Source organism: Daphnia magna, linkage group LG2 (genome assembly GCF_020631705.1).
Source record: "Daphnia magna isolate NIES linkage group LG2, ASM2063170v1.1, whole genome shotgun sequence".
Lineage (NCBI taxonomy): Eukaryota > Metazoa > Arthropoda > Branchiopoda > Diplostraca > Daphniidae > Daphnia > Daphnia magna.
In genome coordinates this window covers 6571622-6705229 of record NC_059183.1, presented here as the reverse complement: position 1 = coordinate 6705229, position 133608 = coordinate 6571622, and the positions used below count along the sequence as shown (strand labels likewise).

The 133608-nt window shown below is 40.5% G+C and overlaps 14 protein-coding genes, 5 long non-coding RNA genes and 2 pseudogenes across 31 annotated transcripts in view; 8 read left to right on the top strand and 13 right to left on the bottom strand.

Annotated features, from left to right (window-relative positions):
- The first annotated feature begins 4923 nt into the window (after nt 1–4923).
- Nucleotides 4924–6869, top strand: LOC116919363. The gene is made up of 7 exons (XM_045169205.1): nt 4924–5042; nt 5140–5505; nt 5570–5765; nt 5836–6051; nt 6113–6244; nt 6298–6526; nt 6607–6869. Exons 1-7 carry the CDS (start codon nt 4924–4926, stop codon nt 6834–6836), a joined length of 1488 nt encoding a protein of 495 aa, XP_045025140.1. The 3' UTR covers nt 6837–6869.
- A 7222-nt stretch (nt 6870–14091) lies between these two features.
- LOC116927732 lies at nt 14092–15424 on the bottom strand (annotated as a pseudogene).
- A 3481-nt stretch (nt 15425–18905) lies between these two features.
- Nucleotides 18906–19606, top strand: LOC123469860. Its single transcript, XM_045169204.1, has 2 exons — nt 18906–19212; nt 19275–19606. The coding sequence occupies exons 1-2, from the start codon at nt 18999–19001 to the stop codon at nt 19604–19606; spliced, it is 546 nt and encodes a 181-aa protein (XP_045025139.1). The 5' UTR covers nt 18906–18998.
- A 461-nt stretch (nt 19607–20067) lies between these two features.
- LOC123469987 lies at nt 20068–21551 on the top strand. Of its 2 annotated transcripts, none has more exons than XR_006643330.1 (5): nt 20068–20098; nt 20250–20300; nt 20364–20399; nt 20491–21298; nt 21387–21551. XR_006643330.1 is itself a non-coding variant. In XM_045169404.1 (5 exons), the coding sequence occupies exons 2-5, from the start codon at nt 20273–20275 to the stop codon at nt 21048–21050; spliced, it is 567 nt and encodes a 188-aa protein (XP_045025339.1). In that variant the 5' UTR covers nt 20068–20098; nt 20250–20272; the 3' UTR covers nt 21051–21065. The 2 variants fall into 2 exon arrangements, 1 of the variants encoding a protein (XP_045025339.1); XM_045169404.1 differs by lacking the exon at nt 21387–21551 and having other exon boundaries at nt 20491–20685; nt 20743–21065.
- Nucleotides 21552–31424: 9873 nt separating this feature from the next.
- LOC116915459 (ensconsin) lies at nt 31425–33061 on the bottom strand. Its single transcript, XM_032920611.2, has 2 exons — nt 32864–33061; nt 31425–32233 (listed from the first exon to the last, which is right to left on the bottom strand). Exons 1-2 carry the CDS (start codon nt 32872–32874, stop codon nt 31639–31641), a joined length of 606 nt encoding a protein of 201 aa, XP_032776502.1. The 5' UTR covers nt 32875–33061; the 3' UTR covers nt 31425–31638.
- A 1872-nt stretch (nt 33062–34933) lies between these two features.
- Nucleotides 34934–35596, top strand: LOC123470280. The gene is made up of 2 exons (XR_006643910.1): nt 34934–35232; nt 35310–35596. It is a non-coding gene; the product is annotated as an uncharacterized LOC123470280 (long non-coding RNA).
- Nucleotides 35597–36670: 1074 nt separating this feature from the next.
- LOC116915374 (exocyst complex component 3) lies at nt 36671–40606 on the bottom strand. Its single transcript, XM_032920481.2, is given in 12 exon segments — nt 36671–37251; nt 37337–37483; nt 37557–37715; nt 37778–37933; nt 38011–38108; nt 38111–38156; nt 38248–38648; nt 38709–38922; nt 39307–39454; nt 39889–40029; nt 40095–40243; nt 40338–40606. Coding segments are annotated over 12 exon segments (2247 nt in total). The 5' UTR covers nt 40428–40606; the 3' UTR covers nt 36671–36753.
- A 343-nt stretch (nt 40607–40949) lies between these two features.
- Nucleotides 40950–46655, top strand: LOC116915388 (locomotion-related protein Hikaru genki). 2 transcript variants are annotated; one of them, XM_032920503.2, is made up of 14 exons: nt 41120–41669; nt 43312–43415; nt 43613–43739; nt 43794–43835; nt 43997–44066; nt 44127–44239; nt 44380–44412; nt 44478–44579; nt 45202–45345; nt 45409–45527; nt 45580–45679; nt 45757–45796; nt 45857–45990; nt 46076–46655. In XM_032920503.2, the coding sequence occupies exons 1-14, from the start codon at nt 41447–41449 to the stop codon at nt 46267–46269; spliced, it is 1545 nt and encodes a 514-aa protein (XP_032776394.2). In that variant the 5' UTR covers nt 41120–41446; the 3' UTR covers nt 46270–46655. The 2 variants fall into 2 exon arrangements, with proteins under 2 accessions (XP_032776395.2, XP_032776394.2); XM_032920504.2 differs by lacking the exons at nt 45857–45990; nt 46076–46655 and adding an exon at nt 40950–41029 and having other exon boundaries at nt 41096–41669; nt 45757–45839.
- On the bottom strand, nt 43467–44247 carry LOC116915575. The gene is made up of 2 exons (XR_004390142.2): nt 44106–44247; nt 43467–44038 (listed from the first exon to the last, which is right to left on the bottom strand). It is a non-coding gene; the product is annotated as an uncharacterized LOC116915575 (long non-coding RNA).
- A 607-nt stretch (nt 46656–47262) lies between the features above and the next one.
- Nucleotides 47263–50367, bottom strand: LOC123470279. 2 transcript variants are annotated; one of them, XM_045170404.1, is made up of 7 exons: nt 50136–50367; nt 49053–49430; nt 48643–48985; nt 48360–48581; nt 48109–48291; nt 47909–48028; nt 47488–47629 (listed from the first exon to the last, which is right to left on the bottom strand). In XM_045170404.1, exons 2-6 carry the CDS (start codon nt 49403–49405, stop codon nt 47936–47938), a joined length of 1194 nt encoding a protein of 397 aa, XP_045026339.1. In that variant the 5' UTR covers nt 49406–49430; nt 50136–50367; the 3' UTR covers nt 47488–47629; nt 47909–47935. The 2 variants fall into 2 exon arrangements, with proteins under 2 accessions (XP_045026338.1, XP_045026339.1); XM_045170403.1 differs by lacking the exon at nt 47909–48028 and having other exon boundaries at nt 47263–47629; nt 50136–50366.
- Nucleotides 50368–51338: 971 nt separating this feature from the next.
- LOC123469750 (type 2 phosphatidylinositol 4,5-bisphosphate 4-phosphatase-like) lies at nt 51339–53611 on the bottom strand. Its single transcript, XM_045169030.1, has 7 exons — nt 53451–53611; nt 53080–53262; nt 52794–53002; nt 52677–52726; nt 52330–52420; nt 52217–52271; nt 51339–52154 (listed from the first exon to the last, which is right to left on the bottom strand). Exons 1-7 carry the CDS (start codon nt 53521–53523, stop codon nt 52069–52071), a joined length of 747 nt encoding a protein of 248 aa, XP_045024965.1. The 5' UTR covers nt 53524–53611; the 3' UTR covers nt 51339–52068.
- Nucleotides 53612–74701: 21090 nt separating this feature from the next.
- Nucleotides 74702–76734, top strand: LOC123469972. Of its 2 annotated transcripts, none has more exons than XR_006643263.1 (3): nt 74702–74738; nt 74830–74886; nt 75239–76734. It is a non-coding gene; the product is annotated as an uncharacterized LOC123469972 (long non-coding RNA). The 2 variants fall into 2 exon arrangements; XR_006643264.1 differs by having other exon boundaries at nt 74716–74752.
- On the bottom strand, nt 75923–77424 carry LOC123469971. 2 transcript variants are annotated; one of them, XM_045169355.1, is made up of 4 exons: nt 76730–77424; nt 76559–76675; nt 76196–76496; nt 75923–76134 (listed from the first exon to the last, which is right to left on the bottom strand). In XM_045169355.1, exons 1-4 carry the CDS (start codon nt 76746–76748, stop codon nt 76113–76115), a joined length of 459 nt encoding a protein of 152 aa, XP_045025290.1. In that variant the 5' UTR covers nt 76749–77424; the 3' UTR covers nt 75923–76112. The 2 variants fall into 2 exon arrangements, with proteins under 2 accessions (XP_045025290.1, XP_045025289.1); XM_045169354.1 differs by having other exon boundaries at nt 75923–75981.
- Nucleotides 77425–77556: 132 nt separating this feature from the next.
- LOC116915465 lies at nt 77557–79728 on the bottom strand (annotated as a pseudogene).
- Nucleotides 79729–82873: 3145 nt separating this feature from the next.
- On the bottom strand, nt 82874–86824 carry LOC116918685. Its single transcript, XM_032924418.2, is given in 4 exon segments — nt 82874–83215; nt 83218–83293; nt 83295–83386; nt 83389–86824. Coding segments are annotated over 4 exon segments (3810 nt in total). The 3' UTR covers nt 82874–83009.
- A 13613-nt stretch (nt 86825–100437) lies between these two features.
- LOC116918084 lies at nt 100438–102223 on the bottom strand. Its single transcript, XR_004391396.2, has 2 exons — nt 101723–102223; nt 100438–101011 (listed from the first exon to the last, which is right to left on the bottom strand). It is a non-coding gene; the product is annotated as an uncharacterized LOC116918084 (long non-coding RNA).
- A 646-nt stretch (nt 102224–102869) lies between these two features.
- LOC116917705 (receptor-type guanylate cyclase Gyc76C) lies at nt 102870–105942 on the top strand. Its single transcript, XM_032923293.2, is given in 13 exon segments — nt 102870–103249; nt 103339–103419; nt 103479–103671; nt 103674–103720; nt 103789–104017; nt 104082–104311; nt 104402–104535; nt 104612–104707; nt 104767–104890; nt 104971–105069; nt 105147–105288; nt 105346–105537; nt 105595–105942. Coding segments are annotated over 13 exon segments (1755 nt in total). The 5' UTR covers nt 102870–103135; the 3' UTR covers nt 105669–105942.
- A 1170-nt stretch (nt 105943–107112) lies between these two features.
- On the top strand, nt 107113–118868 carry LOC116917706 (protein shifted). Of its 6 annotated transcripts, none has more exons than XM_032923294.2 (10): nt 107113–107431; nt 109395–109817; nt 112124–112221; nt 113345–113492; nt 113661–113804; nt 114617–114844; nt 115171–115374; nt 116379–116474; nt 118265–118489; nt 118580–118868. In XM_032923294.2, exons 2-10 carry the CDS (start codon nt 109475–109477, stop codon nt 118639–118641), a joined length of 1548 nt encoding a protein of 515 aa, XP_032779185.2. In that variant the 5' UTR covers nt 107113–107431; nt 109395–109474; the 3' UTR covers nt 118642–118868. The 6 variants fall into 6 exon arrangements, with proteins under 6 accessions (XP_032779185.2, XP_032779186.2, XP_032779188.1 ...); XM_032923295.2 differs by having other exon boundaries at nt 107114–107431; nt 115174–115374; XM_045170386.1 differs by having other exon boundaries at nt 107115–107431; nt 118274–118489.
- LOC123470271 lies at nt 108796–109398 on the bottom strand. The gene is made up of 2 exons (XR_006643900.1): nt 109154–109398; nt 108796–109065 (listed from the first exon to the last, which is right to left on the bottom strand). It is a non-coding gene; the product is annotated as an uncharacterized LOC123470271 (long non-coding RNA).
- LOC123470270 (5-demethoxyubiquinone hydroxylase, mitochondrial-like) lies at nt 115376–117221 on the bottom strand. Of its 3 annotated transcripts, none has more exons than XM_045170389.1 (4): nt 116757–117221; nt 116068–116277; nt 115845–115994; nt 115376–115766 (listed from the first exon to the last, which is right to left on the bottom strand). In XM_045170389.1, exons 2-4 carry the CDS (start codon nt 116243–116245, stop codon nt 115504–115506), a joined length of 591 nt encoding a protein of 196 aa, XP_045026324.1. In that variant the 5' UTR covers nt 116246–116277; nt 116757–117221; the 3' UTR covers nt 115376–115503. The 3 variants fall into 3 exon arrangements, with proteins under 3 accessions (XP_045026324.1, XP_045026322.1, XP_045026323.1); XM_045170387.1 differs by having other exon boundaries at nt 115376–115781; nt 116757–117072; XM_045170388.1 differs by having other exon boundaries at nt 115376–115781; nt 116734–116858.
- Nucleotides 118869–132665: 13797 nt separating the features above from the next.
- Nucleotides 132666–133608, bottom strand: part of LOC116928628 — a 1599-nt gene continuing 656 nt past the window's right edge. The window contains exon 1 of the mRNA XM_032935732.2: nt 132666–133608. This exon is cut by the window's right edge and continues 656 nt beyond it. Within this exon, the coding sequence (XP_032791623.2) occupies nt 132666–133608 (943 nt within the window).

Here is a 133608-nt window from a genome sequence, read left to right as displayed (position 1 = left end):
CTATATTGAGACAAACGTCCCGAGGCGCCTGTGGGTTGGTGACTTGGTAGGAGGACCCAAGTTCCCAAATATGCAGAGAGATACCCCGATTCCTGGCCGTTACTGTAGATTACTATGTTTTTAAGCTATTCTGCTTTGTTGACTCGTAACTTAGCATCAGAGTTAAAAGCTTCTTTGTCTTACTACTAGATGGCGCCACATCTCGGGTTAACCCGAGAACCCATTGAACCGCCCCGAAACCCATCCCGAAAGAAAAATTCCTTAAAGGGTTGCCTTTTATCGGTTTTTTCCTTGACCCGAGATCTGACCCGGGCCACAGCCCTATCAACGGCCATTGTCAGTGTTTCTATTCGAGCTTCAATTTTTCTGGTATCGTCTGTTCGTTTACCTTATCACTGTTGTGATTGGCTGTTGAAGTTTTCAAAGACGTTTCCTGTTTGGTGCATTCATCACACACCCGCTGGAGGCTCTGACTGCTATTTCCCAAATCAGACACAACGACAGACGATTTCCCCCATGTCGTGAACAACCAGGTTTCCATGACTCTGTCATGGTGTAAAAGGGGTCATTGTTAATGTGGTTCATTGTTGTTGTTAACTATTGTTTGTGAATGGTTTGTTGCTCATCCCCTTGTAGCAGACGAATTTCTGGCAGCAAACGAAATTCTTCGGCTAAAAGAGACGAGCCTCTTACAAATAATAATAAAATAAAAATAAACTAGATAGAACTGGGGCTAGACAAATAAATGGGAAATGAAATAATGAATAGGGTACCCACTGCTAGGAAGAAAAGAGGGAAATCTAAATTATAGTTATGAAAACTTAATTTTTAACATGAAGAAGATGGTTTCTTCATAAGACGCTGCAGTCGCAGCAGACCAACTTGGACCTACTAGATATCGGTCATCGCGACGGCTCTCAGAGACGTTTCGTGGTGATTCCGAGCGATGGCAGCTTACAGCGCGATGCACTTTTTTGCACAGTGCAATGCATTTTCCGGTGCACACTCTCCACAGTGGAGTTTTCTGCAGCGCTGCCGTTTCATTTGTTTTTTCTTTCCTCTATTTTTATTATGTATTTATTGTTTATAATTTATTTATTCATATCAATACAATGTTTTTACCTATTTTAAATATTTTTTTAATTTTATGAATAGAATTTATTACACATCGGTGTGTTTTTTATTTTATTTACTGTATTGTTACACAAGGGCCCATGGGTCATCCCCTTTCAAAGGAAGATAAATTTTTAATGGAAAAACTTTAAGTCAAAAATTTTAAACTATTACAGAAATGGTTATATTTTGATAATATCTGCCTATTTCTGTTAAATAATGGCTTACAAAAGTACTTATTGGAGTACTAAACCGATTCGCCATTTATCGGATAGTTCGGTGCGGTTTGGCGGGTCTCCCCAACTCCCAATACCTCATGTAATGCAAATAATTTTTTTGTGGGAAATCTGTAACTCCAAAATATATAAATTTTACATAAATGGATAGCTCTTAGTGAGGGCTATCCATTTCTGTAAAGTAATTAAATGAATTCACATAAACAAAAAAGTTTTTGATAGAAAGGTTGTTGTAGTTTTTGCGCTCTATGAATTTACTCGAGTCAATAGACATAGGTAAAAATTTTATTTATTTTTTTAAATTTTTTTCCTATTTATATCTGCTCACAAATTATGCAGAAATGGATAGCCCTTACCAAGAACTATCCATTTATGTAAATTTTTTAAATTTTGGACTTATAGTTTTTCCGTAAGTAATTATTTAAATTTGATACACTGTATCTTTTGTTACTTTCTCGGCTAAAAATTTTTTAAATTCACACCTCTTCAGTTGTTTGCATATGTGCTAATCGGCAAGGGGTGGGTAAGACATTCCCGAAATGTCTGTGCAAACTTCTAGACCATTCACTTCTTCGCAAGGTTATGGCATTTCTTGTGGTTGTGATTTGATACATAGAGCATCTAGTCGTCTCATTGATTTTATCAAATCTCTGGCTTCTTTGGTAGTTTCTTTGCAGTTTTTGGCGTAGGCAGTCTTTATAGGTTGCTAATAGGCATAAGTGTTCACCTCTGTCTATGTTTCCTTCTTTTACCGCATCTTTGAATGGAAAAACAATGCTCAGCAGTCTGAATAGCTGCAGGAAGGTCGAAACTAATGGATGGTTGTTTTCACCGCAGAGATTTCTTAATATGCCGAAAAACAAACGCAATTACATTTTGTAATTAATTTTTTACCAAGGAAATACGCACCGGCGCAGACAGTTTTGATAAAATTTTCCCGTTAAAACGAAAGGGAAATCTTTGTTTAGTAGATAATTAGTTAGATGTGAGACGCTATGTATAGTAAATCTTTAGCTTCCAATGTTGTTTGTGATAGAAATGGTGCCCTATTTTCATCTTTCATGTATTTTTTGGTTGAGTCAAGCTTATCCAACAAATTGAAAAGATGCTAAAAAAATCATGAAGTCATTATTATTTTTTGTTTTATCACAATAAAATTTATTACTTTAGTTTTTTCGTCAAAGTTTTTGCTGTTGATACTCTCCTGGATACATTTTCGATTTAGAACATCAAATGCATCGTTTAGTAGAAGCACCTTATCCCCGATATTCAGGTAGGTTACATTGTTCCCTATAATACTTGAATCCCGCAAACACGCTATGTGAAAATAGCTAACATTGAAATTATGTGAATGGAAGTTTATTTTTAGTTAGTCAAATTATTCAATATAGGGGAGAACGGGGTCAACTTGGACACGGGTCATATTGGACAAAGACCCTAAGTGCTACATGTTATGGAAAAAAAAATTTTTTTTTAAATTTTTGTATAGACTGTAATGTTTAACGTTCTAGAGAAAATATTGATTAAAATCGAATCATTATTGTTCTTGTTATCGCAGAATTAAAAAAATGGCCCTGTTTGATGTAATATTCTTCCCTATTACTGTAAGCATTTTTAAAGTGATAAACACTACAAATGAATAAAATAATGATATGTGAAATAGCCAATTCCTTTCTTTAATGATTGATAAAAAACTTAAATTTTAATGCCTTTCCAGTGTTAAGTTATTAACGAAATACTAAATAGCACCGGGTTGGGTCATTTTGGACACACAGTTTTGGGGTCATATCGGACAACTTCGATATTGGAGTGGGAGGTGCTTGTGGAGAAGCCATATACGCCCGTTTGTTTACATAAAACGGTTGTTTAGTACTACCCTCTTTGTTTTCAAAACAACTGGCTGAGATTTACACACTACATGTAGTGTTTGACATTTATCGTTTCTTTTCATTGGCATAGTTATTATTTTTAATAAATATTCGTTACACGTTGTTTAAATAAAAACATTTTGATTTTTCACAATCTTGAATATATATTATCAGTTTCACATTAAATGTTTAGAAAAAGAAATGATCTTCAGCTATACGTTTGTTCTTATGGGGTGGTGGACAGAGCGTCCGCTTCTAGTAACACACGGATATTTCTGTGATTCATTAAATGTATAGCATCCATCCGATCCATCATCATCTTCATCATTTTCTTTGTCCTTAGTTTTCTGTCGCAAATTTTTCCTCTTCTTTGGTTTCGTATTTGCAAGACGAAAACATCAACCAGATCCAACATCCGCTTCACCCTCATTTTCTTCATTTTTCTTTTTTTTACTTAATTTTTTTCCCTTTTCCGGAATTAAACAGCGCTTGGATGTGGTCGACTTCTTTTTGTTTTCCTTTTCTTTCTTTTTGTTGTATTCTTCAATTGCGTTTTTCTCAGGTGTGTTTGTCAAAATTCTGGTGCGACCGATCCTACTTTTATAACGTTGCGTTTGACGAATGGTTTCTTGGTTTTGTTCAACTCTTGGAAACGGAAGGATCGTTGAGAAGGAAAAACTTGATGATTCATTTGTAGATGTTCCTTTAGAAAAAACATGAAACATATAAACTTAACGTTTCCTTTAATACTACAAATTGGATACCATTTGAACACGCTGTAGAATGTGAAATTGCAGGGAAATCGACACCTGCTACCTTCGACACTAGCTACCTGGGGGGTCGACACTGGCTACCCCGACACTGGCTACCCGACACTGGCTACCTATAGAGGGTGACACCTGCTACCTATAGTTGGCGACACTGGCTACCTTTCTTTTCTTTTTTTACCCCTTCAAAATTACCTAAGTACCTAAGTATAAAAAAATGATTGCTTTTCGAATGTTTGGCAAATATACGCGAATGTAATCAAACGAATTCTTTTAAAATAGATAGTATAATTTCATTTTTGTAACATCTTGCACATGTAAATTACAAAACATTTGCTTGGACATTCATGCCACCAAAAATAAAAAGTTAATTTATTTAACTATTTAACCTTTGATTTATTTGTGAGTAACTGCAGAGTAATAACGTAAAAGCAAGCGAAATTAAATTGAATTTCAAAAAAGGTATGCAAAGTAAAAAACCTTTGAGCAAAGAAATTGAAAGCAGTTAAATAAAATTATACTACATCAGGATAACAATATGAATTCGCACCCGAACACAGTGGCGGGTAGATCAACTGAGGGGTTCCGCGAACCCAGCGTTCGAAGGATCATACAAAATCCCACAGGGGCCGTTTGTGGGTTGATCATACACGGCGGTTGGATCATAAGAGTGGTTACTGGATTGTTATGGCGGGTGGAGCAACTGAGAAGTTTCCGGACCCAATGGCGCATGGATCATAAGGGTTACCGGAACTCGTGGCGGATGGATCATACGATAGCTGCGTATTGGCTGGACTGGTCGCACTGATGAAGAAATATGAAGTTCCTAGATGTATAAAAGGACAGACAAGAAAAAAGAAATTTAGTTTTCTCACAGTCTCAGTCACAACTACAACAGAAAAAGCAGTCATCACAGCAATCATCACAGCAATTATCACCATGTGGAACGGAGAAGGCGAGGAAGATTTTCCTGTCGTTGCTGAAGTTCCAGCTACTCGTCGCACCGGTGTTAACTACAACTCCGAACGTGGATACATCTACCACAAGCAAAAGACGCTGTAAGTATCGTAAAAATACATAGATTTAGTTGTAAATGTGAGTGTAAAAGCGTAAAACATAATACTAATGTAAAAAACGGCTTGTAACTATTTACAGATTGGACGAGATCGTCTACATCTGCAAAAATCAAAAGAAGGTTAAGGGGAATTGCAACGCTAGACTCAGGAAAAATAGACAAACCGGTGTGTTCCGTAAAGATGGCTCTGCGCACAACCATCCACCGGAGTCACATCTGCAACAACAATTAGCCTTTATAAACGCCTGCGCCCAAGAGGCATTGGTCTCTCGCGATCCACCCCGTGAAATTTTCGATCGGATTCGTCGGGAGTTTCCAGGCCTTATCGTGAGCTACAACGACGCTATGCAGCGTCGCATCCAGCGGGCCAAGCGTAGTGTGCAGCCACGGATCCCTACAACTATTGATGAGGCCGAAGAACTCATAATGGAGCATCCTGAATACAAGTAAAAACACTTTTTTAAAAATAGGAAATTATTAGCGAATTCAAACATTATTATTTACCACCAGAGATGCATTCGAAGGTGGCGTTTTCTACCAAGGGCGAGTCCAAACGGCCGACGGAGGGGATGCGTTTGTCTTTATTTCACCAAAGCTGCTCCCTGAAATTGCGCAGACCATTGAACTGCAAGCAGACGGAACTTTTAAAAGTCTTCCTCTATTCTTCAAGCAGCTTTTTACTCTTCATGTAAGCCGCTTTGGGCAGGTACAACTAAAACAAAGTAAAATTATGTTATTATTTACCAAAGGAATTGTAAACGTTAAAATTTACACAGGTATATCCTTTTGCGTTCGTTTTGATGAACAAGAAGACCCGTCAGCTCTACGACGCTGTCCTTGACAAGATTTTGACTGTGTATGACGATCTTTATCCGGACGTGTACCTCAACGTTGAGAGACTTATGTCAGATTTCGAAAATGCCATTCAGTCATCCTGCGAGCAAGCCTTTGTAGGCTGTACCTGCATTGGCTGCTGGTTCCATTATGGACAGGTAAATAAAAATTATCTTTAAATCTTTTTAAATTTGAAAATTAACATTTATACTTTTTCAGGCAATTTGGAGGAGAGTCCAGAAATATGGCCTTACGGGCGCATACCGGAGTATACCTACTGTCTGTCGTATCGTCAAGGAAATGATTGCTCTGGCCCTCCTACCAGCAGATGCAATATTAGCAGGCTTCCAGGTAAACTTTAAAAAGAAATTTGGTGATTTTTTTTAAATTTCTGTCATTTACAGGATATCAAAAATACCCACAGAGAAGATCTTAGGAGAGAATCGGTCGAGATCCAGGCGGCGATCAAACGTCTTATGGACTATTACTACGGCTACTGGATCGACACCATTACTCCAGAAGGATTTAGCGTATTCCAAATGCCCAACCGCACCAACAATCTCGTGGAGGCATGGCACAGATGGTTCAACAAACGCTGTGGAGGAAGTCATTTGAACTTCTGGGATTTTATACGTAAGACATTTCGACTTAAGAATACTACATAATTATGAAACTAACGTTAGTTACTAACCCATTGAACTTTTCAATTACAGATGCACTCAAAGAATCCGAAAATGCAAAGATGCGGGATTATCAAGCAGACGAGATAAAAGGGGCGGATTACATCAAACCAAAGACACCGTTCCAGCGTCGAAGGGATTCCCAAATTGCTGAAAATGAGAGATTGTACTTGGCGTCGGATCGGAAAGCGGAAGACATACGCAATTTTCTCGTTAGGGCAAGATATTTCACAGAACCTGATTTGAGTAAAAAAAACATTTAGATCTCTACGTATTACATCCAATTTTTGCTGCTTTTTAGCTAAGCGCTCCTGTACAGGATGGAGTAGCCTTACATCAAGAAGGCCATCAAGATCAACCCGAAGGCGCAGTGGAGCCTGTGGTCCAACCTAGGCGACGGTATCTAGCTGGTACAGCAAGACCTGCAACTTCTTTGGATAATGGTGTTGCAGACGAGCCTGTTTACCCTGCCGATCCTGTAGAGAACGCTGATCCCAATGTGTCTGCTGATGTTGCGGTGCCTGCTACTCCAACAGAGCAGGATGGTCCCTTAGACGTCACTGGCGCTGATGTTTTAGAAGAAACCGCTAATCAGCCTGCACCTACAGGCCGTGGCCACCGCAGACGTCGGCCGCCTGCAAGCCTAAGTCCAGGTGGTGATTTAATTCTTCCTCCTTCTCGCAGACCTCGCTTGGACCCAAACACAGCCGCTATCCGTCAAGCTGCACCCTCTGGTACAGTCCGTGGACGACGGGGTCGTGGCCGCGAAACACGATCCCAGCCCAATGTACGTGGTCGAACTGCTCCGGTAGCAGCATTATTGTGTAGTGTCTGCAAAGTTAACCCAAAGAACACTGTGTTTTATCCATGTGGCTTCTTCTTATGTAACAATTGTTCCTCAAACATCAGGGACGGTGATTGAATTTGTCCCCACTGTAATGAACACGCAGAAGAATCTGTAACTGTAATCATGTAATTATCTTCTATTCTATGGTGCAATTTACCTGCTATTCTAAAATGTTTTGATATTGTCTTAAGCCTATGTGCGTAAAACATGCCACACAGAATATTGTCTCTGACTGACTAGTATGTTTACCTTCTCAAGTGCAATCTGTATAATAATATGCATTAAAATCATAACCTTTTTTCTGGATAACTAGTGTTAACTTACTTGATTATTCCTTATATTCTAACAAGGGTCCTGAATTCAAATATGACCGCAACTTCCGTCAGCAGACGATCCATCAAGTGGGTGTAAGCATCGCTGTTTTCGTTCTTGACGTCGACTGTTCCTCTCTCGATCGCAAGGCATTCACCTAGATTGATTTCATTGTGAGTTAAAAATAAGAATTAGATTTATTTAATAAAATGGTGGCACAAGACTCTACCTTGAAGAGTGAATGACAATCCCGCAGAGAATCCGTCGTTGATTCCGATATTCGTCATCGTAATGGAGAAAGCATTGGGTTTTTAGTCTTAGACGTACTAGTGAAACGCCGGAATGCTGTCAATACGGCCGCAAATCCTTAGATAATAATTCAATTCTAAACGAAATAAACATAAAAAAGTAAAGGGGCATATTACACGGTTTCGTTCATGAAAAGGGGGTATATTGAGGTATCCGGTGCACTCATCTTCGTCAGGCAATCAACTGCGTTCATCCAGCGTTCATGCGTTCATAAATAATTTCATCGTCATTCAAGCACGACGACAGGCTTTATTCACCTAAAATAAATTCAGTCAATTTAAAGTTAGATAAATTTAGCGGAGATGGAAATCCCCTTGACGATTTAAGTGCAAACTATGGCTAGTCACGTTCTTCAGGGAATCCTTTTGATTTGTAGCTGGACATGATGGCTTGTTCCATCAAAATTGTAAGATCAGCCGTTAACGGAAGTACAATGTTGAGTCCGCACGTAGCCGTAAGGACATTTTTCGACAGCTTAAAATATTTTTTTTTTCAGTCTTGACTGATTGCTCACAGTCAATATGTTTACTTCCCATGTTTAACCTATATTTAAAATTTTCATTGAAATCAAATATTTTAAATAATTAGGAATAATAACTTACTCAGTTATTCCTGAAAATCAATCAAGGTCCTACATTCAAATAATTTTCAGTGGGCATGTCTTAACTGATTACTCGCAGTCAATATGTTTACCTTCCCATGTTCAGCCTATATAAAAATAAATGTGCATTAAAATCAAAACATCTTTTCATGATTGGGAATGCCAACTTACAAAATTATTCCTTATATTCAAACAAAGTTCCAGCATTCAAATATTTGACAGTGGGCATGTCTTGACTGATTGCTCGTAGTCAATATTAGTTTTTTACTTCCTATGTGCAATCTATATATAAAAATTTACTTTAAAATCAAAACATGTAACATAATTAGGAATAATAACTTACTTGATCATTCCTGATGATCAATCAAGGGTACTGCATTCGTAAAAATAAGGGGAAACTGATTTTTAAAAAAGGAAATTGACACGCCATTTGCATTTGGTCATCATGTTGGATATAGGAATGTAATTGCAGGCAAGAAACAAAAGGCCATGGGATTCTTGCTTACGTTAAATGTAACAGGGTAGCAAAAAAGAGGTAGCTAGTGTCGCCAACTATAGGTAGCCGGTGTCACCCTCTATAGGTAGCCGGTGTCGGGTAGCCAGTGTCGGGGTACCCAGTGTCGGCCTTATGGGTAGCCAGTGTCGGGTAGCCAGTGTCGGGGTAGCCAATGTCGACCCCCCAGGTAGCCAGTGTCGAAGGTAGCAGGAGTCTCCATGCCAAATTGCAGTATCCGCTTCAGTAACCCCTCTGGTTTCAATACGATTAGGAGGTGCAGTTACATTCAAATTTGATATCAGTTGGTCCTCGTCCATGAACATGACAGATAGACCAATATTATGATCTTCTAAAACATCTATGTTATTGAAAATTATAAACAAGGTAATGCAAAATTAATTAATAGAATATACCATTGGAATCTAATTCGAAATGAAAAGCTTCTTCACGAGTCACATTTCTTTGGATATTAGTTCCATTCATTTCATTCCTGGTGGTGGTAACCACATTATATAGATTTTCATTATTCGACATCAAGCTGCTCAATACTCGATCGACGTTGGGATCTTTACAATATATAACGTAATGAAACATTTAAATGAATAATATCAAAATAAATATAGATAACAAGTACCTGGTCTATCGGTGACTATAGATGGGTCAAATTTTGACGTCGGAATAACCGTCCTATTAAAAGGCCATATACCAGTCGACTGAAATCCAGGAATTATGTTTTCTGCAGTCACTTTACCTAATTACCTGCGTAGCAAGTTTAACATTTATTTGTTGCCAGGTATTGTCAGGGTAAATATGAGACAAAGTTAGCTTAGGGCAAACTATTGTGGGGAATTGTTCCTCTGTCCTTATCAAAAGTTTAAACATATCGCAGGGAATATTTTCTCGAGCAACTAGTATAAAACAATTATTATTAGAATTTAAGTTCATAAAAAGTTGCTGTTATACCTGGAAATGTTGGTGAGACATCATGTAGTTCCTGACACAATTAAAGATATGTGGAATATCGAACATAAAATGAATTTTTTCATTTGGATCAGTAGGATATTCGATCCACAAGTTAACATTATTTATCTTGTCACTTTTACCAAAAAGAGCATGAACACCCTTATTTGTTTGATGGCCATCACATGTTACATTTGAGACGATACCATCTACTGCCTGAAGTGCCGAAATTGCTCTTATCACCAACTTTTGGAGTGCAGAAGAACTAGCAGCTCCACTAGTCGCATAAACACCAATGGGTTGTACCCATTTTGTCCAGTAAAGTCTGAACTTAAGCACAAGGGCGTGGTCAGCAAGCTTTCTGGCCTTATCTGAAGCTACTTGCACATCCTCCCCGAAATCTGGAAATCCGTCAAACTTGATCTTCTGTCTGCTGAACTTTATTGTCCTCTTGGCCGTCATTTCATCCCATACAAGGGATCCTCTTCTAAAACACCATAACTTTCCATGCAAGTTTTTCCTGATCGACTCTATCGAAAATTTGTTTAGGCAAAATGTTCCCGAAATACCCCTGATCAACCTTCTCAGGGTATCGGGATGCGGAAGTGGAAGCAACCCTTGACGTAAATGGTCATAAGCTTTTAGGTTTTTAATTCGCATAATTACGCATTCAAATAACCAATTAGCCTGGTAGCGTATCCCTTTCTTTGAAATGCATGCAGAATTATTTATAATTGCTTGAATAACTAGCTGCTCCAAAAAATAAAAATAAAAATATGTGCTTAATGTGAAGACATAAATAGTGTTTCAGTAGGAGGAATTGTTTTTTATTTGTTTAATTATATGACATACAAAATTGACTCGTATAAAAGAATTAGGAAAAAAATGGAAATGGAACCCGAGTTAAAGTTCAGTAGATCCAAAACGTATAAGGAATGCTAACGTAAAAGATGAAATTAATCTTTAATCAGTCAAGCTCAATATGGGAAAAAATGAATGTGTCAAATGATAATGACAATGATTGTGATCAGAGTTGGGGGGAGCGGCGCTCCATCCATGAAAATTAATTCAAGTTAAAGGCTAGGGATGCTGTTTAGTATTTTTTGCGTTTCTAGTGTCATGAAAATATGTAAACATGGGTGATTCAAATGTGGATATGGGGATAATGGATAAACTAGGGATGATTAATTATTTATAAAGACTGGAGAAGACGCAGAATGTCTTAAAGTGTAGTATTCTAGAACATTTCCTGAATTGGAAAAGTATTACTAGGGTAAATAAATCAAAAACCCCCTTTTTTCCTATCTCCCCCTGCAATCGAAACCCCCCTGGATTTTTTTTAATTTTGCAACGCAGCATCCGAAACTGGTCTATACTGGGCTCAGCAATTCAGCATCAGCAATTATTTTTTTTGAAAAAAACCGGGAATTCCAGTAAGAACCCGTAGGATTCATCTTCTAAGTAAGTTGTAATGCAGTTGTAATGCCAAAATGAAGACGGAAATATATAGATTTCATATGGCATTTTTTGTACGTGAGCGAAGAGCGCGAGCGCGAGCGAGAGCGCGCTCATTTTTTTTTTTTGCGAGCGAGAGCTGAGCTACGCTCACTTTTCAGCACTGAGCGGAAAGCTCTGAGCGCGCTCTCAAATCAGTGAGCTACTCCCAACTCTGATTGTGATTAGATGATTACAGCAAAGGAAAAAGGACAAGAAATTCAATAGGAAATTCTTCTGATAGCAAAATAATAAAGTAGCAAGCAAAAATTGACGTTGTAAAAGAAAATTCACTGGTATTTCGGAAATTAAGTTTAGTGGTGTAACGTTAATACCTTTTATCTGAATTTAGACAAGTATTCCTCGAAGACCTTATTTGATGTTACTTTTGTTGATTTCTGTAAAGTCATAATCTCAGTCTCTAAATAAGAATAGAATTCAGGTTTCCATTAAAAATGAATTGAAGTATTTCAATTTACACTTACATTCAATTTCGATAATTTGTGTGAGAGTGTTCTTTTTGAGTTTTTGATGGTCATCCTACAACGCGCAATTTTCCCACGACTTTGGTTTTTCTCTTTCCACATCCATTTGGCAACATAAGCCTTCAACTTCTTACAATAACCACAGCTCTTCACTATTGATGATTTGGATTTTTTTAGCACTGTAGAATGAAATAGTAGCATAAAAGCTAGATAATAATAGAGCGAAATAGTGTTTTAAGTTATCTAGATATCCACAATAGATACCCCTACCCTTGTAGGGGAGACTGGAGTATGCCGGGACACCGGGTCAAGAGGGACAATAGTGGGAAAAATAGTAGATTTTAATAAAATTAAAAATTTTTTTAGTATGTTATTTAGATACATACAATCTACTTTGGCATGAAATTTGGTTGAGTTTTGTCAATAACTGTATCAGTTATTAACAAAACTAAAAAAACGGTTTTTTTTAGTTAATTTTGTCTCCGCCATTTAATGTTTCTAGAAAAAAATAATCGCAAATGGCATGTAAATTTAATATGGAAATGAAGCTTAATCATTTCTTTATTGTTAAAAACAAAAATAATAATTTTCGATCAATAACTGTAGATAATATTTACGTTTTAAAAAAATACTCTTTATCGGGAAATCGGGACAGCTGTTTTTGACTAAAATGGGACATTAGTGGGCGGGTTTGGCCTTCAAGCCCATCAATCATCACCGAGCTCATGACGCCATTACTGTTCCTTACAATGATTACAAGCAATCGATTATTCAGCATATTAATCGATTACAATAAGCCCAACCCCCACCTATCTTATAATAAGGGTTTTTTATCATATAAGAAAAAATTTTTATTGATACAATAATCAAATTGAAACATTTATTAACTTATACAGTCTATGCAGTGGGACGCTATTTCAATTTTTACAAATTTTTTTAATGAATTTTAAGGCGAAAACGGAGGACGTCCCTCACCACCCACCCTAGTGTCCTCACTTACCCCTCAAAATAGGCTCCTCCCACAAATCTAAGAAAACTTTAAAGGTCTTATATGGGAAAATGGTTTATTATTAAATTATATAAAAAATGTGGGGGGTACATTACCGTATGGAATACATAAAAACAAAATAATAAATTAATTTAATGATTAGTTTGGGAGATATAGGGGGAAAACGAAAATCGTCCCGGCTTAATCCAGTCTCCCCTAAGTACAAAAATTGGCAACGGGTTGTAATACCTAACACTATAAACAGCCAAAGTAAAATACGAATGATGAGTAAGGCTAATTATAAACCAGACAACACCTAAGGAGATGAAAACGTTATAGATAAATGAAATGTTATTGCACATACAATCTATAGCATAGGGGCTGTAATACCTTGATTGTTAAACAGCGTACCAGTTGAAATGGACTGCTGGACTAGTCAAACCAATTTGGTAGCTTCCGTTGAATGCAAGGTCTTTCAGCAACCAACTGAATATGAAGAAGAAATTTATTAGGTAAAATCTATTGCACCGTGGAGTCCACGGCGCTCTAGTGTCAAAAAGGGCTATTGCGCCGTGGATCCACGGCGCTCTACTGTCAAATAGTGCTATTGCGCCGTGGATACCAGTTAGCGCTAGTGTAGTCCCGAGTCGTTATGGTGAGTTGAAATTTTCATTTCTGATAAACGTTTTATTCTCTGAAAAATGATTCTATGTAAAGATTTAATTACAATTTTAAATAGAAAAATGATTGTTTGATTGAGGTCTCGTGGTGGAGGCCATGGCTTCATGAAGGTTCCACATACTACACAGGATGACAGGATAACGAAAATGTTCCATAAATAAAAAGCATTCCATCCACAGTGAACCATGCTTCAGTGTAAGTGCACGACTAGGTTTCTAATTGGGTATAGAAATGTATTAATCGATTTTTTCTTTTTTACAGTTATCACAAAACCAATGATCATCAAAATTTTTGGGGCAATCCTTGATGCATGTTGTGTGGTACCATCCTTCACAATCCTCTGTGTCACATCCGATGAGAACCAACCCCTTTCCCTCCCACCCTGTTCGGCGACAAGTGCAAAATACTTGTTCTTCTTCTACAATCTCCTTCGACCTCTTGGGCCGGATTGGATCTGATGGGAACGGCGTTAGTGTTCCCGAAGCCATACAGTCTATCAGGTGTGCACGTAACTTCTTTGGGTCGTAAAGTCTGGTTGCGGGGTCTTCTCCATTTACCAAACTGGTGGCAAAAGCAATGGAGAAGACTCCGCAATCAAATCCGTTACTTTGGCGCTGACAAGATTTAATAATGTATGTCATTTTCTCATCAGGCGTGCAAAGGAGACTCGACATGCAGCTCAGGATGTGGTCATTTTTCCATGGCTTGCTCGGCATACTGTCGTACACCAGGACATGGTTAGGTTGTGTAAAACCTTTTGCGACACACACCCAATGGTTTGACCCGTTGTGGATTATCTGCAGCCATCGGTCGCCCTGCGCGGGAGGAAACTCTAGTGTCGCTCCCATTGTGGAGCAATACAACCCTCCGATCGTTGGATGAAGTTTTTTCAGGATTACTTGGGCCATGTTGATGTTGCCCGTATTTAGGTAGTTGTTCTTTGTTATTACCTGGGCTTTATCCAAGAAGAGATGTGGCTCTTTGATACGGTTTCTACGTGTTTTGCCAGTACTATCAGCTGGTAGAAGCTATCAATAGGTAACGAGAAAATTAGTAACATGAATTTTAAAAACTTTCCTATTTAAATTTGTTACCTCGACAGACAGATCATCAATTGTAGCTGCATCCACTATGCACATTTCGTCGTCAGACAAATCATTGTTGGGTGAACCAGAAGCGGAAGATACTACTTCGCAACTTTCGTCGGCAGGCGGATTATCAGCGGGTGAAGAAGGGATGAGAACACCCATATTGCATGTGTCTTGCTCTCTTGCAATGGCCTCGGCTTCCTCGTTAAGGATTGAAGCTTCTTCTTCCAATCGATTGTCCAAGTCGTTGCTTTCCAGCCTCTTTTTTTTGGCCTGCTTGTGGTAGGAGTTGAAGTAGCCCTTGTTTTCCTTTGGCCTGCCCCGTTTTCTTGGCGCAACCGGCAGGTGAAGGGCTGCCCAAGACGAGATCTACAAGTATTTTAATACAAAATCATGTAAATAAATCACATTTAACAATAAAGTGTTACCTTTGCATTTGTTTCAGATAAATCAGTACTCGCATCAGTAGTGGGAGGTTCATCATGAAGATCAGCACTACCTTCTTCCTTTGTATCCTCTTGACTGGACTGGACCAACTGGATTGGTTTATCGGCCTTGATCAGGGCATGTATGTCGTGAAACAGTCTCATCTTCTCCTGAAAATCGGGTATGGTCATGGAACTAATTGTTTCGGCCAATTTGCGGAAGAGATTGGTAGCGAGGTTGTACTGGTCCCTCTCAGTTCGTGGTAATCTGGCTTTTTTCTTCTTGTGGATTCCGGTAGGTGACGACACATTGGCGGAAACTACTGCCTCATTCTAATACCATCAGAACGTTATTATTAATATAAACAATATTTGGTTCATTGACTTCTATAGTTACCTCCAAGCACTCATTCCTCCAGTGTTCTGCATAAGATCCGGACGGAATTTCGAGATTGTCCTTGAAATGGAAATATATGATGTGGCGACACGGGAGTCCAAATGCTGAATAAAAGTGACAGCTGCAACTGGACAAGTCTTTTTCAACTTGTAATTAGTATTCCTTGACGTTATGGTGTACGTCAAATAATCCTAGAGAAGTAAAACGTGTTTCATTTTATAGTACCTTCATGATTAATTAAATGTAATCTGACTTACATTGTCTAGGATGAAATGATAGTTTTTCCTCATTATCTTGATTTCGTTTTCCAACAGATTCCACTCGAAAGGAGAAATGGATTCAGCGAATTTTCGGATGAGTTCAGGCTTCGACTGTGTTGAAAATCGAACCTCACGTATCTTTTGTTTCAGCTCCCTGTCACTTAAACGAAGTAAAGTCACGTTAACCAGGGTCTGGATAACTTCAGATAATCTCTTTGTCTTCTGCAGCACGTCCTTGATGGTATGATGAAATCTAGGAATTTTTAAATAATATTATTTTAACCTTATTGATGCAAGTAACTGATATTTTTACCGTTCAATACGATTCGTCGTGTTATTTCCAAAGGTTGGTAAATTTCTTCGTCCCAAATTGGTCCACTTATCCTCGATATTAAACCAATTATCGGCAAAATATTCACCAAGGCTTCCCAATCCTTCATCAAGTAAGTAAGAAAAATATTTTTAACGTGTAAACAAATATGTGAAAGTAAACTATCTCTTTACCCGGTCCAATTAGGTACGCTTTAGCTTTATCGTATGCATCCGGAGTTTCTGCGTACATTGCAGCACGGAAATTTTGGCGTATCTCATGGTGCTTTTCTCTTTCAATTTCTCCGTTCTTCGTTCTTGTAAGATGGAAGTCCACGGCCTTTAACGCATGGAACTGGCAAAGAAGATGGACAGCTTTCGTGAATGTTTTTCCCAGGGCGGCGATCTCTGCGCAATCTTTGTCAGTAAATGTTACTTTAGTGATGGCCACTTCGTTGTTCTGTGGTAATGAAAGATTTAGTATTATTTTTTATTTTATTGTAACAAAACTTACATCTGAAAATATTTTCAGGCATTCCGTAATCGCCTCAGTAGTCTCATCCCGGCTAAAGAACATGGCCACCGGCTGACTAACGCCGTTGTTGTCTTCGATCATTAGATGGTACAGCGCAAACCCACTTTTGTTAGTGTTGTAAGTTCCATCTAACTCCAGCACTGCTCCATATTTGTTGTATAGTCTGCGCTGCTTGCCTAGCTGGACAAATATAGCTGCCACTTCTTCGTCGGAATCATGAAGAACTTTAATGACGTTATTCTCGTCATTTTTCAGATTTGAAAGAATCTCTACGACATCTTTCCAGTCGTCATCCGACTTCCCTGTAAGATTCGACAACTAAGTTAATTGATCCATCAAATAAAATTTTTTAAACAATAGTTTTACCAGTCAATGTCTGCTTAAGGTTGATGATGTCTTTGCTAATAAGATGTGATCCAAATTTATCGAGCAGCAGTTTTCGAACTTTGGTCGGTTGACCACCAGCGACCAGCGCACTTTTTGCGAAATCGAAAGCCTCTGTAGTCATGTGCCTGCATGAACGTGTTGGGTTAGTTTAAGAAGTGAATATGCGATCACATTTAACTTACTTCTTTCTGGCGTATGTGTGCAGGTGTGCCTCAGAAACAGGGTGAGTATGGTGAAAGAGCTCCAGCTTTGTGATCTTAAACTTCTTCACTGACTCATCCGGATTGTACGAAAATCGAATTTGCACAGGACAATAATTGGGCATCACATGTTGATTGAGTCTTCGGCCCTTTTTGGCACGAGAGTTGTGTGTTCCAAAATGAGGACATATGTACTGCACGCTTTTAAACTCTACTTCTTCGTCTATTATCACTTTATTCCTAGGATCGTTGTTGTAAGATTTAACCGACTTCGTATCCCCGCGCCGCAAATACACAATTCCTTCCTGAAAAAGCCGCTCGATAAATATAACGATATCAGCATGGCTATCAAAAGTCGTGGCTTCGGTAAGAGAATCAAGGATCGACATTCTTGGGCAAGAAAGAAAACTCTACTGAAGATCTTGCCAGTTTTTTTGTTTTTTTTTCCATTTTTTGCTCCTCATTTCATTGGTTCTCCTCACTTCAATAGGGCATGCGACAGATCTTCCTTTCCAATCCTCTGGAGACACGGTAACAGCGTAACCGCAAACAAGCATAAGAGAGTCATCCGACTTCCTCACTTCTTGGATGGAAGCCGCCGTCAAAGGGGCAAAATGAGTAACCGTCGCGCAATGGACCTTTTTTCCGTTCATTGTTTTTTATTATATTTGTTTTCCAAATCATGAACATAGACCGCTCCCATTCCTTGCTCCACTCCCTGGACATTTGTATTTCAATAAAACTATCTCGACTGTTAAATTACTCGTGCTTTTTTATTACTACAAAATGTAACCATCATTGGGACATTTAGATGTTCAGTTGTCATACAGCCCTATGGATGAAGGGCCTCCCCGGATTCAACGGGGTAATAGCATGTTTTGACACAGAGAGTAGAGACGCGTGGATCCACGGCGCAATAGCACTATTTGACACTAGAGCGCCGTGGACTCCACGGTGCAATAGCACTATTTGACACTAGAGCGCCGTGGACTCAACGGTGCAATAGGCGCGACCAATTTATTAGGTTTATGGGAAACAACAAAATTACAAGAAAAGGTGCCAATTTAAGGACATAATAGTTTACAAATCTACTACTTTGTAAAGAATGAAGCATGACATCTCTGAACAATTAACATTCTAACACAAATGTTACAAAACATCAATAAAACTAACTTGTGATGAGAAGAGAATAATTTTAGTTGTTTGTTAGCTATACCTTTTAAACACATTGAGCGGTAAAAAGTTATATGAAAGATATTTCATTAATTTAATTAACACAAACGAAATCCTTTGGAACTTGCTTTCTGGCTAACTTTGCTTGAACACAGAATGACAGAGTAGCGTGGTTCGAATAGCAGACGCGCTTAGATATTTTTAATCGATTTATGGATCGAGCAAAGATTTACAAATGTTTCTTTTAAATAGTCATTTCATGTTATAATTGTAAAATTAGGAAAAAAATATTATAATTTCCTTATTATTCCATTAAATAATTATAAATAATAAAATTCTTTATAAAAATAATTAAACTATAAATAACAACACCCAGCAAGGGGAACTCAGCAAACAGCAAGACAAGATGGCCATTTTTTAAAACGTGTTTGACTTGTACGCGTGCTTAAAACTTTTCTTCTCGACATAACTGTACGATATGTCTCATCTAATTGTTGAAGTTCCCAAAATATTATCTTTAATAGGTAACTGGCTTTACGTAGTGGCAGAAAATTGGATACAGGAAGACATTCTCTATTTACCGAATGATAGTTATTCAGCTGCACATAAAATCCAAATTTTGAAGTATGGCGTTCCACCTGATGAGGAAACATGGCAGAGATACGAGGATTTCCAAATAATTGGAATTTTTGGTAATTTGCGTTACTACTTCATTTTGTATGTTTAATGTAACAATTTTGCTTCCTTTTTAAAGACACGTATCAAGAAGCAAGAACAAGTCTTACCCGTGTTGAAACTAGCCTGCCCATTCTTAATCAAGACAATTCAGGCAGAGGAAAACGAGTCCCTAAAAGGAAGAAACTAAATATACCTGGACAATCAACAACAGAAATAGACAGCGAGGAAGAGTCTCTCAGCCCACCTAAAAAATCAGCACCCAGCAAAGGAAAGACGATTAAGAAAGCCTCCCATACAAACTCTGCCAAAGGAATGACCACTTCTACTTTGCTTCCAATACCTCCTAGAGCCTTGTTGGTTTCTAAACAATCCAGCAATGCTTCAACGTCAACTAAAAAGGGAAATTGATTTTGAACTTTTAACAAACCTATAAACCAAGTCTTATTGTCATTTCGTTTAGTCATTGCTGCTGCTTCTACTAGTAAGAGAGGTTCCTCCAGTTCTGATAAACGTTTGTCTTCTAATGCTGTGGTCCTTTCGTAAAATTCGTCTCATAATTATAATATTTAATACATTGTTGCATAACATTCATGCAATGCAATTTTTCATTAAGTTGCAAAATTTTCGTTACCTCATAGCGATATGTCAAGTCTGGAAGCGTTAATAGTGCGTTCCAATGCCGAAGTTCTTTCATTGAAGGCGCCTGGTAATTATGCTGCTTATTTCGTTATTTTGGTACAGTTACTGTGGTCTCGTCTAGTATATCGTTTATTTTTTGTTCACGTTTCTTTTCGGACAAATGTGCCGGTCACTCTTGCGGTAATTACCTAACTTATTCTATAATTATAGAAGATACATCGTCTCTTGTTCATATGCCAAGTCAACAATAGTTTCAACCTGGTAATAATGATATTATTTACTTCTTAATTTTTGGTTCAGTTACTGTTGTCTTGTCTATTATACCGTGTTTTTGTTCGCCGTTACTTTTCGGATTAAATGTGCAGTGCACTCCTTCTATGATTACCTTACTCTCCTTATTCTATAATTACAGAAGATTCGTCGTCTCCTGTGGATATGCAAATTCAACAGTCGATTCAGTCTGGTAATGTTAATTCTAGTTTAATCCTAAACCTTTTTTTTCAAAATATTCTTGCGCATTAAATAGGTAATTCCGACGACTCATATGGAACCCACCAGTTCGGTAATCATAAAAAATACCTTTCTTTCATCAACCTCTTTTTCAACACTGGTTTACATATTTTTCTTTATTTGGTTTATTGTGAACATATCAGAAAATATGCATCCGCAATTTAATTACAATGGTGGTCATTACAACTGGGGAATGCAGCAGCCGTACTGGAACTATAATTCACATTTAATGAATTCTTCTTATCAAACACCATCAACTGTCCCTGAATTTCCGAGCCAGCAAAATATTGGAGCAATAACAAGCTATAGGCCAAAAGAATCACATCATCTGCAGCTTCGTAACTAATCAGAATATTTTCATTTTAAACGTATAATCCTTAACCATATTTTTTTAGATGCTGAAAGTAGTTCCGGCCCTTCTACATCCCGAGATTCTTCGTCTTATTATGCTACGGATTCTCCATTGTCTCTTCCCATTCCAAAGAAAGTCAATCACGACAAAAAGAAATACTTCTCTGACCTTGCCAAGATTAATGAAAAGTTGTCTATGATCGATAAAAAAATTAATCCAGATGACGAATGCATTGAGGAAATAGATGAAGGCATTGCTTCTCTTCCATTAAAAAACTTAGAAGAATTGGAAGCATTCGAAAAAATGCTGAAGAAAGATGAAAATCTGAAGAAGCTAGTAAGTTTTCAATAATTTATATATTTCATTTAGTATGTTAAACTCCTCTTTCATTCATGAATAGATAGTCCGAAAAATCCGTCTTTTAGGAAAAAAGAATTCCAAAAATTTAGAAGGTGACTATGTACAAAGAGCGTGGAGAACAGTATTTGAAGATTCACTCTCTAAGGATGTAAATTGGCTTGGGAGATGTGATAAGAGAGTAAACGGTGGAATGGGAAAAAAAGGAATCCACTCTTGTCGTATAACGGAATTAGTAAGAGGTAACCATTTTATATAGAGAAGAGATATAAGTAAAGAGTAAAAAGAGTAGTTATACATAAATAATAGTTATAAATATTTTATATTTAGTTGGAATCATCTCCAATTCAAAGTTTAAAGATCTGGAAAAAGAAGTGTTCGTCGCTGAAACCAAATCGTATCTTCATAATGCAAAAGGGCGTTTTGTGGCAGAACAAGCGAAACTTGCGGTGGAAGACAACAGCAGCGATTCTAATTAATAATAAGACTTGAATGTCTTCCTCTCACAGTTTGTAACTGGTGTTTCTTCGTTGATTGTAATTTGGATTTAAAAAATAAACTGTCTTTAAAAAATGTATTCTTTTTTGTGTATTTACTATTTATTTTAGAGCGATAAGTTCCCTATACAGTTATCTAGAAAGTGACTTTTAGGATATTCGTAAGATATATATAAACAAGATATTGTCACACTGGACTTTAAAACACTTGTATTTACTTGATACAGAAAAGAGAATACACGGAATAAGAAATGAAAAGGTTACACTTTACCGAACGTCTACACGTCTAGTGGAAGAAGAGAGCGAGAGCATTGTGAGAGAGAAAATAGTGGGTTTTATACTAGCCTTGAAAATACGCCCTTTTCCTAAGGTCACCCGACTCTAATGTACTTTCTTATTCTATTCTGGAATTTCTACTTATTAAAGAGTAATGCCCGATGACATCACAACAAGATTTAATATTCGTAACTACAGCGTTGGCTGTAGCGTCTCTAAGAAGAGATAAGCATTTCTGCTATTGTCCCTCTGCGACAATATCTCCACCCCATGACATTTAGCTAGTACAAAGCTAGTACAAAGATAGTAGAAAGATATCTAAGATGTATTTGCCATAGATGTATCGCTATCTTTAAGATTGTGTGAAGGATATCTTCACACAATTCTAATTCGATAGCCGTTGCTACGCTGCTTGGAAAATATTGTGGTGTATAACTTTTGCCGTTAACGCTGTAAGAAAGACAATTTTGGTTGATAGTTATTCCTTTTACAATCTTGATGGTTCCATTGAGGATCTCCGATTGGAAGAAAGAAAATAAATTTTCACCAATCTTCTGGTATGTCCACAACAGGGGAAACCCCGTTTTTTTCAGTTCAGTTTCGCAGCCATTTGTTGAAGTGTTATCTTGAATAGCAGTTCTACGAATGGTGGTAGTTGTAGATGAGATGGTAATAGCAACGCTTGTTCAATCTCAATTGCCTCATTCTCGACTGAACGAGCTGGATCAATTGAGATTAAATCTGTTGCTGTTTCAATTGACTGATTTTCAGTATTCGTAGAGAGGGATGTGGAACAATGGCCCAAATTTGGCTTTTTATTAGGCCGTGGTGTAGTGTCTAATCTTTCTTTTGGGCAATTCATTTTTTTAAATTACTGGACAAGTAGGCAGGGCAATCTATAGAAAAAATATATTAGAAAAGGAAAAGCTAACAGCAAACAGACATCCTTACCTCTGAAAATGCAGGGTACTGCATCAGGCTTAAGTTGCAACCTTTTTTTCGGCTTGAAGGGTAAACATAAATATAAATCAACAAAAACTAGTTTTCGTTTTCCCTCCACAAATATTGAGTAGCCTTTAATTATATCACTTTCATCAAAGTGATTACTGCACACCCTAGAAAACTTAGCAAAAACGTAGTCTTTGCGAGGAATTGCATTAGACCACTTAGCAAGTAATTCTTTGTTGCTAGTCGGAAAAAATGGAATACTTTCCTTTTTGGATTTTTCTTCGGATTTATATCCTGTTCTGCAATTGGGGACACAGCACTTCGAAGGCATAGTGATTTGATTATCACCTAAGACCTAAGAATTATTAGATTAGTAACTATAACTCAGATGTTTTTAATTATAACAAAAACGAAACACAGAACTCACAAAACAAACAAGCTTTTCAAATTATTTGACAGCCAACAGACGAATTCCACGAATCAAATTCCACAATTCTCCTATAGTACGAGAGACAGCGGGGTCGTCGTGCAAAATCGAGTATCCTACGATTGGAACACTGATTTTGATTAATTATGACACGGTGAGTCCGAATATCCAAGTCTGTCGCCTGGCAAATGGTGCAATCACGCCGAAAGACGCTCCCGAAGTCGGCGTGATTGCATTGAAAGTGCAAAACCGGGTATCCCGAAAAATTTTTTTTTATTTAGATAGGGGTTAATATGGGGATTATAAAAATCGAGAAGCAGACCATTTATTTTGGGGCAAAAGGCCGGGCAGACGCAGGTGTGTAACACCAAAATTGCATGAAAATGCAAAATTAGGTATGATAAGAACTAAAAACACAATAAAATAAAGCAAAGAATTCTCTATCTAGTGGTACGGGAGCAGACCAAATTAATTGGTGCCAAGTACCGAGCAGACGCGGGTGTGTAAGCTGATTTTCACACCCAAACACTATTTTACGTAGGCGGCAACGCTGCTTTGCGACGCGCTCATTCAAAACTGACATCGAAAAATTTGAAAAATTCAATAAATCATTATAAAAAACAACAATCTAAACTAAAACAACACAATTTTAATTATGTTCATAATTCCATATATAGTGATGAGCGAGTTACTGTTATATTTGGCAACTCAGTTGAGTCATCTGCTAGTTGTTATGACAATTGTCTCATCAATTTTTTTACCAAAAAATGTTTCTTGGTGCTATTTTTGAAGTGTTAAAGAAATGGCTAGTTCGTGTGTTTTAAATGAAGAGATTAACACAACTGTTTGTGTTTTGCACGTAGTGGACAAAGTAGATGAACGAGAGAAAATAATTTTGTTTAAAGAATCGACTTTGGCAAAATGCAAAGAGGCTGAATTTGTTCATCGTTTCCGTTCCAATTCCAAATTTTCCCAAGTAAAACTCCCAACATGCTGCAACGACACTGCTGGGTATCATGTGAAGTGTTATTCAAACTATACGTCAGTTAAACAGGAACAAATCAAAGTGGCCAAACAAAAAGCTATCGACTTACAAAAAGAATTGGATGAACTTCATAATGATTCAGCAGAGCCTGCCCAAACATTAGTCGACTGTGGTAACATCAGGTCCTAATCAAAAACGACCTTCGGATTTCTTGAAAGCACTAAGCAACGATAGTTTTAAAAAACAGATAGTCAAATTTTTCATTGATTTTTTCTATGACGACAGTTTGAGCAACGTGATTGGGGAGAAAACTGTGCGCGTAACAATGGATTCCTTGTGCTATGTTTTTTCTGCTGCAGGAGGAAGAGTCCTAAGAGAAATAGACGAGAGATTATCAAGTACACAGGAGGAGGCCGATACTAAAATGATCTTACATCTTTCAACTATTACGGGGCCAGGAAACGTTGCAATTCGCACGTCTGATACTGATGTCTTGGCCATTTCTCTTGGGAACATTGAGAAAGTTAAGAATGGAGTTAATGTTTTTATAGAAGTTGGTCTGGCTAGTAAAAACACATTACGATTTGTTGATGTTACTGGTCTCAGCAAAGTATTAGGGAGTTCTTTGTGCAAAGCTCTGCCAGGATTTCATGCCTTCACTGGGTGTGACTATTCCCCTTCTTTTGCTTTTAAAGGAAAAGTTCGGCCTTTTACGCTCCTTGAAAAAAACCCTAGCGCTCAAAATGCGTTTGCGAAACTTGGATCTGTGGAAATGTTACCTGACAGTATTATAGATGAAATAGAAAAATTTGTTTGCCAAATGTACGGGGCTAAGGGGGTTACAAGTGTAGACGAATGCCGTTTTGTTTCATTTATGAAAGTTTATAAGCCAAAAGACAAAATGCCGATGTCTAAGGTAAAAGGAATAGACGGTAGTTTGATGCCTCCATGCAAATCTGTCCTTTTGCAACAAATAAAAAGAGCAAATTCAATTTGCTCTATTTGGAAGAATGCCACTGTGAAAAATACAACCGCGTTTGCGCCCAATAATAATGGATGGTCCCTGGTAGATGAGAAATATTAAATTTGCTGGTTTCAGGGAGATGAAACCCCCCTACTCTTGGTGATATGTTGATTGATGAAAATGATGAAACCAGTGACGATGAGCCCGAATATGAAAGCGAAAGCGAATCTGATTCCGATGACAGTGATAAAGAGTGAATTGTTTTTTTTTATGTGCAAGTGTTAACTGTCTTTAGATTTGTTGGACTGCCATGTTAATTTCATTCGCAATTTGTTAAACACAGAATAAATTTACAAAGAATAAAACCAATTTAAAAGTTAAAACGCATTCAATTGTTTAGTATTTGATGTCAATGAGTTTTGAATGAGCGCGTCGCAAAGCAGCGTTGCCGCCTACGTAAAATAGTGTTTGGGTGTGAAAATCAGCTTACACACCCGCGTCTGCTCGGTACTTGGCACCAATTAATTTGGTCTGCTCCCGTACCACTAGATAGAGAATTCTTTGCTTTATTTTATTGTGTTTTTAGTTCTTATCATACCTAATTTTGCATTTTCATGCAATTTTGGTGTTACACACCTGCGTCTGCCCGGCCTTTTGCCCCAAAATAAATGGTCTGCTTCTCGATTTTTATAATCCCCATATTAACCCCTATCTAAATAAAAAAAAAATTTTCGGGATACCCGGTTTTGCACTTTCCGGGACCGTAGAGGCAGGAACCGCGGTCGAAGGGAGACTATCAGTCGCTCTCGTAGTCGCTCACGCAGCTACAACCGCAACCGCAGGGACTCTCGCAGCCTCAGCCGCTATCGTAACCGTAGCCGATCATCGAGCCGCAAGAGCACCCGTTCAACCAAGCAAGCCAGACCGACGGACCAAATCAGTATTCAAGGTACCCCCCCCCCCTCCGGCAGCTATTCAAGATGATGATGAGTTAATTATCACCGATGCCAACCCACCACCCCTCGATCGAGAACCACTTCTACCGAAAAGTTTCCGTCTCGGCAAGGCCCGTTCGAAAGAACTCAGGTCTTGGATGACCTCTGCTCAGAAACCGATGGAGGCCAAACAGCTTAGGGAAAACTTTCATCCCTCGTTCGAGAAGAGCTCTTTTGATTTAAAAGTCCCGGTGCTGGACCCCTCCATGGCACGGAGGCTCAAGGAAGTAAGAGGAGGATAGGCGAGCAAAGCGGAGGATAAGGAAAAGGCCCTAGTGGCCTCTCAATTCAAGATTTTGGACATCGCCAAGCCTATTCTGTATCTTTGGGGCAGTTCGTCGGCCTCTAATCATCCAGTCCTTATCAACGCGGCAGAGTCGGCGCTTCAGCTGTGGGGCCACGCATTTCACAGCATAACGACGCAGAGAAGGGAGAACGTGCTACACCAGACGGATCCCCGTTTCGAGGCCTTATTGTAAGAACCAGGCCGGTTCAAGGCAAGAGATTGCGGCCTGCTCTTCGGTCGCACCTTTCTCCGCAGCATGGTCAGAGACGCATCCGATGACCAGAAATTGAAGTCGCTGGGCCTGCCGGGGGGACGGCTATCTACGTCCTCTTCTAGCCGTCACAGCAGACCCAGCGGCAGCTCGCGTGGGACGAAAAATGGCAGAACTGGATCCGGCTTCACCCTCCATGGCAACTTCAACAGACGCGGCTCCAGACCCGGATCTTCATTCAATCGCGGATCGAGGTTAGTTTCAACCCTTTTATCTCCGGTTGCTATGTCCCCTCCGACGGTTGGAGGCAGAGTCCGCCGGTTTTCCTCTTTTTGGCCGTCGCTAACGTCCGACGGATCGGTGTTGGAAGCCGTGTCCTTGGGGGCAAAAATCCCATTCTTAGAGATGCCGTACCAGAATCGACCGGGTAGCAACATGCACTTTAATGCCGAGGGGAAAGAAATCGGCGACACTGAAGTCGCATCACTTCTAACTAAAGGGGCTATTGAACGAGTTCCACTAGGGGATTTATGTTTCCCCCCTGTCGAACACACCAACTGTGCCAACCGTTCCAAGCGGATTGGTAAGCAGCTGATGTGGAGTTGCGTACTCCGCCCAGGAGAAGTTTGACCACTTGGTCCGAAAGGCCGCTGCTTTCCATTTGATTCCTGACAACCGCCAGGAGATTAGTAGGATCGATTGCGCCAGTGGATGTTGTTGGCCCGTCGGGCCCAACAAAAGCTCCCTCCTCGGAAGAATCAACGCTGGCTCGCACGTCAGCTCCAGCAGCGACGGGAACCATGGCTGGGCCGGCCAATACGGGGTCATGAGCGTCAGCTCCGCCTGCTCCCTCAATATCTTGGTCAAACATTTCTGAATCAGACAAAATGGTGGGAATGCGTATGCGCCTATATCCTTCCATCCGATGCTGAAGGCGTCTACTGCTAACGCGCCCGGATGACAGCCCCAGCTCACGAATCGATCCATCTGCCTGTTCCTAGGGGCGCGTTGTTTTTCTACTTGAAAATCATGCAAATTTAGGTAGCCTTTAAATGCGCGAAATCTCACAAAGAATGGCGCATACCCGCGCCCCTAGTTGTCGCATGTATAACTATTTTTCTGACAGGAAAAAATCAGAAAATGACACATAGCCTGCCACGGAAAAATTAATTACCAAAAATGGTTTAAAGTTTAAGCATAACAAGTGGCCGGAAGGAGTAGATTACGTATTTGTACGCATAAAAAGCTTAGTTAGCCTTTGATAGTCTTATATTTGGTATATTTCAAAAAATAATTATGAAGACACGTAGTGCCATAAGGAAGCATGGCGGAAAAACTCACGTTCGGATACTTGTGCACTGATATGCCAGCCAGCGGCTACAAGTCATAAAAATTAAAAAAAAAATTTTTTAGATACCTTTATCTATTATTAGGTCACAAAATTATTTTCATTGACTTATGTGGATTTTTTAACCCTCTTTTTCTCAATCGCGCTAAACGCGTTCCGTCATTTGAACCCATGCTAAAATGGTCCGAAAACGCGAAGTGTTCGGATACTTTTGGCACCTAATGTAATTGCACCCCGTTTGCTTAGCATGCCCGGTAGAGGCATTCAAACAGTATATATCCGTCTCGGGGCAGTTCCGTGTAGGGGCAAAAGCTAGATTGCTACTGCTGGGTCTCCAACCGCCCTGGAGTTCAGTGAGCGGTTCAACGGTAGCATGTTGAATCAAGTCAATCTTGTCAGAGGCAGGAGTAGACACGACCATTTACTCGGCCCACTATACGCGTGGGGTTTCTGCTTCCAACGCGGCAAATTGGGGTGTGCCAACGGACGCTATCTTGTCAGCAGGTTGTTGGAAGTCGGAATTCACATTTACCCGTTTTTACCGTAGCTCGACTGCGGGTGCATCGGTAAGCTCATTGCACATGGGTCGTTAGAACATCATTTCAGTATGCTTTAAAGTCACCTATATGGATCCAGGTCGAGCCAATTGTAGGCAATTATCTAATTGCTCGAGGTTGCTATCTAGCGACAGAAGGGCAATTATCTAATTGCTCGAGGTCGCTAACTAGCGACAGAAGGGCAATAGAGCAAGTGATTGACGCGTACCCCCTCCCTATTTGTGAACGCACTCTTGCGAATTTCGCCATGTTTGTTACGAGTCCGTTTTTCCTCTGAGGAATCCTCATAGGAAAAAAGAGGATCGCAAAAAAAAATTGTGAAACCTTCCCAATTTACCAAAGGATACAAGCAATAATGTTGTGTTAAAGGTAAATGAACTAGCTACATTTTAATATTAAATTAAGGGTATTTAATTCTAGAAAACAGCTAAATTTTAATGTTTAACGGTATTGTTTTGAGACATCCAATGGATGGCTCAATGATCCCTTTGGACAGCATGCTTTTTACTTGCTCGGCTATTATTTGACGCTCGTACGTAGAGACACGCCGAGGTCGTGCGCTTATAGGCCGTGCGTCTCCTGTGTTTATGCGATGAGCATGAATGACGTCTATTCCAATTTTCCCTTTATTAGAAAAGCAACCGGCGTATTTGTCAAGTACGCCAGAGATAGATAGAGTTCGGTTCTCTGTTCTTCCGTAATATTAGCCCGGCTTGTCATTTTCTCTTTTATTTCGTCTGGTAGGTACATATCTTCTTCTCTAAGGGTCCCACACACCTCGTCGATGTTGTTCGTTGCCTCCTCAAGTCCCCATGGACTAATCCGGGTTAGTTTCTGACCTTTTTTAAGTAGCAAGGGTTTTTTGGAAAGGTTTGTAACTGGAACACGGACGTATTTTCCTTCTATGTTCACCAAGCAATGTGGTACTATCCATTCTCCGTCAGGGCAGGCTGAATGTGCCCTCTCCACCATTGCTGTTTTGCTTATAGTTTCTTCGATGCATATATTGACGAACTTCATTGTCTTAGCGAGGATGACGCATGATTCCATCATGTATCGTTCGACTCGTACGGGTGGCAAGGTCGGCGAGAGGGTGATTGCTGCTCGGCACTCCGTTGCCTGCGTCTACCTCTTCTTTCGTGAGATTTTCGTCTATGTTGTTTGAAGAGTTATTGGTAGATATCTCCGGGAAGATGACTGCTTCCATTTGGCAATGATCTTGGATGCTCAGCCTCACGCCGACGTTGCTTTTCCCCATCCAATCAACACCTAAGATCAGGGGAAATAACGCTTGATCCACAACTTTCACTTTTTGCAAATCCACTACTCGGTCTTTGAATCTAACCGTTAACGATATTTCTCCTACTATAGAAACGCGTTCTTTATTAAAACTCAGCAGAGTTCCTCCCACTAAATTTTCATTTTTAAATAAATACTGTATCAATTTCTTTTCTATTACACTGAACATAGCTCCTGTGTCGACCATTGCTCTTACAGGCCCAACTCGTGAAAGGTGTACTTCGATCAGCGCCAGGTTGGTAGGTTTGAGGACTTTGTGCTCGTCTATTGCCGCTCCTGCCTCGGTGGGGTGGCTTGGCCGTTTTCCGAGTCCGTTGCTGATCTTGGGAAGCGGGGGTTTTGATGAGAGCAATCACATGCAAAGTGTCCAAATGTGTTACAGTTGTAACACTGTATTTCATTTCTGGTTCCTGGAGGACGACGTTCGAATGTTACTTGCTTTTTAACTGGACCAGGTGAAGGGGGTTGGTTAGTGCTACGGGTCAGAAGGGCTACCTGAGTGGTAAGTCCTTCCACTATTTGTGACAGCGAGCGGTTATTGTTGGTGCTCGAAGGTGGAGGACCGGCATCAAACATTGCCTCGCTTGAGTCGAATGGAGATACGCTGATGGCTTCTAGCCGTCGTAATTCAGCGAGGAAGGCGTTGACTGTGGCTGGCGGATCCCTCATCATTACGGAGCGAATTTCTGATCGATATAATCCTCGGATGAGATAGGGGGTTAATTCCACATCGGTAATGGGTATGGCCCTCCGACGGCACCATTTGACTTTGTCGAGAACATAAGCGGATCCGGTTTTGTTTGGTAATTGTTTCCTTTCTTCAACCAGTTTCTGCCACTGACTTTCTTTTAGCTGAACCTCGAAGGTTCCGCGTAGACTGTCTAGCCAGTCGTCCCATAGAGGTATATTTATCCCAATTTCTTCATTCCAGGTGATGGCTTTTCCAAATAAGGAACTTATGGCTGTCCTTCTTCTATAAGCGTTTTGCCAACCTTCTGCCAGGGCTTTACGGTTGACTAGTTGTAGCCAGTCTTGAAGTGATTCGCCGTTCGATCCGTGTATTTTATGTCAGGGTCCAGCGTGGTCCGGATTATCGCGGCCGGAGCTGGGGCTGGGATTATAGGTACGGCAGCCGCTGGTACAGCAAGTAGTCTATTCGCCAGGGTCGTCATCACGTCTTGTTGTTGTAGCATTTGTTGTTGTTGCATTTGGAACATATGTTGTTGCTGTTGTTGATTAGCCATCAAGTTTGCCAGTGCCGTGGTTAGGGCGTCTTGATCTATTGCAGTATTTTGGTCAGTGTGTCTTATTACTGATCTATTTTCACACCGATTAAGATGGCACTTACAGCGTTCGTTACACTGTCTATTGTTTTTGGTGCATGCACACTTTTTACAGGAGGTCGATTTACAACCGCAGCTTGAACGCATAGACATCAGTTTTCTTTAGACTATGTTTCATCAAATGAGATCTGGAACTAGTATCTTGAGACACCAGTGTGTCGATTAAGGACCAACACTGGGCTATTAAAACACTAAATGCGTCAATTAAATGCTGTAACTGGTTTATTTGGGTGCAAGATATGATTCAATGGGTTAAATATGTGTCAATTACGAGATTTTCCTGTACCAACATTAGAACAACTAGTCGACAAAATTAATCTCCATCCGCATCCTTTATATTTCTTCTTCTTCTTCCTGCTTTTTCTTTGCCGCCTCCGAAATATTAAGTCTTTCTTCCCTTTCTGCAATTGTTTCATCCTTCTCTTTCCGAATTGGCAGCATGTACTTTACCCTTTCATGGGGTTCTCGTTTCCTTTTGTAATTCTTTCTCTTCTCTCTCTTTCTCTTCTCTCTCTTGGATCCTTATCTCTCCTTTCTCTATCCTCTCTCTCTTTTACTTCTCTTTCTTTCGCCCCTCGAGATCTTCTTTCATTGATGGCTTTTTGCCGAGCAGCTTGTTCGAATTCCCTCTCTCTTCGCCTTTGGATGAATTTGCGAACTCTCTCTTCTTCGCTTGGGAAGTGGTTGGCTGAATAGCAGTTGTTGCAAGGTACCTTCTGGTTGTCTGGAATTTCTTGCTCCCTGACTGGTTCTGGTGGATTAGGGGCGATGGATGGAACAATAGATGTAGTTGGAAAGATAGGACTGACAGGCGGGCCAACGGTAGCGACGGGACGAAGAGGCAGATCAGCAGAAGTAAAAACCACAGACCTCTCAGAAACGACTGGGATTGAAGAGGTCAATTGGATGGCTGCGGCGGCTGCTGCTTCACGTTTTTTTCTTTCTTTTTCAAAAGTATACCGATTGCGCCTCCTCTTCTGTCCTTCCGTAAGCTTCTTCTTCTTCTTCTCTTTCCCTTCTGTCCCAGGATTAGGTATCGAACTTGAAGAGATCAGAGAAATGGATTAGGTATAAGTTAATAACTACAAACGAGTCAATTAACTAACACAAATAAGTCAATGACTCCAAACGAGTCAATTAACGAACACAAGTAAGTCAATAACTCCAAACGAGTCAATTAACGAACACAAATTAATTAATGACTCCAAACGAGTCAATTAACAAACACAAATGAATTAATAACTCCAAACGAGTCAATTAACAAACAGAAATGAGTTAATGACTCCTAACGAGTCAATTAACAAACACCAATGAATTAATGACTCAAAACGAGTCAATTAACAAACACAAATAAGTTAATGACTCCAACGAATCAATTAACAAACACAAATAAGTTAATAACTCCAAACGAGTCAATTAACGAACACAAATAAATTAATGACTCCAACGAGTCAATTAACAAACACAAATAAGTTAATAACTCCAAACGAGTCAATTAACAAACACAAATGAGTTAATGACTCCAACGAGTCAATTAACAAACACAAATAAGTTAATGACTCCAACGAGTCAATTAACAAACACAAATAAATTAATGCAAAACAACTTATGCTAACAATAACGTTCTAATTGCCACCACACATATGCACTAATAGTCGTCACCAAAGTTACCTCTTTTCCATATTGAATTTGTCTCGACGGCACGTGGTGGACACCTTTCCTTCGTCAGATCCCACTTCTGACACCAAATGTTAAGAAGCACAACGGAAAACCACGTTCAAAAGTCTAAATTTTTATTGCCGTAACACAAACGCAACACTAATTGGCAAAAACAAAGGTCACTCTGGCCGTAGCTACAACTCTAACGACTCTCCAACGGCAACTGGCGCCAAAACTGTAAGAGCACGCCTTTTATACGAGTTCAAGAGGGCAGGGTAGGTCAGGGGCGGAGCCAAACAGGTCAAGGTGGGGAATAATTTTCACATTTAGGGCAAGCCCGCGCATTTCTGGCGGTCATTTTAACAACTTAATATAATACTTTTGACATTTCATAACAATATTGTGGATTGTGGAAAAAATCGTTTCGAAAATTGGCCACCAGTCGCAGAAAACGTCCAAATGTACCAAAATCCTGTCAATCAGGCGATGCAGCTGGCAAAAAAAGTTTTCCAAATCTAAACGTTGTAATGGTTGATTCTAATGACGAGACTGTAAAGACGAGAAGAAAAGTGCGTTTGACCCGATAATTACGTGGGACATGACCCAACCCGGGTTGTTTTTCTGACCCACGGGTCAAGCGAGATGGGTCATTTTTTTAAATCGTCGACCCGGTTCATAACCCGTTAATTTTAACCCTTTAAGAAAAAAACCCGTCCCATTTGGTCTGGGCCACAGCCCTAGCCGTTGAATAACTCAGTTTCTCTCGATAGATGACTCTGATTCTAGTTTCCACCACTGTGCCCCGCCCCAAAACCGTCGAAATTTTAGACATTCAGACCAACGAAACGCGGTATAGGGATTCCTCTCAGCGTGAACCAACCAGGGTTTTATGACTCTGACCATGATAAGGCCCCGCAGCCGCAGCAGACCAACTTCGACACAAATGAGATTTTCGCATTTGTGGAGAACGTGCAACGTAGGATGTTTTACTGCTCTATTGGCTAAAAATAAACTCCATCTCGTTCAGGGACCTGAACTCTGTCAGGAAAAACATGACGACAACTCCTGGTAGGGTTCAGGTGCCTGGCCTCAATTTGCAGCAAGAGATAGGCAGCTCAATTCGCTATACTAGCGCAACCTCTACACAAAACCCCGAGCCGTTATTTTTTTGTTTTGAGTTTTTTTATTATTTATGTTTATTGTTTATTTTTTTTCTGTTTCCTTTCCGTAATACAATGCCTTTTAACTTTATAATTTTGTTTTTATTTATTAGAATATTACTTAATTAAGCAATGGTATAATTCCATTAAAATTACTGTAATAATTATGAATTTCAACTCATGGGTATTCGGGTAGTGAAACCGGTTTCCAAACCCGATATCATTACTGTGTACCCTATTTGACTTGTTTTGTGCAATACGTTATAGTTTTATTTATTTTCTTTCACTGGCCCACCCTTTTTTAAGTTAAGGCTGAGCCATATCTTTTAAAGTGGGTATTTTGAACGAAAGAAAACCGCTTGAAAAGCACCTACCCGAGTAATGACCGATCAGCTATTTTTCAGGTAGGTAGGTCGGTGCGGTTTAACGTGTCTCGGGTAATCCCTCTATCCCAGTACACAAAATTAAAATAGCTTCATAGGTAAAAATATTAGGTCTAAATAAATTTTTTTTACAGTAATGGATAGCCGATGATTGGGGCTATCCACTTCCGTTAAATTTTTGCTTTAAAAAAATACCTAACCGAGTAGTAAACCGATTGGATATTTTTGTCGGTGTGGTTTGACAGATCGTAAAACTAAATGAATTAAAATCGGTAAACTATAAGCTCTATATTTGAGAAAAATTAAAGGAATGGATAGCTCTTGATAAGATCTATCCATTTGTGCAAAATTATTACATTAAAAATTTGCGAAGAAAATGACTTCGATGGTGACTCAACTTTCGAAGATTGATAATAATGAATAAGTTATTAATGTTGTGTGCAATTAATTGTAAAATATTTATTCCAGTCAGCAAATACAAACCCAGACTATGAAAAACAACAATATTTTAGTATGTATTACTCAGAGTTGAAACGAGCTTTACGAGAGCTTGAGCTTTAGCTCAAAAGCTCACTCATTTTGTGAGCTTTGAGCTTGAGCTTCGCTCTTTTTGAAAAAGTGTGAGCTTGAGCTTGAGCTTTTGCCTCATGAGCGGAAGCTCACGCTTGTGGCGCCATCTAGCGGCCAAAATTGAAAGTGGTTGCCGAAATGAGACAAATCTCCACGTTTGGAGGTGGAAAGCTGTCTGTGCTACTTGCTAATACCCTAGCCTATACTAGTTGCTTATGCTTACAGTTACAGCTTAGTGATTGAACTGAACAAATAAAAACATAAACTTGTGAGTTGTGTCTTAAATATTGGTTTTCTGTAGTTAATTGCTTAATTCACACTAATTTTTGTTCAAATTAAAACCAGGAAATCTGAAACTGAAAGTCTTAAACTCTTTAGAGAGTAGCGACTAATGAGAAATTGCGTAAAAAAAGCGAACAGCTTCTACAAGTTTACAAATTCAAAGTCATGTGGGTGCTGTAGGTGGTGATGATCAAGTTGATTGTGAAACTGTAAATGTAGAGATTAATGATTCTGGCAGCGATGGGCATGATTCTGGCAGATTTGTCATTCTCATTCAATGTTAGACCATTGAGCATTGACCGCTTTCTCATGAAAGCAAATCTGAAAAAAATACACTGTTTTGATTGTCAGTTGTCAAAGGTGATCTATTAATAAAATGAACTTGGAAATGAGCTTGAGCGAACGTGAGCTTGAGCGAAGCTCAACTTTTTTTGTGTGAGCTTGAGCTTGAGCTCCGCTCACTTTTAGGCCGTGAGCGGAGAGCTTGAGCTAAGCTCACGTTTCGGTGAGCTAGTTTCAACTCTGGTATTACTATTTTTCATTAATAACTATTTAAGTACTCAAAACATAACATAAACAATTTGAATTTTGCGCCGTCAATGCGATGTTGCCACCACTTGTAAAGGAATTTGACAGGGGGAAAACAGTTACACCAGAGTAATAGAATACTGGTGTAGCCACGGCTATGTTAACTCCCCCTCTCGGATTTTTTCCCAAAAGTTGTTGCCAATTTCGCGTATCGATTGTGAGAAAATGAGGCAAGATATCGATTTAAGTGTCCCATAACCGTAACGCCACCTATGAATTGAGTTTTAAGGGTTGTTATTGTTATAACAACCCATATGTTTATACATACTTTTTTTCACACTAATTAATTAAGCCACTTTTTGTTTACTTTCTGAAGTACAGACGACGAAAATGAGCGAAAACATAGCGAAAACGTAATACATCACAAGTTCACAACACAGCCGCTGTGGCGCTTTCGTTATGGGACAGAAAGACTTTCAGGCCAAAAAGGCAATGGGAGGGCCCACCATAAGCGTGGCTACACCAGTATTCTATTACTCTGGTTACACACCTGCGTCTGGTGGATATAGGGAACCCGATTTTTTCGTCTGGTCTGTGGGGTTCACACGTAACTTTTCACGCCCTTCTTTTTAGTGAACATCTTATTCTTCTTGAAAATTTTTCCTTTTGGGAACTTTCCCGCCGACTTCGGTAGTCGGTACCGCACAGGGGAACCCTATCCGGCACGGCAGACTTCCATTTCCGCCGATAAAGTATGTTAATTTAAATATTTATGGCGTTCTGCCTTTTCTTTAAAAAATATCCCAAACCTGTCGCAGGCTCTCGGTCTACAGGTCCCTGAACGAGATGGAGTTGCTAAAAATAGTTAATAGATAAATAATAGAAACCAAATAAACTTTGAATAAACCAGATTTTTATTATTTGGTATAATGGTATGATGGATGATCCCATTGGGATTCGAAGACAAATAAAGTAACGTTTATGAGAATATTGAACTTGGAACAATAATTAGAGAAAAAATCGTACTCCTAGCGACCTCGTCCTTTGAACTACTTGACAACAAGTCTGTCACTCTCTGTCGTGCTTCTAGTCTTCCAAAGTCCCCTCTTAGACTCAGTAGGTATGTCAGTTGATCTTGGGAAACGTCAGGATATTTTTTAATAAAATTTATAAGCTCTAGCGTTATAATCTCAGAATCACATTTGATCACTTCAGCTAGAGCAGATATTGCCTTTGACGCATCTTCAGTGGCTTTAGAATTAGAGGCATCAGAGGGAGAATTGCGACTAAGTAAAGCAGGAGCTAAAAGAGCTTCAATTTGCCCGGCTTCCTGAATGATCTTTTCTGCCACTTCTCGCCGTTCTTCTTTCAACGATAGCTTCTTCTGAAAAATAGAACTTATGTATTTACGTGTGATGCAGATTTCAGCTTGCCGGATGACGTATTCGAAATTTCGTGGCTTCAGATGCATATAATCCTGAAATATTCAGAAAATTGTTAGACTGTTAATTGCACAACATCAGAGAAATCGCACTGTCGAGGCAAAGAAAAAACGCTCGTACTTGAAAGTAGTCTTCCAAAGTTGCACAGATTGTATCAACCGGAACGGTGGACACGACCCATTTGCGAGTCAGCAAGTCCTGGAAGTGCGGTTCAAGATCAAGGAAAGCTTCATCTAGTAGAATACCAGCAGCCTCGTTCCTAAGACCCTGGTTTAAAATCGTATTCTTAATTCTTTGTCGACTTGTAGTAAAACAATTTTTCACAAGTAAAATGAAATACATCGTAAGTTACTGCTAGATTTTCAAATTTGTTCAAAACTGCCGACGACCCACTCTGATCACACCTGCTTCCATTTCGAGTTTTCATTTCCTGAGCTAGTTCCATCGCATGCAAGCAATTGTTGATTATCGCAATCATGTAGTGTGTAAAATAAGGCACCTGAAACGAAACAAACATAAAGGTATTTGACAGAGAGGCCACAGGGGCTTACGGAAACATACTTGGCTTCTATCTTCGAAATGTTTGTTCTTGAAAAGATTAATTGCTTCCCTGTACATCTCTCCGTATTGTGTGATTTGCTCCAATCCCAAAATTAATGCTCGCGTCATAAGTCCGTCGCTAATAGTGCGCGACACGCTAAGGTTTTGCTCTACCATCTTAGGCGGAAATACCATCAAGTGTTAAATGCCAATTCTTTACATCCAATGATTTCCAGAAGTAAGTAAATTTTTACTTGGAAGATTATGACGATAGACTCCGTGTGATAATGACCATCACCGTCCGATTCAGGAACTACGGGCCGCCTCCAATCCCTGGCCTCTGCATCAACAGTTTTTGCATCCAATCATTGTAATTGGAAGCCATGTTACTTATATAGGCCTAAATAAATGTACAAATGTTAAATCTTCATCGTTAGAAATAAAAAAATAAGCAAACAAACAAACAAAAACAAAAAACATTTAGGTTTTACCTGAAAAAGTTTTTCAATTGTATCGTCGCTTAAAATTGGGCCCAGTGAACTGGGTTCAATGTTAATATCTACGTGTCGCAGTAGCTCTGGACCTGGATACGTTTGAAGCACCCAAGACAAAAGTGTAACAAATTCGTTGCCAATAAGGCCGGCCGCTATAACTTCCTCTAGATGTTTACTAATACTCATGTGATACTTTTGAAAAAATTGGTTGACGATATCCCAGTGAGGAGGAAAGCAAGGGGCACACAGCGTTTTTACTACACGAAGATCCTCAATAATCAACATACGTGTCACCTCAAGGTGCCGCACTAGCCACATCTTATTGTCACCTCTCTCTTCAAATTGATTGCCTTCTATTCTTTCGACCACGGCGTCGCTAAGGACTTCCAAAGCACGTGCTGTGAATTTAGACAGAAGGTAGCGAAGAGCACTTTGAATATATTGACAAAACGAATCACCTTTCCATTTTTTCGGTCTACCGGGCGGTAAGAATCCGCTTTGTTTCTGACGTTGAACCGCATAGGCGTCCGCACGTTCCTCACGTTCAATAATCCGAACGGCTGTCACAATCACCTGTGGCTCCTTCCGAACGGTATTTAAAGATCTACCTAAGAGTAACCACAGCTGCTTTCCCAACTGTTCCGACAACTGTTGCACACCAGAAAAATATGCCTGGTGAGATAAAAAAAATAAATAAATAAAATGAAAATGTTGAGTCAAAATTGGGAAATTATGTCTTAGAAACACAGTGTGGGTATATTTATGTAGCATAGGCATTTGTTCAGAATTTTAATATCCAGTGAGGACTGCAAGTTTCATTGACAGTAGTTAAGTTTTTTAAAATCCGTTTTTAATCTAGTTATAAGATAATAATAACTCAAATTCAACGGCACAGTTTAGCAGAGGGCTTGGTGAAAATTATTGCCTTGATTAATATCGTTTATGAAAATGCATTAAGAATTGAATTAATTATTAAAAGCTAATTGTTCAACGAGCAAGCAGTCACCGCTGGATCTGTGTAAATACGCTTTTTGTTAGAAGCAAAAATTTTGAGACCTTGAGCATTTGTTTGTCTTGCAACGAGTGATTTGGTAATCTGTGGAGTTCGTAGAGCAAATCGTCCCGCGAGTTTTCAAGATCCGTAAGGCTCTGGTGTGCATGAAGAAGTTTACCCTCCGAAATCCATTGTCGAGTTTTGTCAACACTATAAGTAGAACCACATAACTTTTTAAAAATAATTTATAATAATTTTACAAATAAAATTTTTTCAAGCCTATCTATCTTTGGTACGCAATAAATTGTAGGTGACTACCGAAAAGCCACATGAAAAGTTTATAGCTATAAAATCAAGTTGATAGCTCTCTCGAATTTCCTGATCTTAAAACCATCAGGACGATGGTCAGCAGATAGGTGGAGACGCAGTAAATTCTAAATTATGGTGTCTGTTAACCCCTTTTTATGTACTAAGTCTAGAATAAAGATTCTACATTGGGTCAATACTACCTTTTCCTAGAATAGAAACATTTTACATAGAATAAGAAGAAAGGTTGTACAAGATTCAGACTAGAATGTTACTGGAAAAGAAAACTTTCAATAATAGGGACACTGCTGTAAGAGTAAAAACTTTCCAAGATTTACCTTTCTGGAACAGTAAAAATATGTTTTAGATTTTCCATGGCAACAGCATATTGTGAATAAACTACATGTTCTTCTCTAACATTCTTGACACTATCACAAAGTGATGGGATGGCTACAACACACTCCTCAATTTCATGTAACCTGAAACAAAATGTCACAATAACTACATGGTCATACTATTTAAAATTATATCATGATGGCATTACCTTTGACGAATATCAACAATGTCAACCAAAGCTGATTGTAATTGCTGAAGTCCACTAATTACACCATCAAGCTGACTTTGCACAGCAGTCTTTAACATCGCTTCAACAGATGTTTTCTTTCGTGTTACTCGTTGTCTGTATTGTTCCACCTACATTAGGAGAAAAATATTAAATCAGAATTCATAGATCAAATTTTGTGCTATATAAAACTGCCATAAATGCATAACAGAGATTATTTTTTACCTTTTCAAGTTGATCCGGGCGCTGTAACATAGCAGATAGGGATACAGCGGCAGAGGCCATCGCCTCCTCTTGAAGGAGCTCTATATTCATTATTTTCACTGAGTCAATCTAGTTATTTCAGACTAGTTCTTTCACTAATACAATTAAAGAAATAGAGCGACAATATTTTTATAACACAACACTCCACAAATCCCCAAGTTACTTGTTTGTTGACTCAGGTTGCAAGTTCTATCTGTCAACTGTCACGAGTTAGGGACGTCTGCTGCGAGCATCTGCTTAACCAAGGTGGCCGGGGCCGCCGGGCACTCATATAAAGTCACAATGTTTATTTGTTTTTATGTGCTTGGATCGATAGAAAATTTTCTAAATACATCCGTACTGCTTAACAATATTTAACGGAACCAAGTTATAGCTGTGGGTATGCGTCTTTATAGTGTGATGTCTTTCCGTTTCATATCGGAGTCAATTTCCCCCGAAGCCTCGGTAACTGTCGGTATAACTGCTGTGCTAAACTGCTTATGTAAGCTTCACAATAGGAATCGGGCAGCTCTTTCAAAAACCCTCTAATAATCTGCGAAAAAAATATTATTGTCTTCGTCTGCGAAAAAAAAAAACGATAAATTGTTCCGATTTGGATAAAATGGTTGCTTTGAAAAAAGTCAGTTTTAACACAAAACTGATGGGCGAAAATGGTTGGTGGTTACGCATTATTATAATGCTAATAATCATACTATAACTTTGTTGCATTGTTCTTCAAGGCACACACGACGTTACGCAACGCTCATTTCTTTCTATGGTGTTGGCTTGAATGGTATATTATATTACCACGAGAAATAGGAAAGTAACGAACAAAATCAACGACATGACAAAGGCATCACTGCACGAAGCATCGATCGAAGTCATAATCTCTTCCTTTCTGCCTTGTCTGTGCCTTGCTTGCTGCTCGGCAGTGAAGATTATTGACCGATGAACCAGTCTAAAGGACGTTGCGTTACTGGCAGGAGGGCGAAAAACGTTTTGTACTATTCTGTTACCTACAGCTGCGATTTAATCAAAGAACATATTCAGATATCAGAATACTTCGTTTCGTAGGGCAAAGCCTTCCCGTTATGCAGTGCACGACTTCATTTTCAAATTTTATGTGGTGGTGGCTAAGGATTGTGTTGCAGTTGCTACCGATATTTTTAACCGGACGGAATGAAGCCTATGGCGAACTGTTCACTACAACAAGTAATGGTGAAAGCTTAAATAACTTGGAGTTAAAAACTTCTCCAATCGAAAAGTTTTTTACAGCGTCAGCTTTAGCCCATCCTGACAACTTCGAATTACAGGGTGAGTCTTTAGTCTTGTTAAGACCCCTTCACGGGTGTGGGAGTGAATTCTATACATGTTCTTGCATGCATTTTATGTTCTTACCAGCTACAAAAACAAGTAAAATTTGTAGTAAAAAAAGAATAAAAATTTAAAAAATAAAGTAATAAATAGAAGAGCTGGCAGTTCAAGAAGTTTGTTGGATAAAGTTCTATGTAAACTGAAGAACAAACAATTTTCTGAATCATAGTTCAATCATTGGAAAAGGCAATCTGGTCCTCAGAGAGAGCCACTTATTTGACTATCCACTCGTAGCTTTTTTTTATTAAAAAGGGGGTTCGCAACTACGAGAATCTTTCTTCAACCTCGTTTGAAAATCTTCAAACCCATTCGATCATTTATCACAATCTTAATAAACATTAAAGAATCATGCCTCACTGATCTTGCTAAATCTTATCTGAAAGCCCATAAATTCTTCAACTATAAAACGAAAAGAATGAAACTGGAAATAAGTTAAATCTTTGTCACCTTTTATTTTTCAAATAGGCAACGACTGTGAAATTCTAAAAGACATTAAACACAAGTAAGGTACTTAAAGCGTCGGCTAAAAAAGGCCTTAAGTTCACCATCGTGATTTTTTTAGTAGACTAGACTGTGGAATTGGGGTTGGGTGGATTGCAATATAGTTTAACATTATTTAAAGCTTCGAGGGAAATTAAAATGTTCATATTTCATTAGGTGCTCTGTCTTTAGCCCCTGCTAAACAATGAGTCATGCATTACAGCAGTAGTTCGGGTAAAAATTAATGGCTTCCCGCCGCTTCCCGGGTGGGTGATGGGCTTCGCTCACAAAATGTCGTCTTAACTGAAATAAGTCATGTATACCTTCCGTTATCTAAAAAAACTAAGGAAAATGGAATTTCTGATGTTTCCGTCTTTGTAACTTAAATTGAAGTAAATATTCAAACCAAAGAACTACAGTATATTAAAGAAGATACTGGCATTCAACTGAATACTACTATTTCCCGTATTTGTTGCTTTATTTATATTGGCTACATACATGTTTTTCAGGAAAATGGGTGTTCATTGTTTGTTTAGCATTTTAAAAGGGGAATTTTAACTTTTGTAGCAGCTCTAGCAGTGAATGGGAGGGAATAGAGACAATTGGATTAGCCTACATTATTTAGGAACACCGTCGAGATATCGGTGATATAGGGTGATACATCGTTCAAACTTTTCTGTATAATGTAGCGTAAAATCAAAAATTTTCTAGAATTTCTGCTAATTTTAATTACGCCATATTATTGCTTTATGGTCTTTGTCTAAATCTAAATCTCCAGTATTTACACCTGCAACAGCTCTTACTGATCGATTGATCCAATCATCTCGAAAATTTTGGTTCGTTTCTGTCACAACGTTTATTCCTCCCCCTTCCACCCTCTCTGTAATATACGTATATAGTATTATATATCTCGGTTAACGCTTGCTTACATCCTGCTAAGATACATGATGGCAAAAAGTACACAGAAAAAAAAACGTCATTTATAAAAAGCACTCACAAGGGATTATATTGGCAGTAGCCTATGTGATTTAAAAGTAAACTAATAGGTTAGCTTTTTTGGTTTTTTTTGCATTAAATTTTTCTTACGTTCTTTATGTATTAGAAAAATATGACTGGTACCAACCACTTTTGAAAAATTGCCGCCTTCATATTCCCGACGAGAAAAATCTTATTCTTTCATATTATGGACATCACAGTCCTTTACCGGTAAGTCCAAAACGCATAAAATACAATATGACCAATAGAGCAATAGGCCGATAAATGTAAATATTTCAACATATATTGATTTGAATTTCATTAACCATATCCAGCGAGGAGCAAGATAAAAAATCAATTGCCTACGTATAGTAGGCCTATTCCAGTCCTTGCATGTTAAATTTCCATGATTGTAATCTTTTTAACAGGCAAATGCCGTTATTCCCCACGGTACAACTCTCGTAGCCCGATGTCCCGTGCTTGGCAAAATGAAATTATTGGGCGCAGTCTCAATCCAATGCTACCATGGAAAATGGAGCGACAAGCTCCCCACATGTAAAAAAAATAAAATATTCTGCTTTAATGACTTATTTACATTTGTCTGCATAGGTCTTCCAACGACACCTTCCGATGGCCTTTCCGCATTTATTGGTAAACCGTTTCTCTTCGATTATAATTAAGAAGTGCACGTATATAGGATCGTCTTCTTTGATTCTGATTAATTGTCTAGCAAATTAAAAACTAAGTTAGACATTTACAACATCTTTAATCGTCTTCAGTTTGATTAGCAAATTTCAATTGGAATATTATAGATGATCATCCGCCAACGATAAAAACGAATGTTCCAACGGGATCTGCTGGGGAAAATGCCGCAGGAGAACTGTAAGAAAATTACATTTATTTGTTGTACAAATTGATTACCATCCTTGTTGTTATTGAAAGGGTTGTTCGTCCAGGAAGTGTCGTACATCTTGACTGTATATTCTACAGAAAATTGGGAAATCCTCAGTGGACTTGGAAAAAATCCAATAATTTTAACAGGAGCCATCCGTTCGGTTTGATTTCTCTAAATTGTCTTGACAATTCATATACCATTAGTTTCTAACCGAACGTCCTACTTACCTTAATTTCTTCTGACCTATCGTTCTATTCTGTCATAGTAAAATAAGTCGTTCATCATCAAAACGTTGTTTAGGTTGGGCAATATCTCGTGAAGAAAGGCTGTGGCGTAAGTATGATTTTCAGCAAAATTTACACACAACATTTTTTTATTAATAAATCAATTGTGAACAGGGTTCCGGATTTCAATATTCTCCATTCAAGCGCGCGATGAAGGCGAATACACGTGTACTACTCCTCGTGGGCATAACAATAGTATACGTATAGTTGTTCAAAGTAAGCAATTTATTGTAATTTTATGCTGGTTAATTTTTTTTGCTTCCTTGTAAATTGCAAACAGCAATTTTTGCAGAAAATATTTCCGCGATTGAGGGAACCGCCAGGGAAGAATGTCGTTTGAAAACTGTCCCCAAAACTGAGTTGCAATCAAATTTTATTATTGTCATAGCTACTTTCTTTTACGCAGTGGACGTAACCCGTTATTGTTTCAGTACGAAAAGCAGCCCCGTAATATCATTCAACTAAAAGGCCAGTTGTTACGAGTCGAACGAAACTGCATGTCATTCCTATTTTTCAAAAATTCTTGAGTAGTAAAACGATTCATTATGCCGTAATTATAAGTATAGACTGCTTATCGCGGCAGTGTAGCCTATGTATGATATTTGCGGATATTTGGTTCCATATAAATCTTGCAGTTAGGCCAAGAACAATTTTGCTTTAAACAAATCTAACGGAAATGGCAGTAGGCTACCTCTTCTTTCACATTTTGACTTATTTAGCATCCCATTTTGATAAATTATAGCATCACATTTTGACAAAAAATTTCTTTCTTTAGATTTACGCAATATACTAACCTATAATCTAAATGTTCTTGGTTTATCTTTGTATTTTATTTTAGCAATCCAATGCCCCACACCTCCTGTGGTTGAATCGCCGCTACATGCCGTAATCGAAGGAAATTATGCTGGACAAAGAATGGTTTTTTTTTGTTTAGAAGGATACCAATTGATAGGGTCAAATTTCAGCGAATGCTTAACTTCTGGTACAAAAATTTATGAACAGTGATTTAAAAACCATTATCACTATTATTATTTTTATTAAATAGGGTTATGGTCGGAGAACAGACTGCCTGTTTGCGAATTAATTCAGTGTCCCTACGATATGGATGGTGCTGATCCCCGATTGGAGTTTGACTTCCTTAACGGAGTGGGGTATAAGGCGATGGTAAACATTTTGTGCTTTTCTACTATAAGTATTACTTAACCTTGTATGATAGGTTAAGTTTTCTTGCCCACCCGGTTACCAACTTATTGGACTGAACAATGCGACTTGCCAGCAAAATATGGATTGGTATCCAGCTCCTCCTTCATGCCAAGGTATTTTCGCACGTCAATTAAACTGAAGCCGTATTAAAAAAAAAAAAAAAAAAATGAAAAATTAATAATTTTTGAAGTTGTTGAATGCCCTGAGCTACTGCCCCCGTTAAATGGCCGGTATTTTGATTTCATAGCAAACACGTCTCAATACCCAAACTAACACATATTTTTGTTTAGAATTAAAGACAGTGGCAGTAGCCATTTCGTCGGAGATGTTGTGAAATTTGCTTGCAATCGTAATTTCCAACTATTGGGACAATATGAAATCACCTGTATGGAAAATGGAATTTGGTCTCACTCAGCTCCTCTGTGTAAGTTTTCGTACAATTAACTGACTATACCAGTAAGGATAAAGGAAGAAAATACCATTATTCAAAGAAAGACTGCTCGATTTAGGTCAAATGCTTTGCAGCCATCCTGGGATACCTTCCTATGGTTATATAACCCCCGAGAATTCGACGTACGAAATCGGCGCCACGGTCCAATTTTCTTGTCAACCTGGTAGGAAGTTACAGGGAAGAAAATGGCTGACCTGTCAAAAGGATGGTTCATGGTCTTCTGCTGTAGGGGTGTGTGTCAATGGTATCTAAGCACGTGGTCTATACTGAAAGAAAGAACTTGTTTCACTCGTACTTTTCTAATTGAAAACATTACAGGACTATACCGTTATTCATTTTCTAAAAATTTGTGTTGTTTTCAAAGAGTAATAGATATTTTCTGCTTCTAGCGATGCGTAACCAAATGAGTCCATGATTCCAGCATATCGGTTTGTCGGATTATATTGGTTTGGGACGGATACAGATGCCAGAGTGAAAAAGTATAATAATATGTGTGTCACTTTGTTTTCAAACCTCTGTTTGCGCGTGTTGCTATCGGTTTCCACTAGATTTGCACACGCTTGACACGGATCAGTGTTGTTCAGCGTTCTTTCTATTGCATGACGTATTTTTCTCGCACTAATAAAATGAAAAACGGACCTCACGCAGAATTTTTGTACTACACAAAACTGCCTTCACCACTGGGTGTTGCGCTGACAGCACTATTTTGTCACTGTTCACAATGAGCTGTAAACCTACGGGCGTAGGCTGTACTGCAACACCTGATTCAGCACTTTGTCTAAACGTTGACAAACTACTGCAACGTCCGAATGCAATTATAATGTAGCATAACAAAACTCACTATAACTTAACGAAACATTGCTACGGCAGTTTGCGTAGTGGGCGTAGTTTGTTATTATTATTATTATTGTTTCTTGTTAGTTGCACAACAGATGGCACCTGCTGCATCAACTATGACGTAAATGCCTCAATCACTCAATGACTAAAAAGGGTGGCAGGGGTTGCTTATTTGCTCTACATTTGCAGTGAGGACAAACTATGGAACTGCCTTCAGTTTTTTATTTTTCCCCATGTAGGCTATGGTCAGCTCCAACGCTATACAAATAAGCAACCTTACCATAGTTCCCGGGATAATTCTTTTGTTTTTGTTGATATTTTTGAAGTAAAATAAATTTGATTTTCCATACGAACCTTTGTTAAACTACTAAAAGTTTAAAGAGAAAGCATAAGATAAATAAAAGCAAAAAATTTAAAGAAATTTTATTGTTGTCTAATAGCTGTGTTTTATACTTCCATAGTTTATGTTAGCGAATCAGGTATACCGCAGTCTTTTAATGATACCCGTGATTAATAGTCATTTAGAATTTTACAAATAACCAAGCCTCCCTATACGTTCTACTGCACACCTTTCTTCGGGACTGAATTCGAGAATACTTTGAATGGCTCGCAGATGCTCAGATCCATTTTCGTTGTCTGTTAATAAATAAAATATTGCAGAACGCAAAAACTTAAGAATTATAGAAGGATCTGGAGACGGATGGTTGGCATTGTTTATCCTGGATTTGTCGTCCACATTCGCGCAACTTCGGGAACTAGAGCTTTCTAGATCCACCTGCAAGCAAAGATTGATATAAGAAATTCGGTAAAAAATTATAATAAGCAAACGGCTCGCTTAATTGCTAATTGGCAAAACTTAAATCAGTTTATCTAAGTTAAGGGGGAGTATAGTATGTACCGGTGGGGTGCGGTACTGATTAGAAAAAAAAACAAACAGATAAGGACTTTCGGCAGGTTTCTTAGTCGACTAAATCTTGTAAACTAACCTAGCTGTCTTTAAAGGGATAGAAAGTAGGGAAAAAAGCAAGCACAAAATCAGTTTACAGGGAATAACCTGGTGGTAGCAGACACTGGCAGTTCGTTAAACCACCCTCCGGGTTTGCTTGTGAAGGCAGAGCCAGAGAGTAATAGCTTCGTTTCCCGATATCCAAGCCCTTGAAGAATTAAAAATAACCTGCCGAAAGTCACTTGTCAGTCCTCACTTGAGATTACTCCAGGATCAATGAAAACCTATTTTTAGTTATTGGCAATTACCTGTTGCTGCTCTAACGTCGATGCTACGGCTTGTAAATTCTGGGTCCCGGTTCGAGCTTCGTCAGCTGCAACGCATAAACGTTCCAGTTTCGATTGAAGATCCAAGATGATTTGATTTTTACATGCCAACTCTCCAGAAAGGTTTTCAATTTGAGATAATTCCTTTTCTCGCGTTTCATATTCCTAAACAATGTTCAATAAGTTAGTGAATTGTTGGTATCTGCAGCTGATTTTTCCAGCTCTTAAAATACCATCGTTTCGCGTTCTTCCATATCCATCTGAAGCTGCGCAAGTTTATGCTCAAGTGATTCGATTTTCTGACGCAATCGAAGCTGTTCCTTCGAGCTTCGCTCTAGCTCTTGTCGACTTAAATCATGGCTGGTTAACAGATTTGCGTAACGCGTATTCGAATCACTGAGTTGGGTTAAAGCTAACTCAAGCCGATCTGTAAATCGATTTCTCACTTGCTGTATCTAAAATGACTGAAGTTTTAAAGATTTTTTGGTGGCAATGAAAACGCTACATCATAATTACCTCGTTGGCATGCCGTCTTAGCAAATCCTCAATTTTTTCTCCATGAAAGTTAGCAATCCGGCTTTTCTCCATGCTCCAACTACCAGAGGCTAGCGAATCAACATCTTTTTCTACTAAAGAATCCTTTAACTGGTTTGCTTGGTACGACAGATCATCGAAATGACCTGAATCGGCTAGAGAGGGCGTCGCCAAGGGTAAAGTATTTTCAGGTTCCTTTTCCCCTCTGACTGTGTTTTTTCCACACTGAGCATGTTCCAGGCGTAAAAGTACAAGCTCGCGTGTCAGGCGTTGTATCTCAAAATCTTTGTAATTGCTGTCTGTCTTTGATTCCTTCAATAATGACCTAAAAAAACGGTATATGTTGAAGAATAGGCTGCCAGGAAAAACGACCAATTCGTTGCCTGGGTTACTTGAGTTGTCGAATGGTTCTGTTAGCCCTTTGGGTAGGTGTTAAATATTCACCCGGGAAGCCATTACTTGGTGGAGTAGAGCAGTGCAACGTAAATCTTGGAGAATTTGTTTTCTGAATTTCGAAGGCAGATTCGACAGCTTTCCGGTATGCCCTACTAGACACTGCACACGACGCAACACTGGAAACGCTGCTCAAAGAGCGGAGATCGTCTAGAGCTTCTGTCAACTCCTCTTCCGTTGCCTCATTACTTGTGGCGGATTTATATTCCTTACCATGGAAGGATACAGATCGTTGCAACCGAGGAATGCGGCTACAAAATTTCCCCGTCAGTGACGTATTACCTTCTGCCATCTTCGTTACGTCTGACGTCTTTTGGCTTCAATTATCAATAGAAAAAAACAGAAAATATCATTCGCCCATCATAGTTTAATTTTACGGGCCTAGTCTATCACATCCCACAGGAAGAAAAACAAATGCCGTTAAACATTTAAGCAACTACAGAGCATAAACAAAAAGAACGGATAATTCACTTTGCAGTGGTGGGTGCTCGTTTGGCATAGGAGTACGTCGGGAATTGTGCGGAATACCACAACTACAAGTTACAACCAAAACCCACACTGCCCTCTCGTCTGCATTTTTCTTAACTATTTTTGCCAACTGCGAGATGCTGCTAATAAATGCTAGAAATTGATACGTATATGCGATTATTTGAATAGACTATCCAGCAAAATGAGGTTTTGACTAATTAAACTGGGCTTCATAATACATATTTTTGTTGTTAAAAAATACTGTCAAGAAGAAAAGCTAATGCGAAGCAATCTTGTTACCCATTCCCATAACTCAGAATACGTGTATGAAGCCACGCAAGCATTAAACCGTATGCAATACTACGTCAACAATAAAAACTGGATCAAATTAAGAACTGATCTGGTGGAAACTATATATAAAACCCTATGCTGTTTGCATTTAATTAAGCTAACATTGAGTTAGAAATCCCGAATAATGCACATTTACGATTAGATAGAACTAACTAATGCCTTATTTTGGAATCAATGATTTAAAAAACCAAGCAACAACTCACCGTTACTATTACGCGCTGCAATATAGCTAAGACTTCTGTCGATTTCTTCACTTGTTTTTCCCCGTTTGTATGGTCAACTGCGGAACCAAAGCTGCAGGCAATTCCTTCGGCTGCAATGCCAGCGGACAGACTGCCGCAAGCTAATCGACCGTCTGTCTCCAAATCGAACTCCCAAATACCAAAAGAGTATCAAAAACAGAAATAGGCATGACACGAAGGAGGAATGACACGTAACTCGGGTATGGTCAATAATCAGTGTTTAGCTGCTGTCCTACTTCAGTTTATTACACGCTACTGGTTTTACGTATTTCGTCTTGCCATTTCGGTTTGGAGTAAGATAGAGCAATTGAGTTATGATTAAAATTTGCTGAACACTTATCATGAAACATGATTGTCAGTATACATCCATGTCCTGCTCTGAATTCTCAATCTGCTGTCGCAATCTGCTTGTCCTCTGTGTTTTACGCCATATAGTGTTTCAATTGCTAAGAAAATATGTGCAACAAAAGATAACCTTGCACCGCCAATTTTTAGCTCATATTTTTATTTGTATTTGGAGCGCTAGTTTTGTCCCAGAGATGTTCTACGGCTAGACTGGTGAAAAGATGAAGGAAAAGAATGAAACTATGTCAAAGCCTTTTATTTCCTTGTTGTGTAGGTCCGTAGGTGTGCTAGAGCAATTCATTCAAATAGAAGTAGTCTACGCACACAGATTACCTATTCCACTAAAAGACGATGAATTGTGATAAATAAAAAGAGCTGCGCGAAGTGACATGCAATGCCCCAGTTAAAAACGGGTATGGTGGTATCATTTATCTGCTTTATGACTGCGCATGTTTTCCATTTTTCAAAATATTTATATTTCCCATTCTCTTTATTTCCACCAACGTTTGAGTGATTATCGGTGGGGTGGTGATATCAGCTTGTGATACCATATAAGCTGCAGCATACCGCCATTTTGTCTAAATTAGGGCTTCTAATTAACTTAAGGTCTTCCGCAGAAAGCCTACCAATTGCTGGGTTTGTCTGAAGTTGGATAGTCGACGGATGTTTAGGGTGACCCGGGTATACATTACTGTATATCCATGTGCTTGTGTGTATGAGGTTACATTTTTCAGAATCGACAGAAAAAACTGAATACTTCCCGTTTACATTTTTCCACCATGGGCTTATGCAAATATATAAGTTGTAAAGAACAGATAGTAAGAATCTATGCGTATTTATTCAAAACAACATATAGTTTAACCAATCATGGAACAGTGGTAGATGGAAACGTTGAAGCCTCCCATCACTCCGACTGTTCGGAACTACCGCAAGGGAGTTTACGCACATCAATAAATTCTTTAGATAACTAGAATAAACCAAAAATCACTGAATGGGGCACATTCGAATGAGCGAATGACGACATTTTAGGTTTCAATGAGAACGGCTACATGGTTTAGGAGATAAATGAACCGACTGGTTACACGGATCCCAATAAGTTTCTCAATTTTAACTCTGGCCCGCTTAATTATATAAGGCCTGTTTCATAGATTAATATCGTTTCTATCATAATGTGACTGTTATAATAGATACCTCAGGAGTTCCGAGTAGAAAAGCAAATTTTTTTCGACCGATCGCTTCGTAAAAAAGACGTTGAGATGGAGGGCGATGAATAATCAAGTTCCGGTTAAGGATAAATTTTGGAAGAGTATAGTAGTGGAGACGCTTAATTGAAGGTAAAACACCAATGCAAACGCGGAATGTCCTTTAAATCTTAAGGTGAAACGTTCACATTTTGTTTGCCTTTACCGTTCTTCGATTAAGGGATGTGCATATGCCACTTAACTATCATCATGAATAAACATATTTCTACATAATTATGAAAAGCAAGATACAAGAAAAAAGGTAGACAACCGCCATAGCAAGACTAAATTGAAGGAAACCCAGCTAACTACATTGGACCTTCTATCACACTGACTTTCATCGTCCAATAGTAGATGCTTCGAATAAATAAGATCAAGGCAATGAGAAATGCACCTGGAATAATTTCAAAAAAGGATGTCAATCAGATCTATATATATAATTTTTTTTAAACTTACCCACGTATACCACGTACATTCCTCCTTTGGAAACCGCTATATGATAAGTACCCCACTTTTCAAGAAAAATAAGTATGATTACATAATCTGATACATAATTTTAAGTTACTAACCGTTACTCCAACACCAACGGCGATAAAAACCATGCTTAAAACCAAGAAAATAGTTGCCCTCTTCCTGGCAAAATCCGGCCCAACAGATGATCTGTAATTTTTAGGAAAGCTTGAAATAAATATACATATAAAAGCCACAAATGCATAAGAACATCCTATGTATAAAATGTTATTGTTGAACGTACTAATAAAGATAGCGTGAATGCTACTATTTTCATTCACATAAACCTGATTGTTTAACTTGGTTAACCAAATAAATAAAAGGAATATGTAGAGCAACCAGCAGTTTGAAAACCATATTTTACCAAAAAGCAACCTTAAGCCCATTAGTTGGCAATATTACTTACACTCTTCTGCAATGAGGGCATCTGGCTAAAGCATTTGTCAGGGTGTTGAACTGAAACAGAATAATAGGTGTAGAAGTAAATAAAATGTTAAATGGCAAATTTTTTAAATTGTACAACCAGAAAAGTGTCATGACAATGAGCACATGTGACACGACACATTCCAGGAACAGATGGAACTGAAGGGTTAGTAGGGTTTGTTGTCAGATTGATGATCCTCTTGCAACTAGGTCTAGGGCAAGCAATTCGTTGAGATGTAGCTTTGCATATCAAGAGGCAGTTGCAAGGACACCTCACATATTTCTTCCCAGGTGGGGCATTTTTATTGGCTGATGGTATAACATAAATAATTCATTGTATGTTTAGGTACAACAATCAATATTTAATAAAATGTTTTAAAGCAAACTTACTGTTGCTTCATGACATTCAGCACACTTAACAACATGCTGGTCTTTTTTGCCAGAGATGTCAATGAGAGCTTGGCACACTCTACAAGTAACCATAGGGTTTCCATTTAACTGTGCTGCTCCTGTTGTCCATGAGCTTGTGTCATTTGTGGATCCATAAGGTGGGGAAACTTCATCAACTTCTGGTAAATAAAAGCACTGCTAGATGATGTGTGAACAATCATATATATATATATATATGTAAAGGACACTAAGAGGCCGCAAGGTGTATACTGGCATCATTGTGACTCATAGACAAGATAACATTTTCAGAGACGAAATCATTGCCTTAGCCCTTGGCTTCCTCGAAGATTTTAATTAAAAAACTTACCTTGGGCAATATTAGCAGCCAGATCTCCACCATAATCATGACTAACAAGAGGTTTCCGCTCATCAGACGGCATTTGTAATTTGGTACTTTAAACAAACTTCGGTAAGACAACTAAGAAAAGTGACCATAAAGAAACACCCCCGTGTAACTAGACTACAGTTCTCAACATTACCCTGTTCTCAGATCTTCGCCAATACAAAAGCATGCCAGAATTTGCCGCCAGGAGGCATTTTATTCTATGATGTCTGTCTGGTAGCGCTCGGCCCCGATCAGCTTCAGCCCGTTGCACCACATGACCCAACCCGAATAAAGCTGATCGGGCCATATCGGTGCGGTGTCGGTATGTGTGCTGGTGTAGGCCTACACCGCTTTCGTATATTATGATAGTTAATCACATGTTCACTCTCAATTCATTTGTTAAATAGTAAAGGGGACCGCCTAAATTTGTTGTTATGTAGGAGATTTTTTTCTGATGAAATATTTGGACTAAATTATCGGTCTAACATAAATAAATTGTAGGAATCGTTGTGTACAATAGACCAGTTTCGGATGCTGCGTTGCCAAATTTTATAAAAATCCAGAGGGGTTTCGATTGCAGGGGGAGATAGGAAAAAAGGGGGTTTTTGATTTATTTACCCTAGTAATGCTTTTCCAATTCAGGAAATGTTCTAGAATACTACACTTTAAGACATTCTGCGTCTTCTCCAGTTATTTTAATTAATTAATCATCCCTATTTTATCTATGAAAATTAATTCAAGTTAAAGGCTAGGGATGCTGTTTAGTATTTTTCGATTGTCCACATCTGGGAAAAGGTATGGACAATCGATGTTTACTTTTACAAATTTTTCTAAGTAGATATCCTTCTCTATCTGCACAAGTCCATTAGCGTGGTCGGACAGTTTAAATAGATTTATTGTTTGAGGTATTAGATTGCTAACATTTGAATCACCCATGTTTACATATTTTCTTGACACTAGAAACGCAAAAAAATACTAAACAGCACCCCCTAACCAACTATGCAAGTGGACTGCAAAGTGATGCGAAAACTCTCTATTTAGATAAGTTCATATTGATAAATTGTGAGTGTCCCTACTCAATCCCTAATACAATGTGGAAAAACGGATTAGATTGTTGCCCAGTTGTTCCCAAAATTCCCCCCCCCAGACATATTCATCTACTACTATACACTTAAAACTAAATTAAACGTTTACTTTTCTACTGGAAAGAGCACAATTAACTACCGATCACAATTCTGTCGTAGCAGATAAAATCTACCAACGACTGCTGCGTTGCCGCGATGGATACAAATGTGAAAAAGATGTCGAACAGCCCTATACACGGTACAAGAACGGGGCGATTGGAGTTTCTGATTGGGTTTTTTGGGTCATTTTAGATCGATCTTGATCGGTCTAAAAAACGGTGCACGGTGCACCGAAAAACCTTCCAAATAACGCCCAAATAACGTGGGGCGGAGCGCTACTGTACGGTATACACATATCCTGCAACCACGATCATGGACTACTATAACTTAAGGACGGGATTCTTTCCCGATCTCGCCGTGTTAAAGCTTGTCGGGTGGGCTCTTTTCACGAAAAAAAAAAATGTATATTATTAAATGCAACTTTTAAAGGTGATTCTAACTAAATATTTTTTTTCTTTAGAAAACTTATAATTTAAGGAAATATTTCGATTTTAATTGTAGAAGGAGGGGAAAAAGGGCGGTCCGCCGGTGCCATCTATCAACCAAAAATTGCAAGTTCTTGCTGATTGACAACTGAATTCGAAATTGTCGGGGTGTCATCTACCAATAAAATCGCATGATCTTGATGATTGACAACTGAACTTGAAATTGTAGAAAGAAAACAAGAAAACAAGCAATGAGTTAGAATTTTTGGCTCCCCGATGGCACCTGCGGCCTAGCGGGCCTACCCAATTTCCCTATTTTCTGATAGAAAATAATTAATATCTCGTTAAGGGTTAATTTTCAACATAGGGACATTTGGTAAGTCAATAATTATTTATAAAATTAAATTAAATAAAAAAAAATAAAAAATTACATGGCTTACATAGGAATTGTCGAAGAATCCAGTCCTTAAGTTATAGTAGTTCATGCCACGATGTATCAGGAGAGGTGGCCAAACGCGAGAGAAAGAAACTCTGCATTCTTCTGTTTCTAGTTCATATGGTTCCCGCTATGTTCTGTAGTGGTCTGTGGCCCTCAGTTTTGGCGCTCAGTTTAAGCGGTATAAGCCGGTAAGGCTAGTTATGAAATGGGTTAATTAATAATAAGCTAGTTGATTCTTTATTCATTTATTTTTCTTTATTTTTTTTTTCGTTAAAAAAATGAGGAAAAAAAAATACAGTAACAAATCATATTATTGATCCCAATTCTGGGAAATGGATCAACTAATGTTTTTACTGATAAAAGCTATTTGAATTTCGTGTACTGGGACAAGGGGAATACCCGATACACGTTAAACCGCACTGACCTACCTACCTGAAAAATGACCAATCGGTTAAAACTCGTGTAGGTACTTATCAAGCGGTTCCCTTCAGTAAAAAAATACCCAATGTAAACGACAAGGCCTTGCTCAAACTCGAAAAAGTGTGAGCAAGTGAAGGGAAATAAATAAAAAGAGTAAAATACAATGTAATACACGAAACGGGTGCAAACAGGGTACAAAATAATTTAATCGGGTTGTAGAACCGGTTACACCCCGTCGGTGTCAATTGACAATTAACATAAATTTAAATGGAAGCATACCGTTAAGCCCATCAAAAAGTGAAAAAAATTATAAGGGTAAAAGGCATTGTATTGCAAGAATTAAAAAAACCCAAAAACAAAAAACAATTAACATAAGTAAACAAAACAAATAAAGGCCCCGACCGTTCGGCAGCGGCATTGCTGGTAGATATGGGAGGGACCATGTTGCACCAACGACGGTAACGCTTAGCTTGTGGTAAAGAGGCCTGAACTCTACCAGTACTTTCTGTCGAACTTTGCCTGGTAAAGTTCAGCTACCTGAACGAGATGGAGTTGCACCACACCGGTTTTACTCAACGTCACGCAACCAACCACGGCAGCATCGCTAGCTTCTCCAACCACCAACGTGACGCCTGTTCTAATTTCGGCCCCCCTTCCACCTGGGACATCAACGTTCGCTGCACCCGGGCTCTCTTGGAGGAAGTCCATACAACGGAATTTCTTTGGGCTGGCGGCCTGCTCAACCTCAAGCTCAAGCGTCAGCACAACCACCGCTTCAACCTCTAGCATCCAGCGCAAGTGGGTGGACTACGTACGCGCCACCAAATCGCACGAGCCTTGGGTCGGCCAATCTAGGTCCGTTATACGGTCCGGATTTGTTCACACACGCTCTGGTTGTAAATTCACTTCCGCCTGGCTCCAGTTCGTCTTACGAGCCGGTCGTGACTGCCGCCATCTCTAGTTCATCATTGTTCACTCCGTCAATCAAAATTGGACAGCAACAAGCTTTGATATCCTTTCTAGGCAACATTATGACACCGCCTTTGGTGCCGAGCTCTACATACTCAACGGGCTTTCCATGTCCATCCGCTTCTCCGCCAACAGTCCACAACCCGCCTGCTGTTTACACCCCGAATGATTGGATCCATACTCTTGACACCTCACACGCCATGACGAGTCCTTCCGGTATTAAACCACCTCATATGAAGTCGCTAAGAATCGGTCGAGATCCTTGCAATTGACCTATGTTCATACAGATGTTCAAGATTTTCGTAGACGATGCTGTAAGTTCCGTCGTGGAATGCATCGCTCATCTCTATCACGCGCTTACACCAGACATCAGAAAGGACTACGGAGGAGCACTAGTGAACCTTGGACTTTACCAACAGGCCCTCAAAGAACTCCAGAGGAGATACATCAACCCACAGATCGTCTCCGAAACTTGTACCTCACCTTTTATAAACTCCGGCCACTTAGAGACAACGATTTTAGCACCCTTCGAGCTTTCTCCACCGATTTCCAATCCGTTGTAGCGACTCTACAACAAGAAGGTTACGGAATAGAGCTATACAGCCACACTACCCCATATAGCACGTTTCTGCCGTCCGAATCATGGCCGAACATCCGTTAGATATCCATGTACTCAATGGGTATCCCCAAGGATGTCCGTCGGCTAGTCACGTTGGAAGTGCAATGGATGTGCAAAAATTACATTCTACGGACCTCATTCCAACAGCCAAGAAGATTTTAAATTGTTTCATTTAAAGATCTGCCTCGAGCCAATTGGGGCGCTTTTTTGCCAATCGGGTTTCTTATTTCGGGCCACGGAGGCATGGCTCAGGGTGGAAAATTCTTCTCCCCGAATTCAATTGCCGTTTAATCGAGGTAATTAATCGGGGAAGCTACCTCGATTGCAATCAATCCATTGACTGTTTTACCCGATCGATCCGACAACAGCCCCAATAATAGTTCGTTCTACCCACCTTCCTCAATTTTTACCCTGAAACGGTAAGAACGGCCATTTTTTAATGGCAATGAACAAAGTCGGTTACAATGGGATGACGAATGCAACAGACTAGTAGACACACTCGAAAAGCATTTAGAAGGTGGGGAAAAATCTCTTCTACCGTCCAACATAAAAGGGAGAAGTGGAGCAAAGTGAAAGCCACACAGAAGAATAACATTATAGGTTATAACAGCAAAATAAATATACGGCCTTTGCCTCTTTACTCAGTCCCCAAGACCAACCGATACTCTGTTGCCAGATTTGATGCTTGGCAAAGGCATCAAAAGTTCTCCCGTCAGCGTAGCTATCAAAGTAAATGGTAGCACTATTAACACCCAGAAGGAAAAACCAGAGATATTCCTGCACAAATTCAGCAGGACCCACCCATCGGGTATCCCAATCAATATACAGTTCGAGGCAACGATCGAAAACCACTCCTCATAAACCCCTAACATCCAAAACGACATCATAAATATTGTAGACCTACGTTGTATTCAAGGGAAATAAGAGTAAGACTGCGAGCGATACAAGATTACATGGCGACTATATATGAGGGAAACTCTGACGTCATACGTCCGGTTGTACTCAATACCAGCAGGATCACATAACGTGGTCATTGACCACGTGACATCCCCCTCTCTAGCTGCATTCGTCCTCGAATTCATTTTCCCAAACAAACCAAAACAAAGAAAAAATACATAATTAAATTGACGTATTAAGTCCTACTAGGTTTTAGTTGATAAATACCCCCTCCCGAAAGAAAAACGGGAACACCACTAAATGATACAGGGGACATAAAAAGGTTACAGACAAAAGGATGCGTCCTTGTTAGGCCTGGTGCTCGATGGACGATTCCATATCACGCAGTGTTGCCAAACAAATTTGCTCATGAGCCGTCATACGGTTGTCTATTTCGGTAAGGCAATGCATGGTACTCCACTGCCGGGCACGTCGCTTCTTAGCTTCTTCTTCTATGAATTCCTCCACCGTCCGTGGCGTTCCCGAAGATCAACTATGTTAGAGTCTCCTCTTCTCCCATGGCACCACTGGATGCTGAACACAGCCACACTGGCCATGAAAAACGCCGATCCCACACCCCATAGCTCGAATAGGTATGTGTGATATCCAGACGCTCGTTTTTTCCGCTCCCAGTCGTCTTCTTCCAAAGCACGGTTCGTTTTAACGAAACTAGCAGCGCTCACGAGACTGCTGCCGATGCGTCTAAAGGACGCTTCTAATGAAGCCTGCAGGGATAAGTTTGCCCTGCTTCCTTGCTCCTGGGCGTCTGTAGCTACAGCCCAGTTTAACCCTTTCAGTCTTGGCAAAAAGTCGTTCCCCTTCCTAGTGGATGATAACGAGTGTCGCCTACTGCCCTGCAAAATCCACTCATCAGTTTGAATGGAACAACCGTGCGGGATTTCGCTAATGCCGACAACGGCAGCTCTGCTCTCGAAGAATCCCTCGAATCTGTCTGTTGCGGACATTCCATTACCAGAGAGCGTGGATTATTCATTGGTACTTCCCATTTCCGGTGGCCAAGGTAAATGGCTTCTGGGCCTCTCCATTCTACTACAACATGATAGCACTCCGTGTTCTTTTTGTCAGTGTCTGCAGGAACAGCGCCATCACACAGGTTTTCTTAAAATTTTTCTGGTAGATGGCTTTACTGGGCGGACATACCGAACTTGCCCGTCCCTGACATGAGCGTACCCCGGCCTCCGTAATCTCAATAAATGTTTGCCGATCCCACCCTGCCGCCAGAAATGCGGGTATGGATCCGTATTGAACGCCTGCAGCAGCCGGTTACCTGCAGCACTAAACACGGGCAACACAAAAGTTCGATACAACTCAAATGTCTTGCTAATCTCAATTATTGGCAGATGAATGAATAACCGAAGCCATTTTGGTGTGGCCGCTACGACGACCCGGGCTTCCTGGTATGCCCTTCATAAGTCACCATTCTGCAAAGCGGGTGTCGGTGCCCACGCCATCGCCAGAGAAGCTCGAATTTCCTTAAGAACCGACCGCAGTTGACTAGGTGGGAATAGTTCCGGGGGTAAGTTACCGGTTGCCAACCGTGCAAGATCAATGCCGATGTCCTCAAATTTCTTGCTGGCCCAGTCTAGTACTCTTTGAGCAGCTCCGAAGACTACCTCTGTTGCGCTACGTGCAATGGGAACGTGACAACAGAGATGAGGGATGGAGGGTGAATAAATGACGATGAAAAAATGACTAAGAGAAAACGGAACGGCTTTATTCTTGATTGAAAAAAGAGGGGGGGGGGCAAATTTGAGAGAGAGAGACAGAGCTGGGTACTGTCTACTTCGTTACTTGATTACTACTGGGGGGGGGGTGCCAGGGCTTTCTTAAAACGTAAATATAAATAGAAGGCCTTTGCCATCTAAATCCTACCCGTGAGGGCAGCACCGTAGGTGACAGCTGGCTCACCTGTTCACAGGTACAAACAAACAAAACAAAAAACCGAAAAGAAACAAAGGAAAAACGTGAACAAAAAAACTATAACAAGGTTGACAAGTTAACAAGGGATTATCCCTTTGTAGGCCCGTCTTGGACCACACAGGATCTGGTGATGTTCAGTTAAATCAATCATGGAGCAATGACGTGGGTGGGGACAATCCAGAAGTTTTTAATGTCCAGCCACTGCAACGGGAAGGAAGCATCCAAAACAACGATGTTGCGAGAAGAGAAGTTCCACCCGATCCTGATTTGTTAACAGCATGAAATCGCTGCAATCAGCTATTCGCCGACCACACGTCGACATCCCTGGTTTTCTCACATGGATTTTGAGGCAGCAAAGGATGTTGGAAGTATGCCTGGGAACAACATATTTCGGCTTTTCCGGCGGGTCCTTGGGACACGCACGCCTTTCCCGAATAAGGAACCCAATGAAACCACTAGTTAGAGTGTCCCTTTCCGCGTGATAATGGACATGTACAGTATCCTGCACAAAAAGGTGAACACCGATTTATTTTGAAAAAGCCATCTGTGGGTAGAAAATATTAATAGTTTACCTTTTAAAAGAGAGGTAGGGCGGTTTTGGCACAAAATCATCATAAAGGGGTTGGGTAATGTCAGTACAGAAACTTTTTTTTTGCCCTAGGTATTAAATGTCTGGAAAAAAGTGTAGACTGCATCATCGGTAGACTCCCCTACCCCCGGGCTAAGTAGAACAATTTTTGCAGTACAAAATAGTCTTTCTATTACTCGTTATTGTCATTATCGGGTCGGGTAATCAGGTAGCATATGGAAACACAAAATTATTCTTATCAGTATGCTTAACAAGTTCTGGTTGAGAGACGTTCCTCGATACTCGGCGGCTCCGTCGAATACAACTCGAACTTTGGTCGTAGAGCTGGATGGGCTTACAACCCCGTGGTGCGGTAAATACCACGTTCTACTTGAATCCTTCCGCAACTCTTCGGTCGCAAGGAGTCTGGCGTGATCCAGACAACTGCATCATACTTCTGGGCGAAGTCTCCATCTCGTTGATATCGCCTCTCCAGAGAATAAAGTCTCTTTAATGCAATTGCCCGATTGTCCGGAATGTTTACGTTGTCGGTCTTCCACATTAGGCCGATTTGATACCGATTTCCAAAATTCTTTACTGTTGACTCGAGGATACGTTTTACACGTAGATCGTCTTCGGAGAGAACAGGCTATTCCACGTCTAGGTCTTTCGCCTCCAGCTGCCAGAATTTCCTGACTAACTCGATGAGGTCTTTTGAACGTTCCTCTGATACTATGTGGGTGATGAACGGACGTCCATCTTGTGGCGGGCCCGTTTTACCACCCAGGCACCATCCAAACGGTGTTTTGAAAGCGATAGGCCTAATTGTTCCAGCCGGCGGCTTGACGGAATGTGGTCGTATGCCTCTGCTACGTCGAGTCCAAACAATACACCAACGTCTTCGGGTTGTACGTTCGGGACATCAAGACCACGTACGTGTGTCCAGGACTCCATTTGACGAGGGTTGATTGGGGGGTTCAGCGTCACCTTCAAATTGTCGACGGCGTAGGCGTGTTTAACTTCAAACCAACTTGTTCCGTCGACGGACGAGAAAGAGAAATCCACAACGGCAGTTTGGACTTTCGATGTGGCTCCATCATAGGAGACAACGTTGATGCGTTTAGGGTGGCTAACGAGTCCTAACTTCTTTACTATATCGCTCCTGATCAGTGTGGTGTCGCTTCCGGTATCCAGAAATCCAAAAGTGTCGACCCATCTCGCACCGACGCTAATACGAACGGGCACGATCTTGAAACGTACACGTCGCTTTACCGTTTCCCTTTGGGTTAGTGTCCCAAGGAATGCAGTCGATGTAGACGCTGAAGGTGGTGGTGGATCCGTTTGTTTCCTCAGTGGGATGAATTCGGATCCGTGAAGCAGGGGATGGTGTCTTGAACCAGCGCATCTACCAATGGTACATTTGATGTCTCTGGAACACTTCCTGCGTTCGTGCTTGCCGGTGAGGCATAGTAGACACCTTCCGGACTTAAATACAACTACAGCCCGTTTCGTGGGCGTAAAAGACATAAACACGTTACAGCTAGCCAAGTTGTGAGCCCTGCCGTTACAAGCGAGGCACCTCCACTGGTCAGTCTTCTCGGCTGCTTTTTCCTCCGTTTTCGGTCGTCTTCCCATGGGAGCAGCTAGCGGAGGTGAGGATGCCGTTACCTTAGAGCCTTCCTCTGTCGAAACGTGTCCAATGGTTGACTTGTGAGAAGCGTTCGGTCTCTTGACTGGCTTCTTCTCATCAAACCATACTGATTTGGACGTCGACGTGTTCAGAGACTCAAATACGTTTTTATCATGTTGTTTACACATGGATTTTACTATTACCCAGTCGTCCAGGTCTAGAACGTTCAATTCTGCACCTGCCTGTTTTCTCTTCTCGTTCCACTTCTCCTGCAGGTATGTCGTCAGCTTTGCTTCTATAGCCATCAGGGTAGTACGGCTGTGAAGTTCATGCACGTATCTCGATTGTGGAAGAGTCACCACTGCTCCGTGCAACCGGTTGGCGAAGGTCTTGAGGCTCGCAGCATCTTGGCTCTTCAAAGGTGGAATCTGCAGCAGGTCGTCGAGATAGGTCTTGTCCATGACTTCGGTGCGGCCGTAGACTGCGTCGAGACGATCCCACACCAAGGAGTACATGGTTCCATCAGCAAGGCACTCGCCGATCTCATTCCGTACTCCTTTCGACAGCAGCTCTTCCAACATGAACAGGAGGGCAGGAGAACCGTTGCATTCGTTTTAGTATAAGGCTCGAAAATTGGCCTTAAACTTAGCGTAATTCTTCGGATTTCCATCGAACGGCTGGATCGTGAAGCTCAGGGTACGTGGGTGACTACAGTAACCACCATGAGAAGGGTTGGACCTGCCATTAGCAGGCTGGTGCTAAGAGGACGTGTCCGAAGACGTGTCGTCCCCAATGGAAGGGCCGCAGGCTGGATGCATGATAGGCAGTGGTCTTGAAGGCTGCTCTCGTAAAGAGGTGTCGGCGTCAAGCAGAGTTCTGCGATGCAGTACCGTGGCTTCGAGTGACTTCAAGGTAGACCGGGCGGAAACGTCTTGTCTAGCTGATAGAGTCTGTGGTCGGCTAGGTATGCGTGCTCCTTGGTCGATGACTTGCTCCTGAATCGTTCTCAGATGCACCTTGCTGACGCCAATCTCCGTTCGAAGACCATCGATTTGTGCGTTTAAGTCTAACTTAACCGTTTCAATCTTCTGATCCATGTCGTGCAACGTCTTACGTGAGTCTTTAACCAACTGAGTGTTGGTGGCGATTTCAGTGGACGTGACATGGGAGCTGTCTATGAGTTTGCCTAGTTGCTCACCCATACCCTTTAAACCCTAACTCAACGTTTCCGTGACTGACGTTGCGTTGGATTCCATTTGGATCTTTGATTGTTCCAACTTTACTTCCAGCTCCAGCATTTGCTTCTGGATGTGCAGGTCTAACTGGCTGGTTTGTCTGGGAAGATTGGTTGGCGCGGACCGAGTAGACCTCTTCTGCGATAACGTTGTGCTAATCGGGACGTCTGAAGCCGACGTCCCAATAAAACTGACTGAATGATGAGACGACGTGACATACCTAATGGCGAAGTTGAGGATTTCCACGGGATCGGTGTTGAATTGAACCTCCCATTTTTCACATGCTTGACGTTTTGGATCCGTAATATCGGGTAGACTGTCCATATACTTGTGATGAAGATCTTTGACGTCTTCGTAGATACGAATTAATTCGTCTTGCCATGCTGCAACCCGCAACTTCTTGAGTCTGAATGCCTGAATGCCTGAATGCTGAATCCTGCACAAAAATCCGAACACTGATTAAATTTTTTAAAGCCACCTATTGGCGGGGTAGTGGGTTTTTTGTTTGTTTTTCTTTAAGGGGGAGGGTAGACGGGGTGATGGACACGACAGGGCAGGGTTGGGTAGTTCTAGACATTTTAAAAAATGGTAAGGTATTACGCTTTAAGGTAAGTTACAGGTTGGGACATTTTGTCGGGTCGTGTGTTTTTTAAAACGACAGTTTGAAATTAAGGGCTTGGGCTTGGTAACGTTGTTTACCGAAACAATTTAGCCTATATTGCAGGTGCCTGTGAACGTTTATGTCGTTGTCAATGGCGTAGGTGTAGCCTTTCTGAATGCGATGCTGGAAATCGGTGTTCGATTCCAGATGAGGTGATGAATTATTGTGTTTACCTTACGAGAAATTCTCGTTCATATATAAAGCAAATTTATGTCGAGCAATATGTGCTTTTTTTTTATTAAATAATTTAAAAAATAATAATCCCCTTCGTTCTAAAGTAATTTATAATCCCAGCAAATTCGAATGAAGAATATTATAAAGATACCTAATATTTCGCAATTCCTCATCGGGAATCGATCACTGATCTACGGCATCGCAATCAGAAACTCTAAACATATGCCATCGATATCGACATAATTGTGCACAGGCAGCTATCTAATTTATTTGGATAAGGAATATTACAAAGCCTAAGTCCAACATTTCCAACTGTCGTTAAAAAAACCACACCACTCTGGGGGTTGCAAAAATGTCCCGACCTGTTATTTTCCTTAAAGCGTAATACCTTAAGGCATAAAAAAATCTCTAGACTTACCCAACCCTGCCCTATGGGTTCATCACCCCGTTTACCCTCCCTCTTAAAGAACAACAAACAAAAAACCCTTTACCCCGCGGCTCTTAACCCCGATTCTTGCCAAATTCTTTGTCTCACGGTTCGTTACTACTAACGTTCACTCAACCCGTTTGAAAAGCCTTAACTGTTTCCACACCCATTCTCCCCGGCGTCTCTTTTTCATTGCTGCTTCCCTCCGACTGTCCCACGGTCGGTTCCGTGACCTCGTTCCCCAACAATTTAAGGTTCTGAAACCAGTTTGGTCGACGACTCTCAGAGGTCCCTGACAGCTACCGCCTCCGCAACACAGAATCGAAAAGAAGCACAACAACAAAAAAGACTTACCCGAGGTTCTGCATCGCCACCATGTAACACTACGTTGTATTCAAGGGCAATAAGAATAAGACTGAGAGCGATACAAGATTACATGGCGACTATATATGAGGAAAATTCTGACGTCATACGTCCGGGTGTACCGAATACCAGCCGGATCACATAACGTGGTCATTGACCACGTGGCAAAATAGAAGAAATCGATAAGTTCCTGCCCAAATAAAAAATCAAAGCAGTTGGAATAGACCTGGTCTACATCCTGATGATAAAAAACATATCAGCAGATAACAAAACAACCTCGGGAACGTCTTCAACACGCTACTTAATAATTCATTCGTCCCAACCCAATGCCCACATAGCAGATTTCAGCCGTCGAATGTCCAAATCATGGTCGAACGTCCGTTAGATATCCGTGTACTCAATGGGTAGTACCAGGGATGTCCGTTGGCTAGTCACTTTGGAAGAGCACTGGATGTGCAAAAATTACATTCTATATTGACCTCCTTCCAACAGCCAAGAAGATTTTCAATTGTTTCATTTTAGGATCGGCCCCGAGCCCATGGTGGCGCTTTTTTACCAATCGGGTTTCTCACTTCAGGCCATCGAGGCGTGGCCCAGGGTGGAAAATTCTTCTCCCCGAATCCATTGGGGTTCAATCGAGATACTTAATCGGGGAAGCTACCTGGATTGCAATCAATCGATTTACTTTTTTACCCGATCGATCCGATAAAAACCCTGATTATAGATCGTTCTACCCGCCTGACCCGATTTTTACCCTGAAACCGTAAGAACGGCCGTTTTATAAAATGGCGTCGGGTTACCTCGATTTGTGCCCCACACCGCCCTGGTTGAAAAAGTGGCACTCAAATTCTGCCACAAATGTCCATTTCGGTTGCGGAGAAGTTAAACCGATTAGAGCTAATCGGGGCCGATCGCTTTGTTTCAGTTTTGATCGTCAAAATGAATTTTGTTTCAAAAGGGGGTTACTTAACCGTGTTCAAATTTTGCCCTAGAACGAATTTTTATTTTATGTCCAGTGAAAAATATTGTTACGGAATCCGTCGACTAACTGACGACATAGACGTAGGGCGTCCGTAAGCCCCTGAGGAAGAGGAAAGCAGGAAGAGGGGAGAAGGAAGAGAGAATGATCGGTTAGTTTTAGTGAAGTGAAGAAAGAAAGTGTATTGTCCCTGATCCTCCAAAAACGTTACCTAACCCGGAATACTTGGTATGATTTTCCATTTGTTTGCGCCCCTTTGTGTTCAGACCGTCCAGGTATTTATGTTGTTGGTATGGACGGTTTGGTTTTGTTATCTGACTGTATCTTCGATAGATATAATGGTGTTAGAGCAGGGCGTCGGTAAAGACGTCTGACGATGCTCTTCATGTCGATTAAACTTGTGAACTTCTAGAGTGAACATAAAATAACCAAGTAAAGTCTTAATAGAAACCAGAAACGTAATATTGGTGTCAAAAGTGGGATCGGATCTTCGAAAAGTCGTATTCATACTGCTATCCGAACTGAACCCATGAGTTGTTTATTATTAACTGTTCATAAATTTTTCTTCCGTTCCTATTTAATTATAGTTTGATGTTTCATGCATTTATTTATCCTTTATGTTTTTCTTCTAATTTTTATTTTCTATATATACATATTTTTAAAATCACTAATGTCATTTTCTCTCTATTCGCCTTTTGTACTCCTTAGTTATTATAACGCAACTCCCTCCTTGAGAAAACGAAATGGCGGCTGAAGAACAAATTACTATTCTTACAGAGATACTTAGAAGGCAACAGGTTTTACAGCAACAAATGAACGAACAGAACCGCCTACGTGAACAGAATAAAAACTTAGCTCTCCCAACGTATAGCGCGAAGATTGAAGAGGACGTGCTCGATTATATTGAAGACATTAATCGAGAAGCTGTAGCAGGTGGGTGGGATGACAATCGTAAGCTTCACTTAGCTAAGGGAACCTTACGAGGAATTGCAGCAGAGTGGCGCTGGCAACACGACCTTGAAATACCGGCAGACTGGAATGGCTGGTCGACCGCTCTTTGCACCGCTTTTCGGAACGGTATAGTTTTGTGGGAGTGGAAAACGTAGTAACGTAAGCGTAGTAACCGCACATGTCCAGCGAAAAGATGAATCTGCTCCACAATACGCCTTATCGAAAGCAAAACTCCGTCGTCATTGTTCCTTTCAAATCACCGAAGCTGATTTTGTTCCCAAATTTAATTCAAGGGATTCATTTTCAACAATTTCATGTCGTTCTTTTACAAAATCCTCCCAATTCAGTCGTGGCCTTCATACAAAGTTTCATACAAAGACACCAATATTACCTCTTTGGAAATTCGTCTGGATGAACAATCATATGAGATATGTGCTTGTTCGCTAGAATTGATCGAATTGAAAATTCGACTGAACAAGAACTCAAGAGTTGTAAACTATACCACGTCCAACCAACAATATCGACGACCTGAGAACATGCTAAATAGAGAACGCAGGTGTTTTAAATGCAACAACCTAGGCCACATGCGAAACGATTATCCACTCAACGATAACCTGCGATCGGGAAACGAACAAGACGGACCCGTGGACCAGGCACGGGTCGTCGCGTCGCTACGTCGCTAACTTAAAAAACAGCATAGAGGCCCTGGTAGACTCAGGAGCTACCACAAGTGTATTCAAATTGTCCACAATTGCTTCACTACAAACTACCCAATCTTTCCTAATGCCACTCAAGCTGGCTGATGACCGTTATACCGAAGCCGTAGGAGAAACAGATGTTGCTATCCGCTGGTACCACACAGTGGTGAATCTTAGAATTCTGTTGCGGATTGTAAAAACCCACAAGAAGAAAGAGTATCCAAGTTTGGAAGGCCCGTCAGACGGCCTACTGTTTTTGATTTATGATTTGTGTTATAATTGTAAACCTTGTGTAGGCCGCCAGGGGCGCTGCCGAGCAGAGCCTTCTTGGTGGCCGATATCGGCAATAGCCGTTGTTAGAATTTTTCCCTGTGTAAAGGCAGACGCCATTTCTTGTGTCAAAACTCAGTTTCAAATAAACCAGTGGTAGAACCTGCCTAAGTTAATTTACAAAGGTATTGAATCGCAGGTATTAGAGTTGACAATTAGATTTAAATATTTTTCATGGTCCTTCGAACCTTTTTTGAGACTGACGATATCGTCCAAGTAATTGGCGTAATTTAAAGTGTAGACTTTGAGTGAGAGATTCAACACGTGTTGTAAGGCATCACGTGTTAGGGAAATTTTCAGCCCGCTATTAAGTTATAGTGTAAGTGTTTTGACCTATCTGTTACCTAATTAACAAGTCGTTAAAGGTGTGCGATTTCGCAAAAATACAGTCTTTTGTTTCTTCTTAAACTCGTTTTTGTGTTGCTTTCTCAGACATAATATTGCCTTGGGATATCCCACTATAATTGTTATTTAGACAACTTTTTCAGATCACCAGTAGAACTCCACAACAAAAATGGCTGCCAAGAGATTGAATCAAGCAACGTTGGCGGTGACCATAGAAGTTTTGGAGAAAGAACTTCATAAAGACTTGAAGAATTATGAAACCGCAGCTAATGAAAACAGACTGCAGGAAGCTGAAACTTCGTTTGAGCTGGCCGATGACAGGATGAAACGACTAATCAGAAATTACGAAACAATCATCCCTATGTTGGAACAAGCCCCCGAAGTTCAACAGAAGTACCTGGTGCAGCATGAAGAGTTCGTCGACCGCTTCCACAAAATTACCATCGACTGGAAGAAAAAGAAACCAGCAGTAACAACAAGTATAGCAAGCCCCATACTTCAAGTAGCAGCTGCAAGTGGAAACACAACACCTCCAAGCACAATAACTCCACCGATGAATGCGATGCAACTGCAAGTACCTTCAACCCCGTGGAACATTTCACATCTGTTACCACGGATAGAAATTACCAAGTTTGATGGAGATCTTAGCAAATGGGAGGATTGGTGGGCAATTTTTCGCACACTGATCCACGAGAATCCGTCAATGAGACCCATCGAGAAATTCAGCAGACTGAAATTGCATTTAACGGAGGACGCAGCTGGTGCGATATCGTACTTGGATTTGACAGACAACAATTATATTAAAGCAATAGATATTTTAACTGGGAAATACAACAAGCCGAGATCGGTAAAAGCAGACCATTATATTGCCATCACAGAACTTCCAAGAGTAGAGCATCAAGAAGACTTTAAAGGACTACGGAAACTTCATGACAAGGCAATGGGCCATGCTTTAAACCTCGGCAGCTTAGACCAACAAACAGCTCAGAATGAAGCAATTATGGAAATCTTGACCAGAAAACTGCCAATTGAACTAAAATCCCGATGGCATGGCAAAACCAGGCAGTTCAACAAGACATTAGAAGATTTCTTTAACTTCATTGACTCAATAGCTGCAGATTGGGAGTATGCTTACTCAACCGAGAAGCAAGAGAAGAAGAAGACAAGACCAGAAACAAGCGAAAAAACGCAAAAAGTTACATTTGCTACCACACCTACGGCAGCTGAACTAGCAGTCACAGGCACTGCTACAGAATATAAAGACAGGAAACAGAACCCTATGGTCAAAAGAAGATGTTTATTCTGCAATGATAAACATTCACCGGCGAAATGTGATATCACCCTAGAGAAGAAACTGGAGCTGATCAAGAAAGAAAAAAGGTGTTGGAAGTGCCTGGGACAAAATCATCAGGTGAGAGAGTGTTGGAGTACAAGAAAATGCTACAAGTGCGGAATGGGTCACCACACGTCTATCTGCAACAAGGCAGTTAAACCGAAATCGGTGACAGCAACTGTGGCAGCGTCTCCAATGTTAAAAGTAGCAGATGGCGCTCCTCTCTCAATCGAAGCACGCCTATTTGGTGGCGTATACGTCCAAACGGCAACAGTGGTAGTGGAGGGCCCAAACGGGTGGCATAAAGCTATCGCCTATATCGATCAAGGATCGAATGCAACCCTTGTTAGAAGTGAATTGGCACAGACTTTAGGGCTACAAGAAGTCGGAAAAATCAATCTGAAGCTGCAAGCAGTGGGACACATCCATCCAGAAAAGGAAAGAAGCGTAAGAAAGCTACGACTTCGCGGAACAATCCCACAGGCGGAAGATATTGAATTTGAAGCAATAGAGCAACCCGAAATCGGGAAAATTGCTGGGTCGAGTAAGACAGAATTCGTCAGCGAACTTTGGAGACAAGGATACCAACTAGCCGACGACAGAATATTGAGCGGAAAAGCAGGACCCTGCCAAATAGACATCTTGATCGGAGCGAATCAAGTCTGGAAGGTTCTCGGCTCAAAACAGATCGTGTCGAATACAGGTATTCGAGCGATAGAAAGTAAATTGGGATGGCTATTACTAGGGCAAGATGAGAAGGTGGCGTTATCGTCCACAACGGCTATCAGCTTTCTCTTAAAAGCTAAACTAGGAACACCCAAAGATTTACATGAAGACACTGACCCGAAAAAAGAAGAAATCGATTTTGCCAGATGGTGGAAACTAGAGAGTCTAGATCCACTGGAAAAGGTGCCACTTTCAGTACAGTGGAAGACCTATGCAGAGTCCATCACTCAAGATGATGATGGACATTATGTAGCACCGCTCCCATGGAATGGGAACAAAAAATACCTGAGCAAGAATGAAGCCATGGCAGAAGGTCAGGCAAAGGCACTGATAAGAAGATTGGACAGAGACCAGGAGATGAAGACTTCATACGAAGCCGAGTTCAGCAAATTAAAGGAACTTAGGTTCATTTCCAAGGCGGATACGTCATTCGACGGTATCTACACGGTTCTGCCCCATCATCCGGTTGTCAGAAAAGACAAAACCACCAGCAGAGTAAGGCCAGTTTTCAATGGTTCAGCAAAACCGAAAACGGGTTTCAGCGCCAATGATTGCCTAGAAGAAGGACCCAATCTGAACCCAGACATTCTTGACATCATGTTACAGTTTAGGCTCAACCCCATTGCCTGGACAGCTGACATTAGACAAGCGTTTCTAATGGTGAAACTGCTTAAAGAAGACGCGGAAGCGTTAAGGTTTTTTCTAGAGGATGAAAACGTCCCAGGATCACTGCAACTTTATAAATGGAACAGGCTTCCATTTGGACTCACATGCAGCCCGGCAGTGCTCAGGACCGTCCTGAAGAAACATTTGGAGTCCTATGACGGTGACTTAGCAGAAATCAGCAAGCAAATTCTACGCCACCTATATGTAGATGACTACTTGTCGAATGCATCTACAGTAGAAGAAGCAATGGCCGTAATCGGAATTGTGCTGAAACTTTTTGCTGACGCAAACATGGACTTAAGAAAATGGGTAACAAACAGCAAACAACTGCGTAGATATCTACAAAAACAAGGCCTAACCAATGACTCCGACAAGTCGCACTCATGTCTTAATTTAGACCCACAAAAAGTGCTTGGAGTTAGATGGAATACTAGCACGGATTGCTTTTATTTCAAGGCAGACGTTATCGTAGACGCAGCAGCAAAAGTTCAAGTGTTAACTAAACGAGCTTTTGCAAAAATTTCAACAAAATTGTTCGATCCACTTGGATTAATTGGACCTGTAACGCTCCAATTTAAGCTTCTTTTTCAAGAATTGTGGGAATTCAAGATTGGATGGGACGAGGAGGTGCCCGAAGAAACGGAAAGCCGTTTCAGAACAATTGTTGAAGATTTGAAATACATTGACAAAATACAAGTGCCAAGAATGATTTCTATGGCACCTAGCAAACACACGCAAGAACTGCATGTTTTTTGTGACGCTTCAACCAAAGCGTATGGAGCTGTTGCTTACGTGAAATCAAGACATCCAGAATTCATTCGGCTAATTTGCTGCAAAACCAGAGCAGCACCACTCCCGAAGAACGAGGTTTCTCTACCACGGTTAGAGTTACTTAGTGCCGAACTCGGCAGTGTTCTAGCTGAAAGAATCGTCAACGCAGTTGACAAAGTAAATTGGGAAGTGCATTTATGGACTGACTCAATGGCAACCCTTGGATGGATTCGCGGAGAAGCAAACCGTTGGAAGATGTTCGTCAGAAACAGAGTTGAAGCCATCCAGAAGAGGTTTGGGCCAGATCACTGGAAACATTGTCCGGGGAAGGACAACCCAGCAGACCACGCATCAAGAAGCTTGACAGCAAAGAAGTTAGTTGCGGCTTCTTCCTGGTGGGGAGGTCCCTCCTGGCTGAAACTAGAAAAGACGGAATGGCCGCAACAAGATATGCCGACATCAGAAGTAATGCAATTGATGGAGATCGAAGCAAAATTGAAGCAGAAACTGCAAATCCTTGCAGCTAACAGTACTTCGGATTGGTTTGACGTACTCGTATCAAGAGCAAGCAGTTATCTGAGAGTTTTACGTACAATCGCCTGGATGTTTAGGATTTTTAGGAAGGAGTCGCCCGGCAAAGCAACTGAAATGATCAGGGGAGTGGAAGTTTCCTGTCTCTCTGTTCACGAAATCGCCGTCGCCGAGAACTTCATCCTAAAACTCATTCAAAAAAGGGCATTTGCAGAAATCTACGAGTCCTTACAAAAGGGAAAACCACATGGTAAACTGCTTCACGGTATTGATACACTCAGGCCCATTTGGGATGCAAAGAAGCAACTCATCCGAGTGACTGGAAGAATAGGCCCGGCCCTAAGAGAACTGCTCATCGATCCACCCATCCTTCTTCCATCAAACGACAGGATTGTCGACATGATGATTTACTATCATCATGTTAAACGGAAGCATGCTGGTGTCCAAAACACTCTGACGTTCTTACGAAATCGTTTTTGGATCATTCGTGCACGCCAACGGATTAAAAGTGTCATAAAAAAGTGTGTAAAGTGCCAACGAGTTCAATCGCGTCCCTTTAATGAAGAAACTGCTGCGATGCCATTGGATCGAACCAAGAAAGCGCAGCCATTTGAAGTGATCGGGATCGACTACTTCGGCCCAATGTATGTGCTAGAAGAAGTGATTCTTATTGAAAAGGACAGTGATGGGAACGATATCGAGAAAACTCGTGTTGGTGAAAAGAAAGTGCATGCGTGCTTGTTTACTTGTGCAGTCACAAGGGCTGTGCATTTGGAGCTTGTGACTGATCTGACAACACAAACCTTTATGTACGCGTTAAGAAGAATGATGTCACGCCGAGAAGATTGTAAAATTATCTACAGTGACAACGCGTCAACGTTTACTTGTGCCGCAAAGCTAGTGACGGAAGATCCTACCCTAGCCAACTGGCTCTCAAGTAAGGGTATAGAATGGAAGTTTTCTCCTAGCCTAGCTCCATGGTGGGGTGGGTTTTGGGAGAGAATGGTCCGCTCCGTTAAAGAACCGCTAAGAAAGGTGCTGGGGAAAATGAAGGTTAGTTTCGACCAACTTCACACCATACTGGTGGAAATTGAAGCTATCGTGAATTCACGGCCCCTAACTTATGTTTCTGGCGACGCACATTCCTACGAAGTTTTGTCTCCACAAAAGTTGCTGACCGGAAGACAACCTGGAGCTACATCAGAGTCACCCGACTCAACGAAGATGAGCCGTAATGACCTCATCGAGCTGGACAAGCAGAGGAGCGAACACGCCTTAACATGGTGGAGGCTGTGGCAAGAGTCATACCTGTCTGATCTTAAGCGATTTCACTGTCGCAAGGGAAAGGGCACCAGAATTCCGCGTGTTGGCGAAATCGTACTGCTGAAAGAACCTAACATCAAACGTGTTTCGTGGCCGACAGCTATTGTTACAGGAGTGATACCTGGAACCGACGCCAAGGTGCGAGCGGTTGTTTTACGACTACGTTCGGGTAAGGAAACCACCAGGAGCATCCAGACTGTCTATCCATTAGAAGTTCAAGCCGATATCGACACGCCCGTCGATGATACCGGAATCGGCACAGTGGAGAAGACTACGTCTACAAAAAAGAAGAATCCGCTCCGTAAGAAGAATTTGGAATCGCGCGAGGACGCTGGCGATTCCGGCGGGGAGGATGTTGCGGATTGTAAAAACCCACAAGAAGAAAGAGTATCCAAGTTTGGAAGGCCCGTCAGACGGCCTACTGTTTTTGATTTATGATTTGTGTTATAATTGTAAACCTTGTGTAGGCCGCCAGGGGCGCTGCCGAGCAGAGCCTTCTTGGTGGCCGATATCGGCAATAGCCGTTGTTAGAATTTTTCCCTGTGTAAAGGCAGACGCCATTTCTTGTGTCAAAACTCAGTTTCAAATAAACCAGTGGTAGAACCTGCCTAAGTTAATTTACAAAGGTATTGAATCGCAGGTATTAGAGTTGACAATTAGATTTAAATATTTTTCAAATTCCAATACTTGAGAAACTCTCCCATGATCTAATACAAGGGGCCGACTGGATACGGAAAATTGAGGAACTTCCATCTACCCTTCAAACGGAAAGAGGTAAGTGAGGCCACTCGCCCATTATAATAACACCACCCTTCCATTGGATGACGAACCCTCATCTATGTTACTGTCGGTCGCTCAACTAACTATTCTACCACCGTCCACCCTAGTGTTTGTACCCACAACCTGTCTGATTAACGACGAAAATAGTTTTACTCAATACCAAAACAAACACTGGGTTGTAAAACACACGTATTCTGCCGAACCCGGCGCAGAATGGGTGATCCCTAACTGTATCCTAACAGATATCACTGACCACTTTTATGTACCTGTCCTTAACTCATCTCTTCAACCGATTACTTTTCACACCGGCGTAAGAATTGCCAAAATTTAATCTTTTCATGCACAGACGTGGCCAGAACTAAAGGAAGAAACAATCTGCAACTTTACAGAAGGCAAAACTGACAAAGAAATTCGTGAGTTCCTGTTAAAACCATTAGAAAGGATTCCATCGATCTATCGTCATGAAATGACCAATTTGCTCTGCAAATACAGTACACCCGAGTCCATAAATATCTACCCCCCCCCCGCCAAAAAAAAAGGCGCGAAAAAAAAGTACCGCAACAAAATTGGTTTGGCGCTTACTGTCATTGTAAGCTGATTGAAAGTATGCGTAGAGTTAGAGATACCTTTTTTCGTCGCAAAATAAATGAGAAGGATGGGCGATATGCATATTTTTTAAGCCATACAAAAGCTTTACAAAAATTTAAATATTGTATTTCAAAGGAATCAAATGATAATTGCAATATTTCAGAAAAACAAGGAAGTCAAATAAATTATAACTTACACTGTTAAAAAAAGATATCGTTTTTCGAGAGGAAAAACCCTCGAAAAACAATTCGTCCACTTCGAGGGTTTTTAACCCTCGATTATGTCAGCTGATTAAGCTGACGGTGGTCGAGGATTAAAACCCTCGAAATTCCTGGTATTAAACCCTCGAAATTTCTGGTTTTAAACCCTCATAATTCACAAATAAAAACTCTTAATCTAATTAAAATTTAAATAAAATAAATAATTAAAAGGAAACAATTGATTTAAATTCCATTCTTTACGAATGATCAAACAGCCTGTATTTTTAATCTTTGTTTTTCCCTTTTAATAAACAGTGACAAAAAAGCATAAAAGCAAGCAATAGGCATAACCTATAGTACGAATAGGATAGAACAGGTTGGAAAAATTGAAGCGGGAAACGATGGAAACAGGCACAGAACTTAAGAGTAAAGCTATAATCTTAAATCCTCCGGTCTGATATAGAAAAACAAATGATGGATTATTTAATTGCACATCAGTAAATCGTTTAGCTTACCTTGCAGGAAGTTCTACTTTAACGGGCATAATCAAGTTGAACTTCTCTTTGAAGAATTTGATTTGACTGTACTGGTTTTTTAGTCCAGCAAAGAGATCAAGTTGTGCTGGATCGAGAGTATATAAGACATCAGAATGATCGCACCCTGTTTCTCTCAACATTAGATCAGTCGCATCCGAAAGGGTTTGCTTGATAAAAGCCTTCACAAGGGTCTCCGTTCCCTTCATAACTTCTTGAATATCCATTTGTGTTAGTTTACGAACTGCAAGAAGATCTCTGATTAATTTGCCAGCAAGAAGACCTATTGAAACATTCACAAAAATAAATTATTTATCAATACTATTTCTGTTTATAAAACTTTACCAGTATCCATGTTGGGATATACGGGAGCATCATCAGGTTGTGGTTGGGCATCACCAAGCAGAGCAACATGTTCGAGATACCCTTCAGCTACGTTCTGATGTTGCTGATGCAGATTGCCTGAAAAGAATATTTGTAAAACAAAGTATTGAAGAAATAAAAAAGTATATGTACCTTCATCTTGTATGAACATGTCAAGATGTCATTGTCTGGTGTACGTGATCAGCACCTTCAACTAACTGCTGCTCTTCAATCTGAAAAAAGCCTGCGTGGTACAATCTAAGGTGTTTGTATAGAGTGTCGTAAGATTTGAAAGGCTGAGAATGGAAGCAGTTCTTGGAAAAGAGGCAAGGGCTGGAAAACTGAATGTCTTTTCGATGACATACTCGAAAATGTTTCAGCAATTCAGCTGCACTTACATTTATTACAATGCCAAAATTGCACTCCCCAATGAAACACCTTAAATTCTCAAGTTCATCACTAACAACTTTATACTTCTCGAAATTTGCCATGATGTCTTATTTTAACTTGTTTAAGTTTCGAATATAAGAAAATAACATGCAATCACTGAAAGGCGCCAAATTGACAGGCCGATAAGAATCGATTATTAAACATTGACAAAGTTTTTACCCTCGATATTTAAAAACAAGAGTTTTTTTTAGTCGTTATTTATAATTTAAACTATTAAAATTTACGGGTTATTTAACAACAGATAAAACCGTGCTGAAGAAAGGATTAAATCCCGTCAAATCACGCAACGAGGGTTTTTTCCACCAAAAACAAGTAGGGGTATCGATAACCGATATGGTGATCGAAATTCCGAGGGTTTAAACCCTCCATAAATGAAACCCATTTTTAACAGTGTAATATTATGGCAGCTGGCAGACAAGAATAAAGGTGAATTTTTAATCAGAATCTAGTCCAACCACCTTGTGCATCAATAACACTTTGAAGACGAATAGGCATACTTTCAATCAGATTTTGAAGATACGCTTCATCAGTCACAATTTCCCCCATTCATAGCTAACCAAATCAAATAACTGGTTTGCATTATTTGAGTCCCGGGCGTGAAAGGGCATTCCTTCGGGAGTTCTCGAATTTGTCAGTTTACAGACAAGGTATCCCCAAACGTTTTCGATGGGGTTCATGTCCTCACCTTTCGTAGGCCAGTCGAGCGCAATTAGCTGTGGGTGTTGAGCTAACCAATTTCTAGTATGAATTGCGTTATGAATCGTCGAACTGAAATAAAAAGACCTTATTAATAGATAAATTAAGTGAAATTTTTATCGAGTTTTACTTGTCTTGCACGAACGTGACGGGCTCTCCCGCTGGGAAAACTTCTTCAGCGTATGGAAGTAAAACTCCTTCCAACACGTTTGTCACGTATTTTGCGGATGTCAAGTTGTTCATAACACGATACAGGGAGTGAGTCCACCCAACCACATCCCTCCCCAAACACTGACGATCATTCTCCCACTTCGCTTGATTGAATAAATATTTTCTCTTGCGAATCTTTTATTTGGTAATCTACGAACTCGTATTTGGCCGTGCGATGCTGACGACCACGATTTCTCGTCCGTGAAAACCATCCAGCGCCAAAATTCCAATGGATAATTGACGTATCGTCTCGCAAAGTGAAGTCACGCAGCTCGATGTTCATCCGAAAGAATATCCTTTATTGCTGCAACACGAGAGGTTATTCCTGCATTTGATAGACGTCGTGATATAGATTGTTTGGATAAGTTGCCAAGACCAACTCTTCCAGCAAAATCTAGTGAATTTTCGAAGTTGTTCATGGTCGCTGTCATATTATGAAACAACTTTTAAACTTTTGATGAAAGAGTCGTGACATATTATAGTAACCTGAACAAGCCAGTAAGAAGTTTTCGTCTTCTGTTGTCAAACTTGGTCTTCCGTCCGAATTCACCTGGAGTTCTAAATGTCTCTTTTCATTGTATCGTTTTATCCAAAGTTGGACTGATTTTTTATTGATATTTAAAAGTTGCACAATTCTGTCCTTTTCAACTCCATTTCGATGAAGCTGAATTGTTTTGATGCGAATGGCTCGAGTTGAACGATAAGTATTTCGATGAAACTCGGGCAAAGGCTCTATAAAGCGCTCCACTACACGTGCCATTTTCAAGACAATTGGGCCGGATATTCTCTTAAAATAACCAGTGTCAACCATTTTCATTTTTCTAACCCCCACCCCCTTATTTTTGTGACGAAAACATGTTTCTTACTCTTTGTATACTCGCTGTGCCGATGCGTAACACTATGCGCAAAAACAATTTTGCAGCGGTAGACGGTTTTTATATTTCGCGCCTTTTTTTTTGGGGGGGGGGTAGATATTTATGGACTCGGGTGTACAGTATCCTGCACAAAAAGGTGAACACCGATTTATTTTGAAAAAGCCATCTGTGGGTAGAAAATATTAATAGTTAACCTTTTTAACGAGAGGTAGGGCGGTTTTGGCGCAAAATCATCATAAGGGGGGTTGGGTAATGTCAGTCCAGACACTTTTTTTTGCCCTAGGTATTAAATGTCTGGAAAAAAGTGTAGACTGTATTATCGGTAGACTCCCCTACCCCCCGGCTAAGTAAAACAATTTTTACAATACAAAATAGATTCTTTCCCCTACTCGTTATTGTCATTATCGGGTCGGGTAATCGGGTAACATATGAAAACAGCAAATTATTTATCCGCGTTCAAAGTTTGTTTACGTTAATGGTGTTCAGAGCAGAACTAGCTAATGAATATAATTGAATATTTTTCATTGATGAGATATATTATATTAAAAATATCTAAACAAGTATTCATATATAATTCGTAAACGATTTTACTATTTTCATGGCTACAATAATTTTATATATATTTATAAGATCCAAGACTAGAACGCGGATCTCCCGCGTCGCCGACGAAAACGTATCCAATAAGCCACCAACAATTTACTAACAGACAGCTAGCATACTGATAAAAATAATTTGGTGTTTCCATATGCTACCCGATTACCTCACCCGATAATGACAATAACGAGTAATGGAAAGACTCTGTTTCGTATTGCAGAAATTGTTCTACTTAGCCGGGGGGTAGGAGAGTCTACCGATATACAGTCTATACTTTTTTCCAGACATTTAATACCTAGGGCCAAAAACAGGTGTCTGGACTGACATTACCCAACCCTCCTTATGATGATTTTGCGCCAAAACCACCCTACCTTTCCTTAAAAAGGTAAACTATTAATATTTTCTATCCACAGATGGCATTTTCAAAATAAATCGGTGTTCACCTTTTTGTGCAGGAAACTGTACCTACCAGAACTTTTTTAGAAGCCTGAGAGAACCTTATGCAAAAACGTCGTTTTTGCGGTTCTTATATATATAGTATTCTATTACTCTGGTATAACTGAGAGCACTGAAAGCACTGAGAGAACCGCAGAAACGGCGTTTTTGCATAAGGTTCTCTCAGGCTTCCAAAGAGTTCTGGTAGGTGTTGTATAGCAATTTTTTCCATCACGAACTTTCTTTGTCCTTGAAATCTACCACCGTCGGTAAACACCATATCGACACCAGAGATCATCAACCCATTCGATTTTTGCCCTACAGAGTCAGTAACATGGAAAGACGTGCCCTCTAGTCTGAAGTTAAAGAAATGCTTGAATCTGATATCATCAAACCGTTTTCTAGTCCATGGCCATCCCCTGTTGTGATGATTCCAAAAATAGGTGAATTTTAACGATTGAATAGTGTCCTACTATCGACATTTCATTGATGGGTTTGCTTCACTTGCTTCACCACTGTATGACCTTCTAAAGAAAAATACGCCTTGGAAATGGGATAGATGCCAAGCCCTAGCTTTTCAAAAAGTCCTATTGGTGAACGCCCCTGTACTGATTCATCCGATTTAAGAAAATATTGATGCTAGTGGACTAGGACTTCTTGATGATTTCGGAGTGGTCTTGATGCAGCTGTCTACAGAGGGTTTTCACCCTATTTCTTACATCATTCGACACCTATCATCTGCCGAGACAAATTATCACTCGAATGAACTGGAATGTCTTGCTTTAGCGTGGACTCTGTCGAACTTTCGTCACTACTTGTATGGACAGTCATTTTGAGTTAAAACTGATAATAATGTGGTCCGATGGCTAGCCCAGAAAAAAGACATTCGAGGGAAACTTTCCCGATGGATTCTGCAACTTCAAGAATTCGATTTCATCATTGAACATAAAAAATGTACCGAAAATAGGGTAGCTGATGCCCTGTTGCGTCAACCCGTGGCTGAGGAAGAACCTTTACCCAACGATGAACGTCCGTTTCAACCAGCCCTCAAGAAACTTTCTGAAAACTCAGAAATTTGTAACATTCGTCAGTACTCCAAAGAAGAGTTGGCATTCTGGCAACAAGGTGATGAAACAATTCGTGTCCCGCTACATTAATTGTTAGATTTTCAGACAGATTAAAATTCAAACCAAGTCAAGAAAGTCGGAAAGCCTGATGACAGGTTCCACTTCCCACAAAGCACACTTCTGCCGTCGGATGTCCTATTAAAGGCCGAACATCCGTTTGATATCCATGTACTCTAGGAGTAGTTCCAGGGATGTCCGTCGGATAGAAACAATTTAAGTGCAAATTGACGGCTAAAGTAGATCTCTCTCAATTGGAAGGATTGACGGTAGAAAAGAAGGCTTGCGCTTGCCAGAAAGAGAATAGTTTTTTAAGTGAAGAAGAAAGGGCTATATACGGTTTGTACAAAAAAGAAAAGAAAGAGTAGAAGAGCATAAAGTTAGAGAGAAAGCCATAGAAGAAAGGCGTTTGCGTTAAGCAAAGGAAAAAGAAGATAAAACAGAAGTAGCAAAGCAGACAGAAAGAAAAAGAACAGTCAATTCAAGACGGCAATCTCAGTTACCGAGGAAAGTTGACTATTTATTACCAATTCGTAGTATAAGAGGAGAGACCATTGCAAAAAGAGAAAAAAGAAGGGATAAAGAAAGGTGTGACCGCCTGAAGATCGCGGAAGCAACGAAGAAGAAAGAAGAAGAAGAAGAAAAATTGGAGAGGATGAGAAAGGAGATCACTTTTGTCGAATAGATTTCCCCATGGTTTCGTCGTTAATTTCACCTTACCTCGCTATTATAACCAAGTTCAACTGCCGTAAATAAACGAATTTTACAAAAGAATTGAAACATTTAGTGTCTTATTCTACTGATAGATACATTAGTGTTTTTGTAATTGTATTAGGAAGGAATGAGAGAGACCCTAAGGGTGTAGACTTATTTTATTTCAGCATTTTCAAAGATTTGAAGGTCATGTAGCCTTCCTCGGCCGCAGCACCTCCCTTTTCCTCAAACTTATTCTGATCGCAGGCGGCCGCGTGCCGAACACAATAACATTGACAAAAGAAATACTTCACATATAGAGCACATTAAACGAAAGAGAGGACGAATCTTTCAGAGGCATAAAAACTGACAGCTTGTCAGAAAAAGCCGATATAGGTGACAACATAAATTGAGTATAGCTTCTTGAGGGGAACATGTTGAGCAACAGGGAGAGGGACAGATTATTTTGGCAGGACGTTTGTTCACGTTAGTCGATCGGTGCTGCCTCCTGTCCGGCCTCTTTTGGAATGCCTTTCCGGCTGAATCCTGAGATATGGCAGGCACAAAATGCAACATAAAGCTGTAGGAATAGAAGAAAGGAGAGGGTGGGTTGAGGGTTGGGAATAGAGACCCTTAGGGTCTCTCTCATTCCTTCCTAATACAATTACAATTACCCATCGTGATCTCATAGCGATCACTCTGGTAATTTTCAATTGTATAGCGGAATACATTCAACTCGAGCCTAAGGCTGACTTTAAAGTTTAGGCATCGGCCATAACTGATGCCGCGAATGTTGTTGTTGTTTCGCGATTGTAGAATCTGCCGAACGTTGTTTGGCTGGCATCGGTGGTCTATTGATACTAGTACGATTTACGTAAAATCGCAACGCTTCTACTGGGCAAGTGTTTAGGTCGGGGCATGCTGATAGTGTGAACGATTGTAATGGTCCGCTTCGCTGCGACTTGCGAGGATTTGAAAGGGAGAATCTGACCGTATTTACAGCCAATTCTACTGACGCGAAAGCGATGAAGGCTAGCTCAGACACCCTTAGCAGAGTGGCGAGAGCTAGGAGGGTAACTAATTTCCCGGACAAGGGAGGCAAGGGAAGAAACTCATTACTGCCCAATGAGGACATAAATTGAAAGACACGGTTTGGGTCCCAAGTGAAATCGTAACGGGGTCTTGGCGGATTCTGATTGTAGCATCCTTTCAGTAGCTTGACTATGAGCGGCTGCTGGCCGATCGGTATGCCGTCGATGGCAGACAGAGTCGCTGACAGCATAGATCTATGCAAATTTATAGTACTGTACGATTTACCCGATGCGTGTAGATGGGCGAGAAAGGCTGATGCTAAGGCTAGATCACTACGCAGGGGATCGCAACTCCACTCCAAACACCAATTTCTCCAATTGACCCAGGCGGATTCATATGCAGCGTTTGTATTGGCACGGCTCCCCACCAGGAAAAGTTCAATAGCCGGCTGCGAAAAACCCTGCACGTCGTATGATCGCCTGAGAGTTTCCAAGCGGCTAAATTCAGAGAGCCGGATTCGAGCAGCGGGTAGGTTCGCCTCGTGCTGATGTTAGGAGCGCTGGTGACGGACGCAGGAGCCGGGGGATGTCGCATGCGTGCTCCAATAAAAATTGGGAACCAGGGCTGGCCTGTCCAGATGGGACAGATTAGTATGATCGACGCCTTCTCTCGCCGGAACTTCTCGAGGCATTTAAAAATTTAGGAAAAGGGGGAAACGCATAGCCGTGAATATTTTTCCAATTAACGGAAAAAGCGTTGGCCGCGATTGCCCCAGGCTGGGGACCCCATGAAATAAACTGGGGTAACTGATTGTTCCAGGACGCGGCGAACAGATCAGTATCCATCTTTCATATTTTTGAAATTAAAACGAACATGTTTATATCTAATCGCCAGTCACTAGCGTCGGCCTCGGCTCTAGACTCACGGTCCGCGATAGTGTTAAGCTCACCCGCAAGATGGACCACTTCCACCGAAATCTTTCTCGCTTCGCACCAAGCGGAAATGGCTCTGGCCGTGGTTGTGAGAGCGGCTGATCTCGTTCCACCGCATTTATTCACATAACTGACCGCCGTCACGTTATCCAAGAATATTCGAATTACAATCTCCGATTTATTAGTCAAGAAGACCTGGATCGCAAAAAATGCCCCTAGGAGTTCTAATTCGTTAATGTGTTTATCTTTATCTTGCAATGTCCCAGGGCCCCGAGTAGTAATCCCATTGCACACCACTCCCCATCCCGTCAGCGACGCATCCGAAAAAATTTCAAAATCTGGGTCGCGCAGAAAAAACATTTTGCCGTTCGCTTTTTCGATATTGGCCACCCACCAACTGAGGTCCAGCCACGCGCTTGGTGACAAACAAACTTTAACTTCCAGGTTAAAGTTAACCCATTGCGCATTAGAAATATAAAAGCGTTGTAGGCTGCGGTAATGCGACTGCGCGAACGGAATGGCCGAAATTGCCCAAGAGAAGTTGCCTTGTATCGAGGCTAGTGTTCGTAAGGATATCCTACCCTCGGATAGAACCAACGTGCACATCTCCTTGACTGCTGCCGCTTTGCTGTCAGGAAGCGAAAAAGATGGGTCACTCGAGTCTACGATTAAGCCCAAATATTCTATCGTTTGAGTAGGTACGATAATCGATTTTTTCCAATTGATCAGGAAGCCGAGCGATTGGAGGAGTTCAATAACTCTATTTATGTCCGACAACAGCCCATTTTTTGAATCGTTCAAAATCAAAACGTCATCTAAATAAATGACCAGCCGGATGCCCTGACGTCGCAAAAAGGCCATGATTGTTTTAAGAATTTTAGTGAAAATTCTGGGAGCGGGGGCAAGGCCAAAGGCCATGCAGTTGAACTGAAAAACGCGCTCTTTCCAGCGAAATCACAAGTACTTGTGGTGCGATTCCTTAACTGCTACAGTAAAATAGGCGTCCTTAAGATCTACTTTCGCCAACCAATCTCCCTTTCTGACTAGGAAGCGTACGGACTCGAGATTCTCCATCTTGAAATGTTGATACCGAATGAATTTTTTCAGCGGTTTCAAATTAACTATAGGCCTAAATTGACCTGGTTGCTTTATCTTTATACAAAAGAAAGAGCAAACGAAGCCGGATGATCCATCCGTAACCTCGGATATCGCGCGCTTCGACAATAACTCGCGCACTTCCGCGTCACAAACCGCAGACATTTCGGCCGACATTACGATCTGTGGTGGAAAAATTTTCTGGATTGGTTCGGAAATGAAATCGATAGAAAAGCCCTCAATGACCACTTCTAAAACCCACTGATCGGAAGTTACAGCAGACCAACGCGCTGCGAAATGTTTAAGCCTCGATGCTACCGCCTGAGGGCCCTGATGCGGACCCGGAATAACGACGGGATTCAACGGAATCTCGATTTGCGGATAAGGCACAAAGGGGGGTTCTGGGGCCGTCTTACAAGGAGTCAATTGTTTAGCATTTTAAGCGACATACCTTCTTCCTCCTTGCAGCCAAGCGTTGCCACGCTGCCCACGACCACGGTCGCTTCTGCCCCGTCTGCCTTTTCCGCCACGGGTTGTCTGGCCAGCCCCGTACCGCGGAGGTGGAAATGTAGAGCCTGGTTGATTGACAAGGACGTGCCTTGTACTCGATCGTTAAGGAAAGCGTGCAGCGGCTGCAGCTCTAGCTGCTTGCGCCAAGGTATTGTCTTGGCTGGCGTCCGTCAACATGGCCTGTATATATCTGTCCGTAAAGAAAAACGAGCGTGCTTCTTTTCCAGATTCGAAGGCATCAGGATCGCGCAGCAGATATTCTGCTCCAGGCTCGGCGAGAGAGATCACAGCACGCCGGCGCCCTTTAGTAATGTGGAAGAAGGCACGTCCCCACTGCTGGAGAGCGGACTGTACCGGGCGTTTTAGCGATTCGCTATCCGGCAACGAATGCAAGCGAGCGTATAGATCGATTAAGGGTGGAGTGATATCCATGATTTTTAATTGCGCTTTAGTGAACGATTCTTCCGCTGCATTAATTGATCTAACAATGCTTTTGTCGGCTTTCAAAGGCACTCGGCGTGAAATCCAGCCATCTAGCTTGGGTGGTTTTAAAGAAAATTCGGCGTCAACGAACTCTAGCGGAAATTCTCTAGAAACGGACTTCGAGGTATCGGTCGATATACCCTTGGTCATCAAAGATGAAATCTCTTCCGAGATATCCTTTGAAACTGAAAGCGGCTGAGAGCCCGAACCACCGGGTAGGCTCACTCCTTCGATGGTTATCACCGGGATTGGGGCTACAGCTTCCGTCGGCGTAAGATTGACTACGACCGGTGCTGCCACCTCTACCTCTCCTCCTCCTTGTGCTGGTGAGCTGGTCGAACTAGGACGCCACGGACGGCTTCTTTTCGCTTGGTCCGAATTCACCTCTTCCTCCACCTGATGTTGAGTCACGCTCGGAACAGCGTTAGTTTCCTCGATGGGAGGAGAGGTCCTCTTTCCGCTCGATAAGGATTTGCCGCTCGTCGGCTGGCCTGTCTTACTCTTCGGATGAGCTGAGCCTGACTTATCACTCGGCGGAGGGGCTGTTTTATTGACTGGGGGAGGGTCGTTTGCTTCGGGATCCTCGTCTGACGTGTCTGAACTGTCACGAATACGCACGCCTTTCTCATCACACGCAAAACCGCCTGAATCATGACGGCAACCCGTCCCTACGTTGTAATAGAAACCATCTTCTTCGAAACGATAGCAAAAGACCTTCGCGTCGTAACAAAGGCCGTCCTCGCTGTAGAAATAAAAGTCTTTGTCTCTACAATAGTAGCCCTGAAAGTCCTTTCGCCTATCGTTGGGGGGATCGTTATACTCGACTGCTGGACCGTATGAATAATCGTCGCGATATTCTGTACGATGGTCGTAAAAACGGCCCTCGTGGTCCTCCAAAGGGGAAAAGAAACCGTACCCACTACTGGCCCACTGCGACAGGTGCCGAGGAAAACCAATCGGTGATCTTTCTCTTAACTGATAGCTGGGATGTTGGAGATGTGAACGAATACTCATCTCCCGTTCACGCATCCTTTCTCCCTCGGGTACAGTCTGGTCGAAACAGGTTACACGTGGGTCGTAGAAACGGCCCCTAAAAAATTGACTTGGCGGCCGGGACATGTTTGTCGAGCGATGTTCTTTACAACAGAGCAAAAGTAAGTCTGAGGAAAAGGGGGCGTGCCGCGGCCGAGGAAGGCTACATGACCAACAAACCTTTGAAAATGCTGAAATAAAATAAGTCTACACCCTTAGGGTCGAGCGAAATGTATTCCACTATACAATCTTCATTAGCCGAAGTACTTGGAAAGCAGAAATGAATTATCACAGCAACGCCTTGAAGTGTCTTGCATTGGTCTGGGCTTTGAATAAACTTAAACCATATGTCTATGGAAGAAGTTTCACTGTCTCTACAGACAATTCCGCGTTAAAATGGCTATTTTCAAAAAAAGATATAGACGGAAAATATGTTCGCTGTTTTCTAGCCTTACAAGAATTCCAAATTCAAATGAAACACATCAAAGGGCATTTGAATGTGGTAGCTGATGCCCTCTCTCGTTTTCCAGTCGGAGAACCTGAGGAAACAGATTTACCAGAAGCTATGTGTTGTTCCTTCGCGGGAAGTTTTCATCCTCCTGAAGAAATCGCTCTTCTTCAACAGAATGATAAAGCTAAAAGGATCATCAGAATTCAGTTAAGAGAAAATAAAGAAAATGTAGTCTTTTTGACGAGGCATTTGTTCTTAAAAAGGACGTTTTGTATCGTAAAAATCCGCTGAGAGGGAGGAAATACCTTTTAGTGGTTCCTTCACTTTTGAGACGAGAAGTCTTGAGTGCATTACGATGAACCCTCGGTTGGTCATATGGGAATTAGCAAAATCGACTTTAGGTTAGCTGAACGATATTGGTGGAAAGGTGTCGTAGAAATCGGTGAAAGCCTATGTGTCTTCATTTAGAACTTGTCAGTTCAACAAACCGATTTCGAGCGCCATGGAAGGGAAGTTAATGTCCATACCCGGGTACAAGTTACCATTAGTGATTGGAACGTCAACGGTATTTTAGTGACGTATTGAAATACGTATAAGTCATACGTAGTTTTAAACTGATACGTAATACGTCAAAAAAATTACGTCAACGTAACTCCCCATATAGCACATTTCTGCCGTCGGATGTCCGAATCATGGCCGAACATCCGTTAGATATCTATGTACTCAATGGGTAGTTCCAGGGATGTCCGTCGGCTAGTCACCTTGGAAGTGCAATGGATGTGCGAAAATTATATTCTACGGACCTCCTTCCAACAGCCAAAAAGATTTTCAATTGTTTCATTTAAGGATCGGCCCCGAGCCAATCGGGGCGCTTTTTTGCAAATCGGGTTTCTCATTTCGGGCCATCGAGGCGTGGCTCAGGGTGGAAAATTCTTCTCCCCGAATTCAATTGGGGTTTGCAATCAATTGGATTGCAATCAATCGATTCATGAATGCAAAAAACATTATCGATTGACCCGATCTATCCGATAACAACCCCGATAATAGCTCGTTCTACCCGCTTGCCCCGATTTTTACTCTGAAACCGAAAGAACGGCATTTTTTTTAATTGCTTCGGGGTAACGGGTTAACCTAAAATTTTTCCCCGCACCACCCCGGTTGAAAAAGTGGCACCTCATTTCAACCCCAAATGCACTTTATCGGTGCGGGGCGGTTAACTCGATTAGAACTAATTGGGGCCGATCACTAAGTTTCATTATTAATTGTCAAAATTTCTTTAGAGGGGGAAAACTTAACCGTGTTCAAATTTTTCCCTTGAACGTATTTTTATTTGAAGTCCAGCATTTAAAACGAAAAATTTAAAAAATGAAGGAGTAATTATCTATTTGCCGGATGGTTTATTTTTAAATTTATTACAAAAAATGAATAAAATATATGAAAGTCGTGAGTTTGTTTGCACAAGCTTTCCGTTTAGCTTACGGGAACCAAGCCATTGAAAATTAACTCACAGAAAATAAATATTATTCGGCATCTAATAATATTAAAAGCAAGTATACTTATGATAGGATTATAATTTCAAATAATAAAAAACTACTTTAAACTTAATAAATCATGCTGAAGTTTAAAATTCAAAAAATATTTAGCATAAATTGTTTAATTTCAATTTATACACCTCTGGTTTAACCTAAGTTCGACATCATCTTGACTTCTTAAAAATCCTGTATGTGATTTGTTATCGAAAAAGCTCGAGTGTTTTACAACAATTCAATTGTATTGTTCGAAAATTATACATAATATATCTATAGATTGGCACAGTGGTTAGTTTATTGAGGGGTTTCCGGAAGGGGAATAAACATGTATGGGGTAGGTGCATTTTAATATATTAATAAAATTACATAAATAAAATAAATGGGAAAGAGTCTACTAATCTACTGGGTAGGGAGTTTCTACGGGAAGAGGGGGGATATCCTCAGCTTCGGGGTTTGGTGCACCATGATGGAAATGGGCACACACCATATCCATTGATCCCTGGATCGCTGCAAATCGGGCCCTGAATCGGAAGGCACCCCAGGATCTTCCGTTGATTCCAGGAATCGAACGGATTTCGTCGTTCCTGGGGTACCATGATCCAAGAGACCCGACAACCAGGGGGAGAATCCTCCCATGCGAAGAATATTTATCATATTTCCGCTGGTAGACATTCTCCATACTCCCTGGTTGGTCATAGCAGACCACGACGTCTACCATCACCCGGGAACCGGATAGTTGAAATTCAACATCCGGTCTTAACTTTTGCCCGGGGATGGCATTGTTGATCGTGACGTCGTGTCCCTGCTTGACTAGCAGCGACTCCAAGAGATCTTGGATGGTGTTGTGCCTCTTGGTGGTGAGCTGGAGACCTTCTTCACAGTGGTTAAGCACATGAAACCCGGTCTCGTTTTCCTTTCCGCATCGGCGGCAACTCGTATCTTGCTCCTGTGAGCAAAACCACGAGTGCCCCCGAAGAGGAAGGATGTCGAGCCGGGCCCTGTGAAGATATCTCCAGTCTCGGAAGGAGAGGGGCGTACGGCAGGATACCAGGCGAGCCATGTCTTTCGACTTGTCTTCCAGGGAGAGGCCAGTGGCAACTACTCCCTGGTGGCTCTTGTCAGAAATTAGGTCCCTGGTATAGCGCTGCCGAGCTACTTTCCGAAGTCCGCGGACTGCCTTGACTGGGCTTACGGAGACGTCATCGGCGACAATTCTTAGATTTTCGTCACCGGATACATCAATCCGCACTCCCAGTCGTTTTGCAGCTTTGCGGGCAAGAGTCCAAAGATTGGACCCTGCCTCCGCGTACCTCAGTCTGTAGAGCCCCCATCCACGGATCCCGAAAGATATTCCCCAACTGGCAACACTCCTGGATGCTCGTTTCTGAACCCTCGCCGGATGGTGTCATGGAGCTGCTCTCGGCATATGTTCCTCACTGTAGGGTCTCTACAAGTGAGGAGCTGAGCAGCCCTGGCGATGGTCCAGATATCGGCATCATCAGTGAGGCGGCATGTTCCTAGGCCCCCAACCCGCCGGTCCGCGTAGAAAAACGGGACCGTTGCGTGATTGGGAAGGTTGCAAATAAGGCCTAGAAACTTCCTGCACTCAGTGTCCAGTTGGGTAAGACAGTCTTTCAGGACCCGACCCGAAGCGGTGATGGGAAAGGGAGGGAAGAAGGTGGCTACGGAAGATTTAAAGTTTTTGCCATGGTGCGAGGTGGGAGGCGGCAATCTTGTCGAGGTTAGGGATAAGGTCAGTTGGTGGTCGGAACCGCAATTTTCCTCCGATCGGTGTACCAAGATATGTTTCTTGGTCGTCTGGACCCAAGCACCGAATTAATTGATCACCAATTCGGCACTGGGCGTCAGACGGCTTGCCTTTGTCGAAGACTAGGCAAGCACACTTCCCGGCATTAAATTGCAGCCCCAAGGAGTTTGCGGTGAGGGTAAAAACGTTTAAAATGTTTTGGAGCTCGAAGGGAGAATTTGTAACCACGGCAATGTCGTCAGCATATGCCGTGGTTTTCACGAGCGAACCAAATAATAAAAATCCGGGGTTAATATTGGACTTTCCGGCCCTGACGAGGGGCTCGGAAGCCAGGTTAAAAATAGAGGAGCTAAGAGCGTCACCCTGGCGAACACCTGCTGTCGGGAAAATGCGGATGGATTCTTTCCCAACGGCAAAATCCATCCGATTTCCCGAATATATGTCCACCAGGATGCGCCGGAGGTCCTCTGGTATTGGAAGTGATGTGAACAGCTCATTCAGAACGGCGTGAGGAACCGATCCAAACGCGTTGCACATGTCCAGCCATGCTATAGACATGTGCTTTCGTTTGGTCTTTGTCTCCTCGACAACCGTCTGTAAGAACTGTGTATGTTCCTGAATACCATGGACCCCCGGGAGGAAACCCTTTTGCTCGGGAGATAACCAGCCAAGGTCTGAAGCGACTTGCGTTATTCTCTGGCTGATCACTCCCGAGAACAGTTTGTAAATGGTAGGAAGAAGGGATATTGGTCTAAAGTTGGAATAGTCGCTAGTGTCCCCTTTCTTGAAAATGGGGAAGGTTCGCGATGTCTTCCAACAATTAGGAATCCCTAGCTTCCAAACCATATTACAAACTGTTTCCAAGCAGAATGCAGTTGGGGTCGATTGCTCTAAGATGACGGTATTCTAGGCCATCAACCCCTGGTGATGTGTTGGTAGCCCGGCGAAGCTTAGCTTCAAGCTCTTGTTGGGTTGGCGCACGATTAAGGAAGTTCATCTGGTCCTCTGAAGGTTGGGACCAGTCGCAGGTGTCGTAGAGTTCCCTCGCACTTTGGCACTGCTGCGGAGATGGTCTCAATCGGTTGTAAGTCCTCTTGACATATTCCTCCGCAGCTTGTACAGTACCATTGTAGGAGGGTGAACTGGGTAATATTCGACTGTGATACGGGAGACCCGAGTTCGAATCCTTGTATAGCCTAATGTTTTTTCAAGATTAGATGTCCAATACATGTCATATTTATAGCCAAATGAAAGCCCGATCGGATATCCTTAGAATGTCCGACGGCACTGTTGAGGGCAGTCAAAACAAAAAAAAATACATCCATAGGACATCCAAATCGGATATCGGGCTGTCCGGAGGATATCAAAAAGATGTACTCAACATCCGACCCCGACATCTGTCGGACATCCGACGGACTGCCTTGTGTTATGTGGGTCACTTATTCCAATAAGTCAAACGTATGACGTTACGTCAGCAATACATCAAAATTTTTATTGGCAACAGATTTACTATATGGTGCTATTGCACCGAGTGAAATACCCATAACTATACACCGAGGGAAATTTTTAAAAAGAATCAAAATTTCAAGAAAACTATCAAACAGTTTGTTCCGCCGAACAGTAAGAATTAAAGCAGCTTGACTGAAAAGACACTCCACAGGAGCACTAGTTGGTATGGCAGTATTGTGTTTAATAAAAATATTTTTGATTTGGGGATACCTATTAAGCATCTCCATGCTCACACCTTTATCAGCTAAAAAATAATCTACCTCGTTTGGTTTAATTGTTGTGTTATTTGTGGCGAAGCTTAAAAAATCTTCGGTGGAACTGGCACTTTTTTGAGAGGAAAGCCTCGGACAAAGTTGTTGCCAAATGGAAAAAATTACGTGTTTGAAAAGGCGGGAAAAAGTTGTATACGTAAAACGTAAAAATAAAATACAGATACGTCAAGTCAACGTAAACGTCAAAAAATGACGAAACGTACGACGTTACGTCAAAATTTGACGTAAGTCGCTAAATGACGTTCGCATCACTGGTTACCATTCCACACTCTTTGTATGGATCACATTGGACCGTTTCATCGAACTTCCCGGGTTAACATGCACGCCCTAGTAATAATGGACTACTTAAGTAAATGGATAATCGCTGTCCTATATCCTGACGTTAAAAAAAAAGGAGTAATTGAGATATTAAATCAAACGGTGATTCCTCAACATGGATTCATGAAAAAAATTATCACGGACCAGGGAACTGCTTTTACCTCTGAAACCTTTGCTCAAGAAATGAAAAAGAGTGGTATTTAACATATCTTGGCAACATGCGAGAGACCCCAAACAAACGGACTGGTTGAACGTGCAAATAGAACTTTTGTGTCCGCCATCAGAAGTTCCGTAAACTTATCTCACAACGATTGACCCCTCCCTATAACTATGGCAACGCTAGCCATAAACTCAGCCCGTCAGTCGACTTCTCTGTACTCTCCGTTCGAGTTGGTATATGGAAGGACTCCGATTCTTTGTCAAGAAAACAAATTCCCTTGGCCAGCCAAGCGTCCAGAAAGAGTTTTCAAGTGGCGGTCTGAAGCAAAAGAACTAATTTTACAGTCCCAAAGTCGAAGTAAAAATTTGTATGATCTGCATTAAAAAAAACGACACTACGTCCAAGGTGACTTAGTGCTAGTACGAAAAAATATCAAAAAGAAAGGAAGAACGATGAAATTTCTGTCTAAATTCATCGGCCCGTTCAAAATTGTCAAAAAAATATGCTCTAATACTTACCAGATTGAGGAACCTCCTACTCAGAGAAGGAAACATGTGTGGCGGCGATTCAATGCGCATGTAGCGCAGATTAAACCTTTTTATTTTCCCCTAGAAATATTATGGAAACCGAAAGATGATTTGTCCGAAAGCGACTCTGATGTTAAAGAAACCAGAACTCCAGGCCTTAATGATAAAGAACAAGAAGAAGATGTAGTAGACCCTCAAGCCTTGTCCGGGACTGTTACTCTGGCCGGAAGACAGACTCGCCCGCCCATTTGGCGCCAACAAGATTTAAGTTAAGGCAGGAGCCTTAAAATTTGTCAGGATGTCAGGCCGAATATTATGACGTGTCATCATGCTATGTCTTATTTCGACCGCTAGATGCGCCCTTTCCCCCCTTGACCTATGTTGTTACTTCCCTGACCTGCCTAACCCCCCTTTTCTTAGGTATAAAAGGCGACCACACAGAGTGGGAGCTCAGCAGTTCCTGGAAAAGCCTAATAGACTAGAGCTCTGGTCTTAGCTGCCTAATTCCTAAGTTGAGAAATTGCCGTGAAGAAGTAAATACAAGTGTTCAGTTCTAGTTGTGAGTTTTTACTTCGTTACAATCTTATCATCATTCTTCATTCCTCATCTCTGTTCCAACTTCTCTAATGCACGTGAGCGTTCGGAACACACAATTACAAAAATGGGGTTTCGAACAATCATTTTCAACTACGGAACCTTCCGAATCAAATGGACGAGTGGAGCGTAACAACCGTGCCTTAGTGATGGCTTTTAAAGCCTTTGTAAATGAATCTCACACCAACTGGGATTTAAGCATTCCAGAAGCGACCCTTGCCATAAATACTGCGAAACAAGAGAGTTAAAAAAATACACCATTCGAAATTGTGTATGGACGACGGCCTGAATTTCTACATGAACGACAGTTCCCATGGTCACCAACTGAACGGATCGAGAATCAGAGAAAATTTCTTCATCGAATCCTTCGATTCCGACATGAAGTACGAAAAATTTGTTAAAACAACAAGCCGTCGTCAAGAAACGCCATGATTCAAATGTTCGGAAGACTCATAAATTCCAAAAAGATGATTTAGTATTAGTTGCACGCACTCTACAGTCCCCACATCATACACAAAAACTGCTACCAAAATACATCGGGCTTTATCAAATAGTTTGCCAATGTTCAAAAGTAGGTTATCTAGTAAAACATCTTGTAGAAGCAAGAAAAAAAATATTTGACGGCGAATTCCCGCACACATCAGTCAATTGAAACACTTCAAAACACCTCAAGAAAGTTACTGGATAACCAACAACTCAATTAAGAGATCGCATCGTAATCAAAAAACGTTAGTTTTCTCCTATAAAACTTTCTAAATTCATTAACATACATTTTCTTCTTTTTCGTCCTTACTAATCACTTTCATTTCGGTTTTATAGTAATAAAACTCGAGTCAGGAAAGGCCGCGTTACGGAATCCGTCGACTAGCTGACGACATAGACGTAGGGCATCCGTAAGCCCCTGAGGAAGAGGAAAGCAGGAAGAGTGGAGAAGGAAGAAAGAAGGGTCAGTTAGTTTTAGAGAAGTGAAGAAAGAAAGTGTATTGTCCATGATCCTCCAAAAACGTTACATAACCCGGAATACTTGGTATGATTTTCCTTTTGTTTGCACCTCTTTGTGTTCAGACGGTCCAGGTATTTATGTAGTTGGCACGGACGGTCTGGTTTCGTGATCTTGTGTTCAGACCGTTCAGGTATTTATGTAGTTGGCACGGACGGTCTGGTTTCTTGGTCTTGTGTTCAGACCGTCCAGCTATTTATGTTGTTGGTATGGACGGTCTGGTTTCTTGGTCTTGTTTTCATACCGTCAAGGTATTCATGTTGTTGGTATGGACGGTCTGGTCTTGTTATCTGACTGTATCTTCGATAGATATAATGGTGTTAGAGCAGGACGTCGGTAAAGAGGTCCGACGATGCTCGTCATGTCCAGAGATAAGGAGATGGGACACGGAATAGGGAAAGCCGCCATGACACATTTTGGCCCGCCATCTAGCGGCTAATTCCCTCCCTTCATCATTAGCAGACGAATTCCTCAGTTTTCTAATGTCATCGAGCTGGTTTGTGTCAAACTAAAGTGTCAACACAGTGTACAAAGGTGAAATAAATAATATTCTGAACGAAATTTCTTTTATAGATTTTTGTATAATATAAGCTTAGTTAACTTATTTCGTTTCGAGGTTTCTTTGGACACATTTTGGTTGAAAACTTTGATATAAGATAACTATCTGACTTTAAGGAATCTCAAAGCAACAGATTTCACAAGGTTATTAACGTCACATTTTTTAGAATGCTGAAAAAGACTAGGAAACATGGTATTTACATCAATAATTTTCAGTACTTTCTGGATTAACAGGGCAGCATAATCACACTGAGAAGATTTTAATCCTTGTGACAACATGACTTGGAAAACAGACTCGCAAGCAAGAACAATTCTATACACAGAGTTTGAAGGTATACATATAATTCTATTCTTTCTTAAATTTGAAATATTTGCTGCATCTTTATCTAAAGGGTCTTCACTAGAATCATACAATGCTTTTCTGCACATGATGCAATCAAAGTGACGTTCAATTTTCACTACACAATACCCAGCAATGAAGGCAAGACATTGGTTTGTAAATGCATCATCAATATTTGAAGCGTTTAACTCTTCCTCATTACAGAAAATCTCCATATCAATCTCAATTTCCTCATCAATTGAATCTTTTTCTACGTGAAAATTCTGGTTCTCAAATATTTGTGATGGAACAAGTGAACAGTTTGATGATAAAGAAGCTGTCACGCCACCACATTTTATAACGAGAAGTTTTCTCATTATATATTTCACTTGAATTGCAGTTGGGTTATTATTCAACCCACCCCTCAATCGAATAATGCTAAAGAAATGCTCGAGTGGATCTTGCTGAGTAAGTCTAGTGCATACATAATCTAATAGAAGAGGTTGAGTCAACAAATCCCATGCAAGTGCGATAGTAGATGTGATTGTTGCTGTAAAGCCAATTACAACTGATTTTCTCCTGCTGGTACTCACAAATTTACCCGTAGTAAATTGCAATGATTTAAGGAATTTTTGCAATCCTTGAAGTTCTTTTTCTTTTTCTGGCAGGTTTGAAATAGTAAGTGGTGCCCTATCGTTAACTTGTTTCGGATTCCAAGAGTTCAGCATGTCGAAAAGCTTGTTGAACTTACGGCAATACTCCTCAGTGGCCTCACTTCCGACAAACTAGAGGAACGAATGTATTGCAAAGTTAAATTAAGTAAAAATTGGTCTCGTAATGCATCAAAATTCAATTTTCACCTTTGGGTGTTTTAGTTCATCACGTAATTGGCGAAGAGCACCCGCAGTCGAGTTGCTTAAGACTTGTGCAGCAAGAACTACTTTCATCTTGTGTGCGCCAATGTAGACGTGGCTTTTGGTTAACTTGTTACCCAGACGAAATCCTTGGCGGTTCTGGTATTCTAATAGCTCTTCGATGTATGACCATTTCGCAGCTTTATGGAAGCCAGGTATTTTGATTCCCTTTTTTGTTTGTGCTAATAAATTACGTGCCAATTTTAACATATGGCAGGTGTCTAGCATCACGTGAATGTCTTCTTTTGTCTTCGGATGAACGAATGTAGTCTTCATCGGTGCGTACTTCATGCGGTCGGCTTCTGTTTGCTGAGGAGTCTTTATTCGTTCCCGTCTGGGAATGGATTTCGGTCGTTTTTCTGGAAACTTTATGTTTGCCCCAAGAACATTTACCATCGTCATATTGGCCGCCAACCCGTTGAAAGTAACTACTTTTACATTTGCGTCGAATTCTCGACAGGCGATAATAACATCGGTGAGGACTTTCGCTTGGCCTTGCCCGGTTAAATGATTGGTAAAGTAGTAAGCCATGGGCGATCTCCATTTGCCGTCCAATCCTACTACATAAAACACTAATACTTGAGTAGCAAGAAGTTGATGATCTGTTTCTCGAGTTGAAGGTTTGTCATCGGGAAAATCGGTAAAGCCCAAATATTTTTTCAGTTGTGGATCGTAGCACAAGGCCTTCCTCATTGACATTTCATCTAGGCATATTACGGCGTCTTTTCCGTGCTTTCCGTCTGCAATATCCTTTTGTATCTGAGACAATGCATTCCTTAAAATACCGGAAGAGCAACCAACCGGTGCAAGGTAGCGTCGAAGACTCCGAACTGATGGTAAGGTAAAGATGGATTTCAATTTTTCATATGCAGCGTTAGAATAAAAACTTAAATTTATTGCCAGGTCACGCATGAATGAAGAGTATCTGCGACTTCCCACTTTTTTGCCGGAATTCCACTTTTCGTTCAGAAAGAGTTGGTAAGCTGTTTCAGACATGTCTGTTTTCCTTATTGAGTTTTTCCCAGCTACCTTTACATCGTGACATTCCTTCATGGACTTCTTCAACTGCTGCATTAAGAATTTATTTTGACCCTCTTTAACGTTTTGTTCATTCTGGTTCCGGCGCTCACGATATAAAAGTGCGGTCAGTTTCCTTTTTAGACGAAGATTCACTCCCTCAAGGTGATCGATATCACACTTGTACTTAATATGTAGTTCATGAATTTCTCTTTTAAGTGCGCCCAGTTGATTCTCGTAGTCCTGTTTTAAACGTTGGTTTTCTTCTGTAAGTCTATTCAAGTCATCAATAAATCCATTTATGTTGGGGGAAAAATTGACTACATCACTTAATGAAGCTTGTTCGGAGTCGACGAAACTCAAACCATCAACAGTAGAATTGAATTCGAGATTGTTGTCAGTTAGACTTGAACACCGCGTACTTGATGTTTCACAGGTTTTATCTAACCTTGCTCTTTTTAACGGACTAGCAGAATCTACGATGAGTCTTCTTCGAACAGAGGGTAAAGAAACCACGGGAGAAATATTATGTTGAACACTGTTGTTGATAGCAGAGCAGCTGACGTTCGATTCACTGTGAGATACTGAGACCTTAACAGAAGTGTTTAAATTGACGATATCCAACTCTTCTTGAGGTTCAGCTTCGGGATGTGCGTCGAGATCAATCGGATTGAGTTTACTGTTAGCTAATCTATTTGATTTACGTCGAGGTGTCCATGTCACCAAAGACTGATCAAAATGAAGTGAGCATAACACAGAATGCTTTGAAGGTTTGAATCCAGGCACACAATATTTAAGCCATATAACCAGTCGTAAAGCGTCACTAGGAAACGTATGGAATGAAATTGATTTGTCACTTCTCTTTAATAAACAGTTAACAGCACTGCAATTTGGAGGCATTTCAACTTTTACAAAACAACGCGAATGTGAAACATCACCTCTTGAACTACAGAGAACAACTGGTAACTGAAGCTGTGTATTTCTCAAGGTAACTTCTGTTAACAAGCACACCAAGTACCATTGGGAATAAACCCCAATTATCTTTTGATTCCTGGAATTTTCTTCAGATAAACTCCGTGTGTTCTGAGTCAGACCATACAGGAAATTCGTCTTTTGGTCCACTCGGGCGAAACCATGTCGAATCCCTATCCTGCCTTCTCTTTTGAAATTCAAATCCTCCGCCTTATACATTTTAGGAATTTGTCTGCTAATGATAAAGGGAGGGAATTAGCCGCTAGATGGCGGGCTAAAATGTGTCATGGCGGCTTTCCCTATTCCGTGTCCCATCTCCTTATCTCTGGTCATGTCGATTAAACTTGTGAACATAAAATAACCGAGTAAAGTCTAAATAGAAACCAGAAACGTAACAATATTAAAAAATAAAGGGGTGTTTCTGGTTATCTATTTGCCGGGATTGTTTATTTTCAAATTTATTACAGCAAGCATAATGAACAAAATATATATGTAAGCCGTGAATTTGTTCACGCAAGCTTTCCGTTTAGCTTACGTGAACCAAGCCATTGGAAATTTACTTAATATATAAAATAATGGAGTAAACAAAATATATATTATTCGGCATTCAATAAAATTCGAATCAAGCATACTCATGATAGGATTTTAATTTCAAATAATGAAAAATTTTAAACTTTAAACTTAATAAATCATGCTGAAGTTTAAAATAAAAAAAGGCATAATTTGTTTAATTGCCATTTCTACACTTCCGGCTTAACCTTAAGCTCGACATTATCTTGACTTTTAGCAAATCCTGTTGGTGACTGGTTATCGAAAAAATTCAAGTGCTTTACAACAATTCGATCAGATTTTTCAAAAATGTTAATTAATCTATCTGTAGATTGGCACAGTGGAATAACACTCGTCTATCGTGCTGGAGACCCGAGTTGGAATCCAGACACTATCTAAAATCTTTTTCAAGATTAAAGATCAAACACATGTCATATTTATATTCAAATTAAAGCCCGTTCGGATATCCTTAGAATGTCCGACGTCGCTGTTTAGGGCGGTCAAAACCAATAAAAATTACATCCGTCGAACATCCAAATCGGATGTCGGGATTTACGGCGGATATAAAAAGATATACTCAATATCCGACCTCGTCATCTATCGGACATCCGACGAACTTCCCTATGTTATGTGGGTGGAAGTAATCTGTCGGGGTCCTCTTCCTAAAACCCGGCAAATTACCTCATGTCTCAGTAAAGCCATGGAACTGCTCATTACTAACCGTATCCACTGGTTCCTAAGGTCTAAAGAACTGTTGAGCAGCGAAAAGGCAGGTTTTAGAAGAGGTTGTAGTACCTCAGGCTGGGGCAGGGATTATGAGCATGGCAGCGGCTCGCGCAGCAAGTAGTCTATTCGCCAGGGCCATCAGAACGTCTTGTTGTTGTAGCATTTGTTGTTGTTGTATTTGGAACTGCTGTTGTTGCTGTTGTTGATTAGCCATCAGGTTCGCCAATGCCGCGAATAGAGCATCTTGATCCATTGCGGTATTTGTAGTCAGTGTACTTTGTTACTGATCTATTTTCACACCGATTGGGATGACACTTACAGCGTTTGTTACACTGTCTTTGGTGTTGAGTGCACACACACCTTTTACAGGAGGTCGATTTGCAACCAGCTTGATTGCATTGACAATCAATCTTTAGACTATTTATTGTCGAATGTGATCTGGAACTGGTCTTTCGAGACACCAATGTGTTGATTAAGGACCGAAACTAAGCTGTTAGGATACAAAATGCGTCGATTATACATTATAACTGGTTTATTAGGCCACGAGATAAGTTACACTGTAACTGGTTTATTTAAGACACAAGACGTGTCGATTATGACAACGAGGCTTTCTTTGTATTAACTCTTTTTTCTTTAACTTGCTTCAAACTGGTATAATTATGAAGATACATCAATCAACAAACTGAATCTCCATTCGCATTCTCTCTATTTCTTCTTCCTCTTCCTGTTCTTTTCTTCGCTGCACGAATCTACGGGCTCTTTCTTCTTCACTCGGAAAATTGTTTGATCGGCAGTTTTCGCAACATCTTCTCTGGCTGTCTGGAATTGCATGCGGTCTAGCTGATACTGGTGGGTTGAGGGAGACGGACGGGCCAACAGTTGCGACGGGACGAAGCGGGATATCGGCAGACGTGAAAACTACAGCCCTCTCAGGAGCGTCTGGAATTGAAGAGGTCAATGCGGCGGTTGCGGCGGCTTCACGTTTTTTTCTTTCTTTTTCGTAATTATAGCGATTGCGCCGTCTCTTTTGTCCTTCTGATAGCTTCCTCTTCTTTTTCTCTTTCCCTCCTACTCCGTGATTGCTCACCAGTCTTCGCAGATATTTTAAAAAATAAAAACAGGTTAGATTATGACACCAAATGTGTCAACAATGACTTTAGTGTGTCAAATAATCATATAAAGAAATAATAATTTAAAATTGATTAATGACTCTAAATGAGTCTATTGATCAAACACAAATTAGCTCATGATACCAACGTGTCAATAAACTAAACACATAAATAGATTAACGACTCGAAACGAGTTAATTTAACAAACACAAATTCACTTATGACACCAACGTGTCAGTAAACAAAACAAAAAATTGACTAATGACTCAAAACGAGTCAATTAATCAAACGCAAATTAGCTGATGACATCTACGTGTCAATATACTAAACACATAAATAGATTAACGACTCTAAACGAGTCAGTTAATCAAACACAAATTCGCTTATGACACCAACGTGTCAATAAACAAAACACAAAACTGGACTAATGGCTCTAAACGAGTCAATTAATCGAACACAAATTTGCTTATGACACTAACGTGTCAACAAACAAAACACAAAAAATAGATTAATGACTCTAAACGAGTCAATTAATCACACACAAATTTGCTTATGACACAAACGTGTCAATAAACTAAACACAAAAATTGGTTAATGACACTAAACGCGTCAATTTACCAGACATAAACTAGCTTATGGCACTAATGTGTCAATAAACAAATACATATAAACTAGTAAATGCTAAGAATATACCTTTTTTCCATGTTGAAATTGAAGTTGAATCGTCTCGACGGCACGTGGTGAACAGCTTTTCTTCGTCAGATCCCACTTCTGACACCAAATGTAATGAAGCACAACGAAAAACAAGTACGAATAACAAAATTTGTATTGCCGCAACACTGGCACAGCACTAATTACCAAAACATAGGCTATTCCAGTCGTCGCTCTATCACTGGCAACTCTCCAACGGCAACTGGCGCCAAAACTGCAGGGGGGCGCCTTTTATACAATGCAGAAAGGGCAGGGGAGGTCATGGGAGGGGCCAAACAGGTCAAGGTAGGGAATAATATTTGCGCTGAGCGCATGCCCGCGCATTCAAGCGGTCAATTTTACAACTAATACAATATTTATTTGACATTTCGTAACAGTAGGTACACACCGAACTTTTCGTAGATCATTCTACAGACTACAAATTAAAGGCCGATATCACCTGCAGAAGGCTGAGAGAAATCCAGTGGGCGATGCTCGGTCTTAACCGCTAGGGCATCATGGCGTACGTATTAAACGAATTTTTCAGCTTTTTTCCATTTTAGTACTGAATATGTGCTTCACACACACGTATTAGCGGGAATTTTAGTTAACTTTATTTCATAAACTGTACACCTTAATTTTCTAGATCTCATTCCGATATCCCTGAATTATTTCAGAATTTAATTCTGATTTTCGGGTGTGTTTCTTAAAATACTTATTTATCCCTTCTTTTTCACCATTTATCGTTAGGCAGCGTTTCACGATGAGCTGTATACTAGCAAAAAATGGTGAAAAAGATGGGGTAAATAAGTATTTTAAGAAACTCACCCGAAAATCAGAACTAAATTCTGGAATAATTCACGGGATATCGGAAGGGGATCTAGAAAATTAAGGTGTACAATTGATGAAATAAAGTTAACTACAATTCCCGCTAATACGTGTGTGTGAAGCACGTATTCAGTACTAAAATGTGAAAAAAGCTGAAAAATTTGTCCAATACGTATGCCATGCACCATTACACAATGAGATAGGGGATATCGGTCTTTACTTCGTAGTCTGTGGTGCCACGAAAGATGTCGTTGCAATAGACAGTTATGACCGTCTTGCCACGACAGCCTATCGTGGTTGTAGCGGATATAGATTTAACCTTCTTTCTTAAAAAAAAAGTAAACAAAGGACTTGAAATAGCATGATTACCCATGTCGCGCGTTAAGATTCTGATCTGTCCCAAAAGTTTATTGGTCTGTTTAAGTGTAGACCTCTATCCCTTACAGTAATTGCTGTATATCAAAATATAACAAAGTATCATTAACATGCCGCGTTTTTAGTTTGTTGTAATATGTGGATGTACGTTGGGTTTGGATGTGGGGACCCATTTGAGACAAACAGCTCGAATAACGACCAACAACAACTGTTATGACTATCGACGGTGGTTATCTGATATCTTCTTTCCTAGGGATTTGGTTGATTGGTCCAGTTGTGATTTGTTTAGCAAGTTTGTCTGTTCTAGTTATGTGCTTTCGGAGAGTGGTAAGCATGTTTAAAACACAATGAAATGAACTTTGTGTATGTTTGTGGTGAGAAGAGAAATTAATGAAATTATGTTCATTTATGGTTAGGAGGCAAATGTCATCAAACCAGAAACTTCAATCCTTGATAAAAAAGACTTCTTTGGTCTCACTCATAGTAAATTACCGGATGTAAGTAAATCTAGGTATTTACTGTTTGAATGTGGGATAAACTCTTATACTTTTCATAGTCTGATGCACAACGATTTGACTATAATAACATATATAGTCATAGCAACAGCTGTTCAAGGATATGGATCAAGTCAATTACTTGGTTTAATTACAAACAGCTGCAGCTACCACAAAGACTTCAGAAAGACCTAAGCTTGTTGCAAAAGTTGCATCATACTAACATTAATCCTTTAGTTGGTGCACTTTTTAAAGACCAAAAATATATCTGGTGACTCCTTATTGCCAATTAGGAAGCCTTCAGGTCCAAATTACATATATTGACCTAGCTTAATGTAGAAATAATAATATTTTGATTGTTCTGCATTATAGGAATTACTCTCAAATGTGAACATTTCATTTCGAAAACCTTTGATTACCTCTTTGATCCAAGATCTTATTTGTGGTGTTACCTACATTCACCACAGTTCCATAACATGCCACGGACGATTGAAGTCATCGAACTGTCTTCTTAATTCCTACTTACGACTCAGAATATCTGATTTTGGTATTAACCGGTTACGAGAACTTACGCGAACTGAATTGTCTTCGACTTTAATTGGTAAATGCGCAAAATCTTAAATACATGTATAGAACTTGTCTTCATTTAACCCCAAATATGTAAGACAGATTATGGCTGGCTCCGGAAATATTGCGAAATCAAGATTGTGGTGCGTCTTGCCAAGCGGATATGTACGCGTTTGCTGTAATTCTTCATGAAATCATTCACCGGCAAGGCCCCTTCAATGTAAGCTCAACAACCACACTTGATGTTAGTTTAATAGTGGATAGAATCCGGCAAGGACCTAATTTAAATACCGTCGGACGCGTAGAGTGTTTTCGTCCACAAATCAAGGTAAAAAAAATGAAAAAGATGGAAAAAACTTGTGTCTTACGCTTTCGTAACCCATAACTTCGTTTTCGTTTTTAATATTCACACATGAAGGATGATTCGAACTTGGAGTACGGTTGTCCTTTATTTATCCGTCGTTGCTTGGAAGACTGTTGGGCGGAAGCGCCTGGTTTGCGTCCCAATGCCGATTCAGTGTTTTGCCAACTTTCAGTCATGAGAAATGAAACGTAAACTTATTCTGTGTTTTTAATATAATCTTCATTCTAAAACTGTTCATCCCTAAATCCATCGACCCACTTGTAGGTGTTCTCAAATGGCTTCTAACACGGATCATGAACTGGTTAATCTGAAGAAGGAAAAAGAGAAAAAAGCCAAATTGCTTTCTAACATAATTCCCAGGTAATGACTTGTTTTTATTGTTTGTTTGCATTTTTATTACTAACGAGTCACCCTTGAAGTCATGCAGCCAATGAGCTAGTGAAAGGTTTACGCGTTAAACCACAAGTTTTTGAATCAGTGACTCTTCTTTTTACGAATATTGGTAACTTTCTTCAAATCTCTGAGATAAGCTCGCCACATGAGGTGATTCTCTACGTTTTAGCTTCGTACATTTATTTAATATTGCTTACTGATTACTTTCATTTTCTCTGGTGTTTGAATAGCATATACGGTTATTAGATGATATCTATAACATTTTTGATTCCGTCGTTCAAGGGTATCACGTTTACAAAGTGGAAACCGTCAAAGACACATATTTTGTGGTAAATTATTTCATCTTTTCCCCTTTCATCTATAGATCCGTTTCACAAGAATAGTTTCACACAATTTTTCGTTATAGGCGTCAGGACTCTTCCCACGGAAAAATCACCACACGGTAGAAGCTGCCTTGTTGGCTCTTAATCTTCTAAATTCCATTCGAGCATACAAAGTTCCTCACAGTCCGCATCTTGCAATCCTGCTTCGTATCGGGATGCATCTAGGTGACGGCGCGTTCAGGAAAGAATTCTGGGAAAATCTCCTAACCTTGGTAATTGTAGGTCCTGTAGCAGCAGGCGTTATTGGCTTAGATAAGCCACGCTTCTGCCTTTTCGGAGATACGGTGAACGTGACATCGCGACTGAGTACAACCGGGGAGCCTTCGCAAATTCAAATTAGCTCGGAGTGCCATGTAGCCCTATTGAGGATGGGAGGCTTCATCATGAAGGAGCGTGGCATGATTTACATCAAAGGTATGGTTAACCAAATAATGGTTTCTGCAGAACGGTTGTCATTACGTCGAATTGCAGGAAAAGGTTGGCTGAAAACATACTGGCTTCTCGGTAGGGAGCAAACAGGGGATGTTTCAGAAATGCCTCGGTGATTTCTCCAAACAGTTGTGAAGCTGCGCACTACCGAAAATGAATTATCGGTTGTTCTTTTGCGATTCGGATGATATATTTTCCACATTCCATTTCAAAGATAGAAATTTTGTATTCGCAATGACATCGAAAATTCATATTTCGTTGATCATATGAGATGGGATTGCGGTGTAAAAAGTTACCTATCAGCTTTTTAAAAAGTGGAATGCTGCATTGTGTATCGTTACTTTAATTTCGTATTCTTGTAGTATCATTACATTTACGCGTTCTTTGATAGTGGATTGCGGTTTCTTTGAATTCGCAATATCGCCATTAACAGTAACAGTTAGTCGCTCAACCTACCTTCTTCACTTGAATAATCTGCAAAACATGGAAACAAAAGAAGAAGAAAATTATTGCTAATGATCTTCAGGTATATTCATTTAAAATTAAGTGGTCAGAAGCAACTTTGTATTTTGACGAAACGAGAAACTGACAAGTTAGTGTTAATCGTGCTGCAGTCGGCGTCACGTCTTCCTTCGTCGTAATGAACAAAATATGGAAACCCAGCGTATTTAGCTATTCGAGAGTGTTGAAACTTGAAAGCTTGCGTGAAAGATTGCTTCTAAAACGCCCATGGCATAACAAAAATGCAGCGATGGTGAAAAGCCGATGAGAGATGCAAAAGGTGGGGGATCAGTCCATCTGCAACCGTCCGTATGGTTAAGCATCATCGCTTGTATGAAAAAGAGAAGATCCATGTCTATGAAGTCTTTCATCTTTACCAGCTTCTTTCGGGGGCGGTTTTTGTTTTTGTTGTTTTTCCTTTTTTTTTTTTTTATTTTCCCGTACTATCTAGTTGCATTTATCAGGAATAGAAAATCTTTTCGTGAGTAGTTTCTGGCCCCACAAGAAAAGTGACGAAGGAATTGAGAGAAAAATTAGAGTTAACGCAGATCTCGTTAAAGTATAGTTGAAGTTCCATAGCGTTTAATATTGACTAATCAAACATAACATCAATCGTAAGACAATCTCATCATCTTCCGACAACAAACGAAGGGAAAATGGTTACGATAATTATGCTGGTGCCGCCAAGTTAATTTGCTGGTATTTAATGTCGTACAACAAAATAGACATGCGCTACGGCAATATCAAACGATCAGTGTTCCGAAGCTTCAAAATGGACACATCCACGGTTGTTTGTGTAATGTTGTACTTGTATGATTCCCCAATTGGTAAAACAATTTTCGGCAGTTGTTAGTAGATAATAGATCTCGTGCCTGATGTGGCCTTTTTCTACCGTCCGTTTGACTGCTACCTATAAATGCGGTTTTGCCCTTTGCCGTGGCACGGTCAGAGGCGGGTGAGGAGAAAGCTCCTCCTCTCCTTTACTCACCTCCTCCTCCTTCCTCCCCCCTTGTATCTCTTTTTTTTTTACCAGACTTGTACCGTAGCGCACCACGGAATCTGTTGAAGTGGTGAGGAGGATTCTCAAAAGAAAAAGCGCACGACAAGTCTTGTGCATCAGTTGAACAAGTAGTGTCTTCTGCCTTGTTGAGGTTAGTGGTTCCGTTCGTACCTCAGCAGACGCAAAAGAGCCAGCACAGTTTTCCAGTGTCGCTAGACCCGAACAGGTCGAACAAATCGGTACCAGCCTACGCCATTCGAATTGAATAGAATTTTTTATTAGAGCCATCAACCCGTCGACGACCTTCCGAGTCTAGCACTGACATTTATTTTTCCCACTGAAAGGCGTCAACATTCCTGTCCTTCATGAACGCAACAGGTATTAAGCAAAATTTGTTTGTTTTAATGCCAAATTTGCCAGTCTGGTTTTTTTGAATGCAAGCTGTTTAGCAAGACAAAGTGTATGTCGTCAAAAGCCCTTTAGTGTGTGTCCCAATCAAAATTACTAGTAGGTTGCTTGAAAGATGAAGGAGGGGAAGAGGTGGAAACAACCTGTCACTATTATCTCTCTCTCTCTCTCTCTCTTTCTCTCTCTTTTCCTCTCTCTCTTTATCTCGCTCTCTCTCTCTCTTCTTTTCCTTTTGTTCGTCTCCTTTTACTCTTGTTCTCACTGCTAGTCCTCATCTTTCTCGAATTTCTAATGTCTTTTTCAGGTTTTTTGGGCCCATCCTACTGTCATTATCCTTCCTTTTTCTGGCACACACTTACCGGCCACAAAGTTTACATGTTGCACACGTGATGTACGATTTTATCGAAAGGTGGAATTCAATTCTCCGGAAACGTTCTAGAGTTAAACATTCAGTGGTCGAATCCCTCGGTTATCCGATCTCTCCGGATCTTCTTCTTCTTCTTCCTTTGTTTATTTTATTATTTATTTTTCTCCGTCGTCGGGAGCGATTAGGGCGTGTCAACTGTTGGCAGCGAGTCTGTGCAGCATTAAAGTCCGTATGGTACAAGGTCAAAAGTCCACTTTTTCTCAGTCTTATTGCTCTCAGGTTGCCAACCGGTCGAGGTGCACACATCTTGTTCGAAGAATTTCAGACTCAGGTGATGTTAAAGGGCCCATCTTAAGGCTCTCGATTGAAAACCTAATAGATGTCGGTTTGTCTTTTTCCTTTTTCGTTATTTATACCCTCTAGCTGTATTGGGTTAATTATTCGGAAGAAGGACAATGCGAATATGGTCAAGAAAAAGGAAAGAAGAGACAAAGCCAAAGAACAAAAAGAACAAAAGCTGAAAGAACCACTTTATCGTGTGGAAAGAAAAAGAGAAAAAGAAAAAAAAAAACAAGCATAGAGAAAGAAGAAAAAATAAATGGAAAAATAAGAAACTAAAAGAGGGCGCCCGCTTGAGCCGGTGTTAAAGCCTGGCGGCAATGACGATGGCTTTCGTGGAATAAATCAAGCCGCTCACCAGAGGCCAACATTCAACACTCTGCCCGGCGCACCTTCTAGCACTGCCACTTTTCGGTTCGACAACTCTGTCGTCTTCCCACTGTGCAATTCTTTTTAGTTTTCTTTTCCCCGAATTTATAGTCTCGTCGTGCATTTCACTATGGATTTCTCGAGCTTTTAGCATCAAGAGATCAAAAACATTGCAGAGGCAAAGTATCGGCTAGTCTATTCTAACATTTCTCTTCATTCATGTTCAGTCCTTCTTCATTGTTCCTTTAACAATTTAGAATCCAATATGAGTATTGTAATAAAAAAACAAACACAGGACGATAGAAATGGAACAGTTTTAAACATCTTCAGTAGACTTGGAATTTATGTTGACAGCGCCGGATGATGCTATTTTCCTTTTTCCTTGGAGATTACCTATCCGACATATCACAACAGTTTTTGACACCCACGAGCCCACGACTCCTAAGGCAGAACACACAGCATTGTGAATCACGAATAAAACCCGGAATAAAGTGTAAAAGCTTGGTCATCCAACGGTTGTGCAGATCCCCTTTAAAAAGACACATTTGACATAAAAGCTCAACAGATGCCATAAACAATCATAGATCAACTCAGATAATTGCATATAGTGTCTCTACCTTCTAGAGGTTTCGGCGGATGTCACCGTCCAATGCCGGTAGACCCGTGTATGATTTGAATAATTCCTTTTGTTATTAACGTACACACATTATTATTAGTTAAGCGTGACCAACCATAAGCTTGATAGACGTTTGTTGATTATTTATCTCTGTATGATACAGACTGGGGCGCTACTGGTATGTTTTAGTTCTTTTTCCCAAACTAGTGGTGATGTTGTTCATTTTTCTCTTACGCAAATAGACGGCGATGACAGATGTTAGCCTGACGTAAGAAGAGCCAGACGAGCGCTACTACCGTTGCTAGTAAGGGTAGAGCGTGCAATGACTCACGTCACGTCACCTCCGCAAGTATCCATCATTACAATCGTCGCCACCGGCCTTTTACTCCTGGCCGTCGGTGGTGACCTGCTGGACGGGATGCGACGACCGATTTGCAGTGCGTCAACGCCAGTCACCAAACCATCCGTGCGGTTGCGTCACTCAACAGTCAAGACCTACGCAACAACCAGCACCATCGCTAGCAATCATTCTGTTAATCACAACAGTAACAACAAAAACCGGCCAACGAAACGGGGAGGACGAATGGAACGGCGCAACCGCCAACAACAGCACAAAGATGATTTGTCACTCTGGATCGATCAGCAACAAGTCAAAATGTTTTCAGGTAATAAGCTCTCTTTGTTACTTTGTTTCCATTGTTGTCTCCTCTTTCAGCTCCTTGGCACCATTCAGTTACACTCTAAGGGTGTGGGGAAGTACGGCAGCGTCTATCCTACCCGCCCAGTCATCCAAAACAACACTGTAACGTCAGATAAAACGAACAAGAAAAAAAACATAAAAAAACAAACACAATGAAATGAAAAAAACAAAACAAAACAAAACAAAAAAGAAAAGAAACCAAAACAGGTAAAGGATGAAGAAAACATTGAGATAGAAGCGAAGAGGGCTAAGAGGAGGACAAATGTAGAAAAAGAAAATAAGAAGGAGATGCTGATGAAAAAAAAAGAAGAAGAAGAAGAAGAAGCAGATGGGGATGAAAGGGAAAATAGGTGCGGTGGCGGTGTTGAAGCTGGGCCAGAGCAAATTGCTTGGCTGATGGAAAGGAGATAAAGCAAGAAACAAGAAAAGAGGGGGAGGAAGACAAAAAGACAAGGAGGGTGAGAGAAACAGAAACAGTCAAATCAGACAGAGCATGACAGGATTCTTGACAGGAAGGAACTCGTTAGCCGCTCCATCTATTTGCACGATATTCACGGCTTCGTGCATACACTGTGTAGACCAGCGTATTATAGATTAGCATTACGGCTGCGATGCAAAACTTTACATGCCTACACTGTTTCCGCTGTATAAAACCCTTAGCGCAATCATGCATTTAACTACGTTTGATTGTTATCTCACAGCACGGCATATGACTTGCGATTCCAACCATTGGCAAAATGTCTAGACAATAGTCATTGTGTGCTGTTTGTTATTGTACTGTCAACCCAATGTTGAGGAAGGTTATCGACTCCGTTGCGCACTTAATTTGCTTTTTTTTTTCGAAGAAATTTGCGCATGGGAAGATTCCCGCCCCCCCCCCCCCCATTTTCTCAGAAGTAAAAAATAAATAAAAAAAAAAAACTTTGCGAGCTTTTTCTGACGGAACTTGAAGACGATTTTGCCGCTTTCTAAGTGGAATTACCGCACGATTGGAAGGTGACAGAAGGACAGGGAAACTAGCAAGGAAGGCCATGATTACCAATCGAATGCAATAAAAAAAAATTGCCCTTTTTATCGCTATCAGAATTTTCGCTAGAGGTTATTTGATTGGATTCTCATCGACTAGCCAATATGATGAGAATGCCCTTTGAAACGATGCTTTTCTGTGTTGCTTTGTCGAAAAGTCGTTTCCTATTGTAGTTAACCCTTGACTTTAAATTTTCTGTGTTTTGCAATTCAAGCAATCATGCTTTCAACGCATAAAGGTGTATGCGGTTTCAATGCCCCTTGCAGAAAAGTCATATTGAAAAAAAAAAAACTCTGACCCTCGAATTTGCAGAAATCCTTCCAAAAATAGAACTCAACGAGCAAAGATAGTCGAAGTTTCATTCGAAATTGTTTGAGTCGTTTCAGTTGCTATGAATTAATGGTTATACCTTCGTCCAGTTCAAATAGAGTTTTTATTATTTGTCCAATTTAAACTCGATGGTTTAGATTTTTTTTTTGTTCATGAAAATCATTAAATGTTTCGAGAAAAAACTTCGATATTTAAAGAATCAAAAATGATTTCATTAGTTCTCTATAAACCTTAAATAAAGATTTATCCCACTTGAATGTATTCTTCGATATGAATGCATTATTGCCTGAAAACACAAATGACGATTATTTCCAGTTTAAAAAAATTTAAATTGCCTTACCCAGTAAATATCGTCTATTTTTGCAGGTGTGGCTAGCTATCAATTTTTCAATTTTTTGATTCATCGTTTTTTTTTTTCTGTTAATCAGAAGAAGAATTTTGTGATTAAGTCTCCAGTTTGCGCAACTGCTTTCTAACGCAATGACGACCGAACGGAAAAAAACGCGTTAAAGCTAAAAATAAACGTCTTCTTCTCAACGCTCACCAAAAAAACGCTCTCCCTCTTGCAACATCTTTCAGTCTTTCACATGAAAGATAACCAATCACGGCCTTGTAACGCACCATCATTACGGTGGCTGCACGAGGGGCAACCGAGGCTGTGTCGGTGATAGTCGATGATCATCAACACGATGACGACTTACCGATTAAGTTCTTTCGAGGTCACCTAATTTATAGCGGCCTTGGAATTCGGCCAAGAGTTGCAGTGACTTTCAGAAATCATGAAACAATAGATTTTGATGACACATGCTACTATTTTAATGTGACTATTATTTTTCTTAAGCTTAAGTTTGTGTCGTGCAAAGAAGCAATTGTTAACAAGGATAATTTATTATTATTTTTTTTTAACCACCTAGGTTTCCCCATGGAGATATATATAGCTGCAGATGGCCGAGTCTTGTCTTACATTCTGGATCCCAACTTTGAAAAATATTTGCCCATAATCCCATCGGAGGTAAGTTTCAAGCTACAACTTACGTTATTTCTCGTCGGCTGCTTGTTCGCTGCTTGTTAGCTGCTTGTTCGCTACTGTCGCTAGTACCGGAAAACACAGCAAATAGACAGTCATTTATTGCTTATCGTGCGCATTTTTGGTACGAGTGATAAACAATCTCCCTCGAATTCCAGAACGTTGCTGATTTATTACTAGAACGGGCTTTTTAAGCGTGCGTAGAATTCTTTGATTTTGGTACGTGCGGACGGCAAGTTGACGGCACCTGTTTTATTTATATGTTACGCTCGAGTCAAACTAACTCGCTTGCGCAAGGGAAGACGGATAGCTTTTGACCATTTTCGAGAAGAACAAAAGCAACGGCATTTCACATAAGAATCCAGACTCAAAAAATGTGCATGTAAGGATATGCAGAGAAAAGAAACCAGGGAAGTCCGACAACTTCGACTGACGGTCACGCTATTCATCAAGCAAGCCATCTGACGACAGGGGACGAGGACGGAAAAATAAAAAAAATTCCGTTTGACTTTAGTCGGGCTAATGGACAGTCAAAAAGGATGACCTTCTTGAAACAAAAAGGCGATGACGATGCGCTAGACGACGGGAGTAGACGAAACACTGCCACGGTCGTGCATATCGATCCTTCCGTCCACTACCAACAATTTGATTGCAGCCATTGTCTTGATGGCTGGCACGAACGGCCATCCATTTGTCTCATCTCTCGCCTCTTTTGGAACGACGAATCCCAAATACTAACTGTCACAGCAGGACTTCCATTCTCGGATTCTCTCGCTTTTCTTTTCTTTAATGGTCGGCGATTTCTTTTATCGTGTCAGCAGCAAGCTTCTGACACCAAACAATAAATACCAAAAAGCCAATTTTGGTCATCAGAATGTAGCGCCATTTTGTCTATTTTTCGGGTGAACTATAGTCGTCACCAATCGTCGAGATCTTTCTCTGGCCTTCTTCCACAGCCTACGAAGATATGGCGACAAAGATTTGCTTTACAAAAAATACTGCTTATATTTTGATTTATATTTACAGATTTTTTGTTTGTTTGTCATAACAGATTACCTCTTTGCGATATACGAAATACTTAATGAAGTCTTTCTTTGTGTCAAATAAGGTGGACTATGTCAATTTTACGTGGAAATCGGGCGAGAACAAAAAATACTACTACCACTTTGATCGTCTGCAATCTTTCAACGAGGACATTTTGCAATCGCCCACCATTTCGGTTGAAATACGAGGCCGCGTTCCCCGCAAACCCAAAGGTAAGAAACCCCCACCAATGCGCATCATCTTTTGTAGACGGACGCGTGCTTTCAATGAGGCACTAAAACAGTGAAAAGTTTCACGCCTTTTTGTTATTTTATTTTATCTTACTCCCCCCTCTTTTACGCTTGTTTGTTGAATGCCTTCATTTCATGGTTTAATGACAGTGTTCAGCGTCCTGTTACCCTGCTCGGGTAATTCGAGTGGTGTAGCTTCCTTTAGCATCGGCTTGCTGATTGAGTCCCACAAAGGAAAACCGCTTCCAGGTACTCCGCTACGCTTAAGGCTTCGCAAAGAATGCGCCGAACGCGGTAAGTGGAACATTCATTATACCTTTTTTCTTTTCTTAGTTTTTTTTTTTTTTTTTCAAATCTTTTTCTTTTTCTCAATTCCCTTAAAAACTCGCTGTTGAGATGATAAACGCAAGTAGGCGAAAGAGCAATAACAATTCACCAGGGCAGAAGGCGGCATTTAGGCCTACTATAGGGTTTGACCACAAACTTGGCCTGACCAGAAAACACAGTTTTTGATTATTACTTTAAAAAGTTTTGTTTCTTGGACCTGCTTTTGGGGAATTGTGTAGCTTCCACCGCTAGTACTTCGCATAGCACGCTTGTTTTTGTTTGACCGTCGACGAACTCAACGGCGATTTCTGTCTTGGCACTTGGTTCTCATTCCAAGTGCCCGCTTCTATATTCTACAATCGAAATAATAGAGCTTTTTACCATCACTTCATCCCTTATACCTGGAATTTCCTCGTGGTTTTTAATTGGATGGACAACTTTGTGATCTACCTCGTTATTTGTTTGGAAGGCCACTGTAACCGCGGGACGGATAATTAAGTTTCAATGATCCGTTTAAGCATTTTCCCTTTTTGATTTTCGTTTGATTGTTCATGCCTCTATAATTTAAAACCATAATTTGCAGTACGAGGGTTGCGCAGTTGATGCGGTTGGCTGGTTTGGCACTTACTTTCTTTGCTATTTCGGAAACCCAAAAATAAGAATAAGAAAGAACAAAAAAAAAAATTACTTACCTTGCATTTTTATTTAATTAAAAACAATTAAATAAAGAATGGAAAAACTAGAAACGATTGGGTAATGTGAAACGTACGCTAACGCAGTGACTCAAGTCAGCGGCGGCGGGGGTGCAATCCGTCCCGCTGGTGCCCCCCACCAACACCACCTGGTCCCGTCCCCGCACGCTTCCACCTCATCCGCATCTGCTTGGCCTCCGCTGTCTTCGCTTCCAGATCTGTTGGCGACTCACGGCCAGACTGGACTGGCTGTTTCCTCTTCTAGCATATCGGCCGGCAGCCGTTCCCGCCTTGCATTCGCCGGCTTGCGTCACGGTGAGACATGCTTTACCCGCTTTCCTTACCTGGCCATCCCTTGCTGACTTGCATCCGCCTCTTTTTAGAACACATGCTTTTCGAAAACCAATAGTTTTTTTTTCTTCTTCTCATCCTTCACCCAAAATAATGAATTTAGAAAAAAAATTTTCATACCAATAATAACGCATCGTGAGCGTCGTTTCTAGCCTATATCATTGAGTAGTGTTGTAAGAGGAAAGGTCAAATTGGAACAAGGAAAACAAAAAAATCAAAAACCATAAAGAAAAAAAATTTATATATATTTTATGATAATGAGAATTAATTAGTTCTATGACACGCTAAAGTAGGTCCAGATCCGGAGTGCGACAAAAAATGTGCAAACGGTGGATGGTGCAACCATGAAAAGATTTGCCAGTGCCTGGAGGGATACATGGGTCAACATTGTCGCACAGCTCTTTGTTACCCTCAGTGCATGAATGGCGGAAGCTGCACATCACCGGGAACGTGCAGCTGCCCGTCTGGATTTCAAGGTCTACACTGCGAAGGAGGTCAGTCTGAATATATTCTATATTTGTCATTTAACCAATGTATACAATATAAACGAGGAGGGAAGAGCTCTAAAGCAGCTAAGCCCAACTAAAATCAGACAACCAAATTCTTCGAATGATAGCGCGATGTTAAATTTTGTGTGATAACCATATAGCACCTTTGCAGCCTATTTTAACTACTTGTGAGAATGCCTGATACAGTGGGGCTTTCTCGGCTTCATGCAAGATGGCTGTATCGTGATGCTCCATTTCTTCGTCTCGAAATTTGCTAATGATTTCCAGTAATTCGCTGTTTACCTCCGGGTTGTTCATGAGTTCGCGGATCTGATCGTTATAGTGATCCGTGATTACTGTTTCCACAGCTGCCGTGCAGGCCATGGCCATTTTTTGACCCAATAAAGCAGAACCTAAGCGAGATGAAGCTTATCTTGTAGGGAAGAGGGAAAAGAACTAGATGTAAAATCAAGTACCCGCTCCTAATACGAATCCGGCAACATTCCATATGGGTAGCAACACAGTGGGCCTAGTGCGGTATCTAGGAAGTAGTTCATCGAATTTTTTCCTGTGCTCCTTCTCTTGATCCCACATATGCTGGATTACGTTTCCTACATTCGTTTTCCCTAGAAAAATTCTCTAGCTTAAAAAATGTAATAGACAATCAACAATGCCTGTGCAGAATATGCATAATTATACCGAGAACGGCCATTTGGCCCGCATAAATGCGATCAGCGCCCACCTCACCGGCATGATCCACTCTTAGGAATCGGTCTCGCACAGATTTTTCTCTTAATTCCTTTGGCGATCTTTTAACGGATGTAGAAAACTGGCGGAAGCACAGGCGTGTCAGACTTGGGCGATAAGCCATTCTCATACAAAATAATGAAGAGTAAACTTCACAGTTTTCTATGAAAATAAAAAAATTTGTACAGAATAGAAACAGATAGAAATACTTTCATTTTTATCTAGTCAGAACTTAGGTAATTTTTATTTTACTTTTTAAACAGGCATCTGCAAAGAAAAATGTCTTAATGGCGGAAAGTGTATTCAAAAGGATACTTGTGAATGTCCAAAAGGATTCTATGGCCTACGCTGTGAATTCAGTATGTATCTTACATCAATCTATTCTTTTTTTTAAACTATGCACCCATTTTGTTAAAACTTAAGTTGTTGCCATTTGATTTACTGCCCTTAAAAACTTATATTTACCATATTTATAAAATTTATTTATTCTATCAATTATATAACAGCACAGCTAATTCCATAACAAGAGTTTTGAGTTTTTGGTAGGGGGAAACTATGTATAACAAGTAAATCGGTAAAATGGATTGTGGATTTCAATAATAATATTTAGAAACATACTATAACGGGAGACAATTATTTACCGGGTAGAGCAACTTAAAAATGAAGCTGAACTTGTAGTTTATCCTCTTCTGTCTTCTCAGTTCTCACAACACAACCGAAACTAGGCAGTCTGCTCGCGGTGTTGCCGCATGTCTGCTATTTTAACAAAATTTCTGAGTGAAAAATTGAAAATAGCGCTCGGCTAGGGCTCGGCCCCGATTGGCCGAGATCGGGTAGTGGAACCGGATCCAGGAACTGGTTCTTGGATCTGGGTCCTTTTTTTGTTTGGAACCGGTTTGGATCTGTTTACCCACGGGTAAGAAAATGGATGATCTGCGATCTGTCAGATCCGCACCGAAAGTAAAAATTACGTACCCGATCGCAAAAAAAGCTACCCAATCGGCGCGGGGCCCAGCCCTTCACTCGGCCCCATGCCAATCGGGGAACTTTTCAGTCGATCGGGTGCGGGGATGATCTTTATCGGTGTGGTGATTTCGGTGCTCGGTTCGGTGATAGGAGATCGGTGCCTTCCCCCATTATTTATGAATAGTGATCTAAATTGGCAGTTGCCCTGCGGCCAACAACAACAAAATGTGACCCTAGTCACGTGATTCTCGTTGGCCTATCAGAACACAAGGTCACTGGTACGACTAACCCCCTATGGCTGAAGCGGTGCTATCGGTGCAGCACCGGGGCTACCGGGGCTATCGGGCAGCACCCATAACACCGTTCCGCACTGAAAAAAGAAATCCCCCACCGAACTTCCTAGATATTTTTAACGGGGAAGCTTAGCGGTGTCCCCAATTAGAATGTGATCGTAGCCGAGCCCTAATTGAAAATCTTGGAAGTTGGATATGCATTGTTAGCTTGTTGCCTACTTGCTTTGTTAGATATGTAGTGTAATTCAGCGAAATTTTTTTACTGCTCCTCCTTTGTTGTTTAAACTCCTTGTTGAAACAATAAAGTTTTTAAATATCACGGGATTTAATGATCACTGCCACATCCCGTCGCATTACACATCTCATGGATATTTGAATCCCCAACTGAACAGAGGGTGGAGGGTAGGCCTACCAACTTTTAAAAACATCGTCTTCTTCTCTTCTCAATGAGAAGATAAGTAAATCTCAAAGCGCGTTAAGCTTCTTACTTTTACCCACTATTTAGATTACTGTACCGATTTACTTGTTATGGGCACTAAGTTTCCCCCACCGAAAACCATAGTTTTTGGACAAATTGTTTCTGAAAAAACTTCATAAAAATTAATTATCATTCAATTTGCTAGCTAAACGAGGTGGCAACTCGTAAAGTGTTTCTAACTTTTTTCTACCGTTCGGCAAAGAAAATATCGAGACAAGTTTTGACGGCTTGAATAATTTGTCGAGGCATTGTTAGTTTGGTACGCTCTTGTTTGCGGCGACAGGTGAAAAACATTTCAGTTATATCTAAAAGAACTAAATTCTGTTGGAAAGTCCCAGAAATCGTAGATGCTTGTAGTATGAGCGGACTGTGTAGTTATGATCATTGTAGCGTTGCCTGTGTACGGATACATGTTTGACAGCCAAGTGCGTGATACCGTGCCTCAACGGTGGCCGTTGCAAAGGAGTCAACCAATGTCGCTGCTCCCCGGGTTTTAAAGGCGACCATTGTGAGGTGACTCCGCCTGGACGCCCAGCACAACGACCCTTATGTCAGCGGCCCTGTCGACATGGATCCTGCGTGGGACTAAACCGCTGCCTTTGCCATGAGGGATGGCACGGAAAGCTTTGCCATCGAAGTAACCAATATATGTTTATATATACATTTTAAATATTGTTTTGCCATTTTCAGCCAAAGGGAACATATACTTATATTCAAATTTGTGCAGATCGCCAACACAATTCCACTGAGGAACGACCGGCAGCCCGACGCCGTAAAGTGTGGGTTTAACACGAAATGCACATAAAATTTATAAGAAGACTGACGAATTTAAGATTCACTGCACCGTATGTGAAAATAAGTGTTTGATGAAGAGTTCGCCTAAGCTTAGAGCCACACTGTTTTGATAACGTGTCTGAATAACAGCATATAACAATAAATTACAGTTGTACAGAATCAATACTTGGAAAACATACCAGAAATGAATGGGCGAAATACATTTTACTATTGTCTGTAAATCAAAAATATAATAACAACGTATATGTACACAATCTTCTCAATTCATCCAGCATGTATGTGTTGGATACGTGAGATCCTTTGCTAACAATTTTTCAATTCCTCATTTTGTTATTGCAATCAATGCCACCTGACTAACCTGTATGGTTGCCTAAAAAAAAACGCAGTGTAATTTACAATGCTCCCTAATTGCTCTGGCAAACCTCTTCCTTCACTTTACCTACCCAAGTTAGAGTGACCGATTGAGGTCTGAAATGAAGAGCGTGGTGTGTGGTGCCGGAAGGTTTCGCCCCAGGTAAAAAAGTACTACATTGCACTACAATAAAATTATAATGTAGCCAAGTAAACTATCATTTTACTATAGTGAACGCTGTAAAATAAAAGTAACACTAAGTGGGCGTATTTTTTTCTTTGTTTCAATATCAGTATTACTAACACACACTACTGTTTCACTATCCCAGGTAAAAAAATACTATATTGTACTACAATAAAATGATAATGTAGCCAAGTAAACTATCATTTTACTGTAGTGAACGCAGTAAAATAAAAGTAACACTAAGGGGGCGTATTTTTTTCTTTGTTTCAAAATCAGTATTACTAACACACACTACTGTTTCACTAGTGACCACTACAAGTTTACTTGGACACACTTTGTTTTCAGTAGTGTTCACTGTATATTTACTGACACAAACTGCTGTTTTACTATAGTAATTGCTGTTTCCATAGACAACGAAGTGGAAGACCACGAAGGGGGCCATAAGGCTGAGAGGACGGTAGGTAGCGATGCGCGTGAGATGCCGCTTAGTGGCGCTGAGTCCGCTAAGATAATAATTTTGGGTTTCCTCTACTGATCCAATGGTTACACACCGTAATTTTTAATTAAATCATGCATTTGGTATGCACATGTAAATTAAGCACAAAAATTCAGCATATCGTGTGAATTATTTTATATTTTTAGTGGTTGGGTAACCTACTTTCATAAAATGTTTTATTTTTCCCCATTTCCCGAGACAAAATTTTTTTTTTTTTCGAATTTTTGAGATAGGGAAAATGGGGGAAAATAAAACATTTTATGAACGTAGGTTACCCAACCACTAAAAATATGAAATAATTCACACGATATGCTGAATTTTTGTGCTTAATTTACATGTGCATACCAAAGTGATACCGTGCATGATTTAATTAAAAATTACGGTGTGTGAAGCATTGGATCAGTAGGGAAACCCAAAATTATTATCTTAGCGGACTCAGCGCCACTATGCGGCATCTCACGCGCATCGCTACAGAGGGATATAGGCGTTAGCGGTCTTCCACTTCGTTGTCTATGCTGTTTCACTACATTGGGCATTAATGCCACTATATTCTTACTGAGGCTCACATTGTTTTTACTGATTGCCACTGTACTTCTACTTTATATATTTTTATGCATGTATTTTTCGTGATATGCTTCACTCTCAATTTTTGGTTTCTACCTTTTTACTTAAACTTTAACTTAAACTTAAAGGTAAATTTTACTTCCCCCTTTAAATTTGTCATATTTTATTTGCTTTTATACAACTATTTCCACTTTGGCTTTTTAAATTTGTTATTGAACATAAACATTTTCTTTGTTATTTTGAAATATTTGGGTTAAATTAGCGATTAAAAATGAAAAAGATAGAAATTATAGTTTAAAATTAATATATAATTATTAAAAGTATGATTTAATTATTATCAAAAACTCAAATGTCTTAAATGTAAACATACTTTTCAGTCAGAATTTTTTCTAAGTTCTTAACTGAATCCTCAATATAGTCAGGAAAATGTAGAAATAATATTATATTAAAATAGCTGAGTGGTTAAGGCGCTCTGTTACGATAGTTACTGATGTGCAGTTCCTTGTTCAATCCCCACCGAAGACTTTTCTGGTTCTCCGTTTTAGTCAATGGTAGACTAGTCTACTATTATATTATATTCTAAATTCACTGAATTTCATTGTACAGTATCCTGCACAAAAATCCGAACACCGATTTAATTTTTTAAAGCCACCTATTGGCGGGGTAAAGGGTTTTTGGTTTGTTTTTCTTTAAGAGGGAGGGTAGACGGGGTATGGACACATAGGGCAGGGTTGGGTAAGTCAAGACATTTTTTTTATGCCTTAAGGTATTACGCTTTAAGGCAAGTAACAGGTTGGGACATTTTTGCAACCCACAGGGTGGGGTGTTTTTTTAAACGACAGTTGGGTCAATCCGCGCGGATTTGACAAATCCGATGCGCGACCAAAACTCGGATTTCGTTGAAATTTGGTAAGTGAATCAATAAATATGTTTGAAATTTATTGAAGCAAGATTTTTTTGCGCAATTAGGAAAAGTTACAGCAAAATGAAAATCAGATTTTTCATTTTGCCGTAACTTAGGATTTTTTCCGCGTTTTCATTTTTATTTATTTAAGACTAGTTTTTATTTCTCTATTGATTTTTGAATAAGTACATCTTATTCACTTCTCTTTTAATGGTATTTTTTTGTTTCAAAATTTTTAAAATTTAATTACGTTATTTAACTTTTAAATGTTCAGAGTGTGTCTTACAAAAGTAGACCTGAACAGATTCGCTTCTGAGATTTATTTGTAATTTTTGCACTAAAAAAAGAAGACATATCATAGTATATGCTCTATTTTTTTCGCTAGGGTTAAATTCTCCATAGTGCCGATTTAATTGTTTGAAATCTCCCTATTTTGTGTAAAATATTGGCTTCGGCGGCCATTTCATCATCCTTTTTCCCTGTCTCCCTTTTGACCTTGACTACCCCAGGCGGTCTTGGCGGATTGGTCAAAAAGGGGAGACAGGGAAAAGGGATGAGTGAAAATGGCCGCCGAAGCCAATATTTTACATCAAAATAGGGAGATTTCAAACAATTAAATCGGCACTATGGAGAATTTAACCCTAGCGAAAAAAATAGAGCATATACTATGATATGTCCTTTTTTTTAGTGCAAAAATTACAAATAAATCTCAGAAGCGAATCTGTTCAGGTCTACTTTTGTAAGACACACTGTGAACATTTAAAAGTTAAATAACGTAATTAAATTTAAAAATTTTGAAACAAAAAAATACCATTAAAAAGAGCGTGAAAAACTGAATAAGATGTACTTATTCAAAAATCAATAGAGAAATAAAAACTAGTCTTAAATAAATAAAAATGAAAACGCGGAAAAATCCAAGTTACGGCAAAATGAAAAATCGGATTTTCATTTTGCTGTAACTTTTTCCCTAATTGCGCAAAAAAAAAATCCTTTGGCCAATAAATTTCAAACATATTTATTGATTCACTTACCAAATTTCAACGAAATCCGAGTTTTGCTCGCGCATCGGATTTGTCAAATCCGCGCGGATTGACCCAGTTGGAAATGTTGGACTTAGGCTGTGTTATATTCTATACCCAAATAAATTAGATAGCTGCCTGTGCACAATGTTGTCAATACCGATGGCAAATGTGTAGAGGCTCTGATTGCGACGCCGTAGATCAGTGTTCGATTCCCGATACGGAATTGCGAAAATATTTGGTTTCCTTATAACATTCTTCATTCGAATTTGCTGGGAATATTAATTACTTTAAAACGAAGGGGTTTATTATTATTTTAATTATAAAATATAAAAAAAGCACATATTGCTCGGTAAAAATTTGTTTCATATATAATCGATAATTTCTCGTAAGGTAACCACAATAATTTATCACCTCATCTGGAATCGAACACCGATCTTCGGCATCACACTCAGAAACGCTACACCTACGCCATTGACAACGACGTAAATATTCACAGGCAGCTGAAACATAAGCTAAATTGTTTCGGTAAGAAACATTACTAAGCCCAAGCCCTAAATTTCCAACTGTCGTTTAAAAAAAAACACCACCCTGGGGGTTGCAAAAATGTCCCGACCTGTAACTTGCCTTAAAGCGTAATACCTTAAGGCACTTTTTTTTAATGTCTAGACTTACCCAACCCTGCCCTGACGTGTCCATCACCCCGTCTAACCTCCCCCTTAAAGAAATACAAACAAAAAACCCACTACCTTGCCAATAGGTGGCTTTAAAAAATTAAATCGGTGTTTGGATTTTTGTGCAGGATACTGTACATTTACGAGGGTTTCACTAGAAAATGACTGCTTCGGTACTGCTTGTTTTATTTTCTACAAGTTTTTTTGCTTCAAGTAATTCTATAGTATTTCTATGTTATTATTGTAAAAATACTTGTTCCAAAATCCTTTACTATTACTCGAGTTTTTTTATTGTATTACTTGAGTAATTGCCAAGTAAATTTTCACCTGGGGCCCTTCAACTGCCCTACGACTAGTTTTTTTCAAGTGGCTCTTGACAAAATGGTGTGACCAGGAAAAGGTAGCAGCAGGCCACGAGACATGCGATATCAAGACGTTCACATGATGGGATCCAGTGAGGCAGTGACGTCCTCTGATGTGTTCTGGGTAACCAACAAAAATCAAGTCTTGAATTTATACGACAAGTATAATCTGACCCAGAAGGGTGGCCAGCTCATCGAGTCGATCTCACTCGTGAGCGGGGTTTGAGGCGAGTTGCATGTTTTGTTGTTTTCCCTTGTCCATAGAACTGAGAGGTAAGCCCGTATTACCAAAACGATCTCGACGGTGTGAAGCTGACGAGGCAAACGACCGAGTGCAAACACTCCAACGGAGCCTTGTGCAATGCTCTTTTAAATTGTTGTTCGTTTTCCGTGTATTTGAGCAAACAAATGCTTTATGCAAACAAACAAAGAAGTTTTCTCTTGCATTTTATTTTGATCTGCAATTATCGCGTTTGTGAAGAACTTGTGTTATGTTGGGCTTATGGTTAAAATGCGCTAGGTTAGGTACATTCGAGTAGATTCGGACATTTCAGCTTTCCGAATGCCAATAAAAAGGTGGCGTTAATACTGCAAAGCCTTTGTCTGGTTTTAGTTTGGACCCGTATAGTATAGGGGGACCTCAGTGTTGTAAACTACAGCTTTGTAAGTAATAGGTCTTGATGAACACTACCCACACAGCACCGGGCTGTCTTAAAGACATCCAAAGGATGTCAAGTAGTCCTTTATGGGGACGTCCAGAAGATGTCTTTAAGCAATCTTTAAGACTTCTTACTTGTGTCCTAATTGACCGGGACTAAGAGGTCTTAAAGATATCTTTTGGCTCAGCTTAGAGACATCCTGAAGATATCCTAAAGGATATCTCAGGTACATCTTTTATGATATGTAAAGGAAATTTCAAAGGATATTTTTCTGATATTTTAAAAATCCTTTTTGACTTCCTAAAGCTATCCTTTTGAGATGTCTAAAGCTATATCATTTAGACATCTCTAACATATCCTTAAGATATCCTTTGATATCTTTCGGATTGCTTAAACATATGCTTTTTGTATCTGAATGAATTCATTGCGATATCCATATAATGTATCTTTCCGGCTTGTTACAGATATCCCAATATCATGTTGCGGATTTCTTAAAGATATACTTTTGCGTCTGAAAGATTTTCTTCAGATATCCCCATGATATCTTTAGTATTTATTTGCGACATCAACGTGATTTCATAAAAATATCCGTATGTCATCTGAAAGCCTTCTTAAAGATATCCCCGTGATATCCCTTCCAAAGATTTTAAGCTGTCCTAACATGAACTGTATGATTCTTTTAATACATCTTCATGACATCAAAAAGACTTTCAAAAGATATCCCCAAGATATCCTTCGGAATACTTTAATCCAGTCTTATAACGTCCTGTCGAACCTCCGAAAGAATGCTTATGGACGCCTTGAAGAAGTCTTACAGATTCCCCACGAGACTTTTATACGACCCAGCCAAGCTTTTTATTTTGACACATAAAAGACAATAAAAAGTATTAATTTTTGCATGTTTATTAAACCAGCGAGACCAAAAATACAAATATTAAAGTTAGCCATGATCATGGTCAAGAGGGTATCCCTTTCCCGAGAGGAAAAATAACCATAATGAGGGAACCATGGGTCTTTGATCATGAGTTAGCTATTATCGCTTAGTTTTTAGTCGGTCGACAGCTTTCCTTATGAAAATTTGGGTAATATTTTCAATTTTTGGAATTGTTGTTCTTTCGAACTCGCCGTGTTTCACAGCTTCAATTACCGCTAGTAATAATCTTGAGCCTTTTACGGCCAGTCCTTTTTCTTTCCCGCTGTTGGGTTTCGGCGTTCCGCTCCAGGTGTAAAGCTTCATTAAGTCATCAGACATGACTTCTCTCCATATTCGTCTCACTGTGTCATCCAAGTTTCTTTCGAAAAAGCTTCTTAGCATGTACACCTATGAGCAAAAAAAATTTTTGATTATTAGCCACGATATGACATGTAGTAAGGTACACACGATCGCCGTATGCTTCTCTGCGTGGTCATAGACCCCTGGTTCCTTCACTATGGCTATTTTTCAATCTCGGAAAAGGGATACCCTCTTGTGGGGTTTACTATGGAAAAAATTAGTGTTGTGGGTCGGGGCAAAGTCGGGGCAAAAGAGAGATTTTCCACCCGGTGGGACTGCCCTCTAGCGATAAAGGATTTTTGACCCGATCACCCCGACCTAAAACCCACGTTTTTTTGCATAGTAAACCCCGTAAGAGGGTATCTCTTTTCCGAGAGGAAAAATAGCCATATTGAAGGAACAAGGGGTGTATTACCATACTCTCTGCAGGGAAAAATTTCTCTTACTAGGTTTTTTCTGACGTCCTCCTTCAATAGTTCTTCTTCAAAATATTTAAAATCTTCTACAGATTGTAGAGGAAGTGCGATGTTTCTGAAAGACCGGTAGTTCAAAGTCTTCGGTGTTGTTATTAACTTCGGCCAAAGACTTCCGACGAAGCAGAAGCTTCCGCAGTTCTTTTTGCTCACTTTTTACTTCGGCAACTTCTCTAGCCATAACACGTAAGTATCGGTTCTGATCTAGAAGATATTAAGTTCATTAAGATAATTCTTTTTTTGATAAAGGTAGGTAAACTAGTAGTAAACTGTTATTTATCTTTCGCTAGAAAAGGCATTTTTGTATGACAGATCCGTTACTTTTTGTGTTATAGTTTGTCGTACTGAAACCATGAAGACGTTTGTGAAGACTTTTGCCCTTTAATAATTTACACGTAAATTACCTGATTTGTTGAAAAAGATTTCCACCTATTCTCTGTAGTCTGAACTGGAAAGTTCATACTATACCGAATAGGTTGACATAAAAAAATCAGCTAATTTTCGTATAAATCATTAGATGGCAAAGTCTTCAGAAATTTAATTACGCATGGTCTCAGCTACGGCAAGACTATAACACATAGGCGACGGATCTCTTCATGAACACCACAATGCCTTCTCTGTTGAAGCAGAAAATATGGAAATATGCACTTTTATTTTGAATGTTTGACAACTATAAATAACCAGAAAATACAAGTCCAATGCTACATAGGACAACTTCTAATACTTAAAAAAGCTTGCCAATATAGTCCGGCCCAATTTCACTATTACTTATTATGTTGAGTCTTACTTTTTAGCATTCTGATGACATATTTTTCGAAAGACGTACGTCGCTCAGGCGAAACTAAAAAAAATGTTAGTCAATGCAAAACGAATTATTATTTTTCTTATATTTTTTATTTGCTACCCCTTGGCGGTGTTCTGGTCCTAGGCTGGTAAATCTCTTGTGACGTACGAGGGAAAGTTATTGCTTGACAGGGGGAATGAGCGACTTTTGGGCGTGTAACGGGACCGTCGTTGAATGTTTTGGTAATTGCAATGTCCTCCAGCATACTGTCATCAGATTCACCAGCAAACGAAACATTTGCTATCAAACCCTTGGTTAATACAGGACAACTTAGCTCGACAGTTTCGACCACGTCCTGTTCAATATCATCTTCATCTGGAGAAACAAAGTGCAAAGCCGGCAGCGATGACTGTATACTTGGTCGTTGAGCAATAGCATCCTTTTGACGCTGAATCCTTTTGGATCCTTCCGATCTTAGATTTTTCCCACAACTGCTAATAAATGCTTCAGCGGATTCTGAGGTATCCATTTCTTCTTTTCTTTTTAAGGCTTTTTGATAAGAATCTATTGTAAAATGACATTTATAAATTAGTTGAGCCTTATATTAAGTAGAAACACAATTACCGTGAGTTGATACAATAGTACAAGCATGGCGCCTCCATGCCGTTTTGAGAACTGTGCACTCTTCAGCGGCACGGCGAATATTTTTAGAGGCAAAGCACACTCTCCATTACGAAACCATGAGCCTGGAACTACTTCATTTGCTCTAGTGGAGTCGCGGAATTTCACAACTAAATACGTAGTCATTATCACTTGATGTATAGGATTCACAAAAACTAAGATGTTGGTTCACCGAACTTAAATTTCACCTTATTCCAAGAGAAGTCAACGGACAGTGGGACAGCTGAGAGCGAAGGGCTTTTTTTTTCAACCAGCGTGGTTCGGTATTGCCATATTGTTTGCGATTCGTCTTTTTTTTTTCGTACTTTTTTTTACTAAAAAAGTCCACCAAAAGTAGGAAGAAATATTTACGTATTTTCCAATCTACCAATTCGGTGATTACGATTACAAAATGTTATAAATGTTATAAAATGTTATAAAGCAATTTTCCCTTGAATTTTCTTTTTCTCTGCTTTCCTTAAAAACTTCCTAAAAAGCAACAATTCAACTGTTTGATGGAATCGAACCATGGATCTTTGTTATCGTGGACTAATATTTACCCGCTGTGCCACTCTAGTATCAATTTATCGATGTGAAAGCCTATATTTAAGCAGCGACACATGGTTTTGGTACTTTTTATTCTAACTTTATCAGATGATTGTAACAATAATATAATTTTTACATAAAGTAGGCAAATGCTACCCAATTTTTTTTCCAAAATTAGTCCTTTAATTTGCCTTTAAGCGGCAATCATTTTAAACATTACTGTGACAATGTCGTTTGCAGTCGTCTGCTTTGTTGTTTATCGGTGACTGCTTTATTATTCCTATTAGTGTTAAATAGCCCGTTAGTCAAAAATTCCTTTTTTTCTAGTTTGATCATTTTGGTTTCAAATTTTGGGTACCGGTAATGACGGACAGAAGACATAGAAGAGAATATCAGAACCGTTCGTCATACTTAAATTTCATGTATGGTATTGAAACCACGGACGAATCGTCAGATTCAGTTAACGAAATAGACGTGATTTCCAACCATTCAGTTGATGAATCCGGTATCTTAGCTGTAACTCAAATCCCTAGTTCCCAATCATTACAGGTATATATATACATATTAGCCCAAGCATACCATTTGCACCTAATTGCATAACTTATATAATTGCTGCCTGAAAATGGTGTAATTGTAAAATGGGATGATATAGGGCCATGATCAAGTAAAAAGTTATTGAATTTTGTTTTGGAACAACAAGTTTTTTAGATGGTTTGTATTAAAATATAATCAAATCCCCCAATTTCTCTATTTTAGTTTGAAACCCTATTGTAGTCTGAACTGTAAACAAACTACAGATCGCAACAGCTGATCGGGTTGGTTGTTTACATTCCAGTGTTCAACTACTGCAACTAGTTACAGACGACGAATAATAAACGCAGCTGATCGGGTAGCTGGGTCAATCCATGCGAAATCGACCAAGGCGTGTGGCGACCAAGTCGCCGATTTTTTTCAAACTTTTACCAGTTATAGGTCTATATGTGAAGTTTAATATGTGTAAAGGATTTTTTTTTTCATGAAATGCAACAAAAGTTATGAAATATTTAATTTTTAATGTTTTTATTTTTCCGCGTTTTGCGCGTTTTCTGTTTTTCAGTTAAATTTCTTCAATTATCGTTATATATTCTTAAAAATTAGTTGAAAGTGAAATTGTAGTGTGGGGCCGTGCACATACTACGTCACGCGTTTTTTTCCCTTTTTTAACCCCCTCCCCCCCCTTTGTCACACTCTGTAACAAATGGTTGCACCCCCCTCCTTATATTACGTCACAATTGGCTTGACCCCCCCCCACCCAAATAAAAAATTATATCGTGTTCGTTTTTTCTTTATTGAGAAAAATTTCTCCAGTATATTGTACATAAGCGGAGCGATCTACACCGTCAACTTTAAATTTAATGTTCTCCATATCATTTCTGTGTGACGAAAGAACCTATAAATATAAAGAACAATAAAAATATTTATCTAGTTATTAAAGTAAATTACCATAATATTAATTTACCAGCCAATAATAATGACTTTAATTTTCTTCTTCTTCCCATGGCTGAGCTAAATGTTTATCAATTGTGATGATTGGAATGCGGCTATTAACGTTGTCTTCGGGTATTTCAATTCCGTTAAGATCGAGGTCTTCCTCGTCGAACCATTCTACATCTTTTGTTCCACTTTCTTCATGTGATACTATGATGGCCATAAGCTCGCGCTGTCTTCGGGCCGCAACTCTTTCTGGTCTCACTTTTTGTATAGACGGTGCTGGGTTTTTTCTATGGAGAACAAAATGTTTCTTCAACATTACTTTTGAGGCGAAATATATGTTGCAGACTTTACAGGTTCGATCCAGCAACTCAGATTGAACCGATGGACAATACAGATCGTAGGGTAGAGCTTTGAAAGATCTAGTTGACTTTGGTAAGATGTCACTCCAATTAATTGTTTTAGAAACAAATAAAGAAGGAAAAATGTGTGACTCTCGGTCGGCTCTTTCATTGGCTTTGAGACCGTCAGATGATTGAACCAGGGGAGTAGGAGGTGGCAAAAAACGGTCAGGTATCACTGAGAAGTAAGAACTTCTAGGTTTCATACAACATTTGGTGTCCATACATTTCACTATTTGGGTGAAATACTGACTTGTTCTTCCGTGAACACAAAACCATTGCTCGTCTTTCTTCAATAAAATTTCATCATCCAGTTCAGAACTCTCGGGATCAATATATTCAGCAATTGTTGAAAATCCATCGATATTAACTTGTGACCAAACTTCCGCTAACGCTCTACCTGCGAACTCAAAATTCCGTTTTTCAAGTTCGGTATCAATCGTGTTTCCTTGCCCATCGAGGTGACGCCCAAAATGGTCGTGCGGAAGTATCAATCCAGCGAGTTCTTTGCTCAATGGAGCCATCATTCTTTCGACCCGGTTAAAAGCACTGCGACCTGGTGCATTGGTTGCTATAAAGAGGGCGTCCATATTATTTTTCAAAAAATGGTGGGTAGCGATGTTTATCACTTTTTGAAACCGCGGATTTTCATCCGGCCCTCCATCAACGGAGAAGATGAAAATTGGTTTTACAGTTTGGTCGATCACATTTCTTGTAATCTCTTCAAACTCCGGAATTTCAAGCAATCTTTCGAAATCCAATCCATGGGCAAAAGCGGTTGAAGAGGAATGCTTTCCAGATCTTACAGCAATATATGTTGGCCCGGAGTATCCAACCGCCACCAAATTTCCGATGCCATTTGGTTGAATTTGAATTGTTTTGTAGACGGAAAGAATCAATTTATGTTTTGCAGCAACAACCCAGTCATGGTCCGGTAAAGAAACACGGTACTCCATATGCATAAAAAAGGGAGTTTGTTTGTTAGCTGCGGTCATCCCGATTGGAACTCTAGCTTTGTCGTCTTGCGATAGGAAACAAACTTCAGTTGGACCAAGAATCGACGAAAGCTCTTCTAAATACTTCAAAGTCGTAGCGCAAAATTTTCCGTCGATGTGATTAGAATGGCAATCGTTTTGAGCACGGATAAGTTTAACCTATTTATAAAATCATTTAAATTGGGATAATAATACAGTTCAACGTTAAACTTGATTGCCAAACGTAGGAATTGTAATTATTTACCGGAACTGTTTTTCAGGATTGTTTATCCCGCAGGGCCAGATTACTGCTGGCGCAGAAGGTCAGTCGGGACTTACGGGGGTAAGCCTGCCAGACTGTATCCCTTTCCTTCGGGTAACCTTTTATCTAGTGCCGTAGCACTTGGTTAACGACCACAACGTTCGCCTTTATCGGGCTTGCGCTGATAAGTCCTGCGACGGCCGGTTCGCCTTGTCGGGCTAGTAGCACGGTCGCTCCTGTTAAGCCTTATCGGGCTTAACAGCGTTCACTGCCGCTGAGTATTACTCTTTGCGGTTGGAGGAGAAGTCTCGAGGGCTGCTTCTTTCGCGGGCTGGCACGTCTGAGGCGGTGGCTGGCAAGCTTGAGGAAGGCGGTGGCGAGGAATCTGAAAACCTTAACAAAAGAGATTATCGGCACAGGAAACAAGACTGTACGCGGATAAATCGGTGAGAAAAGTGAGTGTATTAACATGTCACGACGGCCCCTTATATACACAGAAAAACTACACCGTTGTCTAATTTGTTGGGTCGTCCGATCCAGGAATAGAGGGCACCGCTGCTGATGATTGCCGGCTATCGATCAGTAAACTTCTCGATAACCCTGCGGGAACTTTAACCTATATTCTGGCGGGATGGACTCTGCAGGCTCCGCCTCAATGAGTTCAACCCTCGTCGTTCCTTTCACCCTCAACAGGTGTCTCCATATATATGGAAAAGCACTCAGCTAATTCCAATATCACTGTCTCGAGCTCCAGCCTCCATACTACGGCTCTTGCGAGCCGTAGGCCGTCTTAAGTCACTTGCTTCCGCTAATGGACTTCCTTACCCTCGGTAGCGCGGCACTCCACCGAGGGTGACTCGTCTGAGTCTAGCCTTCTTCGGCCAAAGGGTTGGCACCCGGACGATGGCTGTGAGCTTCGTCCGTCGGAATATCCGACACTCCCCCCGTTGGACCTTGGTCTAACTGAGTTGACGAAAGCTCACTGTCTTCGTAGGGTCCTGTGTTCCGATGGTCATCGTCTATCTGGCCCGCGTGGAGCTCCAACGGATATAAACTTTTTGGGTCTCTCGTTATCATGATCGACCCTTTTCCTCTGAATTTATCTGCGATCAAGACGTTCACACGCCTGGTCTTTCCATCTTTGCCGGGGATTAGTTTAACTACTCTCCCGGACTTCCATCTCGTTCTTTTGGCTGACTCGTCGTGAATTAACACGACTTGTCCCAGCTCAATTTCATTCGTATGACCTGGAGTTGGACAGTGAAACTGTTCCAGATCTATCACATATTCCGTGTAGAAATCTTTCCACCATTGAGCGACCAGGTTTCTCCTGAGCCTCTCTCTCTTTGTCAGTGTCACCCGGTCCGAGTATTCTCTCTCCTCGTCATCGACCGGGTGATGCTGCTGTTGCCGGTAGCCTGTGACCAATTGCTTGGGTGTTAGCGGCTCCGTATCGTCTTCTGCCACGTATGTCAACGGTCTGGTGTTGATGGTATCTTCGATCTCCGTCAACACCGTTTGGAATAGATCGTATTCCATACAATCACTTCCGTATGTTTTATATAGCAGCCGTTTAACGGTCTGCACCATCCTCTCCCAGAATCCGCCCCACCAAGGGGCCAAACTCGGCGAGAACCTCCACTTTATGTTGAGATCAACCAGGGTGTTAAACACTCTGCTGTCTCTGTACGCTGCTCTGAGGTACTTAGCGGCCAGCGTAAACGTTCCTGCGTTATCGGAGTAGAGCGCCCTTGGGTACTCTCTCCGTGCAAAGAATCGTCTTAGCGCGAAGATAAACGTGGAGATCTCCTGGTCGGTCGTAACTTCGAGATGAACAGCTCTAGTTACGGCGCAGGTGAAGAGACACACGAATACTTTCGTCTTGTGACCGCTATTTGCCGGCGACTCTACTGGGAACGGGCCTGCGAAATCTACCCCCGTTATCGTGAACGGATTCGACATTTACAGGCGGTCCAACGGTAGGGGCGCCGGTATTTCATCGAAGTGTCTCGAGTCCATTCTCTGGCATCTCGTGCACTTGCTTGTCTCTTTTTTGATGGTCTGCCGCATCTTCGGAATCCAGAAATCCGTTCTGAGTGCCCCCATCATGGTTTTCACTCCGGTATGTTTCAACCGAAGATGCGTTTGTTCAATCAGTCTCTTTGTTATGATGTGTTCGGCCGGTAGCAGAATGAGCGCTGCTTTTTTATTGTATTCCATCCAATTTAGATGCCGGCCTCGACACCTGATCAACTCGTCTTTGCTGTCCCACATGAGGCCGAGTTTCCTCAACTCATGTGGGACTTCTGTTTTCCCAGCTTTAAAGCTCTTCACCACTGCTAAGTAGTGAGTCGCCTGGGCTTCTTTGTAGAGCTCGATCGTTGCCTCTCGAGTCTCTTCTGTTGTCAACACGGGGAATTTCAACCTCCTTCCCCGATGTCTGACCGTTGCAGCCGGGCTTTCCGGACTATCTTGGCCTTTGAACTTTTTTATCGCCCTTAGCATCGTGGCCAAGACTCTTACCATGACTCGCATGGAGCTGAATCTTTCGTACCACTTTGCTTCGATTGATATCGCGCATTGCGTTACTTCGACTGTCTTTTCTTCGACCGAGACCTCCTGTAATTGGAGCTCGGTCGCTGAGCTTGGTGACTGGGGCCACTCCTTCTCTTTCCCCATCCAAGATGGGCCAGTCCACCAACTCTTTTGTGCGTTTAACTGCGCGGCCGTAGCCCCTCTGGATGCTACGTCCGCCGGGTTTTGTAACCCTGGGCAGTGCCTGATTTCTTCAGTCTCCACTGTCTGTCTTATCTCTCTCACCCTATTGTAAACAAACTGCTTCCACCGACCAGCCTCGCCTTTCATCCACCAGTAGGCTATCGCTGAGTCGGTCCACAGAAGTTTT

Bases quoted from the DNA above. Each gene is read 5' to 3' on its own strand.
- LOC116919363 (XM_045169205.1), top strand. From the start codon at position 4,924: ATGTGGAACGGAGAAGGCGAGGAAGATTTTCCTGTCGTTGCTGAAGTT. The intron at 5,506-5,569 runs GTAAAAACACTT...ATTTACCACCAG, and splicing joins ATGGAGCATCCTGAATACAA to AGATGCATTCGAAGGTGGCG. The intron at 5,766-5,835 runs GTACAACTAAAA...AAATTTACACAG, and splicing joins ATGTAAGCCGCTTTGGGCAG to GTATATCCTTTTGCGTTCGT.
- LOC123469860 (XM_045169204.1), top strand. From the start codon at position 18,999: ATGTCTCATCTAATTGTTGAAGTTCCCAAAATATTATCTTTAATAGGT. The intron at 19,213-19,274 runs GTAATTTGCGTT...TCCTTTTTAAAG, and splicing joins CCAAATAATTGGAATTTTTG to ACACGTATCAAGAAGCAAGA.
- LOC123469987 (XM_045169404.1), top strand. From the start codon at position 20,273: ATGCAAATTCAACAGTCGATTCAGTCTG. The intron at 20,301-20,363 runs GTAATGTTAATT...CGCATTAAATAG, and splicing joins TCAACAGTCGATTCAGTCTG to GTAATTCCGACGACTCATAT. The intron at 20,686-20,742 runs GTAACTAATCAG...ATATTTTTTTAG, and splicing joins ATCACATCATCTGCAGCTTC to ATGCTGAAAGTAGTTCCGGC.
- LOC116915388 (XM_032920503.2), top strand. From the start codon at position 41,447: ATGCAGTGCACGACTTCATTTTCAAATTTTATGTGGTGGTGGCTAAGG. The intron at 44,240-44,379 runs GTTTGATTTCTC...AACGTTGTTTAG, and splicing joins TAACAGGAGCCATCCGTTCG to GTTGGGCAATATCTCGTGAA. The intron at 45,991-46,075 runs GTAAGTTTTCGT...TGCTCGATTTAG, and splicing joins GTCTCACTCAGCTCCTCTGT to GTCAAATGCTTTGCAGCCAT.
- LOC123470279 (XM_045170403.1), bottom strand. From the start codon at position 49,405: ATGGCAGAAGGTAATACGTCACTGACGGGGAAATTTTGTAGCCGCATT. The intron at 48,582-48,642 runs GTAATTATGATG...CAGTCATTTTAG, and splicing joins TAAGACGGCATGCCAACGAG to ATACAGCAAGTGAGAAATCG. The intron at 48,292-48,359 runs GTATTTTAAGAG...AACATTGTTTAG, and splicing joins TGGAAGAACGCGAAACGATG to GAATATGAAACGCGAGAAAA.
- LOC123469750 (XM_045169030.1), bottom strand. From the start codon at position 53,523: ATGCCGTCTGATGAGCGGAAACCTCTTGTTAGTCATGATTATGGTGGA. The intron at 52,727-52,793 runs GTTGTACAATTT...ATTCTGTTTCAG, and splicing joins ATTGTCATGACACTTTTCTG to TTCAACACCCTGACAAATGC. The intron at 52,421-52,676 runs GTAAGTAATATT...TAAAAATTACAG, and splicing joins TGCCCTCATTGCAGAAGAGT to ATCATCTGTTGGGCCGGATT.
- LOC123469971 (XM_045169354.1), bottom strand. The intron at 76,497-76,558 runs GTAAAGTTTTAT...ATGTTTCAATAG, and splicing joins ATATCCCAACATGGATACTG to GTCTTCTTGCTGGCAAATTA. The intron at 75,982-76,195 runs GTAAGCTAAACG...GTTTATTAAAAG, and splicing joins AAAGTAGAACTTCCTGCAAG to GGAAAAACAAAGATTAAAAA.
- LOC116917706 (XM_032923294.2), top strand. From the start codon at position 109,475: ATGACTCACGTCACGTCACCTCCGCAAGTATCCATCATTACAATCGTC. The intron at 113,805-114,616 runs GTAAGTGGAACA...ACGCTAACGCAG, and splicing joins CAAAGAATGCGCCGAACGCG to TGACTCAAGTCAGCGGCGGC. The intron at 116,475-118,264 runs GTATGTATCTTA...GTACGGATACAT, and splicing joins TGGCCTACGCTGTGAATTCA to GTTTGACAGCCAAGTGCGTG.
- LOC123470270 (XM_045170387.1), bottom strand. From the start codon at position 116,245: ATGAGAATGGCTTATCGCCCAAGTCTGACACGCCTGTGCTTCCGCCAG. The intron at 115,995-116,067 runs GTATAATTATGC...GAATTTTTCTAG, and splicing joins GGGCCAAATGGCCGTTCTCG to GGAAAACGAATGTAGGAAAC. The intron at 115,782-115,844 runs GTACTTGATTTT...CATCTCGCTTAG, and splicing joins CGGATTCGTATTAGGAGCGG to GTTCTGCTTTATTGGGTCAA.